This window comes from Leptinotarsa decemlineata, unplaced genomic scaffold (genome assembly GCF_025532065.1).
Source record: "Leptinotarsa decemlineata unplaced genomic scaffold, Ldec_3_MD MMD2_P_RNA_scaffold_5, whole genome shotgun sequence".
Lineage (NCBI taxonomy): Eukaryota > Metazoa > Arthropoda > Insecta > Coleoptera > Chrysomelidae > Leptinotarsa > Leptinotarsa decemlineata.
The window spans coordinates 6,275,932-6,395,793 of NW_027412532.1; the positions used below are offsets into that span (position 1 = coordinate 6,275,932).

The 119,862-nt window shown below is 36.4% G+C and overlaps 3 protein-coding genes across 4 annotated transcripts; 2 read left to right on the forward strand and 1 right to left on the reverse strand.

Moving 5' to 3' along the window:
- Positions 1 to 537: 537 nt before the first annotated feature.
- LOC111508779 (uncharacterized) lies at positions 538 to 73,894 on the forward strand. 2 transcript variants are annotated; one of them, XM_074169365.1, is made up of 7 exons: positions 538 to 1,041; positions 37,836 to 37,984; positions 59,509 to 59,714; positions 61,445 to 61,580; positions 67,396 to 67,529; positions 69,094 to 69,367; positions 73,185 to 73,894. In XM_074169365.1, exons 2-7 carry the CDS (start codon positions 37,924 to 37,926, stop codon positions 73,253 to 73,255), a joined length of 882 nt encoding a protein of 293 aa, XP_074025466.1. In that variant the 5' UTR covers positions 538 to 1,041; positions 37,836 to 37,923; the 3' UTR covers positions 73,256 to 73,894. The 2 variants fall into 2 exon arrangements, with proteins under 2 accessions (XP_074025466.1, XP_074025465.1); XM_074169364.1 differs by lacking the exon at positions 538 to 1,041 and adding an exon at positions 34,237 to 34,429 and having other exon boundaries at positions 37,630 to 37,984.
- Positions 73,895 to 88,064: 14,170 nt separating this feature from the next.
- On the forward strand, positions 88,065 to 105,701 carry LOC111508781 (myrosinase 1). Its single transcript, XM_074169368.1, has 8 exons — positions 88,065 to 88,219; positions 92,838 to 93,098; positions 94,563 to 94,963; positions 97,700 to 97,794; positions 97,893 to 98,183; positions 98,239 to 98,373; positions 98,642 to 98,748; positions 105,192 to 105,701. Exons 1-8 carry the CDS (start codon positions 88,074 to 88,076, stop codon positions 105,499 to 105,501), a joined length of 1,746 nt encoding a protein of 581 aa, XP_074025469.1. The 5' UTR covers positions 88,065 to 88,073; the 3' UTR covers positions 105,502 to 105,701.
- Positions 105,702 to 106,043: 342 nt separating this feature from the next.
- On the reverse strand, positions 106,044 to 115,293 carry LOC111508783 (uncharacterized). The gene is made up of 4 exons (XM_023164397.2): positions 115,099 to 115,293; positions 112,003 to 112,158; positions 108,657 to 108,810; positions 106,044 to 106,274 (listed from the first exon to the last, which is right to left on the reverse strand). The coding sequence occupies exons 1-4, from the start codon at positions 115,201 to 115,203 to the stop codon at positions 106,189 to 106,191; spliced, it is 501 nt and encodes a 166-aa protein (XP_023020165.1). The 5' UTR covers positions 115,204 to 115,293; the 3' UTR covers positions 106,044 to 106,188.
- Positions 115,294 to 119,862: the final 4,569 nt, after the last annotated feature.

Below are 119,862 nucleotides of genomic sequence, written 5' to 3' on the forward strand. Positions count from 1 at the left end.
CAAGCTTGCTTAATCATACATGTTTCCTCCATACTTGTTTGTTTTATACTTATTTGCTTCATACATGTTTACTTCATCATGTTTGCTTCATACAAGCTTGCTTCATCATACATGTTTGCTTTATATTTGTTTGTTTTATACATGTTTGCTTTATACAAGTTTGTTTCATTATACATGTTTGCTTCATACAATTTTGCTTCATCATACATGTTTGCTTCATAATTGTTTGCTTTATACATGTTTGCTTCATCATGTTTGCTTCATCATGTTCGCATTATCATACATGTTTGCTTCATACTTGCTTCATACAATTTTCTTCATTATGTTTGCTTCATTGAGATACAAAGACATAATGCACCGACACGTGGTTCAATCACCAAGTGATCATCTTCACGTGTTTCGATCACCAAGTGATCATCTTCAAGTTGAAGATGATCACTTGGTGATTGAAACAGGTGTCGAGGTGTTGGAAATATTGGTTTGGTGTGCATCACAAGTAGAAAATCGTGACTTTAGATGTTATTATGATATTTTAAACACTCTATATGTAATACGACATGTGAAAAAGATGATCCAGCAATAATAGAGACATGCATGTTTGCTCCAATGAAAAAATACTGAAGAATGTGTGATTATTTAGAGTCTGTGAAAGTACATTATTAATTATTTTCTGAATATTGTTGAAAATAATGGAATGAGTTGAGAAGCCGTATCTAGACATATCAATTTCAAATAAGAATAGCAAACAGTTACACAATTCACGAATGAGTTAAATGAGGATACAACACTTTAATCCGCAATATGCAAAATGTAATCCATACAGTGCCAGTCAAAATGAATTATGGCGTTATATTCGGAGCGCAAACAAGTTGATATTTTGAGGAATTAAGCTAGAACCCAGAGGAAATAATTAATACCCGAGCTGTCATGTGTGCTGAGTGATAACGTTGGGAAGCGATTTTTTCAAACTTGTACGATGAAAGATGAGATAAAGTTATACTTTGAAATAGTACAAGGGTGCATGAATGATTTGAATTTGATGTAAGTATGTTTAAATTCCCATTTTCTTCTTTTCATTGCTTCAAGGAAAGGGCTAACATCCTGGATTTATTTCTGGGACGCTGCCAGATGATTTGAAAATTTCTTACACTGCTAGTTGAATGTAGAGCCCAAAAACAAAACGATCGTGATCTACGAATGCATGGCTAGAATATGCTGTCTTTGAAGGACTAGCATAGTAAATAAAAGCGATAGTATCTGTCTTTGCGAAGACGACATCTATGATGGTCAAAAGAATAAATTAACCAATACCAAAGATAAACAAGACCCTTCAGTAATGCACTTTATAGAAAAATAGCGAACAGTCCCGGCTCCACACGAGTGCAATGCTGACACTAAGTATGCAACAGAATGTCTTCATAAACGACGTTTATAGTTTTTTTTGTCAGTAGACAATACATGAGTGTTTTCTTCAGAGGTCACTTTTGAAAGAGCGACATATAATTGGCCCGGTACCGCCACAACCGCTATGTCCTTTCATTTGAAATCTGTGATATTTTCGAAAATATTAATTCAACTTACATGCTGCAAGAGGCTATATTGATCACTTCATGGACAGATGAGATGAAGAATACATTGAAGATAATTTTATAAACAGTGATGAAATGGTAATTGTCATCTGTAAACGTGCCTCTTTCACCCCCACGGGGGATCCCACTTAGAATCTTTTCGAGTTTTTTCTTCTTGTACATCTACAATATAAAACGGACCTACATACAAAATGTTAGCCTCCAAAAATATAGCAATACAGAGAAACGGTGATGAAAAGGAAATTTTCATCTGTAAACGCGCCCCTTTTACCCCCACGGGGGATCCCCTTTGGAATCTTTGGAACATTTTTCTTATTGTACATCTACAATGAAAAATGAACCTACATACAAAATGTCAGCCTCCGAAAATATAGCCGTATGGCTATATGAAATGGCATTCTGAAAAATAAACGGAACTCAAACAATAATAATCTACTGAAGTTTGATAAAGAGGAAACTGAAAAAATCACTCCGAAATGTTACTGTATAATATAAAGCACTGAAGAGTCCAATTAGTGGATGACTTGATATATTCATAAATTTTGCCTAAATATTGAAAAAATCAATTGAAAAAATTTTAAATGAAAAATATAATTGAAACTCTCTATGTTTTTTCACTTTTATAAAAGTGATGAAAACATAGAAAGTTTCAATTTTCATTTGTCATGATGATTTCCTACCACATAGTGAGGGCTATATCCATCAATTCTTTGAAAAAAATTTCAATATTTATACTTAAGTTTCTTCAGTATTCGGCATTTCTTTTCGTTTTCAAAATCTGAAATTCACTTTTAAACTCCGGTCCCAAATTGTGAATAGCTCTAATTCTTTCGACATACGTCAAAATAATTAAATGTGCAGATGTCCTATGCGATATTCTACATGTCTATATGAATACATATACTGGATGTTTTTTGAGAATTACCATCTGACCTGAAAAACCACTCAGCATACAAACTAAACGGCTTCGTTGGGAAGCTGGGTTTATTTGGTCGTGTGTGAACATTTGTGAGCCACAATAAACCCTTGCGGGTAGCGGTGGAGGGTCGAATAGACCCACTCACTTAGGATCTAACCTAACCTTTACATTCACTATGTTCATTTTTTCTCACATCTAGCGGTCTTGAGGTTTCACCTATATAACTTCTTCCACAGGAACAAGGTATATTGTAAAAACAATCTTTCTTTATTTCAACCGTATATTCGGGTCAAGTTTGTCTTGAAGGGGATCTCAATTTATCAGAAAAACGAGAAACATAAGGTATTATGTTAGTAAGTTGGAAGTTTCAGATTGAGGAAGGTTATATACCCAAAAAAACAGTGGGGAGTTTTGAGTCCCCCTCAAAAAAATGTCTTTCAAATAATATATGGGATCTCATATAACGGCGCCCATGCTTGTTTGTATTTTCAAATCTATGGAAATGAAGATTCCTATTATCATAATTTTATAGAAACCAAATGAAATTTGATTAATCTGGATATAGCATTTGAGCAGGTAACGGATTTTGGCAGATTTTCGATAATTACTCATTGGACACCATATGTTCCAGAACTGAAGTTTGAAAAACTTACAAAACTCAGGTCTACCTATGGGCTCACCATTAAGCCCTATTCTAGCAGTTATTTTCATGCACACACTAAAAATACTCTTATCCTCAATAACCACCTTTTTCAGAAACATATTGTGTGTTTTGGTTCGGATATGTGGATTTTGATGCTTCAAGCAGACAAATCAATCAATTTTCAAACTTCCTCAATAGCCTGCGTAACAAAATTAAATTCACAGTAGAAGTCGAACAGAACAAGGAGCTTAACTTCTAAGATTTGAATATTTCAAGGGTTAATGATAGTTTTCAATTTAATATCTACCAGAAAAACACCTTCACAGACTGTACAATTTCCTTTGACTCTTTCAGTCCACTCTCACATAAGTTATCCGCGTTCAGGTCGATGGTACACAGAGCTTTCGCAATACATTTACCTGAAAAGAACTTTCAGGACGAAATAATTAAACAAATTGCAGTGAAGAAACAGGTACCAGATTCTCTAATAGAAAAGATACTATCAGACGAAACTTATAAAACACTTATAAGACAGTACATGTAGATATAGTAGCATTAATTACCCAGATAAACTTTCAGAAAATATCCAAAATTCCGTTTCTGAATACAAAATAACAACAGCTTTCATAAATAATATAATTCAGGCGGAATATATAGAGTGTGGGAATGCTCTAGAGTATATACAGGCCTAACCGGTAGAAATTTGGACGTAAGCTTCAGTGAACACGTCTGTTTGGACAAAAAATTAGCAATGTATGAACATCTGCAAGAATCAAAACACAAGATTAGTAAAGATAATCTCAAACCCTAAACGAGCAACTTGATTCATGTAGGTTTCCGCTATTGAATTCATAAGTTTGACAACCCCAAGAGTTTGGAGCTTCCGTCATGTTTGAAGATCATCAGTGTTATTATTAGATTGACTGGTGCTTCAAATATATTTATTTTCTTATCACAGCCAGTTAGTTTGGCGCATATTTGGCAACTTAGTCGATCATCACCTGCTGAAAGTTCCATTTTCAGATGATTTAACAACAAGCTTTGCACGGACTGATTTTTAGTCATATTAGGAAACGCTAGTTGAAGTTTCAGAAATTCACATACGTTTTTGCTACCTCTTGAACATTTACGACTCCCAACAAAATACTAACAAACATAAGATGAGATAGACTGTACGGAATCATTCAATCCAGAGTGGTCTGGAGTATTGATTCTGCTATTGTTTTGCTCACGAAGAGTATTCAACAAGAACCCCAAGAATTCGGAACAATCCTCTTGTTGTTCTAACGAATATCTAGTAGACTTTAAAGACTTCAGGAAATCAGTTGTCGAGAAAGATGATATGTTCTTACGAAACTGCAGCTGCATGAACTGGTGTTTGAGATTGGTGAATAAGTAGGAAACATTCTCGTTCTCGTTCATCATTAATACCTCGCTCTTGAAATTCTTCGTCATGAACAACACTTGTCATCGATTACACAAATTTGAAATTACTGTTCTTCTCAAAAGAAAACATTGTTTTTGTACTCCAGTTGTATTGTGAATGATATTTGTAACTATTGTATACGTTTGCTAGCTCCCTACTCATTTCTGGAAACCCTCTTGAAATGTTTGTTGGTTGTCCTCGACTATTTCTCTTTCTGAGCATAGACCCAAATTTTTTTCGAAAGCATCTCCAAGAAAAATGCATTGTTTGCTGTTGGAGTCAAGAATTAATTAGCAATTGCTTGACAACGCCAAATGTTTCTTGCTACGATATGCAGAACAAAGCTTGCCAACATCTGTTTCACCGCCTTCCCCAATAAATGCTCGAATTTGAATTTGTTGTAGCCGTTCGAAAGCTTTGTACGGTAACTTACAGGCACTATATACTGTGAGTGAAAAATCGTGTTACGCCGAAATCAGAGACCCGTCTTAGTCCGGTCAAATTAGATCAAAAAATAAGAGTCAAGCTACCTAAATTCACTCCCACCAAGCTGAAAATCAGTGAGATTGTTTAGAATATGATTTAAAATAAAATTTAGTTTCCCATCTTTCACCTTTATGGAACAAATTTTATTCAAGGTCAAAAAAACGATTTTTTCGCGATTTTCAGCTAAACAGTGAGTTTTATCATATAATTACATCAGACAATTTTGTAGATCATATAATTATCTGCCAAAAATGTACAGATACTTTTTTCTACGAGTCACTGTTTTTGACATATAACAATTCAAAAAGTTGTAAAAGTTGTAATTGTCATAATATGCATGAATACGCCATGTATATACATCTCTGTAGTTGTAATGCACGTTGAAATATTTTTCTATCGGTCATTCGCTTTCTTCTCTATATGTACGGAGCTCCTAAAAAACAACCTGCTTAGATAAGTATAGATATGCATGTTTCGTTAAAAATACCAAAAGTAAAAAACAAGTACAATTACCTTGTCTTTCTCTAACCTCAGTTGCTGCACATCAACAACTTTTTCGAGTATATCACCGAGTTCAAGTGTGACTTGGTTATCAGCTGGACCCTACAGACTGGGTTTGGAAGTTGCTCAACAATTTATTAGAACCAGTCCAAACTGTACTTCCACCTGCGCCGGAAAAACTGCTGAACACACTTTTTCGCAACTGCAAAAAGTGGTGCAGTCCTAAATGTGGTTGCAAAAAACCGGACTGTTTTGTTCTCTGGCATGTACACATTGTCAAGACCGGTCGTGCTCTAATATTGAGTCACCAACAGTGGAGAGTCGGTTTAATTCCAACGAGGCGACATGCGATACATCGCTATTAACGCACTTCACGTATACTCAAGATGAAGATGAAGAACAAGACGAACAAGAACGAAAATATCGAGAAGAAGAACAAGAAGAAGAATTTGAAAGTTACGACTCGGACTATTAAATTTTACAATTTGTTTTAACTAAAATTGCTTTTATCTTCTCAATCTCTGCTAATATACATTATTTTGCAATAGTTTCAAATCAAACAGGATCACAACTGACCCGTGGAATAGGCCAACTGGGGGACCACGTTAAAAAACCCGCTAAGTACACTACCTCATTAGGTGGCGTGGAAACGTGTGCATATTATGACGATTACAACTTTTCAATCCTTATATCTCAAAAACGGTGGCTCTTAGGAAAAAAATATCGATTTATTTTTTGTAGATAATTTTATTGTCTATAATTTTTGTTTGGAGTATTTTTATGATGAAACTTACCATTTTGCTGAAAATCGCGAAAAACTAATTTTTTTGACTTTTGACCTTGAATAAGATTTTTTACATACAGGGGAAAGATGGGGAACTTTAAAATTTTATTTTCAATCATATTTCAAACAATTGTACTGATTTTCAGCTTGATGGGAATTTTGGTAGCTTCGAATGTTTAAATTGACCGGACTATCTCCTAACAGTTCCGGTTTTTATCTCCAATCTGCCCCTTTTGCCCCCATGAAAGAGAAAGCCACAGAAATTATTCAAAATGGATAATCCGTCCCGTGGGATCATTTTTCGAAAGTCTCACAGGAAAACTGCCTACTTTTGATGAATTAATCTCTTTTCTTTTCGAACGGCGATCGTGACACAGGAATATAGAAGTTTTGACGGGGATTTCGATTGATTTTCCGTGTTCCCTTCACATCTTGATGAGAATCACAATAACATAAGGTCTTGGAGAACAACCCTCGGTCTAGAAAATTGGTTTGTAATTCCATTTTCCCTTCGTTAGTTAGATAATGCGTAATCCCCAAGCGATAACCACTCATGCAATTTGCTGGGGTTTCCCCATCTAATTGAGTAGTTTGTCTTCTCTTGGGTGTCGAACTATTGAACGTGGATTAACTTCGGTTGCAACAGAAGCTTAATATTTGCTGAGGACTTGCACACTATTACATGAAATAACATTCGATTGAATTGCAGGTACTAAGGAAGGGAAATGTGTTTTCTCATGCATGATGTACGTTGACGAATGGCAAAATATTTTATATTATTGAAGGTGGTTGACAATGTTTCGTGATGTATTTCATCAGTTCGGACTTCCATTGTCTAATATGATATAAATTGATTTGAAATCCCTGAAAGAATCTGTAAAAATTGAAAAGATTTGCTGAAAAAATAAAAATTTCATTAAGCAAAACACTGAAATTACAAGGAAATAACATGCAAGCAACAACCAAAAAAAAAAAAAAAATTGAAACTATCAACACGAGCTGAAAAAATAAAAAAAATATTAACAAGAAATGAAAATTAAAAAATAATAAACTAAAAGAGTTCGAACCAAGTTCGACGTTTCGATTGTTAGTATCCACAATCGTCTTCGGGTGATAACTGGACTTATTCCTTCGAGATCTGACTATTTATAGGTCGTTCGACTGCTTTCACCTATCCCATCTTCCCTCTCCCCGCTTCATTGGTTTTTAGCGGGAGCTGACCGTTTGGCGGGAGTTGGTCAACATACAGTGTGACCCATTTTTAATGGAAACACCTCCCTAAACTTTGAAGTTGTAAACCGATTTTAATAATTTTTTTTTGAAATGTCAAGTACGAAAAGGTCTACCTTGGGACAAAATTTGAAATGTTTATTGAAGTTTCAGGGCATACTACGATATTTTTTCTCAGTCGAAAATCGGGATTTTTTATTAGCGATTTTTTTATTGAAAAAATCACTACGCCACTGGATTCAGAGTGCCTCTAAACAGGTGTGACCAAAATTTCATGAAAAAATATTCATTATTACCAAAGTTATGACAACTCAAAAATTCGAAAACTCACACAGCTAACAGTCACAAAAAACACCCTATATCAACAGATATAGCCATGAGAATATTTTTTTTTGATTTCCACAATAAAGTGCCGCCAGATGAAAAAAAAAATGCGTAAATATTTTTAATGAAACTAACGGAGTTACATTCAAGTTTTCACGCAAATTAACTAAAACAGACCAAATATTTCAATTTAAATCTTAGTTGCCATGGAAATGATATTACACTTGTGAAAGATTTAAGTGTACTATCGTCAACAATCTTCACCTTACAGTTCTTCGAATCATTTTGGGTCATGACTGCAAGATTGAGCGTAAGAGAGAAAATTGAAATTGTACTTCTTTCGGGAGATGACGTGAGAAGTGCTAGAGAGGTTTGTAGAGTATTTAATGAGAGACATCCAGATCGTCCTCGTATTAGCTGCGGTACGGTAAATAAAATATTCAATGAAACTGGTGCAGTATCAAAAATGATGTTAAAAAGTAATTCTGTACAAAGACGAAACAGGAATGACAGGAATGATCAAATCATTTTAGATTATTTCGGAAATAATCCTAATGCCAGTATAAGAAATGCCACTTTAGATTTGAATATTCCACGAGAAACTATTCGGAGATGCCTCAAGGCGACGAGTATTAAACCTTTCAAGCCAAAATTTTTACACACACTTCAAGAAGGCGACGAAGAAAGACACCTGAAATATTGTTTATGGGCCTAAGGGGAATATTTAAACAATAGAAATTTCCTAAAAAATATTTTATATACCGACGAAGCCACTTTCACTACAAATGGAGTAGTGTTATCACAGAATTGTCGCTATTGGGCAGCGGATAATCCTAACTGGGTAATAAACTGTAAAAGCCAGTATTCCCAAAAAATCAACGTCTGGTGTGGGATATTGAACGAACGAATTATTGATCCTTTCTTTTTTGAGGAAAACATTAATGCGCAGAGGTTTCTAGAATTTTTAAAAACAGAGTTTTGGGATGCTATTCACGAGCTGCCAATTAATGAACGATCAAATTTAATTGTCCAGTTAGATGGGTGTTCAGTTCATTATGCCAGAGGTGTGAGGCAATGGCTTAACGAACATTTTCCAAACCGATGGATAGGCCGTGGTAGTTCATTTATAGAGTGGCCACCCAGATCTCCAGACCTCACAGTTTTGGACTTTTTTCTCTGGGGACTTCTCACACAAAAGGTTCTCAAAAACCGCTCAAGAGATAGAAATGAACTTTGTGCAAGAATTCGACAGGTATGTGCAGATATTAGCCCTCAAGAACTAAGGAACGTAATCAGAAACATTCGTAAGCCTTACGACACATGTATCGAAATACGTGGTGGATAAGTAGAGGCTACTAGAATATGAGTTAGAATTAATTGATGCACTGAATCGAAACATTTCAATAATTAGTTATTAGTTACGTTTATTAAAATTTTTTGCTTCATTGTTAGTTGAATTGTGTGAATGTAATTCCGTTATTTTCATTAAACATATTTACGCTATTTGTTTTTTTTTTCATCTGGCGGCACTTTATTGTTGAAATCATAAAAAAAAATGATATATTGTGACTGTTAGCTGTGTGAGTTTTCGAATTTTTGAGTTGTCATAACTTTGTTAATAATGAATATTTTTTCATGAAATTTTGGTCACACCTGTTTAGAGGCACTCTGAATCCAGTGGCGTAGTGATTTTTTCAATAAAAAAATCGCTAATATAAAAAACCCGATTTTCGACTTAGAGCAGTGTTCCTGCTTGTGGATGATTTCAGCTTGAGCTCACTTGATGTTATGTTGCTGAGTCCAAACATGCTCAGCTATCCCGGATTTGCTGGTTTCTCCTCGCTGTGTGTGTTTCTTGTGCTTGGCAATGCAAACTTTCAATGGCCTCTTAGTTTCACCGATATACGATTTTCCGCACTCACAGGGTATCCGGTAAATGCAATTCTTGGAATCGCAGTCCGCGTTTGGGGGCCTGATTTTCGTGAGGCTGCTACGGATAGTGTTACCGGATCTGAAACAGGTTCTAATGTTGTACTTGGAACCAATTCTTCTTATCCTCTCCGATAATCCTCTGATGTAGGGAAGTACAAGTACTGGTTGTGGCGGCTTCTCTTCCTTGTGGAGCTCTAGCTATCTTTTAGGTAAAGCCTGTTGTGGTTGGATTCCTGGTTCAGATACTGTCCCGTGTGAGTGAGTTTTCGATATCGATTGTATCTGTATTAAATTGTTAACACTATGCCTCGAGGGCGAAAACTTTGTCGTATTCCTCAACTTAGTGATTTTGGAAGAGGACGAATTGTTGGCTTACATGAGGCAGTTAGAGAAATTCCAAGAAGAACCAATCGATCTTTGCGTACTATTCTAAGACGTTATCGGGCATGAACCCAAGAAGGCCAGGAACACAGAGCTAGGGGAACAACAGTGCATGAGGATCGCCGATTAAGACTTTTGTGTCTTAAGGATCGGTTGATTTCTACTGGGGCAATTGCGCATCAGTGATTCGAAGAACACGGAAGGGCTGTTGGAATGCTCACAGTAGATCGGCGAATAAGGAGTTTCGGACTTTTTTTTATTACCCCCATTGGGTGTTACCCCCATTGGGTGTTAGTCTTCAGCGATGAATCTCGCTTTCGTTTGGGTATGCACGATGGATGAGCAAGAGTAAGAAGGCGTCGTGGTGAAAGACGAGATCCCCAGTTTGATGTGAAGAGAAATGTTCACCATACTGTTGGTTTAATGGTATGAGGTGCCATTGCATATGGTAGTAGGACACCTTCAGTCTTCATTAGAGGCAACATGACAGCTCGTTACATTCACGAAGTAGTGGAGCCTCATGTCCTTCCATACCTTTAGACCATCGAGAACCCCATTTTTCTACAAGACAACGCTGGACCGCATGTGGCTAGAGTAACTCTAGACTTCATGGATCAGCATGACATTAGCCACGTACCATAAAACCCAGATCGCCCGATTTTTCACCGATCAAACATGTATGTGTTTCAATTGGATGCAGGCGATAAAGGAATTCAACTATTTCTGAAGTAATTCTTTTGCAGAAAAGTGAAAGAAAAACTATATGGTAATTTCACTTTCAATATACAGTGCATTTCAAGATGGCGACTGGGCGTCCTCTGGGAAAAAAAATTGTATGGAAAGGGGGGGTCTTGTAACACTTCTTTTTGAAGCTCCTGACAAATTCTTCACAACCCTACAATATAATGTTAATATCTTCAACTACTACAAAATGGCGGAACTTTTAATGATTGCCTGAATACATTGACATTTACCTACATAATAAGACGTAATAAGCTTGAGGTCAGTTCAGGAGATACTCAAAATGGTTGCCTTGAATTTCTTGACATATGAACAGCCTATTTGATATTTCACGCCGAACATTTTCGAACACAGTAACGTGAATATATCTACAAATATTTATTATTCTCTGCGGTATATCCAATATTGAAGCAGGTTCAGTTTCGTACACCCTTTCAAATAGCCCCATGAAAAAGTCCAAAGGTGTCAAATCTGGTGTGCGGGCTGGCCATTCTGTAGGGCCTCGATGGCCAATCCAACGACCGGGAAAAGTAGTACCCAAATAGTTTCTTACTTGTCTGGAGTAATGTGGTGGTGTTCCATCTTGTTGGAATACAATATCCATACCAAATTCATTAGGATTCGCTTCGACGATTTCAGTGATGAGAGGATCAACAGTAGTTTTCAGCATATTCAAATACAGTTCCCTGTTAAATTTGGATCGATGAATAGAGGTCCTACAATATGGTTTCCCAATATTCCTGGCCAAAGGTTATTTTTTTCTGGATATTGGGTATGTGTTTCCCGGAAAACGTGAGGGTTGGTGTCGCTTCAATAACGACATTTTTTTGAACATTGCCGTTCAAAAAAATGTACACTAGTGACTGAAACCAATATTGCGGAAATAGGTAAGATGTCTTGCAATGGTTTCCGTCGTGATTTCGCAGAATTCTTTTCTTCGATCAGGGTCATCTTCAGTTAATTGGTGTACCATTTTAATTTTGTATGGATAATATCTATTCCTCTTCAAAAGTCTCCACACAGTAGAAGGAGACACCTCAGAAACATTAGCGACGGAATAAGTAGATTGTTCAAGATTTACTACCACCTCACCAATTATTTGCACTTGCTGTTTTTCCGGAATGGACGGATGACCTGGGGGCTTTTTGTTATGTACACTACCGTTAGTTGTGAATTTGGAAACGAGTTCCCTCAAATATTTTCTACAGATAGGACGATTCGGAAAACGTTCATTATGAATCCTTTCGGTCTCGTGAAAGTTACGCGTCGCACCGTAAATAAAAATCGCTTCAATTTTTTCTTCCAATGGACGAGAATTGACCATTTTAGAGATTGTTGACGTGGTACCTTTCTACTAGTAGAACCGATAACTAAATGAGAATATTCTTGCTGAACAATGTTCCTCGTCGTAATGAAATTTTTTGTCGTTTTTATGAACAAAAAACAACTTAACAAACCTTATCGGGTTGTTGGAATTGCCATATACCAGATAAAAAGAAAATTAATAGAAATATCGATATTAATGTGTTTGTCTTCAGGAAATTATTAAATGTTCCGCCATTTTGTAGTAGGTGAAGATATTGACTTTATATTCCAGGGTTGTGAAGTATTCGTCACGGGCTTCAAAATGATGTGTCACAAGATCCCCCTTTCCATTCAATGTATTTTCCAGATGGCGCCCAATCGCCATCTTGAAAGTTTCATCTGTCAATTTCACTTCAAAATGAAGTATTCATGCAATAGTTTCATTATCCCAAATTTCAATTTTTTGAGTTGACCCGTTCAAAAAACAAAAGGGGGGGCATTAAAGAAATGGAGTGTATGATTTGTATATTATTGAATTATCGTTATGGAATTCATTCAAAGATTATTCCTCCGAAATGTCATTCTTCCACACTCTGAACATTATTATTAGTGAACATGTGAAAAGTAGTTTGTTGGGTACAGAGCAATATGAAGCTTCAACATCTAAAACAGATCCCTTGGTTTTTCGCCACACAACTGTACAATAAAATATCTCGAAATTGATTCCAAACTGTCCCTTCCGTTCCAAAATGATATCAAATTGTTTGTTTGTCCGATAGAGTCTGGCCCAGGAAATTCCTGTTTATTTCCATTCGGAAAAACGAACGGGTCACGTCAAGACAAGCATGTCTGAACGGCCGCTTCGAATATGTTTGGTGAAATACTGAAATCCTTGGAATACGGAAAATGTTTCATATACGCTTTGATTACCAAGTTTTCGCTGTGTATACTGAATTTCGTTCGTACGTTGAGATGCACTGATGCTTGAATTGGAAATGCTTTCAGTAAACAGAGGAAATATTACGATATTTGTCGACAGACGTGTTTTATTTTATCAAGTTATTTCAAATTCACCCTTTTTGTTTACGTTTTCGTAATCATGTTTGAAAGTTTGCAAATTGCCCAGTGAAGCGATGTTCAAAAACACTCCTGGGGAAATAAGAGGCGTTCATCCAACAACCATACTTTGTTGTACCAGGGTGGTTCCAGAGGTACCCGGCTTGATGTAGAAATGGCGGTAGTTGCTTAAAAAATATGACTGTATCAGAAAGTACACATGAATTGGTTGAGGTAGTCTTACTCAAAGTGGGCGATAACGCCCCCTTGTGGGCGTTGGAGGCCTATAGGGGGTAGTAAAGGGCACAGAGAAGATTGGGGGGGCGTTAAAGCGGTTTAGGGGGGCGATGTCTAATTTAAAAATGTTTTTCTGCTTTTAAACAAACTTTACCGCTCCTTTACGCTTAACGCTGGTTTTCTCGTGTAACGCCATCAAGGGGACTGGACAGTAACTATTTCCTGTGCGATAGTTGTCAAACTGTACAATAGATGGCGGTAAGCTTCAATGCGAAGCGAGAAGTTTCTAATCTCCATTCTCGAAAGTACTAGGCCCGCCCGTTACTTCATATAATAGCCAGTCAGTGATGTCATTCGACGATATTACGAAAACAAGTGAATTCAGTTAGCGAATAGCTAGGTAAAGTGCTATACGTGCGGTGGTGAATACTGTGAGTGATGCCATTAGCAAGTTTTTAATAGTCGATTCTTTACTTCGGCATTTTTGATGACAAAATTATGTTCAGAGCAAAAAAGAAGAAACGGCAGCATAGAGCGGAATATATAAAATACGGATTTATTGAAAATTCCACAAATCCATCTTCGCCTATGTGGCTTCTTTGTCAAAAAACATTTTCGAATGAAGCGATGAAACCCTTAAGGCTACAAGATAATTTGAATGAAATGCATTCAGATAAAAAGACAAAAGTGTGACTTATTTTCAAGAACTGGAAAAGAAACACTCAGCTCAGCTAACTGTGTCAAAACTTTTTTCAGCGATTTCTGAGCAAGACGACGACGGACTGCGAGCTTCCTACAGTATATCCTTGCTAACTGCTCAAACAGATAGACCTCACACTATTGGAGAGGATTTAATTTTATCGGCAATAAAAGAAGTAATAACTACTGTGCTACATAAACCAGCGGCAGGTATTATCCGAAAAATTCCTTTGAGCAATAGTTCTGTGCAAAGACGAATTGATGAGATGGCTGAAAACATTGAAGAGTCATTGTGCAATCATCTGAAGACTTCTAAATTCTCTATTCAGTTAGATAAGTCCACTTTACCAACCCATGAAGCATTGTTGTTGTCATACGTGAGGTTTATTAAAAATGAGAAAATATATCAAGAACTACTATTTGCCAGAAATTTGGAGACGGATACAAAAGGAGAAATCATACACTGGAAAAATGTTGTTTTGAGACAGAAATTCCACTGAAGAATATTATAACAGCTGCTACAGATGGCGCTTCGGCTATGGCAGGACGTCACAAAGGCTTCATACCGTTCCTGAAAAATAAAATTCCAGATGTGCTCCCTGTACATTACGTTCATATGGTTGCGAAAAATTTGAGTGAGCGCCTTTCTCAATCACGGCAATATATCATCAAAGCAGTCAATAAAATCCGAAACAGCTCTTCAAATGACAGATTATTTAATCAGCTTTGTGTTGCTAATGATGAAGGTTTCAACCGATTGCTATTTCACACAGAAGTGTGAACTAGTTATCAAGAGGTAACTGTCTGACTCGGTTTTACAATCTATTTTACTCTGTAATAGAAAATGTAATGGAAAACAAAAACAAAGGATGGCACGATAACCTCATCACTTCAAAGAATGATATTGCGTACTCGACAGACCTGTATGAATTATTCAATGATGTCAATCTCCAACTTCAAGGTGACGACTTGAATTTGATTAAAACAAAAAATGTCATTGCTGCTTTTGTAGCCAAATTGCTCTTATATAAGAATAATATCGGCAGACGTGAGTTTCGCAATTTCCCTAATTTGTCAGCAGTATCCTTCAATAACGATGAGTTGCTTGTTTACTGCCAACATTTGGAGAACCTCCACATTGATTTCGCAGAACGATTCCAGGACATTTTCAAATTGGAAATGCCGGACTGGGTGTTGGATCTTTTTTCAAATGTCAACACAGCAAGATCACTCCAGCTAGAAGAAGAACTCATAGAACTGATAACGAACGAGGAAATAAAAATAAAATTAAAAAATGGGTACCAAGAATTTTGGCTACAAAAGTCCAATCCCGAAATTGTACCCTGGATCGTGGTCCATCGTTCAATGATTTTTGATAGCATTCCTATCATCGTATTTGTGTGAACGTGGATTTAGTGCTGTGGCAACGTTGCAGATTACCGAACGCGGTGACTTACGGCTGTTTTTGTGTAAATTCGAGCCTGATATTAACAAACTTGTTGAAAATCATCAAATTCATCATTCACATTAGGTTAGTTCTGAAATTCAAATTGAAATGTTTGTTTTATTAACATGAATAAAAGTTTTCCTAATATTACCTCATCAGAAAGTCTTATTTTCACAGGACACACATAATTTAATTACTAAAATAATGACTGCGATTGTGATTCTTGAGATGTAGTAAAGTAAAAAAAATTGCGGGGCGCTAGAAAATAATTAATTCTCGAAGTGGGCGGTAGACAAAATAAGTTCAAGAACCTCTGTTCTTGAGGAAGATAAACCAAATCCACATACAATTTTGTCCTTATTTATACCATAAATACCTCTGCTAGTTACCCGCGTCTTAATTGTCTTAAAATCAATTCCACAATATTGCCTTACAAAGGCAAAGCCTTACATAGAAGCTATATAGTAAATAAATAGGTATTGGTCTTTCATCGTTACTTATAATATCATCATGTTGACTTATTTCTAATCTCCCACAGCCATATAGATGCCTGTTGTTGTTAACTTGTATAATTAATGTTAATGAACTAGAGTCTATGGAATGGTTTAGTTGCAAAACACGATGGGCAACTGCTGATTTTTCTGGTCTTCCATATTTTAGTTGTACTAAGTGTTCCTTATATCTTATATTGATAGATCTTTCAGTCTGTCCAGAATATTTTGCATCGCAGTCCTTATATTTAATTTCGTAAATTCCAGACTTTTCAAAATTCTCGACTTTGTCCTTTGGATTTCCTAGAAGGCTCTGTAGTGTATGACTTGTTTCAAATACAACCTTCATACCTTGTTTCTTGAAAATATTTTCAAACCTCCGATTGGAATATATTATTGTTTTTTGATGCAGTTTGAAGATTTCTGTATTCAGTTTCACTAAATGTTTTCTTCTCGAACAGGTTACACAGTATTGTTCCGTTTGGAGTTAACCTGGCACCGTTATATTCAGTATTATTCAGAGCCAAACACTTATACTCTAATTGCAATTCAAATCAGACCTCGTTGGTATTTGAAAACCTAACAATGCTAAAAAGTTCTGAATCCAACGAACTTCCTTTCTTAATTGTCACCGATTACGAACACCCGAAAATAATCCCGTTTGTGACATTTTGAAGTTACCTCCAACTCACTAAAGTATTTTACTAAATGAGTTTTTGTAATGACAGTTAATTTGGGGTGAATCGAGAAAGTTTCTTGGAGTTCCCTTAACTTCCTTACATCCATTAAATATTCTCTCATGTGTAACAAAGTGAATAATTCACATTACATGGGAAATATGAGTGCAAAGGCAGAATGAGAGATTCGCCAACTAGTTTGTAGAGATGTAACAAATCCGCCAATTCCAAAATGTATAGTAACCAGTTACTTTCGGAGTGACATATATAATATTGATCTCTGTATCTGTAGAGTAGGGAGTGTAGGCCCACAGCACTTAGGCCACATGTCGTGACCCATTGTACATCCTCCCAAGGAATTGTCCTCCTAGGTCATCGTTCATCCTGTCCTTTCCAAGAAGAAAATTAAATTTCATTGCACAACAAAAATTGTCAGGAATGGAAATGAACATTTCGGAATGAAAACTCGAAACACTAACCTCTCCTAACGTTCATAGACCGTATAATCGGCAAATGCCTATCGGAAAGAAATAACTTTAGCAGATATATTGAAAATATTGAGATTAATTCGAATCGTGAATCAAATACAGGATCAACGTCACCTAACTGAATTTCCACTATACAGAATCCGGCTCGAAGGACCGAAATGTGGCGGTAACATTGAAATTCGATGTGACCGCCATCCAAACATGAGATCAACGTCACCCAGCTGGATTTTCGCGTCTCTTATGCCAGGTTTTCCTTAGGTGTCGATCTTCAAATGGCACGTCTCTTATGGTAGGGTTTCCTTTGGTGGCGTCATGTCACGGCAAATAGACTGTAATTATTGCTGCACAGCGGTGATTTCCCAATGAGCTAGAGAATTTGGTAAAAAAAGCCGTATCAAACAGAGAGAGAGAGAGAGAGAGAAAGAGAGAGAGAGAGTACCGAACACGGTCGAGAGCCAACTATTCTCTCGGTAGAAACGTATACCGTGTGTTTGATTGCTACTGGTTTACGCGTTCGAGATATAAATGATAATATAATCAATTGAGTGTCACTCCCATGAGAAGTATACTTGAATATATGAATATTATTGAAGAAAATTCTAAGATAGATACTTGGCTTCAATAACTACACCCCTGGCTAATACCACAATGGACATTGAATTATATTCGGCAGACACTTTTGCCAAGTCACCAACAACACGTGCAAATAATGGAATGGTTTCATCAAAATGGGTGTTCTGTTTGGGCAATGTACCGCATGCTTTGCCCATTTTACGGTCGCTATAATCGTCCTACCGAAAGGACTATTCGCAATGTGGTGGAGGAATTTGCGTACACTAGTTCAATAAATGATTGACCAATACCCGGACGTTGATGAAACATAGGATTTAACGAAAACATCGCCGCTGTCTGGGAGAGTGTGCAGGAAAATCCGATGAAGTCGATACTGAGTTGCTCACAAGAACTCGGCCTTGCGTCGTGACTTGGGCCTGCACCTGTACATTATTCAACTGAACCAAGAACTGAAGGTTCCTGTTCGCTGAATGGGTTTTAGAGCAACTGGCAACTGACCAAAATTTTCATCGAAAATTCATCTTCAGTGATGAAGAACAAACAAAATTGTCGAATTTGGTACGATACCAATCCATATGAGGTACAAGAGCATCCAATGTATCCCGAAATAGTCACTTTTTGGTGTGGATTTTGCCCTGGCGGCGTCATCAGTTCATATTTCTTTGAGAACGAAGTTGGGCAGGACATCACTGTCAACGGCGATGATTAACAACTTCTTTTGATCTGAATTACATGATCTGCACACCAACGACATGATATTTCAACAGGACGGCGCTACGAGCCACACATATTACATATTCTGCACGAGCGATTTGAGGACAAGGTCATCTCACGCGGAGGTGAGATGTAAACTGGCCACCAAGATCGTGTGATTCGGCCACGTTAGACTTTTTCGTGTGGGATTTTCACAAGTCGCAGGTGTATGTGAATAAGCCACTCAGTGGTCCTCAAAGGCAACATAACCCATACCATCGCTCGAATTCAGCCTGATTCATGCGTTAGAGTTTTGGAAACATGGATATTTCGGATGCGCTTTACCCAAAGAAGCTGTGGCGGACATTAGAAACACAGTAGAATAATACAACCAGTAGACTCTCTTACCACGTGATCCGCCCGAGTTGCCGGGGACCTTCAACTGCTCTTAGGATGATATTCTCATCCAATGCGTTCAGTGCTGTAGTATCGAAGGATTCGACGGTACCAAGTGACCTGTCCACTTTCCTTCCTGGAAAGGACAGGATGGACGATGACCTAGGAGGACAACTCCTTGGGAGGATGTACAATGGGTAACATGTGGCCTAAGTGCTGTGTGTCTACACTTACCCTCCCTACAGATACAGAGAAATACTACTGACTATTCTCTCGATAGAAACGTATAGCGGTACCGGCACCAAGGAGTCAACGGTCGGAAATTAATATTGTGTTTAGTTTATTTGCTGTTGTTTTTATTCGTTTCAGTTTTTGTAGTTGGTTATTGTTGTTTGTTTTATTATTAAGTGATTAGAAAATGGGAGATGTAAAAAAGATATTATTAAATAAGTCAGGAAATGTTTACTGCTTCAGTGTTTGCAAAAATAAGGCCTACTATTGTAGTGAAAAATTTTATAGATTCCCGAAAGATCCCAATTTATTTTACAGTCATTCCGATTATATCATTGGTTTCGGAGATACTGGTAACAAAAAAAGTACCAACCACTTTGATGGTGAGAGCTATATCAAATTGAAAGCAACTATTAGCTTACTATTGTTATAATACTACCAGTCCTGGTAAAAATTTAAAAGAAATAATTATTGAGGCAATTATAAAATTAAAAGAGATTGGTCTCAATGTTATTGTTCTTATCTCAGATATGGGATCTAATAACATCCAATTGAAAAATATCTTAAATGTTTCTTCTGATAATCTATTTTTTTTTATGTAAATGACACAATTTTTTATGTTTGATATACCTCATCTTATTAATGCTTTGAGAAATATGCTAATGAAATATAATTTTATATTATAATTCGGCCAATCTAGACATTGGATGGTACACAAATTTACATCAAGCTGCAAACGCTTGTAATTGTTCAAAATATAGTTAAAAGTAAGATTTTAAAATTCCAAATGATTGCGATGCCTGAAAAAAATTTTATTCGAGGTCAAAGGTCAAAAATCTCGAAAAAAATTGGTTTTTCGCGATTTTCAGGAAAACGGTGAGTTTTATCATAAAATGATTCGAAATAAAAATTGTAGACCATAAAATTTTCTACAAAAAATGAATCAATACTTTTTTTTTAGAGCCACCGTTTCTGAGATACGACGAGTCAAAAAGTTGTAAAAGTTGTCATTGTCAGTATATGCACACGTTTCCACGCCACCTATGAGGTAGTGTACTTAGCGCATTTTTTTCAACGTGGTTTCCCCAGTAGGCCTATTCTATATGTCTGTTGTGATTCTGTCAAATTGAAAAGTTGCATAATAGAATATATTAGGAAGGGTTGAAAATTATAAAAGCGATTGAAATTAAAAAAATGTAAAAATTTATTCATCTGAGTCTTAACCTTCGAATACTTATTCTTGTTGTTCTTCTTCTTGGTCTTCTTCTTCTTGATCTTCTTCTCCTTAATGTTCATCCTGGGTGTAGGTAAACTGCGTCAAGAGTGATGTATCGCATGTTTCCTCGTTGGTATCAAATGAATCATCCACTATTGGTGATTCAGCATTAGTACATGACTGACATTGACAATGTGTACATGCCAGAGAATACAACAGTCCAACTTTTTTACAACCACATCTGGCGCTGCATTCCTTTTTACAGTTGCAAAAAATTGTGTTCAGCAGTTTTTCCGGCGCAGGTGGGAGTAAAGTCTGAATAGGTTCTAATGCATTGTCGACCAACTTCCAACCCCAGTCTTTTGGGTCTGGCTGATAACCAAGCCACACTTTAACTTGGTGATATACCCAGAAAAGATGTTGATGAGCAGCAACTGAGGTTGGAGGAAGACAAGCTAATTGCACCTGTTTCTTATTTTGAGTGTTTTTTACGAAACATGCATATCGATACTTATCTAAGCAGGTGGTTTTTTTCGAAGCTTTGTACATAGAAAAAAGAAACTAAATCCCGTAGGTGATAATTTCTTGTTGAGTCGAATTACTTTTTTTTGTAAACATCAGCATATTGAACTAAATCTTGTTTTCCAAACATTTTAAAAACTGTTGCTTTACCCCTCCTGTAAAATGCAGACGTCGTATCACAGCCAGTTATTGCCAGTTATTACATGATTTTGACTCTTTGCAGAAGTAGATAAACTTTTTGACGAATGTTGAGACAGATGTTGGCTCAAGGTTACACCAGCGTACAAATTAAGGGACTGGATTTCATTCTACCTGATATTATTATATTTATACTTATGTATACTAATAGAAAAATATTTTTACTTGAATTACAACTCTAGGGATGTATATACGTGGCATACTTATGCATATAATGACGATTACAACTTTTACAACTTTTTAACTCGTCGTATTTCAGAAACGGTGGCTATAAGAAAAAAAGTATCGATATATTTTTTGTAGAGGATTTTTTATGATCTATAATTTTTAACTGAGGTGCAAGGCGGTTTCATAAGGTACCCCGCTCTTGAGGAGACGACTCAGTCGTTTTCTGGCTACATCACCAAACTTCTTTTTAGGTTCAGTTATTGGATCAGGAGTTGGAGAATTGAGAAGGTCTCGCTCCTGATCTAAATTTACAGGAAGTTCAGTTGGAGTCGTAAGTTCGACATCCATCTCCTCTGTAGACTCATCAGCGTCAGAATGAACTTTTAAGTTCACTCTGTCCATAAAAGTCCCACGTGTAGCCAGGGAAAGAAGGTCAATCACATCAGAGCCCCGCATTACCGTTACAGGGCGATGCTACGACGAAAAGGCGCCCGGTATCTCGAAGGTTCTGTAGAGACAGCTGATAGGCTCAGTGTCATTCATCCTCTTGGCACGGATATACGCACCTTGGGATTGAGCCATCGTTGGGATGCCATTCAGTCAGGGAATAATGGAACCACAAGTGATTCTGTCATTTCCGTATCCAGCGGGGCTACGTGGAAGCAGGCAACCGATGGCTGATGTGGTCAACCCCCACATCCCAAGCCAATGCACTCGCTAAAAACAACATGCACAATGGTTCAGGCAGTGAAAGATGAATAAGGACAGCCAACTCGCCAAGTGGGAGTGGACTTACTGGTTGATTTTTACTGTGTTAGAACGATGTTATATTCAGTGACGGCTCGTGCATTGGAGAACAGGGGAGGCTAAAGTCATAAAGACTATATACACATAGAAAAGGCCGCCGGAGGCGCGAAAATTTTTTGGGGTACCGCACCTATTTAAGGCAAAATACGTGAAAATACAAACGCATAAATACAAACAAATATTGTGTATTGCTGAAAATTATACGTATAAAACAGACCATTAAAAAAATAAAAACAAGGAAAAAGGGTTGTCTGTGAGTTATTTAATATAAATGAACTCTTCTCAGTCAATAAATAATACTTTTCTCTTCTAATATAACAGTTTTGTTAAAAATTGCTACAAATATTTTATAAGCACAAGTACTTAATTATGCTTATAAAAACAGGTCTAAAAGTAAATTTTATTGTCCCGCAAGAACCAACGGGGAGGTGGGAGTCGTGTCCTGCCAGGAAAGGAAAGAAAGGATGTGGTTGGAAGGAAGGTTAAATCTGGTTTGTTTAAGTGAATTCACAAGGCACCCGCAAACTACTTTTAATCGGCGGTCATTCAAGTTCAAGATAGTCTTCTAGGGGCCCGCATTTTGAAAGGTGAATTGAGAGGTGTATTTTGTAATTTTGGATAGGAGAAAAAGAAATTAAAAGTAAACTTAACATTCGTTATCAACCTAGTCGATATAGCTGTTGTTATATTTTGTTTGCTAAACAATTTTAATTGACAAGATAAAAATATATGCTCCTTAGATTCAAAATGTCTTTCTGTAGAACGAGGTAAATTTTTTAAAACGGAGTATCCTATTTTAGACCACATATGGTATTCGGTTTGTACGGAAAAAGTTTTTCTCGTTTAATGGAGCCGGTTAACCAATCGCATTTATCGTACCAACTGATATTAAATCCTCGATTTTGTTTTAATAATGTAAAATTTATTATCATAAGATAAAGACTTAAAATTATTTGTCAGCAACCAATCGGCTATATCGTCAGATTTTTTAATTTCGTCCAACTTATCCATAATAAATGGAAAAAAAAACTTACCGAAAAGTGAAAACCTGAAAACACCTTGAAATTGAAAGAAAACACATTAAAAATATCACCAAAAAGTACTGCTATAATACAATACTGCCTGTTTCATACATAAATAACAAATATTATCAAGAAACACTTAAACGATTTACCGAAATATTTTTCAGTCCCGGTCCGTCACGGCATCCCGTCCGAATAATTGAATAAGAAACAAACGCAGTCGTACACTAGCCAAGACCAACTGGAGGCTAGCCTCCTCTAACGCTACAATTTCTGCAACAAAAATTACAAATCGGGACGTATGTCGTTGGTTGGTTCGGTCTCGCGGAGCTTGTGTTTTTTAAAACGGTCGAAGGCTTGGCTCCCTTGCAACGTATGGCATTTATTATTTCGGGTTGATGGTTTATTCGTTATTCGTTCATGGGCGGTGCGTTTGAGATATGTTGATGTAGGATACAGTGTGGTACGTACTACGTAGTGAGTAATAGTGTTTTTTCGGGCATATTATGTATTTATATTAAGAATTGATGGTAAAGTAATGATACCCAAGCATTTTCAGAAAAAATATTCAATATCTTTCAATTTATTGTGGTGAATAGCCTCAAAATTTATAGGGAGGCTAAGCCTCTTCTGACGAGCCGCCGCTGGTTATATTCAACACCTAATAGCATCAAATTGGTCTTTCAAACGAATAAAAATTTCCATAATATATCGCACAAACTGTTTCATTTAAATTTGAAAATAAGAATCGCCTAATGGGAGACTCGGGTGGATGTTGTTTATACATGAGAATTTGTGTGTGTACGAGTGTATAGCACACGTCATGACTCACATTTCATATTGTTTCTGCTAATCCTCTTCTACCTATTTACTAATCATACCACAAATTGAACTACATGAAGTAAATACTTCAAACAGAACATTTGTTGGTGACTGAAATATTGATCCATCCCGACCGATTAAAACTGTAATCACTTTCCTCTGGCAGGTGCACAATATTATACGTGGTCGGACTAATTGGATCTGGAATACTTTTTCATTTGATGCATAAATTGAAAAATTCCCCGTCGTGGCTCGACGGGAAATTCTTATTGGAAAATTGGCGCGGTAAGTGATATTAGCTGGGTAAAGTGTGGTCGGTAACTTCGTTCATAAAATGGTTTTTAATTGGAAACGAAGGGCCCGAGATAATCCGTTTTCGTTTTTTTAATCATTTCGAACCCTGATGTATTAAAAATATTGAATATTTGTGTATACAATTCTATCGAGTTCTATTTTCTAATGTTTTTCTCTTATAGGGTTTTAACTTTCTTTTGGAAACTTGTCCTTGTTTTTATTGGAATAATAAATACCCACATTGGTCCATCATGTTCCCTGGAAGCAGTTATGCAAAACATACAGTAATAATAACAGAACATTCATAATAATAATAACATTTATAGCATTATTCACACATACATATATTGAATATTACAATAATTTATAACATTAAGAAATGTAGTACAAACAAAGACAGAGAAACCCACTAAAACCGAAGTTGTACGTGGGACTCCTATTACGAAATGCATAATTAATGAGCTGAATTGAGAACAATACAATTATTTGTAATATAGCATACCTACTGTACATATAAAACAGTTAGAAGTGTATAATAGATAATTATAATATTAAATTAAGGTACTTTGATAGGTATATTTGAGTGAGAAGTGCAAATGTGCAATGGTATACAAGGAAACTATGACATATTTTGAAATTGGGATAACTATTGTCGTCTTTATTTTTTTATAAGAACGTTTTGAACATATCCCTATTAATATTGAAAATGTTTTTGAGTAGGCTAATATTATTAATTGTATAAATATAGGTCTTGTACATGTCTGGTAAGAAATTGAAGATTTTTCCACTGTGGTATTTTATTGAGTGTTGACCAATGGATTTTTTTGTCGCGGTCACTTGTACATTACCCTTTTATTAAATGCGGTTATTATCATCGTGTTTAATTGGTCGAAGTGTCATTTTGTTTTAGTAGATATACAAGATTAAATTGTACATGTATATAAGTCTGATATCTAGTAGCTTCGAGTCAGTGAAGATATGATCAGTAGAAAAGTATTTTTTTTTGTGGTACATGATTTCAAGTATTTAGACGTGGGTGCTGGTTCAATCCCCAGGCAGAACGATCGATTTTCACGTCCAACTCGTGTTAGGAATCACACGTAAAAGGCAAGACCTCGTTAATCCTTAGTTCGCACAAGTTTTGACTTCTTAGGGTTGTCGTTCGTAGGGGTGCGTCAGCTGGTTGACGGAAAAACAGTTTACAAACACATTATTTTCATTAGCTTCTTCAGGAGTGTCTAGACGCCTGAAAGTATCCAATTAACCTATTGTTTGTATATTGAAATAGATATTATACTTTTTAATTCCTACATGGGAAAGTAGTTGAGATGAGGACACGTAACATTGATTCTTTCATTTCACTTCGGTTTAAAAACAAACTATGAATAGGGCGAATAAAGAAAAACCGTTATTATGTCACAAGTGCTTAAACTCGTCACAACTTTATAATTTTCTCTGTTCTGCTTGTCTGCCCTACCTGAAGTGCCATTCAAACCTTCGTGACTGTGCATAAGCAGTGAACTGAGACTTTTGTAAGCGACGCCAAGTGTCTGTACCACTTGAGACTTGTTTCTCGTTAGTTGATACTGTAAACACTCATGCTGATGAATTTCACTAAAAATCAGTATTGTCATAAAAACAAACAAATCTATTCATTGGCTCCCTGAAAGCACAACAAAGTAAGTCGTATTAGATTTCAATTGACACGACATAAAAATGAACATATAGCACGGAACTTGGAATATCAATAAAATCATTGATTTAAATTGAATATTTTCAGGAGATATTTCATATCGTTATAGACATTGGTGCTGGAGAGGCAATAAGACAAGTCTCTTATTTCGAAACATCGGATGTCCGCCATTGAAGATGGCAATGAAATTTTATCTCTTTTAGATACCATATTGTGTAGCAATCCTGTGAATGATATCTAATTCAATTCCATGAAGAATGTTTGGAGTACAAAATGAATATAAAAACCTGTATTTTGTGTAATTCAATGTTTATATGAGAGTAATTTTTTTAAGAGGACGTTTTTCTTCAGTTTCTGTCTGAGAGTTTCATGGCAGTCTACTTCGATATTAACAGAGCTTTCGAGACTGCTTTATTACCACAGTTCAAAATTCAAGAAAATGGAATTCCTCAGGGCTCGATAATAAGCCCCACTCTATTTCTACTAGTACTTAATGACATCTTACACTCCTTTAAAACCTCGATCAGGCAATAATATTTGCAGATGATTTGGTACTATTTGTCAAACGGAAGAATATCCATAACCTAGCTACACTGTTACAAAACCACCAAAAATGCGAAAGCGTACCAACGATCAAAATGAACAACACAAAATTAACATTCGTAACCCATATGAAATTCTTAGGGATGATACTCGACCAACAATTCAATTGGGAGCTACATGTCAGATATCTACATCAGAAAGAAAGAAACTTAGGTACTCAAACACCTAGCTCCTAAACAATGGGATGCAGAAAGTTGAAAACTGCTGCTGCTGTACATATCTTTGATACGCTCTAAATTAGATTATGGTTGTATTGCATGTGCTTCTGCTAAACGAAGAACATTACTTCAATTGGATTCAATACCAACAACATTCTGCTCTGCACATAATCGCAGGAGTTTATAGGACTACGCCAGTGGAAAGGCTCTACTGTTGATTAGGAAAACCATTTCTCAGTTTTCACAGAATTCCTCAGTTTTTGCAGAAAAAATTGGAAAATGTGTGTCATTGCTGATATATGAGAAGGACTCAGATCGCAATGTCAAAAAATGTCACAGTTTTTTTCAAAAATTCGGAATGTCGCGAATTTCTATTCACCCTCCAAGCGGGGTGAATGGAAATATCATTTGTTACAGCACTCAATTTATTAGTAAACCATGTAAAAGTCGAATAGAAACAATAAAATTTAATCTTCAAGTGTGAAGTCATGAGAAAATTCTTGAAAAATAAAGAAAATATTCCACCAAAACGTTTATTACGAAAATAACAATATAAACTTTCATTACAAATATAGCAACATGAGAGAAATAGATGTATCATTCTATAGATCTGGTGCCTTAATTCCCGCAGCAACATCTTTGGCAGGGGATCGGTAGGTAGGTCTAAAGTGAGTGGGTCTATTCGACCCTCCACCGCGACCCATAAGGGTTTATTGTGGCTTACACCTATTCACACTCGGCCAAATAGACCCAGCTTCTTGACGAAGCCGATTAGTTTGTTCAGTGAGTGGTCTTTCAGGTCAGATGGTGAGAGTACGGATCTGCCAAACTCAAAGAACCTAATTCAGTCCCCAGCGGGGTAGGCACAAAGTATATGCTCTGCAGTTTCATCATTTTCCAGACAGAGGCGACACACACTGTCTTCCGACAGTCCAAGTCTCTGCATGTGATTATTCAAATTACAGTGACCTGTAAGAAGGCCTGTTAGACATCGTAGTTCATTCCTACTGTAGTCCAACAACTGTTTGGAATCAAGCTTCGAAGGGTGAATAAACGCCTTGGAGTGAGCCAATCCTGAAAGATTCTGCCAGAAGTCCATAACTCTTCTTGCCATCCAGGTGTTAAGTGTTTGTTTGGCAAAGCCCAAAGCGATGCCAATGACAGGTTCTGGTCCAATGAAGCCGCTTACAGCACCCTCCTTTGCAAGAGAGTCAGCAGCTGCATTGCCTTCCAGGCCAGTATGGCCAGAAATCCAGACCAGAGACAATCTGTTGAGTCTTCCTATTGAGGAGAGTCTTCTTTGGCAGTTTGCTACCAATTTAGACGTTGCTCGATGGGAGCCAAGAGCTTCGTGGGCAGGTAGATAACTCTGTCCTGGGTCTGCGGTTGAAAACACCTGCACCAGAACCGGAAGGTGTTTTCGATCCATCTGTGAACCAACAACTATCTGCTCTTAATATTTCCTTCTCCCGCAGGATCGGTAGGTAACTTTGGTTTTTAGGAATTAATATACTGGTGAAATAGTCAATCGAGATCATTTTCGTTGTTCAATTGTATCAGAATACCTAAATGATTTTTAAAGATTCACAACTACGAGGCGCAGTCATATAAGATGAGTTTGATGGCAGGAATATGAAGGAAATATTGTGTTGTAAGCATTCATCAACAGTCTTTGAAGAAAAATTACTCAAGAGATTGTCATCAATGAGAAATTTTTTCCTGGCAAGTTTCAATGCTGGAATTGCTACTCTGGTAACCCAGTCGTCAAAGCTAATGACGTCAAATCAGCCACTAGAATTTCAGTTGTATCTAGCACATGTTCTGGGCTTTGTAAATGATATGAGAAGGTGAAACTTTGCCATCAGCAGTAGCTGCGAACATAACTGAAGTGCAGCTTTTGGACGAGACGGGATAACAGGATAACGACATCCTCTCTTTGTGATAATTCGTTTCCTCCCAGGATCATATGATAAATTGGTTTCATCGAAATTGACGATATTGGATGGTGGTATATTCTCCAGCTTCTTACCGAGATGGTCAAAGTAGGAATTCGGAGTGTCGGATGGAGCTGCTGCTCTAGACCTCTTGATGTTTTGCAAAGCCGTGTCAGTATTCGTGTCTTATGTCGTTTTAGAAAACAATGTACAACATCTTTTCCTGGCGAATTATTTTTGAATTTAGATGTCTTTTTCCACGACTATCTAGGTATATTTTCACCATTACTCTCAGGTCATATTCATCAGCACAAGTTATCAGCTGTTTGAGTATGACTTTTCCTTTTAGCTCCATCAAAGCAGTTTGTTATTCTGTTTTTTTATGTCAGTCTTTTTGTGGTATCTATAGAGCACCAGATAGTTTATTTCATGTACTGTGCTGGCCTACCTATATGGCATTCCTTGTCTTATGTCATTTAGTACCCGTCCAATTGCCTCCCTGTCTGGTTACTTATGGTTACCTTCCTAGTGCTCTGGCTTTCTTTATTCCTCTTAAATAGTTTCTTCTCCATTCTACAATCTCTGATTTTTCTATTAACATGCTCTTCCTATCTTGCTTTCCGAAAGTGAAATTCAGCTCATGTAATATCTTCCATAATCAAGTTCTTCTTATATCAGGAAAAAAACTGTCTTCACGAATAACTGACAAACTTTATTTAATGTAGGTATTTCGTTTTTTATGTGAAAAGAGTGTACTGTTCTCCTAATAGAATTCTTGACTTCTTCATCGATAACCACTTTCTACCAGTGGATATTTTCGGCTCGTAAAAGTTGTTGTTTTCTTTGAGTTCCTTGAGAATTCTAAAAATTGTCGATCTATTGACACCAGTCATACTCACGCATTTCTGCACTACTTCCTTCTTACATTTTACTTCGGGCGGATATTGCATTTTTGAAGGAATATATACATTCATAACAATTGTTTTTATATTCAATGGTGACAATTTCGGACGCTCCACGATTCCCGAACAACTAGCTTCCATGTTGTATAGCTTTTTATTCAACGCGCTCTCGAAGTAAACTGAAGAATATCACGAATAACCCCGCTAAAAAGCCAAGTCGGTCTTATTGATGGGTGCGATGTGTCTGTTGACAATATAATTCAAAGGAATATCTATTTTTACTGTCCCCTTCCCTTCCCCTTCCCCTAATATTTGTTGGAGAATGTCTTGGTTACTACTGGATATATTTAAACATTTGTCATAGTAGATTTGTTATTTTGTTTGTTATGAATGACATTTATTCAATCGAGGACCGCCTGCCCGGTACTGACGATGCCCAATAGGCTGAAACAGCTGTCTACCGGTGGCTCTTAAATTGAAATCAATATGGGAGTAATCAAATTGTCACCATTGAATATAAATGAAAAAACAATTGTTATGAATGTATATATTTCTTTAAAAATACAATATCTGCCCGAAATAAAAAGGTATATATATATATATATATATATTAATATTAATATTAAATTTCACAAAAAGGATTTGAAGCTTTATATCTTCTATTAATTATCTGTGAGCGCTTTCGACAGCTGGTCGTACTGTCATCTTCTAGGCACATCCTCTCGTCTGCCTCTTTATACGGTCCGAACGTCTCAACTCAGGTATTTCAGGTACTTTAGGTAAATTTGCCTGTATTAGTACTGCATCAGGCACTATTCTTTGTGTTAGATCTTTTCTAGGAATGTGTATGGTTTTGTTTAATATATTGAATGTGAGGTCTTGTTGTCTTTTGATTTGTACTGTTCTGAATGGCTGACTGAATGAGTTCATTATCCAAAGCCATAATCTCAAACAAATATATTGAACCATTCCTTTCTATGGTCAGTCGTAGAAAAAGTATAGTATGCACCTCGGGGATAAGGTCAATTACGTCCACTACTCTTACTTGGTACACTATACACTATTTCGCTGCTAATAACAATAAGATTTATGCGGTTATTTTCAAATAAAAAAAGAAACAATTAATCTTGTTTTCCACCTTCTGTAAACGTTTCAATGAACTTGGAATCCTATTAGCAATACCGCGCCGACATGTGTAATTCATGCTGCTCGTACCGAAAATGGCCTTTTGAGTTTCGTTTCATGAGTTGTTTATGCTTCATCATGCCAAGCGTATAATTTAATTAGCGAAATCACAATGCATGAGCTAACTTTACCTACTGCGTTAATTAAAACTTTATATATTTTATTTTATTCAAGCTCACGCTGAAGCTTTTGATGCTACGGCTTTATTTGAAAGAATGCGATTATACAGGGCGCTTCAACGAAAACTTGAGCTTCTGTAAGTCAGAAACGGACGTGTAATCAAAGAATTCAAGGAACATGTCAATTTTTATTTCTATGGGGACTAATGCTGATATAGAAATCATATCCGAAGCTTCACCCCCCTTCGGCATGGGGGGTCGGGTGATACACCGTTTGAAAGGTATTTTATCCCTCTATTACCTCTGTAACTTTTTTAGAAATTGGTTCACTCGTTATTGAGAAATTAAATGTTGAACGTTGAACAGAGAATTCGCTATCGTTCATTTTAATGAAGACATCAACAAAAAATGAAATTAGTGGAAACAAAATCAACGGATATATTGTTCAAAATGACCTCCACCTAGATCCATACAATGATACAGTCTACTCTCGAAAACGTTTCGTACATTATTCTAGATGTCCGGAGTCAGCAATCGGCATTCCCGAACAATTCTTTGACGCAGATGTTCTAGATTTGTAGGCTCAGTAGAGAACACTTTCGATTTCAGGTGTCCAACAGAAAGAAGTCCATCGGTGTGAGATCAGGTGATCCAGCTGGCCACTCCACTGGACTCATTTTGCCGACGTTCGGTAACTATTTATTTTTTATGCCATTCGACTTGACAAAAAATATTTATTCATTCCTCAATTTCTATGTTTCCCCTTCAAAGTAGTCCCTCTCAAATAGTATGCACTTGTGCCAGCATTATTTCCGATCCTCGAAACAATTCTGACATACCTACACTTTTTGGTATATCCTTATCTCCTCAATTGTCGCAAAACGCTATTTTTTCATGAGTCGCCTCAATTTTGGGAACAGAAAAAAGGCGCAGGGGGCTGAATCTGGTAAATACGGTGGCTGAGACCTTGATTACGGTGTATTTTGGCCAAAAAATTACGAACAAGCAATGAATAGTGGGGCATGTTTCAAAATGAACTGATGATCAGATGTGGTTAAACAAAAATTGACGTCAAAGAACCTCACGAAGAAATGGGGGAACACAAAGGATCCGCATGCGTTCTTTTAGCAGTTAACAAGTGCATTTTGAATAGATCTGTGAGAATGGATCCTACCTAGTTGTCATTGCTGAGGCGAGAGCAATTTTTTATACGAATGCTTCGAAAAGAAAGAAATATACTTTAAATTGAATGAAACCCATCAGTGTATCATATTTTGCCTTAGACTGCCTTAGGGCTTCAGGCCCTGCATCTGTTATCAGAAACCTCCATACCCATCCAACACGATTGCGGTAGACTGGGGTGTTGAAAACACCATAATGGCAGGCCATTATGTACTCCTCAGTTCCCGACTCCAGCCCACCCGGCCTGAAAAATGAGAAGTCGGGTGTTTTGATAGGCTGTTGTCTTCGATGTTATTGAAGAGGATTCAATGCATTGGATTATTCTCATGTTGGCAAAAAAGTGAATTGGTATCTGCGACTTCTATATGGACATTTTGCTAATTGGGTTCCAACTTGGTGACAGAGCTGTGATTACCTCATTCCTTGTCAAAAAACTGAACCGCTCAGCCAGCTCAGGCAGCTTGTCTTGAAGAGGAGAGCTTCAATTCATGCTTTCTCATGGTCGCAGAACATACAGAGAAAGGGTTCCGAACTCCTCATGAATTTACAGGCTCCATCCAGTACCATTCTGTCATGTAGATACTCCAAACACTTAGGTCAACGGCCCTCCTGTTGTTGGGGAAAGTACATCCATGGAACGGACGATTTGGGATGCAAACTTGGTTCTTCACGTCTAGTTGATGCAACTCCTCCCGATTCCACTTCACTAGAACTAATTAATATAGCTCATTGTATCATTTTCACTATGGAGGGTTTTACAAAAACCGCGACCGGTGTTTCGCTATTCAATAGCTTCCTTAAGCGTAAACTGAAAGTTACTTCTGAATTACAACCATTTTATACTCTAACAAATTATCTACTCGTATGCCTACTTTCTAATGAATTATTCTACCTGAAAAGGTCAGATATGAATTCATCAATTATATGAATGAATTTTTTGAAAGTACCGTAAATAAACTTAACTATTTTCACCTGGAAATGAACAGATTCAATAACGGCGAATTATTCAATTCAGTTTGATCGTTTATATGATATTGAGAGTTTTTGAATTCGTTTATTTCAATTCTCTCCAACAGGGTAACCTTTCTTCTGGAAATGGAGGGGCTTGTATTCATGGTTGAACTCAAATACCTCAATAAATAAATGAGTGACATATGTGGAACTAATTTTTCCATTCTGGAAACTATTTTTGTGTTCCTTTACGCGAATTTTGAACATTCTTTCAGTTTGACCTATATAAAACATTGGACATGACCCACATGATAATTTATACACTTCCGATTTTTCTGAAACTGAACTTTTATCTTTGTTATTTTTACTGTGCATGCCAGAGTTGTTGTTGGTTTTGAAAGCAATAATTGCACCTTTGTTGTGCAGAAAATCTGAAATATCTGTAGTGCGTTGGCCTGAGTACGGTTAAAGTTCTATAACTTTCATCCTCATTTCTTAAAATTGGATAAACTTCCTTCAGAGCTTGGATGTATAACTTTTTTGATAATAAAGAAAGTATTAGACTGCTATCGTGATCATAGTTGACGGCTATTTGTTTTATTATGTTCAGTTGTTTATTAAAATTCGCCTCTGACAAGGACACATTTATCAGTCTGTGGATCATACAGTTGAAAGCTGCTACTTTGTGCTGATACGGGTGGGTGGACGAATTATGGATGATAATATCTGTATGTGACGGTTTACAATGAATGCCCCAAAGGAGTAGAGTAACATCAAAGCGGCAAGCATATCTATAGCAGCAACTTTGTTTTTCCCCGACAGTTCCGACTACCAGATCTTTTGGAGTTCGTGGTGATACTTACCGCGGCAAGAGTTCTTCGTTACTGTTACCTCTTGCGAGTAACGTTATTCCACCCGTAAGTAAGTGTAGGTCTCTCTGGTATCATTTTCATTACTACCATCCATTATTATTATCATTATCATTATGTCCGTCATCATTCTTAAGACACAGGTAGTTCTCGTTTTTCTCTATTTGCCGATAACTTCTGTCACACTAGTTTTTCATTCGTATCCAATTCACCCCCAACTTTCAATCAGTCTGTGGAATTTAGTCACTTCGAGGTGGGCGTGGCATTCATTACAAGGCGTCGCGACGCACCCTCATGTGATCATGGTCCTGCTTTAACAGTTTCCGCGCGGCATCCTTGAAAACAGGACGTGTTGATTTACCGGGGAGTCCCACGTGAAATTCTTGAAAGGATAAATTGGAAATTGTTCGAGTTCAATCTGAAAATTGTGAATGATGTGAATAAGTTGTCTTTTACAGAATTACACGTGAAGCATTTCGAATGTATGACATGCAGAAATATTTAAAATAGTTGATTTTTAAGACTCAAAGTTTTGGTAAGCTTTTATAATGTGCTGAAAAAGCTGACATACATTGACTTCAATGTCAAATTGTTAAATAAGACTCAAAACTCATGGGATCTTCTCCATTTTTTCTTTTTTCAGATGAAGAAGTCTGAAGGCATGAATATTTTGAAATTTGTTGTCATACATTTCTTCTTATTTTTCACGAAGTGGTTTTCATCAAAATTGAATTCTTGTTTCTACTCTACTGAAAGCTTCACCATATATGATGGAATTGATCAATACTTGATGAAAATCCATAACTAACGTATTCAAAAACACTTTATTGTGACATTTTCACTTCGGGCATGTCTCCATCAACTATATTATGCGAATTCAATGCTCAATATACCTAATTTTACAATTTGAAGTACCTAAATTTCAAGTACCTGAGTTTTACTTGAGTTTGTCTACGTTTCCACATTTGAAAAATATTCTAGAAGATTGAGTTTCAAACTTCTATTGTCTTTAATTCTTTAGGAAATTGTTCTCCCTGTTTGGCCAATATACAGTTTTGGGCAGTAGCCACAAGTCAGCTTATATACTCCTGATCTATCCAATACCGAACTTCTGTCTTTATTGTTTTTAATAAATTTGCTTACTTACTATTCGTTCTGTAAGCTCCGTTTACGCATCATTTCTTAAGAAAACGGGTAATATTATTGGTTGCTTCACCCAAATATGACAATGTCCTATAACTGACGTTATCGCAACTTGACTTTGGGTAGATCCGATCCATGGCTTGCTTTTGTAGTTTTTTGAAAATAATGGATTCTATAATATTCACCTTATAACCGCTGTTAACCGCGATTTGATTGATTATCATTCACTCTCTCTGGAAATTGATCTCAGACAGAGGAATATTCAATAGTATGTGAAACATACTAATGAATGCAGCAACTTCATGCCGGTAAGGGTGTGTGGAGGGATTATGTATGATAATGTCCGGGTAAGACGGTTTGTGGAAAATTGCAAATTCTTGTTTATTGTTATTTTTCGTAATGGTTGAGTCGAAGTGATTCATTGATTCATTCACCTCTCTCTCAGTGGTGATTTTTATTGACGAGTGGATGAAATTGACATATTCAACGAACGTGCCTACTTGCCTATCTGTACCATTAAAACAGACTACGTATCTGTACCAGTACAAGAAATGGTTAGTTAACTTATTATTATGGATTTCATACATGTTATTCATGAAAATTTCAGCCAGTAAGGGACTCAAAAGGTTCCCCATTATTAGTCCTTATTCGCTGCATGAATACAATTTTTTGTCAAACTGAGAATCACTTTGAGACAGACAAATAGCGAGTGAATCTAAAATTTTTTGTTTTATCAGTGGATTCACGTGGTATTTGTCTAAGAGACGCTCAACCAGTCCAATTGTTTCAATTGGCGGAATACTGGGAAATTACCCTGGCAGCTGATTTTTGCCAGAAGGACAAATGGGTTCATGACTAAGGGGTGGTGGTGGTATGAAAATCCTCAGAAATCAGTACCTTCCTTCACGGTGTACCCCTACCTGGCTGGGGTGGTATGAATAAGGAAATTGTCCGTTAACGGTGGGACATGAGGGCCTCATTCGACAGAGTGTCGGGACCTTCTATATCGAGAGGGGTCGTCTACAGCATAGTCTATAGCTTCCTCAACTAACGGATTATCGTGAGTTTCCGCACAGTCAAAGACTCGCCGATTCCTCGACTGAATGGACTGATTGATGGAAAGCAGCTGTAAATCTTTGTACTCTCTCCAGAATGGAGATGTTAGACGGAGCCGTTTCTCCCCAGACGCCTGAAGCATACACGATGACGGGCTTGAACATCGTGTTGTAGATCGTAAGTTTGTTTTTGAGGCTCAGTTTAGATCGTCTGTTGATCACAGGGTACAGACCCTCGATCTTTGCCTTCACGGTTGTGATGTGCAGGTTCCAGGTAAGCCTACGGTCTATCAGAAGACCGAGGTACTTTACCTGCGCTTGCCAGTCGATCTCCCTTCCAGATATTCTTACTTTTCTGGCCATGGTTATCGAGGTACCAGCGTTCGAAGTCATCCAATGCACGTTGCATGTAGACGATCCCGAGCTCCCAACCCATGGAAAATGAGAGGAGAGCCGTGTCATTGGCGTAGAGAAATATCTTCACACGGTCGGACCTCGAGAGGACTTTTTCTTTATAAAATTGCCTTGGAGATAGAGCAACTATCGCTGTGTAGATTATATCCCCACTTGATCTTGATTTTATATCTACTAAAAACCACAATATACAAAGATATTGGTAGATAGTGTAGTTAAAATTAACCCTTACTCTTTCTTTTGATTTACCTTAGGAATACGATTATATGAGGATGAGGTCAAATGGATTCCTCAAGAATGTGACGATTATACCCAATTATACGACTGAAAGTTTCAGAAATTGGTCTGTTCAAACAAAACATAAACAGCTCCAGCTTTGTTATATGAGTACAGATTTCAGAATAACTGAATAGCAATGATTGAATGTGAATTGTATACGTTTATATCTATAATAGGCCAGTCAAAATCGACACACAAAATCGCTGAATTGAAAAAACATGATGTATATTTTCGCCACAACAAGTAAACAGCATGTCGATATAAGACCTACAAAAATTGCACGAGATATCTCTGACGTGAAAAAACTGAAAGCCTGGTAAAATAACCAGCCACCGTTCGTGTAGTACTATACCAAAAATGTTTATCATCAGAAGAATCATGGAATACAAATCAATCAACAGTAAAACTACATTTTTTAATTTTTGGAACAAGTGACTTATTTTCAAAGTGCCGTAATTCGGCAATCAATTGACCTACGGAGCTCCGGTTGGGCTCAGTCTGGCACAAATGTAATGCTTTTAAAAACCGTTTATAATAGTTTTTGTCGAAAAATGGATCGATTATAAGATACAGAGCAGAATACGAAACAAATTAAAACAATTTTTCACAACTTTTTGAGAGTTGCAAACTTGCGTATACATTGCCCTAATGTGTCCTAACAACATACTGAAAAAATCAGAGATACATCATGTTTTTCCAATTTATTGTCGATTTTGACTGGCCTATAATTTTGACGATGAGTTGGGGCTCATTTCACTTCGAAATATAAGGGTGTTTCAAAAGTTTTATATGTTTTCATGAGTCTACTTTCCATAATAACCATCATATTTACTGCCAATTTCAGCTACTCAGTTGCTTCAGGACTGATTTTTCGAAAATATTTTCATCAACTGACTTCAAGCTCCACTATCCTCATAAACAATCTATCATTCAAGAGAATTATAAAGTTAAAATCAAAATATATCGCAGATCAAATTCCCCTGTGGAAATAAACACTTGTTAACTGTAATATATATGTGGGTGTTACTCATGTTTTGATGAAATCAACAGACAATGTCTTCGTAAACCCTCCATTCTGTCAAACTACAAAACGGTGTGCAAATCTGGATAAGCTACGTGATCTGCAGTCGTGTTGAAAATGGAAGAATTGGTTCTGGCTAGACATATTTTCACGTTCATCCTGCTCGGGATTCTCAGTGGTGAGTATTCTCAATGACACTGTACATTCAACTTAGTTGAGATTGATTATTACATTGTAGAAGTATAGCTGGAAAACATTTTTCGCATGAACGATGATTCATATTAATCATTTCCGGTAGACATTGGTATACTTATAGATAACAAATATGTATAAATTAATTAAAAAAAGTATGTTGAACGGTTTTATTGAAAAAGCAAATAATAACGATATAGATAATGTTTTGAAAGCTAAGAAATTATTCGGAAGGTCTTGGTAGGAGTCATCACACCAATCTTCTTAGCAATCTACGGTATTGATCAGATGAAAAAATAATAAAATTGTTGGACGTAGCGTAACCTGAGTAAATATGTGAATACTACGCCCAACGATTTTATTATCTTTATATCTGATAAATATCTTAGATCACTGAGGAGAGTGATGTAATGATATCTCCCTAGGACCTTTCAAATTATTCAATAATTATTGATAATATTTTTTCAATAGAAACGTTTAACGTAAACACATTTTTCACTACTTTTAGTTTCAAGTTCTCTGTTTCTGATTTTGTTACTCAATTCTTTTCATTTTGTCTAGTTCATTTAGTGCCTTAGTCTTACAAAGTGTATTTAACGACAATGTGTTGCAATCTAACTCCTCAATAAATTTTGTAGCTGCGGCCATCTTGAATTTGCATCTTTTTCGAAGTATACTACTAATTCTATTAGTCAAACCCTGTCATTTGATACATGTAAGGAGAAATTGTTTTTATGCGCGGTTTAATGTTATTCAAGTTTGACCTATGTGAATCATCAAATATGTTACACATGACATCAAACTCTTTCTTTGATTTTTCAAACCATTCTTCGAAAATGTATAGTCGACATTGCAGGCCTCAAGTTTTTTCCACATAATTTCAAAGAATTCGGAACCCATTTTTTACTTCCTCCGCAATGCACAATGATTAGTCACAATCCTTTGTTTGCAGGCATGTTAGGCGTATATATTCTCGAACCATCAGTCCATCCTTTGTTCTTGTCTACATTTAGTTATTTGTTCTGAGTCTTTGTTACGCAATTCCACTATTCCTCTGCTTTCCATAACTGCTTGTCGTTTATTATTTTAAATCGATTTCCTAGTTTCTTTATCCAATTCTGAAGAGTTTTGTCACAGCCGCTCACGTTATGGCCGAAAGTATTCAATTTCTTCCTTATGATTTCAGTTGTAGGAATCTCATTGCTTTTATAACGGTCGTATATTGTTTTTTCAATGATTTTGTAGATGAACATATTGGTAATCCAGTATCACATAAAATATCACATAAAATAGTCAAAAAGAAACCATAAGGTTTTTTTTTGACTATTTTACGTACAGTTGAGAAAGAAATTCCGGTCAAATCTGATGTTGCTTGTAATAATTTGTTTCCCTCAAAACCATACCTGAGATGTGGATTCTTATATACATTGAAACATACACTCTGTGTTTCAATATTCAAATGCATCCAAAAGTCTACAGTCCATGTGGACTAGTTTTCTGCCGGTTCATTTCTATGTATTGGTTTTTTTGGTCTTTAAGAGTGCCGCCAACTCTAAATGTACACAATATCGTCCACTTCGACTATGAATGTTGATGCAGGACATATGTTTAATTTGCGTAGGCGTATGACAGCTCGATACTCGATTTTGTCCATTTTCATAAAAAACACTCACACTGAGTCACTCAAATGACTGTTACAAAACAACTGCGCATCCAAACTGGCTGAAACTGTAGTGAGTAACTATCAACAGATGAACGACTAAATTCAGTAGCTTTCATTCAAGAGTGCTGCCATCTTCATGTTGAGGTCGGAAACTTTTCAGACCCACTTCGTCATTATTATTATTCGAGTGGAATACACTACATAAGCGCTAAGGATACGACATAATCCAGAAGCAGAATAAGAGTCATCATGTCCGGATAATTGAGATCAAGTGGTCCATAAAAGTTAATGGGTCCAAATGAAATGAAAGGAACATTTTCATAATGAAGCCGTAACTAAGCACCATATCACACCCCGCGGCGATTCATCATAAACTGCACGGCAGATAACAGCCGGAAGGCTCCATTTTTTCACGCTGACGTGGATCAACAATTTTTATTGTTTCCCACTGCTCGTCAATCTCCGTTAAAAGGAAAATTTATTGTGCGGAAAATCCCTGCTCGCTCATGAAATTCTATATTGAATATTTCATATAAAGCACTCGCCTGACAGGCTTTCTGCAAGGTCGTTTGTTAGGGAAACTTTGGAAAAATTTGACTGATTGTAGATGTGTTGAATTTGTAACAAATTTGTTTCAGAGTTTGTTTCTGCCCTGCTAGGAAACATCTTCAAGTGGGTGCTGGCACGAATGAAAGGAGCGAAAATAGCATTTCCAAATGAACTCATATGTTATTCTTTTCAAATATTGTCTTGCTACTTCACAGCTGAATTTCTTTTCAATTTTTTTATGTTCATCTGAAAATACAAGCAGCCCCACAGGCTCATTTTGTTTTTCATGACGCTTATTCCAACATTTCTTTCTATGTACTAATTTATACAGGTCCTTTGTCTTTGTATATCTCATCTTCTGGATATAATTTGGGATGTCCAAATAGTGGTTACCTTCTTTGATCCAATGTGTCACATTCCTATAAAACATAACGAACTGCCTTTGTCCCTTTGTTGCATCTTTCGCAGCATGACAGATAGTAAACTGGACATATAAAGGTAATTAACAATTTTTTAATCGAGAGTGACTATTAAAACTCGTCAAAAGTTTCTTTCAATGAGATATTTTTTCAATTGTCTTTTGAATACGCAAATATTCATTGAGTCCTTAATAGAAATATCTAGCTTGTTATATAGTTTGGGTCCAAGGTGAGGATTCGCTATCAGCAACCATCTAGCTCAAGTTGCGTATGGGTGGTCTTGCTGGTTTGCAAGTGAGTCTGTGATATCTGTATCTGTAGAGTAGGGAGTGTGAGCACACAGCACTTAGGCCACATGTGACCCATTGTACATCCTCCCGAGGAGTTGTCCTCATAGGTCATCGTCCATTCTGTCCTTTCCAGGAAGATGGACAGGTCACTAGGAGACATCTCATTTATATCGGCAGGTGTTGGTCAAGACTCGCCGAACACACACTCTCTTATTAACGATAACTCCGGGCACTCGCATAAGTCTCGCAACAGTCTCATCTTCCTGTTCACACATCCTGCATAGGGGTGTGTCCACTAGCCTCATATTATGAAGGTGTTTTCTTAGTTGACAGTGGCTAGTCAGAAATCCTACTGTTAAGAGAAGACTTGTCCTGGTCATCGCCAGATATTTCTTCGGCGTCAGCTTCTCAGGGTCGCCGAGGGTTATCCTAGCAAGATTGCATCCTTTAATTCCATCCCAACTGTCAACAGTCCAGCCGATTCTTTGGCAGCAATGCGTGAGTCTGTGATAAAAAATCATATGAGTCTCTGAATCTAATAGTGTCACTATATATTACTCGCAAGCAGTAAAATTCGATGAATATGCAGATGTTGAAAAATGAGCTTACTCAGAGTACTTTGAGCTATACTTCCGGATCCCCTAGAGCTTGTACACAGGAATGCTATACTTTTCGCATTCCTTTCGAAATCAGAACCATGAATAAGACATCGCGACCAAATATAAACTTTTCGCAAATCAACATTCAGAATATTTCCAACTCAGATACTTTTAAACTCAGATATTTCCCAGGCCCCCAAGAATATTTCTCTCGAGATATTTGCCATTCAAGTCCCCATCTATCAAACGACCGAGCAGAATAAATTATTCAAGATGAAAGAAAGAAGTAGCAACGTTTATCCTTCGAAAAGTTATTGGGCAGCGAAGTATGATAAAAGGTGACGCTCCGAGCATTTTTAGAATATCTGGAAGACGTTCGGCACCGTGAAAGGCGCGTCAAATTGAGCTAAAAACTGAAAAATTCATTAAAGCATGACGAGATGATGCGAAAGTTGGCTGTGAACGAGCTTCAGATGAATGCATCTTCAATACATTTTTCCTAGGAATTTATACAGGATGGCCAAACGAAACAGAGAATTCATCAGGGATTTTGTCTCATTGGTCAGGGCAGGACTGGAATGTTGGAGAAATAGATTTAAGAGCACTTGATATAGAAGAGAAAGGGTGATGATCAGTCATCCCAAGAACGTGCTTGACAGCAACACCTGGCATACAGACGGGTTAAGAACAGAACATGGGAAGGGAGCTAGAATTGACTACTACTAGGGAAAGGATGATGAACAGTAATCCCAACAACATGCTCGACGGCAACATCTGGCATACAGAGGAGTTGAGAATCAAACATGAGAAGGAAGCTAGAATTTACTACTACTACTATAGGAAGGATGATGAACATCATCCCAAGAACATGCTTGACTGTTACACTTGGCATACAGACGGGTTGAGAACTGAACATGGGAAGGGAGCTAGAATTGACTACTAGTAGGAAAAGGATGATGAACAGTAATCCCAACAACATGCTCGACGGCAACACCTGGCATACAGACGGGTTGAGAATTAAACATGGGAATTTACTACTACTAGAGGAAGGATGATAAACAGTCATCCCAAGAACGTACTTGACAGCAACACCTGGCATACAGACAGGTTGAGAACAGAACATAGGAAGGGAGCTAGAATTTACTACTACTACAGAAAGGATGATGAACAGTCATCCCAAGAACATGCTTGACAGCAACACCTGTCATACAGATAGGTTTTTAACTGAACATGGAAAGGGAGCTAGAACTGACTACTACTAGGGAAAGAATGATGAACAGTAATCCCAACAACATGTTCGACAGCAACACCTGGCATACAGAGGAGTTGAGAATTAAACATGAGAAGGGAGCTAGAATTCACTACTACTACTATAGGAAGGATGATGAACAGTCATCCCAAGAACGTGCTTGACAGAAACACCTAGCATACAGACGGGTTGAGAACTGAACATGGGAAGGGAGCTAGAATTGACTACTACTGGGGAAAGGATGATGAACAGTAATCCCAACAACATGCTCCACGGCAACATCTGGCATATAGACGGGTTGAGAATTGAACATGGGAATTTACTACTACTAGAGGAAGGATGATAAACAGTCATCCCAAGAACATGCTTGACAGGAACACTTAGTATACAGACAGACCGGTTGAGAACGGAACATGAGAAGGAAGCTAGAATTTACTACTACTACTATAGGAAGGATGATGAACAGTCATCCCAAGAATATGCTTGACTGTAACACCTGATATACAGACGGGTTGAGAACGGAACATGGGAAGGGAGCTGGAATTTACTACTACTATAGAAAGAATGATGAACAGTTATTCCAAGAACATGCTTGACGGGAACACCTGGCATACAGATGGGTTGAGAACGAAACATGGAAATGAAGCTAGAATTTACTACGTGAGCAGAAATTACCCTCGATGTCAGCTATGGACAACTCATACGTAGTTTGGTATTGAACTACATTTGGAAATAGGCCGTAGGAATAATAGTTCAAGTAAATTTATTGAGAACATTATAAACAAACCTTCAGTATCGTTTCAAGAGTACCTATACGAGTTGATTTGTGGCTCTTGTGGGGCAACTTTTTTATATTGGCCAAACAAGGAGAACTTTTAACCAAAGAATTGAGGAGAATAAAAGCAGTTTGCTTGAATGGAAATACCAGTAACACATTTGCGAACCACCTTTAAGCAGAAGGCCTTGAGTTCAATCATGAATAAGACGTGTTACAATCAGAAGAGGAAAGTTTGAAAATCAATCATTTAGAATATTCATAAGTAAATAGGTTTGAGAATTCCGGTAATTTACTGAATGACCCAAAAGAATTATACAACTACCCGTTACCTATTATTGTTCCAAATGTGGAAACTAGTACATAAGCTTAAGTCATTTTATTTATTACAAACTCAGGTACACAGTTAACATTTATTGGCGAGGTCGAACCCAGGTAATTGAAACTTAGCTATTTCAAATTTTGAAAATATATATAAAGTCTTGGATATGTAGATTCAGTTAGTGAAAACAGGCTTGAAGAAGCCATTGTGTGGCGAAACACGTGTTGTGTTTTTGTTAAACTTTTTAGTGAAAATCTCACAATAAAAGTTTTTCTGAAAGAGCTCTTTTCGCAAAAGTAATTTGAACATTAACTATTCCATGAAAATTGTAATTATGTATGTAGGGTTTTCAACAAGATTTCAATATTCCTAAGAATATTCGTAACTGAGTTTTATGTCAATATGTTTGTAGAAGATATAAACCATTGTTCCATCCAACTGGGTGGAGATTATTTTTTCTTATTCCCAGATTTAACTTAATTTTCTGCGGATCCAGTGTTATCTTTCCGGATTAATCGTTATTTAAACTGCGACAAAACAGGCGAATTCGAAGAAAATTCATTAATTATCTTCAATTATTATTTCGCAGGAACCGAGCTGAGATTTATACGCGGGTTTGGATAGCGCGATGAGCTGAAATGAAATCTTGATTGAAAGTATGCTAAATTTAGATTATGTAATTTGAGAATACGGATTGTAGCGAGTTATTGGTAAACAATACCAGAAAACAGATCAATGATTGGAATGATTTCCGTTACAAATATGAACGACTTTTCTTTGAGGATCTCGGGGAACAAATAAGGTTCTTCAGTTCTTCCCATGCTGAAAATTTGAAAATGAATACACTTGGGACGATGAAAAATTGCACATACGGTATCAAGATAATATGGGACGATGTATTCATTTGTTTTTTAGATAGAACATAAATACAAAATATGATAGGATTGACCCATACTTGATGAAAATCCATTATAGCATATTCAACAGGGAACTTATGAGATTGATTTTTGATTTTGATACAATACAAACAAATGTAAATACTCAAAATACACCCTTGAACATAATGTTATTTCTCATGATTATTGGATAATTCTCTTCAAATGAGCACTCATCAAAGGGATCTTGGTGTCACATTTGACCCTAAACTGAGTTTCTCCATTCACTGACACAATAACATGCTCAGCCAAACGGATGCTAGCGCTCATCTATCGTAACTGTAAGAACTTTCGTAGCAGAGACAGTTTTTTAACTCTTTTCAATGCATACGTCAAATCTAGGCTGGAATATGCCTCCCTTATATGGTCACCCATATACAATGTCTACATAAACAAAATCGAATCTATACAAAGGAGCTTCATGAAATATATTACTTACAAGCTAGGAGCTTACCCTGAACAAGGCATCGACAACAGAATACTACTGAATACATTTAATCTATCATCCCTTCAAAACCGAAGAACCTACCACTCTATAATTTTCATTTATAAACTAGTGAATAATCTGATTGACTGTCCCGAACTACTCTCCCACTTCAACTTTCATGTTCCACGAATCAATTCTAGAAATGAACTGACTTTTTATTTACCAAATTTTAGAACAAACATATTACTCAAGTCACCAGTTGTTGCAACGAGCAAACTTTACAATCAACTCTGTGAGAATTTCGATATTTATTATGAACCTATTGGTCAAGTTAAGAACCATGTTCTGTACTACTACTACATACTACTGTATTACTGCTGAATTACGTTTTTTTTTGTAATACACCTGAACTATGTTTTTACTTGTTAGCTCTACATCTGACTTAAGGTTTTTTTAAATTACTCTCCTAGCTTGCTGCACACAAGTTTTTCACCTGATTTTTTGCTTAACTTCCCTAAACGTTTCCTTTATTTTGTTTTTTGTTTACTCACTCCAGGTGTTTCTAGTTGATAAATTAGTATTGTATTCATGTATATGTGTATGTATGTATGTATGTATATATGTATGTGTATATGTATATGTGTGTATATACAGGCAGATATAAAACTGTAACATGCTTGATGATATCAATATGTCTTATTATTGGGATTTATTCCTGTTTAGACTTTGAACAATTTTTTTTAAAGCATCAAAAGTTGCGGAGGTGTATATAGTTTTCTGATTCATAACAGTGTTCCAAGCTTTCGAGAAGCAGCCTTCGCAATTCCAGCGACATGATTGTGCCAAGACATATTGGTGTCCATTTTATCCCCCAACAAACTTATCGAAGCAGAAAGCGGAATTATCTAACCTGACTTTATTATATCCGGTTCGGAGAAATTTATCTTCTTGGAGAAAACCGATGCCTGGTTTTTTGTGGGATTGAATTGAACCTGGTTACTTTCACCCCATTTCGAAATCATTTCTAGATCCTCATTAAGATATGCAACCTCCTGCTGCCGGTGAAGATGTGCCTCCGTAGTCGATGTCCTGGAATCCAAATGTAATGACGAGACAAGTGTGCTGTCGTCAGCAAAGCAATATATTGGATTTTTGTTTTTTTCCAATGAATGGTTGATATACAATAAAAAAAGGGTTGGAGACAATATGGATCTCTGGGAAACACCAGCGTTGATGTTGAAAGTATCCAAGAGATATCTCCAGCTTCAGGAAGCTGGAGAGCCATACACCAAAATCATTCGACAAGCCATAACATCAAAGTTTGGCCAGCAAACCCTCATGCCACACACGGTCAAAGGCCTTAGAAATATCAAGCGTGACAGCTTTTGATTATCCATGTTTCTCGATTGCGTTATTTCAAATATGGGTAAGATACGTTAGAAGGTCGCCTGTTGATCTTTGTTTCCGAAATCCACATTGATGATCGCTCAAGATGTTGAAGCCTTCCAAATATTTGAGGATATGGTGGTTCAGGACTTTCTCCATGATTTCTGGTTTATAGTTATTTGGAAAATGTGTCTTGCCCTTCTTAGGAATAGGCTGAACGCGAGCAATCTTCCAACAATCTTCATCAGGGACAGACGCCTTGTTGATATTGAACTGTTTCAAAATTAGCCTGACTAGACGCCGTCGAAAAGTAATTTCCGGCATTTTTCAATTCATACCACATTGAAGTCGCTTTCTGTCTCATTGTTTTTCACTCTAATAGTCATTAGTACCAGTTGAGACGTTTCGAGCAAAGAGCCACAACTCGATTTTGCGTCGGGAACGTGTCGTAAACTACATTCGAATAACCGAACAGAGAACTACAAATACAAACCAACTTTCTTTGGAACAACATTCAAGTCGGGATAAAGATTTATAACTTACAAAGTACATTATCCAGATGGCCTTTATTACATGACCCGCATAGTACTGTGGCAAAAGTTAGTCGTCAAAATTACGTGAGTTTCGAACAATAAATCTGCCGGATCTACTTCACAACTTCTGCAACTTCCTTCCCTTCTCGTACAGCGAAATAAATTGAAAATTATGGTGTATCCTCGGAGTTACTTTGTCTTGCTTCTCTAGTATGATAGATAGGAAGTCGCTTCATTGATGTACGCTCTCAAATAGAATGTTAATAGTATTTATCCCTCACTTTACACTCGAATTGGTATGCACAAAAGAACATCCGGTGCAAGAAGGGGATCAGGTTTAAAATTGGGATTGTTCCTTCACTGTTCGTTAGCAAACTTTGAACAAATAGTGGTAAATCAGGAAACTAGTTTATAATGAGAGGATCACTGAAAATGTTTCAATTTTGATATACAATGGCTACTTCGGGAATGTCTTTACTAAATAATTCTACATATTCAATGCTAAATATACCTTATTCTACAATTTGAAGTACCTACATTTCAAGTACCTGATTTTTACCTAAGTTTGTAATGGAATGGAATACTTTTTAATGCGTGTATCGAAAAAATAATATTTCCAAGTGAATTCAAGGTGACCCGAGTTGTCCCAATCTTTAAGGAAGGCAGTGAGGATACAACTGAAAATTACCGGCCAATATTGATCGTCCCAATTTTTGGCAAATTATTTGAAATCATCCTAAAAAATAGGCTTCACGAGTATTTTCATAAGTACAAGCTATTCAATTCGAATTTAGGAAATCATCCTCCACAATAAGTGCGGCAAAGAAAGTAATAGAAAACTTCCTTGAAAAAGGAGAACACACTATTGCTGCTTTATGTGATGTAACAAAAGCATTCGATTGCGTCTTAGATTGATTGAACCCCCCTGTCTCTTTTTTCTTCATATCTGACAAACAGATACCAATATGTATCAATTGACTCGAACAATGTACCTATCCGACTTACAACCAATTTCACTAGTTCGGACTTTCATTGTCTACTATATAAAATGATTTGAAATCCCTGAAACAACTGAAAAAGATGAATTAAAAATGAATAGCTGAAAATAACAATTATATCAAGCAAAATAAACCTGAAATGAAATAATTGTGAAATAAAATGCAAGTAAAAATAGAACAATTGAATAAATAAAAAAAAGAAAATAAAAATGAAAAAAATAAAAACTGGAGAGATTCCAAGTCACGTTAGCTCACGACGTTTCGATTGTTAGTATCTACAATGGTCTTCGGGTGATGACTGATTCCTCCGAGAGATGACTATTTATAGGTCGTTCGAGTACTTTCACTTATCCCCGCTTTCCATTTTCCGCTCCACTGGTTCCGTGGGAGATGACCGTTTGGCGGGAGTTGGCCATTTTTCGCTTGATGATGGGTTTCCATATGTTGCGTATTTCTACACTGGCTTGGCTGAATACGTTGTTGGACAACATGTATGCGGCTTCCTTGAATTTTCTCCTAAACCAATGTTCCTCTTTGTGCAAGATCTCAGCTTGGGACCACTCGATGTTGTGTTGATGGGTCCAAACATGGTCTGCTATTCCTGATTTGCTGGTTTCCCCTCGCTGTGTGTGTTTCTTGTGCTCGGCAATGCGAACATTCAATGGCCTCTTAGTTTCACCAATATAGGATTTTCTGCATTCTCAGGGTATTTGGTAAATACAATTCTTGGAATCGCAGTCCGCGTTTGGTGGCCTGGTTTTCGTGAGGCTGCTACGGATAATGTTATCGGATCTGAAGCAGGTTCTGATGTTGTACTTGGAACCAATTCTTCTTATCCTCTCCGATAATCCTCCGATGTAGGGAAGTGCAAGCACTGTTTGTGACGGCTTCTCTTCCTTGCGAGGCTCCTGCTTTCTTTCAGCCAAAGTATTTTCTACCATCGCTTTGAAGGAGACATTCCGTTGAAGATCATTTTTGATGATGTCTAGTTCCTTCTCGAGACTTTCCTTCGTATAACAGAGCCCAAAAGCACGGTCTAATAGAGTCTTGATGATTCCTCTTCTAGTCTATTGATGGTGGTTGGATTCGTGGTTCAGATACTGTCCCGTATGAGTGGGTTTTCGATATACAGATGTTTCCCACCTAGTGTCGATCTTCTTCACCAAAACGTCTAAGAATGGCAATTCGTTGTGGATTTTCTTCTCCATTGTGAAAGTGATGGAAGGTCTCACGCTGTTGATGTGTTTCAGGAAGGCGTCTAGTTCAGTATTCCCATGGTTCCATATCATGAAGGTGTCATAAACATGTCTCAATCAGACTCGAGGTTTCTTGTGGGCTTCTTCAATGGCCAGAGTTTCAAAACACACCATATATATGTTGGCAATGACTTAAAATCAGTTACATGTGGAGTTCCTTAAGGCTCGGTTCTGGGGCCTCTTTTATTCATAATCTATATAAATGATCTCTATTTCTTCATGCCACCCCATAATTGTTTTGCTTTCGCCGATGATACTACTCTTACGACATCCGGAAAAATTAAGGGTAATTTGGTGCGCGATATAAATCAAATTCAAAAGAATGCTGACATATGGTTCAAAAGAAACAATCTAATGTTAAACGAAAATGAAACTCAACACATCCTTTTTACATCATTCACTTCTTGGGTTGAAGGACACAGTGTTAAAGTCTTAGGCATATATCTAGATGATAATTTGAACCGGTTAGAGCACATTGAACAACTCATCATTAAACTGTCGAAATACATATTTCTTCTTCGGAAATTGAAATATATAATCTCTCAACAGGCGCTATTATCAGCTTACCACGCCTTTTTCCAATCTCACATCTCATATGGAACAATTATGTGGGGCAATAGTACTAAAGCAAATAGAATATTTATGTTACAAAAAAAGACCGAGAGGATTTTATCTGGGTCTGGTTTCTTATACTCCTGTAGACCTCATTTCCTTTCAATGAAAATAATGACAGTACCTTCTATTTATCTATATCAACTTTTGATAGATATTCATAACAATCAATCAACATTAAACAGAATTTGTGATTTCCACGATTAGAGACTAGACAATGTGATTTGTTGGGGACCAGTAGATTCAGACTGAAAAAGTCCAGTAGAAACTCTATCGATGTCAACTTATACAATATTCTACCTCCCCATGTCAAAAAGTTGAATCAATACTTGTTATCAGATTTCACATCTCATTTTTTGTCCCTTTGAATGTCATGTGTTTTGTGTAGTCCCATATCTCAATAAATAATAATCTATTGGTGTCTGGATATATGCTAATCCGTAGACAATTTTACACTCTATATATTGATGCTGTTTTTTCGGAATATTCATTTTATGCCTTTTTTCAGCTTATTACTTATGCTGTCGTAATTTTCGGTCAATTTTTCCCTACGAACCATGGTTACTGCATGGTAGTCAGCTGCTGGTTGATTCACTATAACTATTTGCAACCGTTCGGAACTCAAACGAATTGAGCGTCGGAGTTTTGCCTCATCCACTACACTCTCCAGACCTCTAACCAATCGACTACCATCTTTTCAATCACTTCTTTAACTTTTCTACCGGTAGAACCTCGCCAATCAGGCCCAGGCAAAAATGGTCTTAGCCTACTTCATCGAATCGCGAGCCTCCACTTGAATACGTATTTACTGGAATATTACTGTTGAAATTGACTCATGCAGAACTATTGAAACATCCTGATTTTTCATTCATTTGAATATCAATTTGTTTTTATCATGTGTAACTTTTCATTTACTTTCAATAAGTTACTGCAGTGACTGACTTTCTATAATTATACCAATGCAAGTATATAAAATAGACAAAAACATTATTCTAGTCTATTTTTTGGAAATGTTTCTCTAGGATCTTCCATTCCTTTTGAAAAATTGTTCAATTTGTGGAAAATTAATCTTTCCGATCGTTCTGAACATTATCGAAATAATTATTACATGACTCTTGAGGTTGTTTCCCCAAATATCTTCTACGTTTGTAGCAAAAAACAAAATAAGTTCGAGTCGTTCGTTTCGCAAGTCTGTCCAACCGAGATAATGAAATCCAGGAACAAGAAAATGAACACGAAGTATACTAAGTACACTTGGGAAATAAAAAAAGCGGTTGTGCTCGGCGAAAAGCGAAGTCGATGGAATAGATTATGCATTTAGAGTTCTTATGTAAATGAAGCGGGGTTTTGGTGCTATTATTGTACCACCGCACCATAGGCGTGCCATTGTCTTTTTCATAGAGTCGCTGTAATTGTTGTCGTCCTTTCAATGAAAAAAAAATCTTATTTGTAAGTGAGATATAGAAGACGATATGTGTGATGAACAACAAAACATCCAATCATAACCTGGTTTTTTAATTCTATATCTTCATACAGAAGGATGTGGAAACTACAGAAGAAAGAAAAAGAAGAAGCTAGGTTCAATTGATGTTTCATATTACCCTGTTTTTAAGTCATTTTTTCTGGTTATTTGTCAATTTTTACAGTTCTTCGCCTTTTTTATAACAGTTCTCAGTTTCCCAAAAACTAGGTCATTGTTAATATGAGGAACTACAGATTCTGTCATGGAATACTTTGATGAAAATACTTGTCTCAAAGACCAGTGGAATATTTTCCTTGTTTCACTTTTCACAAACTATACTTGTTCCTGAAACTAACCTCAGTGTATTTATTTTCGATAAAGCAATGAAATAATCTCGCACACATCAACAAGAACTTTGTATTGTTGGTAGTATTTGTGATTTCACATAGCAGGATGAAAGAACTCATAACAGAGCGGAATTTTCCTTTTTTCATAGCAAGATAATTTAAAAAGCGTATCTGCCTGAAATCAGACCAATAGACAGATACAGATTAACACTCGACTCACATTTATTGAGAATGTATTTGGAAGCTTCTAATCCAAATGAAACCATTGATCAACTTTCAAAAGTAGCTCGAATTCCGGTAACAACTTAGTTACTACAGGAAAAACTTACAGATGACAGATGTAACATTTGTAACATTCTGGGAAAGGCACCATCCACTATTCCAACACTAGAATCCACAATGTCGGAGATAACTTTTCGACAGTCTGGTCAGGCGAATTTTGAAACAGCTCAATATCAACAAGGCGTCTGGCCCTGATGAAGTGCCCGTCATCGTACTTAAAAAGTGCGCAAATGAACTCGAGCCAGTATTTTGCAGACTTTTCAACCTGTCTTACAAGAAATTATTTTTTCCTCCTTGTTGGAAGATTGCTCGCGTTCAGCCTATTCCTAAGAAGGCCAAGACACATTTTCAAAATAACTATAGACTAGAAATCATGGATAAAGTCCGAAACCACCATATCCTCAAATATTTGGAAGGCTTCATCATCTTGAGCGATCATCAATATGGTTTTCGGAAACAAAGATCAACAGGCAACCTCCTATCGTATGTCATCCATATTTGGAATAACGCATTCGAGAAACATGGACAATCTAGAGCTGTTGAGCTCGATATTTTTAAGGCCTTTGACCATGTGTGTCATGAGGATGGTTTGCTGGACAAACTTTGGTGCTATGGCTTGTTGGATTATTTTTGTGTATGGCTCTCCAGCTTCCTGAAAGATGGTTCCCCGCAACTGGCCGTCGATGGATATCTCTCACCATCAACGCAGGTGTTCCTAAGGGATCCATATTACAAGATTACAATATATTGCTTTACTGACTCACCATTCCATTTGGATTCCAGGACATCGGCTACGGAGGCACATCTTCCCCAGCAGCAGAAGGTTGCATACCTTAATGAGGATCTAGAAGTGATTTCGAATTGGGAAGAAAGTAACCAGGTTCAATTTAATGTCACAAAAACTTGTCCAAGAAGATGAATGTCTCCAAACCGGATATAAAAGTGTCAGGTTAGACAATTCTGCTTTCTGCTTCGGTGAGTTTTTTGGGGGTTAAAATGGACACCAATATGTCTTGGCACAATCATGTTGCTGGAATTGCAAAGGTTGCTTCTCAAAAGCTTGGAACACTGTTCCGAACCAGAAAACTGTACACAACTCAGCAACTTTTGATGCTTTATAAAGCTCAGATTATACCTTTTTTGGAGTATTGTTGTCATGTATGGTGCTCCACTCCTAAGCATTCTCTGAAGCTGCTGAATTCCATCCAGAGAAGAGCGATCCGCCTGATTGGAGACGCGAACATCAGTTGCAACCTTGATAGTCTGGAACATCGAAGAATGGTTGGAGATTTGTCCCTCTTCTATAAATACTTTCACGGGAAGTGTTCAAGTGATACATTTGATTTTTTTCATTTCAAGCTTGCAAAATTCAAGCGAATATTGCTTTGAACTGTTGAATCTTCAGTTTTTGATCAATTTGTAGACTTCATTGAATCAATCATTTCAGAACTGAGAATTCATGAAAGATGAATGAATAATATTCATTATAAAATTGGTATCAGTTATTTTGAATCTCATCCAGCGCCTGATGTATTTATTTGTTAAGAATCAACTTTGTATTATATCCGTAGAAGCCGAAACTGTGAAACAATATCCTAACCGACTGAATATCTTTCCAATTACCACATTATATTTGACCATTGTTTCAAACATTGGAATGGATAGGATCAGTTGCCCTTGGAAGAAAAATATATGATATCATGGACTTTTTAGTGGATCTATAAAAGAAGAATAATATGTAGTGAAATACTTCATTATATGTACTAGAAAATGAATATTTCCAGATAAAATCTTGAATTATTCATCTCTCCTAACTACCTACATCATAGGTTCTGGTAAACACCTGCCGGAAAACAACTACTTTTCCGGAAAATCGCTGGATATTGTATTATATCAGACAGATGTTGAATGGAGAACATATGTCATTGTAGACTTTTTTGTAGACCTATGAAAGAAAGAAAATATGTCATGAAATGCTCAATTATATTTCGAAGAGATTGGGCAGAGTTTTCGATCAAAATTCGCACGTAGTAACACCACTTGGACTTCTCACAGACAACATCGTAATATTTCAACTATTGACGAATTATACATACAATTATCTGGTATCTGTAGAGTAGAGAGGGTGAGTGTAGACTCACAGCACTTAGGCCACATGTGACCAATTGTCCTCCTAGGTTGTCCTCCTAGGTCATCGTCCATACTATCTTTTCCAGGAAGGTGAACGGATCATTAGGTGCAGGCCAAGATTCGCCGAACACACAGTCTCTTTGCCAACCTTGAAGTGTCTCACGGTGGCCTCCGCGAAGTTTTTGGAAGGTGCAGCGATATTACTGTCGTTGCGTGGCTTCTTCAACCTTCTTGGGGTTTCCTCCGTGGAGGTGCACAAGTGAGGAAGCTTTCCTGCAGGGGCAGCCGGTTCCTTGCCTTTTTTCAAGGCGGAGCTCTTGGCCTTTGCCGCAGGAAGTGCCCTTGCTGTTGAAGGTGATCTGCTATGTCCAGCCTCATTCCAAGCAGTAGATTGGGGTGAACGTTTCTGTTCATCCCCAGCCACCGCCTTAGATTGAGGTGAGCACTTCTGTCCAGCCTCGGGATTGGTTTTTGTTTTTTCTGTATCTGTTTTTTGTTGTTTCTGTTGTTTCATTCATGTGTGTTCCCACGAGTAGCACGGGAAGAGTTGGTCACCTCTGGCAGAGCCCCGCATTACCAGAGGTAGGCTGATTACAATGAGGTTTCGCCCAGTTTCTCAAAGGGATCATTCGTGACCGCATATCACCCTGCGGCCATTCATCTATCGGCACAATTCCTTACACCTTAGCTTGGGTAGGCTGGTCCACGGTGGCATGTTTTGCAAAGACTTTTGGGGAGTTTTAGTTTCCCTCACCCTACTAATTTCTGCCACTGACCAGGAGTCCGGTGACCCCGTCCGTAAGGCCACATTGTCTTTCCGGACAGGGCCTCCAGTCCCCTGGCCGTTTCAGTATCCTCCACCTGGGGACGCACCCGATAGGTAGCCCAACCCACGGGTACATACAATTATACCTTTCTTCAAATCCATCCGCCCATGAAAATCCGTTCGGTAGTTTTTTGAATTTATCTTGTCCTGACAGACAGAAACGGCAGAAGACACTCATTTATGATATGCAGCGTTTATAGGATTTCCATCGCAGTTCGAACAAATCTATTTCAAACATTTTATTCACTTCAAACATTCACATAAGTATTCATCAGTTCGAATTGATTCCCTCTCCGGCTATGCATTTCAATTCAATGCTTTTCAAGGATTCATTCTTCTGAAAACAAGCAATAGAATTCTTATATCCTAATGGTGCATTTCAACACAGTAATAGGTATAATGAATCCTGAATACACTGGGAAGCGATGGGGATGTTAATAATATGGTTTTCTGTGAATGAACATATAAATGTATATCTCTGCTTGTTACTTCAATACAGCTTGAAGATACAGTGAATCCCGAAACGAGGTTGATTAGTTGTATGTTGTCTCTAGAAACAAACATACTCCAATATATCAATTCTGATTGGAAAGAGGTGTAATTGTTGATGAAAGGGTGGTGCAATGAGGAAGAACCATACATTCCTGTTTACCACACATCTTCCCTTTGATATCCCAATTTAATTATCTATTTGTTCCTAAGGAATTATCGAATGGAATTCCATAAATGTCGACAGGAAAGCCTATGTCGCTCTGTAGAACATCCTGGATTGTATTTTACTAGTTCGGACTTCCATTGTCTACTATATAAAATGATTTGAAATCCCTGAAACAAGGAAAAAAAAAAATTGAAAATGAATAGCTGAAAATAATAATTATATTAACCAAAATAAACCTGAAATGAAATAATAGTGAAATAAAATACAAGTAAAAATAAAACAATTGAATAAATAAAAATAAAGAAATGAAAAAAAAAAAAAATAAATAGTGGAGCGATTCCAAGTCACGTTAATTCACGAAGTTTCGATTGTTAGTATCTGCAATCGTCTTCGGGTGATACTGGACTGATTCCTCCGAGAGATGACTATTTATAGGTCGTTCGAGTACTTTCCGCTTCACTGGTTCCGTGGGAGATGACGTAGAGCTCTGAACGGCCTACGTAGAGACAATACCATCAAGATCCTACCTGCAGATGAAGGAAACGCTACTGTGGTAATGGATACCGTTCTCTACGAACAGAAGATCGCGGACTGCGATTCCAAGAATTGCTTTTATCGGATACCCTGTGAGTGCGGAAAATCCTTTATTGGTGAAACTAAGAGGCCATTGAATGTTCGTATCGCCGAGCACAAGAAACACACACAGCGAGGGGAAACCAGCAAATCAGGAATAGCAGACCATATTTGGAGCCATCAACACAACATCGAGTGGTCCCAAGCTGAGATCTTGCATAGAGAGGAACATTGGTTAAGGAGAAAATTCAAGGAAGCCGCATACATGTTGTCCAACAACGTATTCAGCCAAGCCAGCGTAGAAATACACAACATATGGAAACCCATCATCAAGCGAAAAATGGCCAACTCCCGCCAAAACGGTCATCTCCCACGGAACCAGTGAAGCGGAAAATGGAAAGCGGGGATAAGTGAAAGTACTCGAACGACCTATAAATAGTCATCTCTCGGAGGAATCAGTCCAGTCATCACCCGAAGACGATTGTAGATACTAACAATCGAAGCGTCGTGAACTAACGTGACTTGGAATCTCTCCACTTTTTATTTTCATTTTCTTCATTCATTTCTTTATTTTTATTTATTCAATTGTTCTATTTTTACTTGTATTTCATTTCACTATTATTTCATTTCAGGTTTATTTTGGTTAATATAATTGTTATTTTCAGCTATTCATTTTCAATTCTTCTTTTTTAGTTGTTTCAGGGATTTCAAATCATTTTATATAGTGAACAATGGATTCAAACATCCTGGATTGGTTTATATGCTATTTAAATTTGTATAATAGTTACACTCAACCTAACGCGAAAAGTAAAATTACACACACTTACACGAATGATTCATGAAATTGGGACAGCTTACATACTATTCTCTAATGAAAAAATTTGGAGATTTCTTTTGCTTTTTTATAGTTTCTCGGCTGTGCTTCATGTAGCCTGGTGATGTATTTATTCGAAATATATTCTTGCCTGAGTATGAAATAACACGTAGTAACCTAGCTTTTTGGAATTATCCTACACCCATATACCATATCTGAGATCAGAATTCACTGAGTTATGATTGGGAATGCAATCCCACAGTTCATCCAATCCTGTACGGGATCCCACATCTTTATAATTATGTTATAAAACGCAACTGAACTGAGACTATAGGTTTTTATCTAGAAAATGAGCTATTATCCAACATTTCCCACATAATGCAACTAAAATTGATAATCTAACGAAATAACAATCGAATCATAATTGATTACAAATGATTACTTTGACCAACCTATGGTGGCGTCCGCTTAGAGGACACCTGAATACTATGGGGCTGTACAACGAAGACCTCAGCTGAAGGGATAGAAACATCTCTACACATTTTATACGAATGTGAGGCACTGAATCACAGGAGGCAGGCAATATATGGACGTACAAAATTACGCCCAGAAGAATCCGACGAACATCCAACACGGAACCTGTACAAACTAGTACAGGGAACGAGACTGATGGACTGTGTCATGAGAAGATGGGAGAATAAACGCAATAAGCCCAAGAGGCTGCAGTGTTTTCTGGAGACTTGGACTAAATGTCAGAGTCAGACAGCTCCCAAGGGACCAAAAAAAAACCTATGGTGGTAACTTTTAAAAATACACTCTCAAGAAGCAAATGTCATTTATAGTTTCATCTTCTAGCCTACTACTTAGTGTACTGCAAAAATATTTTGATGCCAAAAACGTACTCTCTGCTTCAATGCTAGTAGGCCGACCCGTCAGGATATAACCATCAAGGTCATTTCTTTCTCAATATCTTTTTGCCTGTTATCTGGCTTCTTGTTGATAATTATTCATGTTGAAACGGTTTTTCTGAATCTTATTTCAGCGTTAGAGTAAGACCTGTATCAGTTGCAGATGTTCCAGCTGTAGGTGTATATATTTCCTCGTCTTGAACTATAATTACTGTCTTCATTATTATCTTCATTCTTTGGTGTACTGAAGCTTTTTTGGTATGAAGAATGTATGAATTTAATCTGTATTCTTGGCTTCTTGGTCAGATCATCATCATCGTTGTCATTTTCATCAAATTCCGTCGTTATTGCTGCAGCTGAGTATTCTGATACTGATGAATTGTTTCTCTTGTACAGTGTATCAACCATCTAGCTTCTAGCTGTTGGGTGGAATCCAAAAGCCATGATCTTTTTTGGTGAGTTTTTGCCATTTTGACTTTGGGAGATGCCTGGATGGCTCATCCACTGGATGTCCAACCACTGTCATGTTGTCGTAGAGTATCCACTTTATATCACACGTGACGATACGATCCAAAGCTCATTGACCTTTCTAATACGTTTTGAACCTTATAAAACAGCATGGGAGTTGACGCCCAGTTCTTCCGCCACCCCACGCAACAAAGTATCAGGATCTTTATTACGCCAAAGTACCGTGGTGTCAATCGCAAACAAGGTAAATGCTCCAGATGTATCAGGTTTGGCCATATCGTTAATATATAGCAAGAATGAAATTGGGCCTAGGACTGACCCCTGAGGAGCTCCGCGTATAATTTTTCCACTATTCAAAATTGTTTTTTTCACTTTACGATTGTTCTGTCTCACTATTGAGAGAAATATTTCAGTTATGCATAAATTATGTTCGAATATAATAAGGTGCATATATATTGTTCTTTGGCACAGTGAAAAGTCTCTTCTTTGTATTGTGTTCAGCGATCAATGGCAGCTAGACGTTTAATAGTCCAGTCGAATTGAATTGAAATCATGTATTTCCTTAAAATGACTGTCGATCCAAAATACTTTAGTTTTTCATAATTTTGTTACTGGAGATAAAAGTAAACTCGCTTCCTGAAATAATTATTTGAAAGAAAGACTTATAACATTGATAACCAAGAAAATCAAATGACCCCAAGACTCTGTGTAGGAGTTTCCACCGTGATTTCAGGAAAATAAACTGATTTGACTTGAATCGAATATTGAAGGTCTACATGGCATTGAATAGGTACTGGACACAGCATGGACGAAACATATTGTTCTGTAGTGGTCTGTTGACCACAGCACACTGAGATGAAAGAGATGCAAAAGTAGTACATTTCTTCAACATTGAAGATAGTTACGGAATATCTATCTTTCTATATCTGGTTCTAAAAATGGTCTGAAATATATTTTTCGCTCATCTGTGTGATAGTTGGATTATATATTTTCTTTACACTCACCCATGAAGAGTTTTTTCTTTTTCAGAAACAATTGCCCTCAAGAATGTCCGGGTTACGGTCCCAACGGCAGTAAGAACCCTAGAAACGGTTTCTTTGGAATGCGAATATGATTTGGAGGGAGAGCCCCTGTATACAGTGAAGTGGTACAAGAGCAACAAGGAATTCTACAGATATATACCGAAGGAATTGCCTAACACACAAGTATTTCCTTTTTCCGGGATAGACGTTGACGTAAGTACATATACCTGTATTTCGTGGTTTAAAAAGTCTCCGACTTAACCACATAGTTTCCTTTCAACTCTACACACTTCTTCCAGAAATGCTCCCATCTCTGAAATCCATCCAAATAGTACTTTTCAAATATTTTTTCTCAGCGATATAATTGTTCATGAAGGCGATAGCCTCTTCATTTGACGAAACTCTCTGTCCTTCGAGCGCAATATTCGGATGAGGGAATGGAAAGGGATCGCTTGGGGCTAGATCTGGTAAGTAAGGTGGATGGTCAAACAGTTCAAACCGTGATTCGTGTATTTTCGCCATGGCAACCGCTGAGGTGTGAGACGGTGTGAAGATAATAGATTGAAATAACTAGATGATAATCCCAAAAAACTGTGGCATTCACTTTCTCAGCTGAAAAAACAGTTTTGCATTTTTGGAGCCGGTTCTCCCTCTGTAGCCCACTGTTTGGACTGTATTTTTGTTTCGGGCGTATAATGGTGTATTATCTAAAGTGATTATTCGGCACCGGAACACGTTTTTGATCTAACATGAGCAAACGCGGCACCCAACGCGAGGACAATTTACTCATGTTTACATGTTGATTCAATATGTGGCAAACACGTGTTTTAGACATGTGCATAACCTCTGCTATCTCTCTCACTTTAATTTGGCGGTCGTTTAGCACCATTTGGTGAACTTTGGCGATGTTCCCGACGGTAGTTGCAGTTTTTGGACGTCCCGAACCCAAACTCTTCCAGCCACGTTTAAATTCAGCTGACCAAAATGTCACTGCGATAAATGATGGTGTAGAGCCCCATATACAGAATCCAACTCATTTTCTATTTGCGTAGGAGTATTGTCCTTCAAAAACAAATATTCAACAGCTCGTTACTCGATTTGGTCCATTTTCATTAAAATACTCACATGAACTTACTCAAACGACTGTTTCATAACAACTGCGCGTCCAAAATGGCTTAAATTTTGGTGAGTAACTGTCAACAGATGAACAACGAAATTCACTAGCTTTCATTTACGAGTGCTCCTATCTTCTTGTTGAGATTGGCAACTTTTTAGACCACTGTCTTACGAGTAGTTTTCTTCTGATCTTAGGAATATTTTGTTCAATTCTATAGAGATTTTTCGTAATTATAAAGAAGGGTGAGTAAAAAATGCACCCTTAAAAATAATGTCTCATACGAACTCTTCAGAAAAAGCCAACTCGATCAATAGTAATCTGTATTCAAAAATATCAAACGAGAAATGAATCAAAAAAACTTTTTCATTTCAGCTATATTTCGTTCAAATTGCCACTTGAAGATTTTTCTTTTGAATTGTCACAATCAACAATGTTTGTCCCGTGTTAGGAAACACACGTTAAAAGGTAAGACCTCGTTAATTCTTAGCTCGCACAAGTTTCGAAATCAGAAGGTTGTCGTTCGTAGGGGTGTGACACCTAGTTAACGGAAAAACAGATTTTAAACAAATTTTGAACAGACAGACTGATTGTCTACTGTAAAAAAGGCCTATAATACTAATTTGACATGTTCGATAGTCTAACATACAGTAGTATTCACTTTATGTCTATATTGTTTTTTTGGCTTCGTGGTTTCATCAATAACATACAGGTATTATGCATATATATTGATACTTGAGGAGAATAAACTGTATTATCATTATTATTATTTACAGTCGTTAGGTGACAATTTGTTCATCCACGAAATTTCATGTCTTTTTTTTTACAGCTCGCCAGAAGTAACAGCAACAAATTGGTTTTGAGAAAAGTTCAGCCAGAAGTTACGGGTCGATATAAATGTGAAGTTTCATCGGATGCTCCAAATTTCTATACTGTTATTGACTCTGGATATATGTATGTCGTAGGTAAGTTTCTGTGAACATATGATAAATATAATGAATTTTTCGAAAACAATAATGATACTTATATTTACCTCGTTTATACCAGTATTTATTGCGTAAAATAGTTAGTAATATACTGTTTTGTATTGGCACTTTCGCCGGTAAAGATTCCATTTCACATTTGTCGATTTCAATACTTTCGAAAATATCTATATATTGCTTGTCATGTACCGGTATCGAAAAATTTCAAGCACTCTTCACTTAGTATGTGGCCGTTTTCGAAGTCATGGTAAAAAACACTAGCTTCTGTGGTCTACGAGAATGAATATGTGAAATATGATCCTTGTAGCGAGCTACTTTATTCCGCTCAGTTTGACCAACATACTTTCTATCGCAATTCCCATAGCTTATTTGGCGATTCCCAGACATTTTTATCGTCTTATCTCTTTCGTTGTCTAACACTCGTCGAAATTGTCGGGCAGTTTCGGAAACCACTTTCAGGATGATTTTTTCGAAAATTTGGACTGATCCGTTGGTGCATGGAGGACCTATAGATTTTGAGTCCTCGTCGTTACTTTCAGCTATTTCCATGATGATTTTTTCCATGATATTCTATATATCTTTGCTCAACGAATGTGACCAACTTGTGGAGACGACAGTGGAGTTCCACACAAGTTCGCCATACGATGGCGAAAGTCGTCAAGGATTCATCTGAAAGTGCCAGCATTTCCAAAATTCTTATATTAGAATCAATGAAATGAAGGACACAAAAGAATCTGTTGTTCTGTATCTGTAGAGTAGGGAGGGTGTCCAAGGTGAATAGGCCTCTGGAAGACATCTCTTTTATATCGTAGGCGTAGGTGTAGGCCAAGACTCGGCGAACACACACTCTCTTATTGATGATAACTCCGGACATTCCCATAGGACATGCCGGACAGTTTTCTCTTCCTATTCACACATCCTGCATAGAGGTGTGTCCACTAGCCCCATATCGTTTTCAGGGTGACCCAGGTTGATCCAGCCAAGATTGCAACCTTTGATTTCATCCCATCTCTTCAGGGATTGAGCATGGGTGTGACGTTTGGCTAGTTCCGTAATTGTCGAAGTCATCAGGCCGTAGGTGCCACTGGGTCCTAAAATTCTCAGTCCAGCCGCTTCCTTGGTTGAAGAGTCGGCAATACGATTACATTTATGCTGTCACCCACCGAGGCTTTGGCTAAATCTTGGTGGCACTCTAGTACTAGCCTTGAGATAACACGTTGTCTGTTCAAGGCTAATAAGGATTGTCTGCTATCAGTGCAGATTGTTATGTTTTTGCCAGAAACTCCTTTCCTGGCCAGGCCAGGCCAGCCAGTCCTCTTTGGACCACGCTGGTATTTTTTCCCATTCTCCACTTAATCCTTAGGCATAGTGATCTGGAGTACACTCCAAATCCTGCGCCTTCTTTGGTTTTTGAGCCGTCTGTATATATACGTATTGCATTTGTAGCATCTGACTCAGTGTTCTGTTTTATTTGTATTTTGTAGGGTTTATTGAACACAAACCAGGGTTCTGTTGTTCTTGAGCTTCCGAAATATACTATTTGCATTAATTCATTCTACGCTTTATACTTCTACTCTCTCTTAATAACTATAGCCTAACGATGAATTGAAGCATTTTATTTCGAATGAAAGTTGTCTGACTGAGTTTCTTTGAAACTTTTTCTGCACTTTGCTGAGTCTGAACTGAAATGAAATATTTGATTTATTTCATAATTTGACGGGAACGTTCATAATTAGGAAAACGAGAAAGTGTTTATGATTGCAAAAGAAGTTCGCCTTCCAGAAATGTTCATTAGGCAGTGAAAATTATCCATGCTTAATTATGTTTCCTTTGAGTTCTTTCTTACACCATCAGCGATATTATTTTGAACTGACATAAAATCTCTGGAAGAGGCAACCGTTAACAATGGTAACCCTAGTACAGGTTTCATTAGCTGTTTGTTGAAATGGACATGACATATTGAATTCACTGCGAATTCTATGAAAATCATGGTTGTGTGAAGCCAGGAATGGCAGGAAAGGATGCAACTTAGTGTTGTAATTTTTTCGTGAGATGAAAAATGTCTTATCTAAATAATCTAAAAAGAATTTCACCTGTCCAGCTTGTAGAATGTAGGAAGAGCTTTCTGAATTTCGATATGGTGCTGCCCACTAAATGCGCGTTAGAAGACGCTCAGTTGCAATGAAAATATTGTAGTACATCGGCCAGTTTCCATGTTCTTTCATCCTTTTGCGTACTAACACAGAAAACGCAGAATTCTTGAGTTTTTCTCAGATTTGGCAAGCTGTATATTATCAACATTGGTTATGAAACTATTCAGTTGAATACGAATTGACAGCATGACTTCTAGCTGATAACAGAAAACTACGTTTATCTTATAAATTCGTAACGAAACAGATACTTTGATTGGATTCTCATTCATTATAGAAACGGTTGAGTAAACTAGCCTTTTGTTGCTATTTTTGACATAACTGAAAGTACCCTCTGAAAGAAATCCAAATATGAAAAACAATATTTGCCATTTCATTGAAGAAACTAACTTTGATATGCCAGGCTTTCACTCGTTATCCTGATATTGGTGATTGATTCATAAAACCCCAGTGCATTATTCTTCAAAACTGTCATGGAAAAAATATTGCTTGATGATTGGTATCATTGCTGAGATGCAATAATATCAAAAACCTAGGGGTAATATTTGACTAAAATTTTTCATTTGCAAGATATATTTCACGAAAAGTTCCTGAATCCTTGAGGGGTTATGGTTTTATTGTTAGAAATTGCAGAAAATTTCATAGTATTGAATCTATGGAGCTGTTGTATCACACCTACGTACGTTCGAATATTCAATATGCAAGTATCGTCTGGATCCATTCTATGAGATTTATAATCTATGCATTGAAAGGGTCCAAAGAAAGTTTTCTTCATTTTCCAGAATACATGGTTCTTACCTTGAGATAGATATTAGTAATGATGAAATATACAAACGTTTGGAACTTTTCAGTTTTGAACATCGCAGAAATTGTGCATCGCCATTCCGTTCAGCCTATTCCCAAAAAAGGGCAAGAAAAATCTTTCAAATAACTATATACTAGTCGTTTTGCTATCAATGATATCCAAAATCATGAAGAAAGCCGTAAACCATACTCAACTGGCGACCTTCTATCGTATGAGGAAATGTTGGAATTCCAACATTTTGAGGTCATGTGTTTTAAAATTATATTACAGAAGATCACTGAATTCATATACTGTGTTTATCGACCACCTAGCGATACACTATTCTCTTTACTTGAAAACACCATTGACTTTCTGCAAATCAATCATCCTAGTACCAAAATTTCCATATTCGGTGACTTTATTCTCCACAATATCGAATTACCTATCAGTGATTAAAAAATCATGTGGAAAACTGTATACCACCTTACCCTCGAATATATGGAAGGTTTTACATCTTGAGCGATCTTCAATATGGATGTCGGTATCAAAGATCAACAGACGACCTTCTGTAGTATGTCATCCATATTTGGGTAAACTTCGATGCTATGGCTTGTCAGACAATTTTTCTTTATGGCTCTTCAGCTTCCTAAAAGGACGTTTCTTGCAAGATTATTATTATTTTCATCAGTGAATTTAGTGGAGCCTCTGGAGACACCGTACATTTTGTTTTATGAGAAAGAGGATATTGGCAGATCAAGATCTTTAGATGATGTGGTGCTGCAAAGTCACTCCGGAGCGCCAATTGATTTTTGTTGTTGTTTTATAATTTCATGATTTGTATTTAAGAATTTAAAAATTGATGACACTTATTTATCATTACCTCAAAACTCCAAAACAATATAAACCAAATGTTATAAACTAGACACTGAAATTGAAGATAATGAAATTGATGCATGAATAATTTATTTTGAAGTGAAATTGACAGATGAAACTTTCAAGATGGCGACTGGGCGCCATCTGGGAGAAAAATTAAAAAGGGAGGTCTTGTGACACATCATTTTGGAGCTCCTGACAAATGCTTCACATCCCTAGAATATATTGTCAATATCTTCAACTACTAAAAAATTGCGGAACATTTAATACTTGCCTGCATACTCTGACATTTAACTACATAATATGAGGTACTAAGCTTGAGGTCACTTCAGAAGATGCTCGAAATGGTTGCCTTGAACTTCCTGACACATGAACAGCCTCCGATATTTCACGCTAAACATTTTCGAACACAGTAACGTCAATACCTCTACAAATATTTATTATTCTCTGCCGTATATCCAATATTGGAACAGGGTCAGTTTCATACACCTTTTGCTCCAAATAGCCCTATAAAAAAGTCCAAAGGTGTTAAATCTAGCGAGCGGGCTGGCCATTCTGTACAACCTCGACGGCCAATCCAACGACCGGGAAAACTAGTATCAAAATAGTTTCTTACTTGTCTGGAGTAATGTGGTGGTGCTCCATCTTGTTGGAATACAATATCCATATCGAATTCATTAGGATTCGCTTCGACGATTTCAGAGATGAGATAGTCAAGAGTAGTTTCCAGCATATTCAAATACAGTTCCCCTGTTGAATTTTGATCAGTAAATAGAGGTCCTACAATATAGTTTCCCAATATTTCTTCCCAAACGTTAATTTTTTCTGGATATTGGGTATGTGTTTCCCGGAAAACGTGAGGGTTGGTGACACTTCAATAACCGCAATTTTGCCTGGGCACATTGCCGTTTAAAAAAATGTGCATTCTTTACTGAAAGAAATATAGTGGAGATAGGTAGGATGCTCTGCAATGGTTTCCGCCATGATTCCGCAGAATTCTGTTTTTCGATCAGGCTCATCTTCAGTTAATTGGTGTACGATTTTAATTTTGTATAGATCATAGATATTCCTCTTCAAAAGCCTCCACACAGTAGAAGGAGACACCCCACAAACATTTGCGACGAAATAAGTAGAATGTTCAGGATTCACTACCATCTCATCAATTATTATTTGTTCTTCCGGATTGGACGGATGACCTGGTGGCTTTTTGTTATGTACACTATCGGTAGTTGTGAATTTGTATGTTTCCTCAAATATTTTCTACAGGTAGGACGATTCAGAAAACGTTCAATGAAAATCCTTTCGGTCTCGTAAAAGTTACACGTCGCACCGTAAATGAAAATTGCTTCAATTTTTTCTTCCAATAGACGAGAATTGGCCATTTTTGAGATTGTTGACATGGTACCTTCCTACTAGTAAAACCGAAAACTAAATGAGAATATTCTAACTGAACAATGATGTTCATTGTCGTACTGATATTTTTTTTCGATTTTATAAACAAAAAATAACTCAAGAAAACGTATCGGGTTGTTGGAATTGCCATATGGCAGATAAAAAGGAATATTTCTAGAAATATCGATATGAATGTGTTTGTATTCAAGAAATTACATGTACCGCCATTTTGTAGTAGGTGAAGATATTGACTTCATGTTGTAGGGTTGTGAAGTATTCGTCAGGAGCTTCAAAATGATGTGTCAGAAGACCCCCCTTTCCATTCAATTTTTTTCCTAGATCACGCCCAGTCGGCATCTTGAAAGTTTTATCTATCATTTTTACTTCAAAATAAAGTAGTCATGCATTAATTTCATTATGTCAAGTTTCAATTCCTTGGGTTGACCCGTTCAAAAAATAAAAGGAGTGGGACATTAAATATACTGTATATTGAATTGATCGTTGAAAAACTCAATAATCATCATGATGGTGTCTTGAATAGTAGAAAATTCTGTATATTACTGAGTGTGACTGAATTTTTGAATTTCGTTTCTTTCAGACATCCCTCTTGGAGATCCAGTTCTTGATACTGAGAAAGAATTATTGGAAGTAGGAGCAACACTGAAGGGAAACTGTTCCTCACCCCCCTCCTATCCAGCTGCCAACATCACGTGGTTTCTCAATGGAAAACAGGTGGGAGAGCAAGAATTCAAAATATCGAATACCAATGATTGATTATTCATAAAACCAGATTTTCATATTTTGCTTCGAGGGAAATGATCGTTTGTATTTGTGATTTTTTTATCGAGGGTAGAATCATCTGTGCCTAATCTCAACTATATCACTTTTTCTTCTCCAGAAGAATGAGATCCAACCCTTGGAATTGAAATAGGATTAGAGGGTTACACTCGCTTTGAAACTAATCCTAATCTGAGCTATTTGGAAGTTCGAAAACTACTGAAATTCGTTATCAATATTATGTGGGGATTATTGAAAAAGTCATTTCTTCCTGGATATAGCTTTCATTTCTTGATCTTACAGAAAGGGGTGAGAAGTTGGATTTCGTGGGTCCTGCGGACCATTCTACTGATCCTCTTTGATTGATCCATCTACTTGGAAAGGTTTCAAACAAATTTTAACTATCAGTGAAGCTATAGTGCAGTGGTGCTTCGTCTTGGTGAAATGTCAACCCATTCAGTACTCTTGTGGGATTTTCTGATAGATAGAAGGAACAACAATATAGTCGTCTTGAATTCCATACCACACGTTTAGCTACTCGGAAAATTCTGTGTGAAGTTCTTGAACTGAGTGTGTGTTCTCTTGAGATCAATTCAAATCCCACTGAATAATTCCATGGGTCAACTGCATTCAATTTGTACACAAGATGAAATACGAGTTTACTTTTTCTTTGCTTACCCATGAACCCTTTGTCCCTTTCCTACCTGTAGATATGGTCATCATCCTGAAGCTATATGTGCTTTCAAGCAGCTCGTCATTTCTTTTCTCAGACTGCCTTTCTGAAAAGGGAAATCTCAAAATGAAGCGCTACTAGAATACGTCATGTACGAAGTATCGACCAACTCAAAGTTTCTGAACTTATTTTGAAAGTGTATTTCGATGTTACGTGAACCGTGAACAATTTTGATGTTCGTTTCTGCACATATTCCGCAATTTTCCCCGATCTTATGTACCTACCACGGTGAGTTTTTTTTACTGAACTGGCTATTTCTTGCATACCTTGTTATTACAAGATTCAGAGTGTCTTCACACTGTTCTTGGTGTGGTTATCATAGTTTGCATTATTACTAAACGGGCAGGTTGTTGCACCCTATCATAATTGTTAATAGCAGACGTTCACTTAATTTTGGCACCAAAGCAGCATATGATGTGATGGTTTGAACCCCTGATATGTATTGGCGATTCATCATGACTGATTTTGGCACCCATGTCTTCTCATATGTGCGACTGATCCTCAATCCAGCATAAGTGTTTCCACCACTATTTTTTCTCTCTGTTTCAATGTTGGTTCTAGGTCAGTATCGGAACTAGTATCATTCCCAGACATTCAACCCTTCCCGTAACACCGTAACACCGAACTAGTGGGATGAGAAATCGGTTTTATGTTCGCCTGTAGATGTTCCACATCAAAAACCTGTTTGAAATATATTTTTTCCTGTCCTGGACTAATGCCTAATTTCTACCTTTATGACACAATAACTCTATGTAACGTTCAATCCACAAAAATATCATTTTTCAGGTTAATGATTCGTTCGTCAAAAGATCACAGCGACAGCATCCCTTCGAAAGTCGAAGAGCAATCCCGGGCACCAACAATCGTCGAGTTCCGCTAATAACCGATTCAGCCCTGGAGCTGGAGATGGATGGAAATACATTTCATGCAGGGAAAGCGAAATTAGTATGCAAGGCCAGTATATTCAATTTATACCAGAAGGAAAAAGGAATTATCCTGGAGGAGGAGAGGCCGAAACCTAGACCGTCATCGGTGTTGAGCAACCGTGAAGACAAGTCAGGTGAGAGATGATGTACGGGGAAAATGCATGGGTGAGATATCAGGCAAGGCCAATTTCGAGATAAGTTACATTCTTTATTTTAGAGTCATTTCTTCAGCAAGTTTTCAATATTTGGATATATGGTGCAGATTCAGTTTGGCTACCGAACAGAAAAACTGATTGAAGTCAATATTTTAATATTTATAAAATAGGTATCCAGCTTATGAGTTTCAAAATATTTTCAATAAAAGAGACTATTGATTGTGACTATTATTATTTGCAATCTCCTTCGATTATTTCCTACTTGAAACAGGTTCCCTGATTTATCATGAATCATATGACAGCTTTTTTATTGACACAAGCACTACAGGAAAATCTTTAAGGCGCTCTCAGAGCGGTGCCTGTGCAAAAGTAGTGATTAATGTTGGATTTAAATCGCTGATGGTTAAATTCACTGAGTTGAACCTCAGAACGCTGAGCAGCCACAATCTTTCGAGTAATTCTGATATGTACTACTCTTAGTGAAATAAAATTGGCCAAGTTACTTGAACACCTATGAAAGAGAGACAATTCTCCCACCTTTCTTCGATGTTTCAGATTATCAAGATTGCAAGTGATATTCGTGTGTCAAATTAGGCGGATGGCTATTTTCTGAAAGGAATTCGGCAGCTTCAGGGTATGCTTAAGGGCGTAGCTCAATACATGAGAACAATACTCCAGTAAAGATCTGATCTGAGCTTCATAAAGCATCAAAAGTTGCTGGAGTTTGTACAGTTTTCTAGTTCGGAATAGTATTCCAAGCTTTTGAGAAGCAGCTTTTGCAATTACAGCAACATGATTGTGCCAAGACATATTGGTGTCCATTTTGACCACCATCTGTATCTGTAGAATAGGGAAGAGATTGTAGGCCCACAACACTTAGGCATATGTGACCCATTGTACAACCTCCCGAGGAGTTGTCCTCCTAGGTCATCGTCTATCCTGTCTTTTCCAGGAAGGTGGATAGGTCACTAGTAGGCATCTCCTTTATATTAGCAGGTGTAGGCCAAGACTCGCCAAACACACTGTCTTATTGACGATACCTCCGGAGGTATTTCCTGGACAGTCAGAAATCCTACTATTAATTGTAGATTTTTCCTGGTCATCGCCAGATATTTCTTCGGCGCCAGCTTCCCTGGGTCGCCCAGGGTGATTCTGGCAAGATTGCATTCTTTGATTTCATCCAATCTCTTCAGGGATTGAGTATGGGTTTAACGTGGCCTTGCGTGGCCGCGTCCTTACGGAGGCAAGGGCGCGGATCTTTAGGACAAAAACTATTTGGCCTTTTGGAAGTTCTAATGGGTGGTATCATCGGAAAGAATAAGATATAGAGATCTTACTAGGGCGCCATCTACATCAAATAACAGTTACTAATAATTCTTTTCAATACCAGTCTCTGTAGATGAACTCTATCTACAAATAATAAATAACAGCAATAAATATTTTCAAAAATTTAATGAACAGAATTAGCAACGTTGTGCAATAATATAAACGCTGGTTCCTTGGTCAAAAGAATAACTAGTTACAGTTAAATGCATTTAAGCTTACAGTAATCTCGTTAATAAAGTTGTTATAGATTCCACAATGACCCAAGTTCGACTCAGCTACGGTAGAATAGAATGTGTTATGCCTCAGGCGATCTTCAAACAAATATAAATTTATTCAGAAGATAAATTTATCTCTTCAATAATTCTACTTGTGCAGCAAGTTGAGTTGTCTCCTTAATAATTATCTGATTCGCAAATTCCTACCCAAGGGATTTTCAGCCTCAATTACTTTTACTATCTCCAGTAAATGTATTTACTTCTGTAAATTTTCTTCAATAAATTTATTTATGTAAATTTATTTATCTAAATTACTCCATCTGAATTTACTTATTCGTCAATGAATCTATTTATCTGAATTTATTTATTCTCCAATAAACCTATTTATCTGGCAAAACTTAAACGTTGGTCGAAACTATGAAGATGTGATTATTTGCAGGAATTTTTTTTATAAATAATCAATACGTCGTTCTCTGAACATTTAATTATTGGTTATTTGACATTACTTCAGATTTCGTTCAAGGTTCAACAGGTGTTGCCACCCATTTCATTCCAGTCACGAATGTCAACAGCAAGCTGATCAGTGATCAAGCGCAAGACTATGTTTTCTGGTTTACTGGGTTCATCTCTGAGTGATTATGTCATCTGCCTTGAAATATGAGAAGAAAAATTTGACATTTTTTATTATGACTTTTTAACCCTGAAACTTATAAATGAAAACACATATTGAATCGGTCTTAAACACTTGTAAAATTACATTAATCCTAGGACATATCCAATGGACTGCTGCAAACTGTGTAGAGGTATATCTGTGAAAATAATTTATTAAATAAAAGGCAATTAAGTGAAAAATGAAACGTTACATCAGGATAATGTTATTATCTACCGATGCTTTGGCTAAATCTTGGTGGCACTCTAGTACTAGCCCTATTAGCCCTGAACAGACGTTGTCTGTTCAAGGCTAATAGGGCTTGTCTGTTATGAGTGCAGATTGTTATGTTTTTGCCAGAAATTCTTTTTCTGGTTATTTCGTGTGTGGCGATTGAGATACCAGTTCTGTTTGAATCACGTTGTTATTGTATTGTATTATTTTTACCAATTGAGGTTGCTTTTAGAGGTCCATCTGCTCCCCCGCTAGAGGAGAGGCGGCCTTGCTCTATTTAGGTGCCTTCTCCGTCAGGTCATCGACTGTCATATGTTCAGATGCTTCGACTTCCTTTTTGCGACCCATGGTGACTTTGGGATCAATATCCACTTTAGGTGGCTTGACTTCCAAAGACCTAGGATCTCCAGAGGTACCCTCTATCTATCTATGTTGCCCTTATAGTTATAGTCTTTTTCTTGAAGGCAGCCATATCATCGTCTCCGATCCCGAAGACGAAAAGGTGCCCTTTTGGGTTCACCTTCACCTCATGGTGGAAAGTCAGGCCAGGGTTCTGCGCCTTTAGCCGACCCAGAACCCTCTCTTTTTCACTGGAGGTCGTCTTATGGACGTCCACCGGGATCCAGAGGGAGGCTTTGGTAAGTTTTGGGAGCTTATCCACACTGACGGCCACAAGTGATGCCTTCTCTCACGGCTTAGTGTTCATTGTGGCTTTCTTTAGCCATTCTAGCGCCACGTCGTCATCGCAGACCATTCTGATGATTTCACCGGAGTATGTCCACGACTTGAACGTTTGCGGTTTGCTGTTGCTGCGGAGAAGATGATCTTGTCTAGCTCCTCCAGCAGTTAATTTTTGGTGAGACTCTTCAGTTCTGCGGTAACCTTACCGTACGGTTTAGTCTCATCTATGATGGCAACCTTGGGGTGTCTCACGGCGGCCTCCGCGAAGGTTTTGGAAGGTGCAGCGTCATTACTGACATTGCAACTTCAATTCGGTCACTGTACGGTAAAATGCTCAGTATGCAAAGTTTTGGAGATTGTTTTATATTTTTATATTCTGTGATCATATCAGTTTTGATGTCTATGAACTTGGAATATTAAAAGATGGAATTCTGAATACTGAGTGTTTTTGTTTTAGAATATTGAAACTGAGGTTGAAACATTTTTCAATTCATGTATTCGCTTTAATGAATTTGAATTATTTCATGATTATTTTCCATATTTGACAGAAGATCGCCTGTTGATCTTTGTTTGCGAAGCCATATCGGGTTCTCTTGAATTTTTTTGAATAAAAATCCACCTAAAGAAATATATGTGATTTGTTTTCCATTTCGAAGAGAAATGTGTATCATATATCCTTTATTTGTTACAGGGGCATCAAAACTAACCATCTATAATATTCTTCTGGAGTTGCTAGTGATCACCTGCATTTTGAAGCGGTAACAATAGAAATCAGACTTCGACTACTTTTCTTGTATATGAATGGAAGATTGTAACAAGTAGTGCTGTGATTGACTGATATGGAATTGATGAGGGGAATATTGAGACACTTGTGTGAATTATGTCGTCATTAGTGAAATTATTTTGATAGAGGGTATTGAACGGGTGATGAAACGAAATCATTAAAAGATATGTTTGTGGTTTAAAGACGAAAAATTATCGCTTAATTGAGTATGTTCAAAATTGTGACAACATTGAGTTTTCAGTTGAACTTGATTTTTTATAAACGTACTCAGAGATTATTCGTTCATCAAGATCTTGACACTTACTAAAATTACTACATTTCCATTTTTTATCTACACTCGCAACAGTTATAAAAACCTCAATTTTAACATTTGGAATATGATTTTATTCACAAAATCGTAGATTTACATTTGAGATTTGATAGTCCTGTGAAAATTCAAAATAAAAGCTGGAGGGTATAGGTTTCCTGTAAATATTTGAAATTTAATCATAGTTAATTGTAACTGGTATTCGTAATGTACCCATCTACACCGAATTCCTTCCATTGCAAACCTTTAAAACAACTTATTTTATAAGGTTTATGTTAATTGTATAATAATAATAAAGATGTATTTCCTGTTCGTGCATTTTTGTTAAATATGTTCCTTTCATTCCGTGGGAATAGGGGTGAATCCTTTAACGAATAGAAGTCGAGAAAACCCAGTGGCGTACTTAATTCATGAATCATAAGTCGCAAGTCGGAAGTCTCCTAAAACAGCTCTAATTTTGAGAAAGTGTTTATATTGTTTGAAATCAGAAACATGATTATTTATATTGTTCGAATAATATGTATAATATTTATTTTCGCATGGATTTCTTTCAAAAATATTTTCATGTATTAGATAGATAGATCTTTATTGTTTAAAACGTAATACATTTTGTCGACAAAGGGTGTCCTGTTTATAAATACATGAAATGTTAAAAATATATAAAATGTTTTTTAAATACTATATATTATTCACAAAAATACAGTGAAGACTGAAAATTGTGGACCAAAAAAATATCAAAAAATATGAGAGAAAAAATTAACAGATATGTTATCGCTAAAACAACACACTTTTGAAAAATTACTTGACATGAATCGTAATACACATCGTGATATACCAAATGACTAGAATTTGTATGCAAAATACTCTCCCAAACTGTAGAAGCACTTTCCCAAAACAAAGTTCTGTACTGATTTTCTAAATTTTTCAAGTTCATTAATTGATGTAATATGTTTTGGTAGTTATATATTTGTCTACTTCTATAGATTTGAGACAGCCTGGTCAAAGATGATGTGGGCAGTGGAAGGGTAAGTTTTTATCGTTATGCGTAGACCTTTCTGTATGGCTTTCAAACTTTCCTTTTTGTTTGTGAAGTGAGCAAACATTCTCTAAAGTGAAACAGACTCGCATTTTCAATTTGAATATTATTCCTGCCTGAGTCCCAAAAAGGAATTCCATACCGTAGATCTCCATTTATTGCTGCTGCAAATCCGAATTCACTAGATATGACATTTAAAGCAATCAGAAGACAATTTCTTTTTTAAAGCAGTAATTTGCGTATCAAATTTTAAATTACTGTCAATGAATATACCAAGAAAGTTACAGGCTTACTTTCAATCATGTGTTCACCTAATATTACTTTTTCTAAGTCCTATTTGAATATTATCAGATTTGTTTTAGAAACATTTCTGAATCTGAGTGGATAGACCTAGTTAAAATACCCATCTTTATTACGCCAAAGTACCGTAGTGTCATCCGCAAACAAGATAAATGCTCCAGATATATCAAGTTTTGCCATATCGTTAATATAAAGTAAAAATAACATTGGACCTAGGACTGACCCCTGAGGAACTCCGCGTACAAATTTTCCACTATCAGAAGTGTTGTTGCTCAATGTTATTTTTCACTTCTACCAGTAATATAAGATCTGAACCATTCTAAGACTATTCCCCGGATTCAATAATGGAAGAGTTTTTCAGCAGGATTTTATGTTCCAAGCAATCAAATGCCTTAGAAAGGTCCCAAAATACTGCCGCCGCCACTTCTTTATCATTTAGGGTCGTGTAGACGTTTTTGAGGAAATGAAAGATGGCGTTATTCGTGTTTTTTGTGTCAGAAGGCTAATTTTATGTTTTTCCAAGAAACCCCATTTTCCTACTCTTGACTAGTTTTTCAATGATTTTTGATAATGTTGATAAAATTGATATCGGTCTGAAATTGCTGGGCTTATCAATGGCACCTCCTTTGTAAAGCGGTATCATTTTTGCTGATTTCAAACTAGACACCAGTAGTAATCGACGAGTTTATAGCTATTACTAAAGCTTGAAGAACTTCATCAGGCAATTGTAGAAACATTTTTACTGATAAGTTGTCTTCACCAGCAGAATTTTTGTTTTTTATTATATAAATACAAGAAATTCATCTTACCCAAATTTTGAAGTGTCAACTGTTGGAATGATATCGTTGGTTAATTTTGAGGCTATTGAACAATAATAATCATTTAACTGATATAGGTTTATCTTTATTTTCGGACGGTTCTGCTTCATATTCCTTATGTTCAATAGTACACTCGATATGTACAGCTTGACAAATTTAGCTGGTAACAGTCCATTACCTACTTGAATAAATTCGGCAAGTATTGACAACAACACATACATGAGTAGGGAACAGGCAATCCAACTTTTTCTTTCGGATATGATGAAATATAATAACTGATATTGTAAAATTTCTTGTTTCTATGAAAATATTTCCGAAGCACTTTTTCACCGCTACAACCGCTACGATTCTTATAATACTTGGGCATAACAAATCCTCATACTCTTGTGGAGCAAAGAAGTCAAAAAAGATTTGGATATAATTGTTATTTTCAGCTACTCATAACATTTTTCAATATTATTTGTTCTTTCAGAGATTTCAAATCAAATTATATCATATCAGACAATGGCAATCCAAACCAGTAAAATTCTCCTTGTAACATTGTCAACCACTTTCAAATAAATCGTTTCTCTCTGATATGAAAATGAATACATGCATCTACGTAAAATTGCCAATGGGGAATGTTCGTCTTGACGAAAATCAAGTAGTTTTCATAAAAGAGCTCTAAAACAACGCATTCTAAACTTATCATTTCAACCTTTTTCTTTAAAAAAATGTTTAAATACTTAAAAAAGAGGAATGAAATGATGCATTCAACATTTAAAGGGGTTCGTTTCTATTTCACCATTTGGCAACATCGGTTATAGCTAATAAAGGACAATGAATCTGTTACCTGTATGAGAGAAATAAAGATGACATATTTCATAGGCGTGCTGTTCTGTTTACTCATGTTCCGAGTTCCGAGACATTCTGTGACATATGACATTTTTGTGTGAAGGTGATATTGAATTATAATTTATATTTTGCCTTAATTGTTGATTTATAAAGATAATTTTCCTTTTTTAAAGTAGAATAAATACGTATAAATTATTTCAACTTGATATAGACGCTGTTGCCAATATGTGAATTAGAAACAAATCCCTTTGAAAATTAAAACCCAACATTTGAAACATCAATTTGAATACTTTTCGAAGTGAATTTGAAAAACTCATGAATTAAACTCAACTTTATTTTGTTCAAACTTGCATTTGCTGTAATAACCCAAATTGAGGAACATTTCCCATTCTATCGACATGAGTAGCGAAATAATGGAAACTCACTTAACATGAACAACAGTTCCAAAAATGACAGCGAATATAGCTCACCCACTCTTCAACTGAGGAACGTAATTTTGTTGTTGTTGTTGTGTTTGTTGTTGTGCTTCCGGTTCGATTTTTCCGAAATAAACATTCTCGTGGTCTACTAGAATTCCAAACTGCATTAAATTACTCCTGTTTCGGATATCCGCTCGCCGATGTACCGGCGTATTTATGGGTCACCAGAAAGGTTATCTGCTCTAGGTAGCACAGTTGCTAATGATGCAGCGAGTTTCCCGCTAATCCGGAATATATTTCGAATGGTCCTTATGATAAAATCGTTGGATAAGATACGACGGTATCCAGAAATGCACTGTCAGATTTTGGTGGTCGATTACCACAAATCGTTAACAAGAGAATAGGGTTGAATAATCTAGAACGTTTATTCAAGGTTTTACCGACGTTTTTACGTTTTCCCAATCCTTAACTGACAACAATTGAACACAAATAAACATACAGAATGATGAATGTTGAGTAAAAAATTCTCGACACTTCTACCCGTTAGAGTATTCAGTTGTTTTCTAGCTCCAATTCACATATCTTCATTACAGATCGCTTGAATTCCAAAGTTGGCGTCTTAACATCCACTACTCGGATTCTTTTGTCAGGTCCAGGTTATATGCCGGTTATTCTGCCCAACTTCCAATTATGTCTAGGCGCTTGATCATCAACCCATATGACGATATCATTTGATGATATTGGTTTATAATCATTTGTCCATTTACTTCGCCTTGATAGGTAGGTAGATACTCTTTGGTCCAGCGATTCCAGAAAGAATCTGATGACATGCGATGACATCGCGTCGAAAGTTTACTTCAAATTATAAATAGCTTGTTGGCCCTCAGATACTTCCGCAGAAGGTGAAAGTATGGGATCTCTATGATGATCCCAAAACAGGGTCAGAACCTGTTGTTCCCACAGAACTATCTGCTCTCGTCGGCGGCTAAGCTGGCTGAAAGAGTCGTTCTGCAAAGACTCAACGAAGAAGTCGAGGACCGAAATGTTCTGCCTGACGAACATTACGGCTTCAGAAGGGACACTCCACTGAGTCTGAGACTGATCGAAAATACCATCGCGGAACTGAATCAAAATTTAAAAGTCCATGTCGTCTTATTAGACATCTCGAAGACGTTTGACGGTGTATGGCACGAAGGCCTTCTGCAAAAACTAATCGCGTTCTACCTGCTTCGGGACCTGATCCGGTCTTTCCTGAAAGACAGAACATTTCAGGTTGGAGTAGAGGGTTCTCTGTCAGTCAACAGAGATATCCTCGCTGGGGTGCCACAGGGGGCCGTGCTCTCTCCCACGCTGTACTCCCTTTACACCAGCGACCTTCCGAGGTCAGAGAATGTAAAGATGTCTCTATACGCCGATGACATGGCTCTCATCTTCCATGGGTCGGAAACTCGACTTCGTCTACATGCAACGTGCATTGGACGACCTCGAGCGCTGACTGGTACCTCGTATGGAAGATCCGAGTGAACCCGAAAAAAACTCAGGCAATAACCATGGAAAGAATGTTATCTTCTCCGGCCAGAAAAATGAGGATCTCTGTAGGGAAATCGACTGGCAAGCACCATACCATGATCAGTTACGACACGTTTGTCCTTCTAACAAACACCAGTAGAAAGAGTAAGGGGGCAGGCTCCAACTTGATTGAACCAAGATGGCTGTCGGAAAATATGCGAGATATTTTCAATTCTCACCTCAGATTGTCTTCACTTGGATTCAATGGTACTAAGTCGCCATCACCACTGGAAGAACCAATCAAGAAGTAGTTCGAAGTAAGTGACCCTGCATCGGTAGGGTTAGTCGATACTCTTATGAAGGTCGTGAGTTCAAGATCTATTCCGTTTTGGCAGAAAAATTTGGAATGTTTCTTTTCGAAGAATCTGATGATGGAAAACTTCGCCAATAGTTCTTTTCCAGTTGCTATTAAAATCTTTGAAGTTTTTAGGATATTTGAGTTCTTTATAGAGTTAGGTGGAAGGATAACAGGGATTCCACGTATACTAGAGTGATATCCTTTCCATTTTAATCGATTAGTCTCGCGATTCAACGGGAAAATGCAGCTTGTGTTTTAGGAACCATTTTTGTTTTGTGTCAGCTAGACGAACGTTTTTAAGTCTCCAAACTCAGCGTGGGAGACGAGGAAAGAGCGATTCTTGAAGTTTTCTGAAGAACAATTCTCCATAATCCATTTTCTATACAAATGAAGAAACGAGTCATCAACAGAAAAAAGTGACTACTGATGAAATCTTAATTCGCCCCAAAAATCTGTATATTGTATCTATATATTACCTTCTCGAATACCCTACCAGCTTTTAAATAGGGCAGACAGGAGTGGGTATTGAGAAAGAAGACAGTATTATAATGATTTGCGAATCCTTTATTGATGAAAGTTATGGGAAACAAAGCATCGGTAAAATATACCGTTGGACAATTACAATTTTAACAAATAAAGAAGGTAACAAAAAACCGCAAATTTTACTCGTTGATGAATAAAGCAAATTTTGAACAAGGAAATACGCGTTTTATTGTATAGGCCCGGTGTAGCTGAGGAAAGGCTTTACAACTCCAGTACAATACACTGAATGAATATAATTGAAACTTAGTAAAATTACTTTGTAGCTAGGTGGTGGGGTAACGCGGAAGGACCTTTTTGAACTCTGACTCCTATGGTGCCAATTTCGAAAAATTTATTTTGTTCTGTATCTTCGAAAAAAAAGTTTCTCAGAAAACCGTAAGGTGATTTCTGAAGTTTAATATGTATCCGAAACAGTTATCGGCTCTTTTGTTAACTGATTCATTTGTTGCTGTTGGATTAAATTTTTCCATTGCTGTCTTGAAAAGTCTTAATATTGCCATACAAGATATGAAAGTGTTCGGATTCGCAAAATATTTATAGGATGAAAATGAAAGACTAAAATAACAACCCTACATTTCAACCAGCCTGACAAATTCGCAGAAAAAGCGGTCATCCAATTTATTATTGAAGTTTCCGGTCAGCATAAACTGTAAAGATTCACGCCAAACTTGTTTTCGAACAACTTCTTTGCGATTAGATACTTCTTTAACTGCTCAACTTTCCACCTAGCGGTATATAAGAAATCCATGGAGCATAAATTCGAGGAGAAGTTTTTCTGGATAGAGCGAAATCTTTATTTTCGAAGTTTTCCAATGAGAAATAAAATATTGGTTGTTCCATGTTTCAGATTGTCTTCGGATTCGCACTTCTCGGTTATTTTTATGTAATGTGCGGCCGATGAAATAGATATTTATTTCCATATCACAATGCGAATTATTTGGAAAAAACAACAATGCGAGGAAGGTCGGTCTGTAAAAGGATATCATACACGACATCATACTTGATTTGCACTGACTTAGACATGATTTCATGGACGTTCTTTTCAAAAAAGCAGATGTCGGAAGTTGTTAAAATGGCGAATGCCATCGGTGAATTCTGTTCTATCTAATATATAAAATTCTCGTGTCACAGTTCAACCGATTTCCATGGAATTTTATATGTATGTGTGGTAGGTCTGAGAATAGGTTCATACCTTTGAGTGATAAGGGTGTTGCACTCCAAACTCAGAACAGAGAAAGGATGAGAACGAAGCCGGTCTCCTCTTTCTCTCACACACACAATTAACCTTTTATCATTCCCTACAGAGTTTATGGCCACTGTATTGCTCATCCATTGAGCGTAGATACAGTTTGCGATACCACCGAAGCTGTGGATTATGCCACAGAAGTTTTGAACTCATTGGATTTGCCAGGTATGCCACAGCATAATTAACAGCTGAAGATTGGATCGCTCCATAATCTGAATCCACCACGGCTGTGCAACAGCACCCGATTAGTAATCAAAAAATTAATAAAAAACTTTGTCGAAGCCAGCATTTCAAATGACAAATGCTTAGATGAAAATATATTGATACCACGAATCTCTATTATACCTACAGATGTGCTAATTTATTTCAAACTTGTGCCATTCCCAATTGAATTGACATATATATATATATATATATATATATATATATATATATATATATATATATATATATATATATATGATGTGTTGTTTTTCCGGGTGTTCATCCGTTGTGTACTATTCGATAGTCGACGTTTCGCCATCATCTCAGATGGCATTATCAAGACGAGTTACTGCTTCGCTTCGAGAGGTGTAACGAGAAGCGAAGCAGTAACTCGTCTTGATAATGCCATCTGAGATGATGGCGAAACGTCGACTATCGAATAGTACACAACGGATGAACACCCGAAAAAACAATACATCATATTCTACCATCCGTGAAAACCTACATTGTAATATATATGTATATATATATATATATATATATATATATATATATATATATATATATATATATAAATCAAAAGGAGGAAATTCGTGGACATGACACTCAAGAAATATGGAGGCAAACCGCGGACACGTGTTTCTGGCTATTGGCCTCATCAGCGCGGTGCAGCCAATTGCAAAGGTAGACAACAACTGATTACCAAAAATGAAAAAAAAAACATCACATATGCACGGTGTCACCAACAGGAGCCAACCGCACATTTGTGGTTTCAATTAGAAGACCCAGCATTCCCAGGCATCATCTAACATCACCACGTAGGCAGCTATAGCTACCTGCGTGACTTCCGGGTCCAGGATATAGATACAGAGATATTATTGAGTGTGTATGATATAAATCAAAAGGAGGAAATTCGTGGACATGACACTCAAGAAATATGGAGGCAAACCGCGGACACGTGTTTCTGGCTATTGGCCTCATCATCGCGGTGCAGCCAATTGCAAAGGTGGACAACAACTGGTTACCAAAAATGAAAAAAAAGAAAACATCACATATGCACGGTGTCCACTTCTGCAATTGGCTGCACCGCGCTGATGAGGCCAATCGCCAGAAACACGTGTCCGCGGTTTGCCTCCATATTTCTTGAGTGTCATGTCCACGAATTTCCTCCTTTTGATTTATATCATACACACTCAATAATATCTATATCTCTGTATATATATATATATATATATATATATATATATATATATATATATATATATTTCAATATTATTTTTTTTTACAAAAAGGATTTGAAGCTTTATATCTTCTATTAATTATTTGCGAGCGCTTTCGATAGCTGGTCATACTGTCATCTTCTAGGCACTCCTCAAACTGAACTTGTCGTCCTGTCGTCTGCCTCTTTATACGGTCAGAGCGTCTCAACTCAAGTATTTCAGGTACTTTAGGTAAATTAGCCTGTATTTGTACTGCTGGTCATGGTTTTGATGGATGCAGTTGATCATTACCATAGTAACGAAATTTGGACTAACATCGATTTGAAGAAATGCTAAACTATCACAGAGGATTTGATTTTGGCTTATTGGCGCGAAAATCTGAAGCATATCTGGAGCATATGTTGAAAAGTACCATTTTAGTGAAGAAAAATGTAAATACAGCCACTTTTTCCAAGGTCAACCATCGCATTTCATGAAATGAATGATGTTGGTTTTATAGTAAAGAAACAGATCAACAAATTCATTAGGGAAGCAAATAATGAAACATATCTGAAATATGTTTTCTGTTTTTCCGTTAACCAGCTACCGCCCCCTTGCGACAGCTCGGACAAGTCAAAATTTGAGGTTCAACTCAGTACACCTCGACCTCCACTGTTAAAGAATTCTTTCATTCGGAGACAGGCGTTCATGCGGAATAAACTTCCTGAGAATGTTTTTCCAAATTAATTCAATCTTCAGCGATTCAAATCCAATGTGAATTGCTGTATTTTCCTGTATTCAGTGTAGTGCTCCAATTGTGGATTACTTTGTGTGGGATTTCGAATCAAATGACACCTCAATGACACTCGTGGAGTAAACTGTCATGAGAGCATTTCACACCGATATCGGTTGAAAGCTAGCCATTCATTGAACCTGTCGAACAGCCCTACTCGGGAGAGATCAGCTACCGCCCCGCGGAAGAAAAGAATCCATTATCGCACCCATAATAGGGTGCTCCCGGGAGGCGTCAAAGGCATTCGAGTACGACGATAATACGAGGAACGAGTGTTATATGACCACTGTGAAGTAAATTGAATTTTGCGCACGCGTGCACTTGCAACTGAACCTAATTGCTTCTCGAGTATCTTGGAAAATATAAATTCCCGACCGAGGAAATCTATTATGGACGGGGACAAGTGATTTAGTATGTGTGTAGTCACCCCTCGGTTGATCGATACTACGTTTCGTTTTTCTCGGGGGATTGGAAAGAATCTCTCTTGAAATTTATCAGTATAACTACGAGAGTGGTATGAGAAGTTTCCGACTTAACAAAGACACAAGACATGTTTTCAGATTTTTGAAGTGATAACTTCTTATGAGAGGGTAAATCGCTTCGTAGCGCAAGTATGTCTGCCTCCTCTTTCTCCTCAGTCAAAATACAGAGCTAGCCGTATCTCGGACATGAATGTGCGGTATATTGTTGACTATGAGCAGTAACACTATTACCGCTTTAAAAGATAATCATGTATGCCTGCACTGCCTGGGGCCAGTGCGCAGCGACATACAGAAGACAGATCCAAACGTTTATGAACGCGTGCGTAAGGGCCGTCCTTAACGTACCTTAATGTACCGAATAGGTACATATATTAGCAATAGAATAATATCTTGAATGACTTGAATGAGCTTTTGGACCTGATCATTTCCAAAAAGAAACGTGAGGTGACACTAGACGGAGCTCCAATGGTTCCTGAAGATATGCCTCATCATCCAGCTTTAATTATTGATTTTAATAATTTTTTGATAAGCGAAACTAGTTTCGACTCAAATGATAACCAAAACCAAAAAAATTATAATTTCAAACGAGCCAATCACCCTGGATTATATAATGCGATACTTTCCACGAACTGGTCTTTCCTTCGGAATTGTGGTGATGTGAATTTAGCTGTTATTATTTCTATGATGTCTTATATAATATTATTGATTCACATGTTCCTATTTTCAAAGTGTTCAAACATAAATATCCCAAATGGTATACATCCGAGATTATTTGCAATTTCAAAAAGAACCTACAAACGGACTTACAATGGTAGAACAGGACTCAGCTAGAAGACAGCAAGAACTCCACAAGGAAGAGAAGCCGCCACAACCAGTACTTGCACTTCCCTACATCAGAGGATTATCGGAAAGGATAAGAAGGATTGAGTCCAAGTACAACATCAGGACCTGCTTCAGATCTGGGAACACTATCCGTAGCAGCCTTACAAAAACCAGGTCACCAAACGCGGACTGCGATTCCAAGAATTGCATTTACCGGCTACCCTGCGAGTGCGGAGAATCATTTCAAGGGCCTAAGAGGCCATTGAAAGTTCGCATTGCTGAGCACAAGAAACACACTCAGCGAGGAGAAACCAGCAAATCCGGAATAGCAGAGCTTGTTTGGACTCATCAACATAACATCAAGTGGGCTCAAGCTGAAATCATCCACAAGGATGAACACTGGTTTAGCAGAAAATTCAAAGAAGCCGCGTATATTTTGTCCAACAACGCATTTAGTCAAGCTAGCGCAGAAATACGTAACATATGGACACCTCTTATCAAGGGAAAAACGACCAATTCCCGCCAAACGGCCATCTCTCCCTAAAAACCATTGAAGGGGAAAAAGTGAAGAGGGGATAGGTGAAAGCACCCGAGTGACCTATAAATAGTCAGATCTCGGAGAAATAAGTCCAGTTATCACCCGAAGACAATTGTGGATACTAACAATCGAAACTTCGTGACATAACTTGGGTTGAAATCTTTTATTATTTATTTTTAATTTTTTGCTGATAATAATTTTTGATTTTCAGCCTTCATTAATATTTAAATTTTTATTTGTTTGGTTGTTGCTTGTATGTTATTTCTTTGTAATTTCAGGTTTTTGTTCAATGAAATTGTTATTTTCGGTTAATCTTATTAATTGTTTTATTGTTTTTTTCAGGGTTTTCAAATCAATTTATATTATATTAGACAATGAAACTCGGAACTGATGAAATACATCAAAAAGAAAGCTAAACTACGCGAGAAGTTCAAGAACACTGGGAATATGCAGTACAATTACGAATTCAAGAGCCTTAGACCTGCCATCAAAAACTAAATCAAAGCTGCATATGATATTTATTTAAATTCTATACAAGAATCTGTAGTATTTAATCCTGAATCATTGTGGTCATACGTACATTCCAAGAATACAACCTCCCGTATTCCAGGTAGGATGAAATATGATGGCTTCAATATTGATTCTCCAGATGAAATTGTAAATAGTTTTGCAAATTTTTTTCACAGTATATATTCATGCCCCGCAGTTGATGAAAATACTTTGCATCTATGCTTATCAAATTGTTTTATAACACATCTGGTCCTGATAAGATACCGTCCTTTTTTGTAAAAGATTGCATCGGTGTATTGGTCTATCCCTTACTGACACTTTTCAATCTTGCAGTTAAAAATAATAATTTTCCTGTATTAAAGAAGGTATCACGAGTTTGTCCCATTTTCAAGTCTGGAGATCCACCTTATATTCGGAATTATCGTCCTATCTCAATCCTATCGAACTTTGCAGAACTTCTCGAAATTGTCATCTAGTATCGCGTACATTCCTCAGTTCGTAATATCATATCTCCGCAACAACATGGATTTATGTCAAACAGATCCTCCATAACAAATTCAATTGTATTGACCCAAAATGTTAGTGATGTCTTAGATAATCGGGGTTAAGTTGATTTCCATAATTCAGCAGTACTTTTCATTAAATCCTACTTACTTCAATGCGAACAGTTCGTATATTATAACGGCTATGACACTTTTTATTACAATCCTTCATCTGGAGTACCTCAGGGGTCGAATCTCGGACCACTTCTGTTCTTATTATTTATTAATGACCTCAGTAATTATTTCGATTGGAATAAATTATTTTTTGCAGATGATTTGAAAATATATTCACCTGTCGAAACTATCGAAGACTGTAATACATCGAGTACAATTATCGAGTAGTCACCTATCTTTAGCATTTGCAATAATTCCATTTTAATTTCAAATTTGTGTGATATCAATTTTGATTTCCTAGAATATATTGTTGACACTGCATCTCAGTATTGCATGGAGAATATTTAATTTTCTGGTATAGTTATTTTTTATTTTATCCTATTATTTTATGATTTCTCAAATTGTAACTTTGTAATTATTAGGATCGATATTACTTTTTTTAACATACTTAGTTCACCTTGTAAATGATTTTCAACTGTTGGGTAATAAAGGCTATTATTATTATTATTATATTCCAGGATCTAGACCTGATAATATACTGAGTAGATGCATATATGAGACAACACACAGAAGACGCGTTTGACAAAATTCGAGCGCACGACAATTCAGCGCTACGCGATCTACACAATGCACTAAACAGGGATGACCCCAGATTCCGAGAGAGAGATGAACATAGAAGACCAACCAAGCAGAACCAACGTCCACCTCCAAGAGTCGCTGTCAGGCGGCTCCGGTAAGTATAAATTTTTTTAACAGATAACAAACACTTCCTTTTCAGGTTCAACGAGAAACACTCTGCCTCGATTTCTTTTCAAACCATAGTCTCGGGTTAGTTTTTGGGGACCCCATGCAAAAATTCAGTTAGGAAAGCCAAAATAAAATAAAACATTAGGTTAGAAAGTAAAAGCACCTAAAGGCTTGCTTGCTTGCCTATCAGCAAGGATTGAGGACCGCTCACGTAAGAGCGGGGGTGAAAGGAATGGGATATCAAGTTTTACTCAAAAAATCTATTTCGTGGGGAGAATTTTTCATGCCAAGACACTCATCCCGGGAGAGGCATGGGGTGTTTTGAAGCATTCAACAAATCTATTTCTATCTTTAGCGCTACTCCAAAAAAAGGGCAAACTGCGGACACGTGTTTCTGGCTATTGGCCTCATCAGCGCGGTGCAGCCAAGTGCAAAGATGGGTAACACTTGTTCGCCGAGAAAAGAGAACAACATATACCAACGGAGTCAACAACAGGAACCGACCATACATTTGTGGTTCCAGCTAGAAGACTTAGAATGCCCAGGCTACATCTAACATGACTATGTAGACGACTATAGCTACCTGCGTGACATCCGGGTCCAGGATATAAAGAAAGATATAGATGCTATCGAGTATGTATGGTATAAATCAAAAATGAAACAATTAGTCGACACAAAACTCCAACTGGTCTAGGTGTTACTTTTAATTCATCCCTCTCTTTCAATAAATAAACATATTGACACTACTCTAACAGCAGCTTATCGCATGTATGGATTCTTAGTTAGAAATACAAAAGACTTCGAAAAAGCTTCAACATTGAAATTACTTTATTTCACTTTTGTTCGATCTAGGCTGGAATATGCATCTGTCGTATGGAGTCCTCATTATCAAGTTAATATAAATCAACTAGAAGCCCTACAGAGACGATTCCTAAAATATATGTCTTTTAAACTTGAAGGCACGTATCCTACTGTAGGAATTCCCTATTATGAATTGTTTGTAACTCACAATTTTTGCAGTCTCGTGGTTAGGTGTAAATATTATTCATTTTTTTTTTATTCAAGGTCATAAACAATATCATCACCTGCTCTTAACCGTTACAAATCAAAATACATTTCTTAGCTAACTGACAGTTCTGTTTTTAAATTTTTTTTATTTAGATTCACAAATTATATTATGTAAGTACATATTTGTAAAAGCCACTATTACTCCCTATTCTGTAATTGGGTTCATGGTGTAGAGTAGTGTATGAAATAAATAAAGGGGCAAACCACAGACACGTGGTTACGAGGTATGTAGTCACAGATGAACGTATTGTGAGAACATCATTATGATGCTGTCCAATAATTTGTGAAAGTAAAACACACTTTTACATATGCAAATAAAAATATTTGACGTATCGATTCACAGAATATTCTCTGGGTTTCACCCAAGGCTAGATATGAATAGATTGTCTGTTATCTTTTCGAGGGGTATGCTAACACTGAGAAATCATACGACAATTGGTAAACAATTTGATACCATATACCATTTGTATCACAGTTCAGTTGTATTATCGAAAATAATGAATTCAGAAATGGATGGTGTCATGGCGATAGGTATAATTTTAGTCATCAACAGGTGAGGCAGTTATTATTTATGTCAAATATAAGTATATTTTATGAATCCGCAAAATATTTTTTGAAAATATTTTGCGGATTCATTTTATTCCATTGAAACTGTTCATTATTGAATTTCATGTGTGTGTAATATAATTTATTCTTGAAGTGGTGTGACAAATCACACGAATATGGCAATTATTCACTATGAATTCATGATTTTTGGGCGAATTTCATGAATTAACAGAATAAAACTCGACAAATTCATTCAATTCGATAGAATTTTGGAAGTGATTGAAATGAATTGATTTTAACTGCGAATTATCTTAGGTCTTTTTCACCTTGAAATTCATCGTGAATGTTGTGTTTTCTAGATATTGAGATGAAAAACGATGGTAAAGTTTTGTTGAGAGTTGTTTTCACTACTCCAATGGATATTTTGAATAGACTTACAATTCACTGTAGATATAGCTAATCTATAACAAATCTTTGTCTGCCAATCCTCATTTCAAATTGTATTTATATCTCAATCTGTTCATCACATATAATCATTTTTCAACTGGGAGTATTTTCAGTACGTTGTCAATTAACCACTTCATATCTCTTGTATGAGTTTCACATTAACAAATCTATGAATGTTTCAGATATACAAGATCAGTTAATCAATTTACTACCTTTATTTGTTTCCAAAGCATTCCTATTGTATTGAATGATGAACAGAAAATTTCATCCAATACCTTGATGCCGATGAAATCAGTCGTGCTGTAAATAACGATTTGATGAAGAAAGTTAACAAATGTCTGGAAGTTAACGAAAATGTCTTCAAAAATATTTTGAGATAATTTTTATATTCTCAGTGAAAAGAAAATTCAATATTTCTCATTGTTTGCTTTTTTTTAAAACATTCACAACAAATATTTTTCAATTCATTATTGATTCATCTAAAATCCTGTTTTCAATAAAAACCAATACGGCAGATCAGTAGTTCTAATAAACTTTTTCTGATGAGGGACTGCCAATGGGATCGCCAATTTCACCGGTTATAGCCAACATATATATGAAGTAGTTTAAAGCTCTGGCCATTGAAGAAGCCCGCAAGAAGCCCCGAGTTTGGTTGAGATACAGAGCTGACACCGTCATAATATGGAATCATGGGAATGCAGAACTAGACACCTTCACGAAGCATATCAACAACGTAAGTCTTTCCATCACTTTCACAATGGAGAAGGAAGCCCACGACGAATTGCTATTCTCAGACGTATTGATCAAGAGGACCGACACTAAATGGGAAACATCTGTATACCGAAAACTCACTCACACGGGACAGTATCTGAACCAGAAATCCAACCACCATCAATCGACTGAGAGAGGAATCATCAAGACTCTACTAGTCCGTGCTTTCGGGCTCTGTAATACAAAGGAAGGTCTCGAAAAGGAACTGAGCATCATCAAAATGACCTTCAATGGAATGGTTACCCCAAAATGATGGTGCAACAGACTTTGGCTGGAGGACAGCAAGAGCCTCACAAGGAAGAGAAGCCGCCACAACCAGTACTTGTATTTCCTAACATCAGAAGATTATAGGAAAGGATAAGACGAATTGGGTCCAAGTATAACATCAGAACCTGCTTCAGATCTGGAAACACTATCCGTAGCAGCCTCACAAAAACCAAGCCACCAAAAACGGACTGCAATTCCAAGAATTGCATGTACAGGATACCCTGCGAGTGCAGACAATCATACATGGGTGAAACTAAGAAGTATTGAAAGTAGGCATTGCCGAGCACAAGAAACAAACACAGCGAGGAGAAACCAGCAAATCAGGAATAGCAAAGCATGTTTGGATTCATCAACCTAACATCAAGTGGTCTCAAGCTGAAACCATCCACAAGGAAGAACACTGGTTCAGGAGAAACTTCATATATGTTGTACAATAACGCATTCAGCCATCTGGCGCAGAAATACGCAACATATGGAAACCTATAATCAACATGACCAACTCTCGCCAAACGGTCAGCTCCCACTAAAACCGATGAAGCTGGGGGAGGGTAGAGGGGATAGGTGAAAGAACACGAATGACCTATAAATAGTCAGATCTCGTAGGAATAAGTCCAGTTATCACCCGAAGACGTTTGTGGATACTAACAATCGAAACATTTTGAAGTAACTTGACTAGAAATCTTCAATTTTTTAATTTTCATTTCTTGTTATTCATTTTTGAATGTCATCTCGTGTTGTATTTTATTTAATTGGAATTTCAGTTTTTTTGCATGATATAATTTTTTTTTCAGCTAATCTTTTTAATTTTGTATGAATTGTTTCAGAGATTTCAAATCAATTTATATCATATCAGACAATGGAAGTCCAAAACTGAAATATATCTTGAATGGTTGATTTTTTATGAAATGAATTTGTCATGAAAATCAGTCAAAATCATCAAAACTATTCTGAAATACTGGGTGATCCGTTAGAAAAAACTGAGTTTTGGATAACTTCTCATCTTCAGATTCACTTATCGATTCCGAGCAAATTGTACAACATTTTGGAAATGTTAGTCCTACAAGATGATGGATCAATGATAGCTTATTCATTTATGTACCCCACAGAACTTCAGTTCTGTGATAGGTGTATTTTGCATCGCCAACTATTAATACAGCTTCTACTTCCTTGGTGGATTTGGGGGCATCGGTATATACGAGATCTGTTCAAAAAGTAAGGTGAATGTTTAAATTTCGCGGGCTACGTACCGTCGATTAGCGATTTTTTCATTCGATAATGTTTTTGACACATGGTCGTACGGTCAATAAGGGGTATTATCCTGAAGTTATGAGCCGCTTGCGATAGGTACTCGTCATTGGTTGTTCGGAATTTTTTGGCCAAAAACAACACCATAATCATGCCTCAGCCATTGTATTCTCCAGATTTGCCCCCCTGCGACTTTTTGTGTTTCTTAGATTGAAAAAGCCCACGAAAGGACGGAGTTTTGCGACAGTTGAGGGGATAGAAACTGAATCGACGAGAGAGCTCAAGGATATACCAAAAAATGCATAGCAGAACTTCTTCGAGGATTACAAAAATCCCTGGAATAAATGTATTATATCTGTGGATGACTGCTTCGAAGGAAACAAAATAGAAATTGTAGGAGTGTCATTTTTGTGATATTTGAAACTACAGATATTACATAGTGGTGGTCTATTGTCCACAGTGGAGGGATTTCAATTTTTCTTTTAGATTTCTAATTCTATTTGGGACTTCATAATGGCATTCTGAATTCGTAACATTCACCAGTAAATATTGTTAACCACATACAGTATCATCCTCAAAATATGCACCATGTGGGAAACTTATCCATTAAGGGTTTTTAGACAAAAACTTATTCTTGATAAAAGTTTGTGCATCCCTCAAAACTGAACATGCACCAACAAAATACAATAAATTACACGTAATATACGAGGAGCCTTCAAATATTTGATTTTGAGACAGGAGTAAAGAACTCTTATTTTGAAAAATTTCGAAAAACGTTATTCAGAAAAGTTATTCAGCATTGAAAAATACATTTAGATTTGAAGTCATGGTCATCCAAGCTGAGTTTTATTTTTTTAACAATTTTTTCAAATGTGGACTACGGAAAACAAATTGCTAAGACGATAAATAGACAACATCTTGTATACGACGGTTTATTTTAAAAGCCTACAATATTACAAATCACACAACTATGGTGTTAACTAGGGTCAATTTCTTTGATGAATAAAATAATTTTCAAAGTTTTTGGTGCAAAATTATTTTTATTTTTATTACTCAAAAATCATACAGTATTGTAACAAGAACTTGATATTCAATAATATCAAATCACGAAACATCGAAATGAAATGAGTATTTTGAAACAAACTGGAAATTATTTTGGAGAATTATTTTGGACATGAAAATCTCCAGAAAATCAATGAGTTTGTTGCGAAACACCTATTTTATTTTGATGTTTTGTGATTTGATATTATTGAATATCAAGTTATTGTTACAATATAATATAATTTTGAGTAGTTTTTGGCGTTAACGAAAAATTTAAATTACTTTGCACCAAAAACTTTGAAAATTATTTTACTATTCAAAAAAATTGACCGTGGTTAGCAACATAGTTTTGTAATTTGTAATATTAGAAGCTTTCAAAATGAAACGTCTTATAGAGGATGCTGTGTATTTATCGTTTTAGTAAATTTTTCTTTTCGTAGTCCTCATTCAAGAAAATGGGTAAAAAAAATAAAACTTCACTTAGCTGGCCATGACTTCAAATCTATATGTATTTTTTGATGCTGAACAACTTTATTGAACAACATTTTCCGAGATTTCCAAAATAAGAGTAGTTTACTCCTGTCTCAAAATCAAATATTTGAAGGCTCCTCGTATATTACATGTGTTTAACTGTATTTTGTTGATGCATCTTCAGTTTTAGAAGATGCACAAACTTTTATCAAGAATAACATTTTGTCGAGAAACCCTTAATAAATATGTTTCGCATATGGTGCATACTTTGGGGATGACGCTGTAGAAACAAATATCAAATCTCAGTTTCCATTTTCTAATGAAGTTTCCTCATACTTATCAACAATATATTTTCCACAATAAACAAAGTTCCATGTTTCCAGTTGCGTATACTCCTTGGATCAGTACTCGTTTCCAGATAATTTCATGTTTGGAGTAGCTTCTTCCGCGTACCAAATTGAAGGAGCCTGGAATGAAGAAGGCAAAGGAGAAAATATCTGGGACCACTCTGTTCACGATCCTGAATTATGGAATGGTCCCAATGCTGACACTGCTGCCAATTCGTACCACAAATACAAAGAAGATGTGGCCCTGATTAAAAAAATGAACTTGGGCCATTACAAGTTTTCACTATCCTGGACGAGGTAATTATCAAGAAACTATTTTATCTCCGTGTGAAAGATATGCCTGACGTTTCGTCTACTACTGCGGTAGACGCTATCAAAGGCGATATAGTAACTGTCGCAGTGCCCGAGTCGGTGCTCCAGTCGTTGTCCCCGTTATTCCAAACGCATTAACGCTGATGCTAGTATTTGACTCCGCAGGGGTGCCATGCTGATACTAAGTATACATATAAACGCTTGGGACGCGCTATTTTTAGGCACGTGCCGATGGCCCCCCAGCCGGTACCACCGCAACCGCTGTCTCTGCATTTTAAATCTATAATATCTTCGAATCGAAGCTGTGAATCATGAATTCTCACAGATCAGCAGAAGAGTAGAATCCAAGCTATTGAAATGAAATACCTTAGACGAGTGGAAGGAATTACGAACATCGATAGAATAAGAAATGTGGACATGAGAAAAGAACTCGAAGCTACAGCCAATACTAGAATTTGTAGAAGAAAGACAACTCAACTGATGGGGACACTTGTATCGAATGAAAAAGACAAGAGTAACTTGAGAAGTTTGGGAAGCGAGCATCCAGAAGAATAACGAAGGAAATCATGGGATAATACAATATTATGACACATACTGGAAAAAAAAGTAATATTGGCAGAAGCGAAGCATTTGAGTAGTGATAGCTTCATAAATGAGCCATCATTTCTCGAAGGAGAAAATGGTTATTGTGGGTTATCCCTAATAGATAGACATATACCGTCGCGGACTTCCATCCTCCGTGCTTCTTAATATCCGTTATATTTGCTCCTGATTCTGTGGAAGATTCCCACATTTCTTTTTGTATCAAGATGGAGTAGTAGAAAGCCAATAAATTTCTTTCCCAAAAATTAATCACTCATAAAAATATAACCCCTTCAATTGAAAGCAGAAGACCTTCTGAAACAGTGACCTGTATATTCCTTTTGTTCCCGGAGGTTTAGAAACTCAATAGAGATTCGAAAACACAAGGATAATTTCAATAGAAAAGAATATGCAATGAACATAAACCGTTACCACATCGCTGTTGATAATGTATATCGCACTAGTAGACGAAACGTTAGGCATAAAAATATACTTTGAAGTTTGAACCTATGACTGGGATTGAATCAAGTAAGCGTATGAATGATTTCATGTCCTGTCATCGTGACATGAGTAGATTTTTTTCTCATCTGTGACAGAAAGTTTTAATGTTCTGAATGAAATGAGTGCTTCATATCTGATGGAATTGACCAATAATCATAAAAAAGCATTATGCATTTGAGTGACATGTTATTTTGGAATTTTTACTGACCTTTCACAGGCCTTTGGGCTTGGGTAACGAAGGTAAAGGCATTATTCATTCGTTCATTCATTAAAAGTTCCATGAAAGTACGCACCGAATCGCATATTTTAGTCAATGAATATTTGTACAATAAATACGTGTATATTTCAAACTAGTTTGATTTTCAGGATACTTCCAAGTGGATTCAATGATTCTGTGAACCAAGCTGGAATTAATTACTACCGAAACTTGCTCAGTGAATTGCGGAATAAAAATATAATCCCAATGGTTACTTTGTACCATTGGGACCTACCCCAGTCAATTCAGGATAAAGGAGGCTGGACAAATGAGGAAACAATCCAGTATTTCGTAGATTATGCGAGGATCGTGTTCCAGAATTTTCCAGACGTGGATTACTGGATAACGATTCACGAACCAAAACAGGTTTGTAGAGGAGGATATGGCAATGGGTGTTTGGCCCCCTTCATTTTCGACAGTGGAAGAGCTGATTATAAGTGTGCTTATGTAATACTGAAGGCACATGCTGCTGTTTATCATATGTACAAGAATGAGTTTCCAGATTCGAAAGGTGAGTTTTGTTGAGAAAAATTGTAACTAATTGCAATTAGGAGTTAGATAAGTTAGATACATTTTCGTGTTTCTGGCTTGAACCGGTTTTCTTGAGATTTTCAGTTAATGGTACTCACGAATTTCGATAAGTAGGATTGGTACCTTTTATTTAATATGATCTTAGTTCTACTAGAGAAAACACTTCTTCCACACCAGAACAAAAACGTCATCGGAAGATGATAAAAACTGAATTTTTCATCTCAGTAACTGGTATTTACCAGAGCATTACCCCAAGTAATGATATTCATCAAAATGAGATTCATTGAAAGAATTCTCAGTTCAATTTTTTTTGAGGATCAAACACAAAAACTACAGGAATATACTTGAGTCGCTCTAAATAGCCTGTAGTTTTGAATTCGAATCGCTGAAGATTATGCGGTTTGGAAACATTTATCTTTTTGGAGAAAACTGATGCCTGGGTTTTCGTAGGTTTTAATCGAACCTGGTTACTTTCACCTCAGATCGAAATCACCTCTAGATCCTCGTTAAGATATTCAACTTCCTGCTGTCGGTGAAGATGTGTATCCGCCAAGGCCGTAGCCAGGGGGGAGATCAAGGGGGATTGATCCCCCCCAAAAGTTCTACAAGCAACGGCCATCCAAAAATTATATCAAATACAATGATTGCCTTGTTTAAACATCACAGGAGACATGAGAATAACACCAACTGCGGCAATGGAATTAATTAGTGGTCTGTCCCCTCTGGACCTGTACGTTAGAAGGTTGTGTTAATGACCGTGTTACGATTGCACACGGCTGGTGTAAACCTCGAAGTAGGAATGGGTCAATTGAGGCTGAGCCCATGGCGGAAGCGCACACTGCGCAAACTCTGCTGCAGGCAACCAGTGATGCAATTGTACCCATGTTTGTGTTTAGTGAACCCTACAAAATACAAATAAAACAGAACACAAAGTCAGATGCTACAAATGCAATACGCATATATACATACGGCTCAAAAACCAAAGGAGGCTCAGGATTGGGAGTGTACTCCAGATCTAGCGATGACCAGGAAAAATCTACTCTTACTTCCTACTGGTCACTGTCAACTAAGAAAACACCTCCATAATATGGGGTTAGTGGATACACCTCTTGCAGGATGTGTGAACAGGAAGATGAAACTGTCAGGCATGTCCTATGCGAGTGTACGGAGTTATCATCAATAAGAGAGTGTGGTTGGCGAGTCTTGGCCTACATCTGCCGATATAAAGGAGATATCTACTAGTGACCTGTTCACCTTCCTGTAAAGGACAGGATCGACGATGACTTAGAAGGACAACCAAGTGTTCGAAAGAGAATATTCAAAAAAAACTTCCCCGAAATACAATGGAAAAACCTTACGTCAATGTGCGTACAAACTTTCAAAGATCTTGACGACACTACCTGTTTCCACATGTACCCCTGAAAGGACATTCTCTTCTCTGAAACGCCTCAAAACTTATTTAAGGAACTCCACAAGCCAGGAACGGCTATACGGTTTGACGTTGATGTCAATCCACCGCAAAATTGACATCGACACCGAGGAGGTAATTGATTTCTTTGCTGCAAACAAAGCTAAAAACTAAATTTGATTTAGTGAAATGATGTTAATATTTCTATGGTTTTCTAATAAATATAAATGATCATGTAACACCATTTTTCTACTGTTCCACCAAACCAAAGCCCCCCTGAAATGTTTTTTGGCTACGGCCGTGGTATCCGCAGCTGAAGTCCTGGAAATGTGTTGAAATGTGATAATATCTAACGGACTTTCTATTGTTTACCTGATATCCACCTGGTTTATATTCCTAAGAGAGTGAAAAACTTGCTGAATTTTATTAATTCGGACTTCCATTGTCTAATATGATTCTACTATGACTGAAAATCTATGAAAGAACGAATAAAATTACAAGGAATAGCTTAACTATCGATTATATCAAACAATAAAACATGAGATGAAAAATTAACAAAAAATTGAAAGATAAATAATGAGTGAATTCATATACCAAGTTACTTCACGACGTTTCGATTGTTGGTTATTCTTCACAATCGTCTTCACTCGAAGACGAATGTGGAGAATTATATTAGACCAATAAAATTCACATTATCAACCACTTTCAAAGAAATAACGTGCTGTTTGGGATGCTACTTTAATTGATCCTATTCCATATTTTTCAATTTCTGAACGTGGGAAGGCATCTAAAACCCTGTTTTCATACTGATCTCTAGAATTTTGAAGATTTTTTACTTATTGTTCGGCTGTTTTCTAAGATGTGTAGAGCTATATTGAACTTCTCTGGTATACAAAACTGAACACGAGATACATGTTCTTTGAACTGCGTTATTATCGTTCGCTTAGTTAGACCAACATACTTTCAGTCGTAATCCTCACAGCTTATCTCGTGAATCCCAAACTTTTCTTTTTTCGACACTATGTTTTTCGGGTTGCCCAATACCTGCTGGATTATATTATTAGTTTTGAGAACTTCCTTTATGTTTTATTTTTCGAACATTGGTGTATTTTGGTTCATATGTAAGTTGAAAGTTATTACTTTTCTCATATGAACTGAAATGCACTAATAGAGCTACAACAGAGCTACTATGTTGGTCATTGTCTGTACAATTGATAATGAAATTTTTCATAGGTCCGGCTCATAAAATAATAAAAAAACAATTTTGATACGAGATGTTTTCACTATATTACTTATTGATCTCTTCAGGAAAAGTATCAATAGCCCTTGATGGATCTTGGTCTCAACCACGTGTTAATACTAAAAATGAAATTAAAGCAGCTAAAAGAAGACACGATTTTGAGGTAAATATTAGGTAAAATTGAAGGAAAAATTGACATATTGAAAGTGTTTGACCAATTTGATGTCAAATCTATTGTTCATGATTAATAATAATTTTCAGTTTGGATTATACGCAAATCCAATTTTCGTCAACGATTGGCCACAAACGGTAAAGCAAATAGTTTACGCTAGAAGTGAAAAAAAACATTTCAATGGTTCACGGCTACCCTATTTTTCGCCAGAGGAAATTTCAGAAATACGTGGTACCGCAGATTTTATGGCTCTAAATTACTATGGAGCTCGTGGTGTAGAAGATGCTAAAGTGGATCATGACACTTATGGGTATGATAACGACTTGGCTGTCAAGTATTGGCAAAATGACTCTTGGGTTGAAATGTCCAGTGGACTTTCCGTAAGCACATGACTTATCAGGTAAGAGAAAGGAGTTCATCACTTTACTTTTGAAGGTCGTCCCGTGGAGCATTCAAAGCTTTTTGTCATATGTGAGAGATGATTTTCATGTAACAGAAATAATAATAACAGGAAATGGTGTGGAAGACGAACATCCCACTCAGGATAATTTCAGGATAAATTATATTGCTGTAAGTATTCGAATAATTGTAATTTTTCCAACAGAATTAATTCTGATGACTAATACTAATAGTATTATACTAATAGGTTTTTCAAAACCATACCTACCAAGATTATTTCATAATTCATAATGTCCACAACAATGTGATTCTTCAACGGCCTAGTGCGAGAAATACGTTCTTCCTAGGCTAGGACGGTTGGCAAAAAAATATTTTGTGATATAAAAAATTGTCATGAATTTGATGAAGGATAGATCTATGCATATTATTATTTTTTCAGGATCATCTTCAATATATTTTGAAAGCCATTTACAAAAATGGAATTAATGTTACTGGCTACACCTACTGCAATCTTTTGGATAGCTTTGAATGGAACGAAGCGTATAGGTGAGGTTATACATAGTATCTACTACCCAAAAGTAATATCTCAGTAGAAAGAAAGACTCTCAATAAAGCCTTGAAAATCAGTCCAGTTTGCTTAAGGCCAATGCATGATTTTTTAAAATATTCAATTATCCAAACACCTGATCCTCAGGTCATTTCGTAAACTATCAATAGTTTCTAAAAACCAGGTGATAAGTGGCACAGAGATATGCATCAATATACAATGTGTTTCAGTATGTTGGAACCACTTGCAAAACATTAACGTCATGCAAGTACTGCAAGTACAGGTGTTGCAGACCCAGGATAGGGATATGAACCTGCCTAGGAACCTATGCGACTGTATTTCAAGGGGGAATTTACGCTATTGAATTTTATGCGGAGAGATTGGAAGAATCCAACCTCATACACAAGTCAGTAAAAATATTCTCGGACAGTCAAGTGGCGTTGGAAGCTCTTGGCTCCTATCGAGCAACGTCTAAATTGATAGCAAATTACCAAAAACGACTCTCCTCGAAAGAACACTCAACAGATTGTCTCTGGTCTGGATTCTTGGCCATACTGGCCTGGTAGGCAATGAGGCTGCCGATTCCCTTCCAAATGGAAGCTGCAAGCAGCTTCATCGGACCAGAACCTGTCATTGGCATCGCTTTAGGCTTTGCCAAACAAAGATTGAACACCTGGATGACAAGAAGATTTATGGACTTCTGGCAGAATCTTTCAGGATTGGCTCACTCCAAGGCGTTTATTTACCATTAGAATCTTGATACCAAACAGTTGTTGGACTACAGTAGGGATGAACTACGATGTCTAACAGGCCTTCTTACAGGTAGGCAGAGTTGTACTCTTATCATCTGTACTGACCTGGTGAGAGGTCTCACCATACAAACTAATCGGCTTCGTCAAGCTAGGTGTATTTGGTCGAGTGTGAATAAGTGTGAGCCACAATAAACCTTTGCGTGTTGCGGTGGAGGGTCGAATAGACCCAGTCACTATGGACCTAACCTAACCCAACATAACAGAGATTTTCTTCCCCATCTCATAGGATTATGAACTGTAATTGAAAATTTTAAAATTCATTATTGAAAAAATATATATAATTTTATATTGGCTTCCCCACAAAAAAAAATAAAATCCATAGTGGATCACTCTCAAGTTGGTACCATTTATTTCAACATGACACTTGACACATTCTGTTGGAATTTGTCCTTCATTGACCGGAGCAATACATGACCTCAATATCTATTCTACGAATGGAAACCCTCAGAAGTCGAAACTTGTGCGAGCTAAGGATTAATGAGGTCTTACCTTTTAACGTGTTTTTCCTAACGTGTGATTCTTAATATCTAACATGTATTTCGTTGGTTATTATGCTAATTAGTTTAATATAAATTGAATCTCACATATATACTAAGTCCTCGTTTTTCAATACTTCCTGTTGCCTGACGAGTAAGTAATCATCAACAACTTTCTAAATTCATAACTTCAAAGTAAAAAAAAAATATTTTTTAATCAGGTTACTTACTTCCATGTGAGCACTGATGATGACGAAAGTCGAAAGTGCTTTGTTATAAGAATTTGTAACTATTCACTTTAATGCAAAAGTGTTCGATTCATTATTGATAATAATTCAATAATAATGTTTATTCATAAATAGCGAAAGAATACAGACCTATTGTCACGAAATCAAAATCCACCGAAGCTGATATTATCAGCTTGTGTGTGGTGACTAATTATTATGGGGTGATGTTGACGAATCGAATGTAATACAGTCAAATTAATGGAAAAGGAAACAAGGGTAAAAATGAGATTCTAGGTTAACCAGAAGAATGTGTTTTCAACTAGCTTGAGAGTTTCAGATATAGCTTAATTATAAAAAGAGCAGTGAAATAAATTTGGAACAAAAATGGCTTAAAAAAAGTGTAAACACTATAATTTTTTCCAAGGAAATAATACTGAATAATAACACCAAAAATGCCATTGAAATAAAATTACTATTCAGGTCATCATAACGATAATATTGAGAGTATTCCGCAGAATATACGAATTGTAACTATAATTTGTTGTGAAGTAAGGATAATTAGTACAAAAGAATGGTTTCAAACGTTATATTTACGTCATAAATTAATCATGAAATATGGGGCAAGCGCGATCATCAAAATCAGGAAAGTATTATTTGTGTTGATATGATAATGGCATGCTTCAGATTTCCACAGAAAAATCTGACAGAACGAGTGTGTCAAAGAAATTATTTTAAATAGCCTTAACTCAATATCAATTATAGTATGTATTCTTTATATCGACTGATCGATGTGTTGAAATTCTTGATCTTGAAGTCAGCCATAATTTCAGTTTCTTCTTGAACAGAGATAATGAGTTTAGTTGTTTCAATTTATTTGGTAGATCGTTGTATATCTTTGGCCCAAGAAACATGCTAGATCTCTGGGCTATAGTTTTAGTCAAATGTGGAACTAAAATGGTGATTTTTTTTGACCTTGTGGAGTAGGAATAATCTAGAAATATTTTGATCTGATTTTTTTTCTGACCAACAGCAAGTGTCAAATGAAATATTTGTTTTACATCTAATATATTTTTTTCATTGATTCGGCCGTTACTCGATGATTAGTCACTTGAAAAAGCTAATGTTCAGCCACATATGTTGTGATATATTTTTTCAATAAAGTTTGTGGAGATCAAATCGTTTAGGTGCAGTTTGTGAAAAAATCTAATATATTGCCAAGCTTGAAAAGGTCATCTGATGGGTAGGTAATTGGTTTTCTGAATATTATTTTCAAAATCCATTTTGGAATTATTTCAACATTCTTTATGATGTCATTATATGCCCCTCCCTAAGCTATTATGCCATATCTCAGTTGGGATTCCACTATTGCGCAATACAGCATTAAGAGATGTTTTTCTTCAAGAATGTTTCTTAAATAATTGAATTTAGACAATATGCTTCCAATTTTTTGCATTAACTTCCTAATGTGTAAGTTCCATTTTGAATGATTGTCTATAATTACACCGAGATACTCTATTTCTGTAGCTTGTGTGATTTTCATGATGCTGTTTTCACCTCTGATTTCAAGGCGTTGAAGAATGGGTAAGTTTTTGTTTTTCACTGAAAAGGCTAAATATTTTGTTTTAGAAAAATTTATAATCAATAGTTTGAAATTGAGCCAATCAATGATTGTTTTAAAGTCATTTTGTGCTTTAGTGTAGAACGAGTTTCAGTTATCGGCTTCATAAAAAATTGCTGTGTGGCCTGCATAGCTTATAATTGTCCCATCAGTGTGGACATTAAACAGGTCATCAAGATATACTGTGAAGAGAATTGGACCAAGTATGGTGCCTTGAGGTACCCCAAACTTCATCACTTCATATTCACCTAAAGTATTACCTACTTTGACACACTGCTTTCTCTCACTCTCAAGGTACTTTTTATGAGAGTTGAACACGTTCCACGAATACCTAAATCTTCTAGAGCGTTCAGGAGTTTATTATGACTGACAGTATCGAACGCTTCGGCCAGATCAACGAATATGCAGAGGCATGGTTTCCTACTATCAAAGGATTTATAAACTTGTGTAGTTATTCCTTTATCGCATCTTGTGTTGACCTGGCCTCTACATCCAAACTGACTAGATGAAAGGAGATTCTATTCCTCAAAAAAAACTGTTAACCTTCTCTTCGAAATATATTCTAGATTTCTAGTTATATCAGTGATTAGAGAAATCGGTTTATAATTTATGCATTTCAATTTTTCTCCTTTTTTAAAAATGGGTTCAATAACTGTCGTCTTTAAAGATTTAGGCCCATATCCTGTCGATAGTATTTTATTGATGAGCAGTGTTAGTGGCTCTTTAATATATTATTCAATATGCTGCAGAACTTCTACAGATATTTCATCTTTCAGCTTTGGTTAACAGTTCTAAACTCTTTATAATTCCGAGGAGTTTCTATTTTGAGCACTAGGTCCTCAGCAATTTCAGTATCTCTAAAAAATTTTCCTATAGGGTCAGTTGTGGTTTTGTTATCCCCAGTTTCAATTTCTGTTACTTCCGTGCTTTTAGATGGTTTAGAGCAAGCAGCATTTACTGTTTTCCAGTATAAAATACAATAATATAATAATTGTGCACTTTCATTCAGAGATATTTCGAATAAACAAGTATCCACTAAGGCAGTGCCTGTGCGTGGGTGATTTACTTATTCCAAATATTGACAATAATTAGTACACTTCAAAATCGGGTTCAGTTGCATTTCTATATAAGGATTATATGTATAAAATTATGTATAATTCACTAAAATGTTGTAACATAATAAAATTATAGTGGATGTAATAAAATTAAGCTAATGAGCCTTACATACAATTATTGAAACATAAATATCATAACATAGGTAACGAATATAAATAATCAACAAGAATAAAATATATTGAATATTCCAATATTCAAACAATGAATGGACAGCCTTACGTTCTAAAGAAAGAATAAAATGTTCAGTTTTTTTTTGAAGGAATATATGTTTGAGACTTCTTTGTTTTCCGTCGGCAAAAAGTTATAAAATTTACTAGATAAAGTATGATTTCTCTGTCCTTTTCTCTTTCTGGAGAAAGACTAGAACTGACTAGATGAAAGGAGATTCTATTCCTCAAAAAAAACTGTTAACCTTCTCTTCGAAATATATTCTAGATTTCTAGTTATATCAGTGATTAGAGAAATCGGTTTATAATTTATGCATTTCAATTTTTCTCCTTTTTTAAAAATGGGTTCAATAACTGTCGTCTTTAAAGATTTAGGCCCATATCCTGTCGATAGTATTTTATTGATGAGCAGTGTTAGTGGCTCTTTAATATATTATTCAATATGCTGCAGAACTTCTACAGATATTTCATCTTTCAGCTTTGGTTAACAGTTCTAAACTCTTTATAATTCCGAGGAGTTTCTATTTTGAGCACTAGGTCCTCAGCAATTTCAGTATCTCTAAAAAATTTTCCTATAGGGTCAGTTGTGGTTTTGTTATCCCCAGTTTCAATTTCTGTTACTTCCGTGCTTTTAGATGGTTTAGAGCAAGCAGCATTTACTGTTTTCCATAGCAGTTTTGCACTGTTTTTATTTTTATCGACCTCTTTCTTATAATAATCAGCCTTAGATTTCTTCAACAATGTATTCAATTCATTTCTATACGTTTTGAATTGTCTTAATAGAGAATGATTTCCTTCAACAAGTTTCCATTTATTGAATAACATATTCCTTCTGGGGACAGAGTTTACTAGAGCTAATGTTATCCAAGGTTTTCTTTTTTTTGTATTTTATTTGTCACCTCTTTTGTACTAGCATTCAAAATGTCTTCAATTTTTTTTATGAATAGATCAGTTGCTGATTCATAAATGTAACTATCAATTATTGAATAATTATTTCAATCGTATACGAGGTTTGACAAAAAATATGATTCTGTTCAAGAGTGAAGTATCTTCATTTTTAATTAGGAATATGCTGACCTGTTACTTTATAAAAATTGAAAATATAATTCATGATTATACAATTTCTGCAATGAATTTTACTTGAAACGCGTCGTTATTGAATGAACATTTTTCTGGAAATTGCGTAGTTGTGATCATGTTTTGACACTATCGAGACTTGTTACTGAAAAAAGTTGATTAGAATTATAAATCACGTTCAAATATTTATTTGCATCAATTAACGATATTTCCTAGTTTCTCCAAACTTATCTCTGAAACGACAAAATTTATTGTAGATGTAATATAGTTGGGAAACTTCAAACAATACACGCAAAAGTTATGTGTCTATGAATCGCAGGAGATAATTGTTTATTGTTGAACATCACTTGAATGGACATTAATTTTGTTCAATAATGATTTTCAACATGGTCGAAAATGAAAATACTTCACTCCTGAGCCAAAGTCATATTTTTCAATGAGCCTCGTATACAACTGAAGGAATTCTATAACCATGATTGCATTTTATGTTTTGGTCTTCGCAGAACCTTTTTTCTGTAACTTAAATCAATAATAAAAGATTTTCCATATGGTTCAAACGTATTGAGAAATGTGTGAAAGCAATTCTCAAGGTTTTTCGGTCGTGGTCTACAGGTTTTTATGCCTGACGTTTTGTCTACTAGTGCGGTATACATTATCAAATGTATATATTTGACTCTGGTTCTGTATTCTTGTTGGTAGGCTTGGCTTGGTTCCTCTTTATTGAATTACCTGACCTCGTGTACCTTTCAGTACACATTTATTGATGTTCATTGCCTCTTGTTTCCTATTTAAATGAGAACCAATTCGAGTACTGCGATGCAGATGAAACCTCAGGCATAAAACCCTGCAGACCATGGCCAAAACACCCGGGAAATATCTTTGACTCAGTCATCTCCGACAGTCTATTGTGTATCTCGTTGGCTTATGCAAATTTTTTGAAATATTTCAGCCCACATTACGGCCTTTACAGCGTTGACGACGATAAATCTAGAAGCGCCAAAGATTCAGTTGACTTTTATCGACGAGTTGCCACGGAACATAAAATCCCTGTAGACATTCCTCCTACTGGCTATCCAACGACTGCAAAGTCTGAAAGTACAATTTCTTCTAGAACAACTACAACCACAATGAAAACAACTATTACTACTAGTACAGGTACTACAGATGGGCGAAAATATTCTGGATCGAGTTCTTCTGGAGTCTCTGGACTTCTTTTGACACTCTCTATGTCAGTTTCAATATATTTGAAACTCTTTTGATAGTATTCAAACATGAGAAGATAACTTTGAATTCCTTCTCAGTAGCGTCGAATTCAAACGAAATATATGTCACATTGGGCAAAACTGAGTATTGATGTTACTAATTAAGTTGTGATGTTATTAATATATTGTAAAAGTTTGTTGATTATTGAATTGTCAAAAATGTGCTAAGATTATTTCAATATACTTTTTTATCTACATTATTGGATGACGATTATATAACGATTACATAATTTTTTCTATGGGTCATGTCGGGTCATCTCGCTGGCCATTTGGTTGTTACTACAGACTAATTGGTCTTCAACCACTTCAGTACTTTTATCAATTGAACTCCATTTATTCTCAACCCAGTAGCTCCTACAGGACCTCAGTGAAAATCAATGTTGAACAATAGTACCATGAGAATGAAAATTCGTTCACGAGGGAACCTGGTTTCGTTGATATTGAATGGATATATTGCCTTACTCTGAGTTACTTCAAATATCTAGTCGTATCCCATCTCACAAACTCAAAATACTCAAAACGAAAACAACACAAAAAAATATTCAGTATAATGTTTAATTGCCAATATAAATTGTAGGTTGAGTTCTTCGGATAAGCAATAGTACCTCTCCCTGGATGCTACTCTATCAGAATGAACAATATCAAATTATTGATTTTCGTTTGTAGACACAGTTCCATGGAAAGTCACACGGTAGTAATTTTTGTATTTATTTTATCGTGCATTTCCCTGAAGAGCCAAATCGAGCAGATGAATGATCCCACAACGTAAACTAAAATGAACGAGAGTAAAATTACATATACAACGATAATGCCAATGAAATCATATCATATGATAATGAAAATTAATAATAATTATAATAAGTTCATTCTCAAAATAAAATACAATAATATAATAATTGTGCACTTTCATTCAGAGATATTTCGAATAAACAAGTATCCACTAAGGCAGTGCCTGTGCGTGGGTGATTTACTTATTCCAAATATTGACAATAATTAGTACACTTCAAAATCGGGTTCAGTTGCATTTCTATATAAGGATTATATGTATAAAATTATGTATAATTCACTAAAATGTTGTAACATAATAAAATTATAGTGGATGTAATAAAATTAAGCTAATGAGCCTTACATACAATTATTGAAACATAAATATCATAACATAGGTAACGAATATAAATAATCAACAAGAATAAAATATATTGAATATTCCAATATTCAAACAATGAATGGACAGCCTTACGTTCTAAAGAAAGAATAAAATGTTCAGTTTTTTTTTGAAGGAATATATGTTTGAGACTTCTTTGTTTTCCGTCGGCAAAAAGTTATAAAATTTACTAGATAAAGTATGATTTCTCTGTCCTTTTCTCTTTCTGGAGAATTATTCTCTTTCAGACGAGTTTGGTAGTTATGGCTGATGAGTGGGAGATTAAATCTGTTTTTGAATTTTCTTATCACAATTTTAGAGTAATAGTGCAGACGCAAATCAAAGACTTCAGTTTCTGCAAATAGTAGGTCGGAGGAATACCTAATTGGTTTGGAAGATATAATTTTCAAAAATATTTTTATATTACTTCAAGATTCTGCAAGTGAGCATTTGTTGCTGCCCCCCAAGCTAGAATACCGTAAGTAAGTCGTGTTTCCACTAATGATTGATAAAGAATTTCAGATACTTGGAATCCAGTATATGCTGAAAGTATATGAACCTATATAGCAGAGAACGTAGAGTTTTACAGACTTGCACCAGGTGTTTATCCCACCTAAGATGACAATCCACTATTATGCCCAGATATTTCGCATTATTGGCTCTTTTAATCGTAATAGTTTGATCCGAGCTTATATTAATTTGTAACTTGTAGTCCGGGAGACCACTGACGTAACAAGAAAATGGAACGAAACAGGTTTTTTCATAGTTTATTGAAAGTATTTTTTGTCCAAAACATTTAATTGAATTTGCCATATCTTTTTCTGCTTTTTCTTTCAACCCGTCCCAAGTATCATCCTCATACATAACGACAGTGTCGTCTGCGAAATTATTACAGTACAATTCCTGTTTTTTTTGTGATAGACCTCTGTTGTGAGCTTTAATATACAGTTTTTTTGACTACTGAAAAAACATCATTTATTTAACATTTCTTCTTGGGTGAGAAGCCAAAATAATTCATAACTCACACCTGTCAACCGATCATAAATGACCAGATTCATAACTCACTACCTCTAGGTCAATCACAGATGAGCAAATTCATAACTTCACATTTGTCTTTTAACTTTTTTCAATCGTAAATAAGCCTCGAGTATTTTCTAATTATAAACTGACAGTTGGTTTTAACAATGAACAAGAATGAAAACATGGATTTGAACAATATTTTTCAGGGAAAGTTTTCGACAGTTTGAAAAGCCGAAGTACTTTATTATTGAAAATGCTAGTGAACTCTGCTAGAAATTTGTATTCTGACATTTTCGACACTTAATAACAAAATCACAGTGGCTAGAAATCCAATTAACGGTACCACACTAGAATGTTACCAGATTCTCGGAGTAGTGGGTTCTATGTCAAACGACCTTTATTGAATTTTTCATCACTTATTTTTCATACTTTTCAAAGTTGTACATATTTTTTTTGAAAATTCCTGTCATGATCTGAATTACCTGTAATGAAGTCAAGAACCCCTCTCGATGCTTGTAAAAATTCTACTTCGTTTAGTGTACAGCCTCATGCACCCAAATACATAATGAAACTATAAAATCAATTCCGCAATGCATTTGAGATTTCCGTCAAAGACATGGGATTATGTGAAGTGCAAAAAGTATATGCGAAGAGTCAAAAATCAAATGTCGAGGGAAAAATGTCAAATGTCGAGTGTCAAATGTCATATGTTGAATGACAAGAGTCAAATGTCAAGAGTCAAGAGCCAAATGTCAAGAGTGGAATGTCAAGTATCAAATGTATCCACATTCTTTTATTTGTAGATTATAATATGCTACTGACAGTAACATAATGATAGTGGAACAAGTAAAAAACTATTTGCATAGTCATTTGTCATAGTGGCCAGGTGGTAAAATACAAATTTTTTGAAGAACGTTCATCACTCTTATCAGTATGATTAAGAATAGTCATGGCTTGAATAGATTTCATAACCAGATTGACTACCTACCTAGAAATGATATGTATAACGGGACATATTTCCAGAAATCGTATCCATAATTCAGATCATCCATCAAGGAAGATCCTCCGAGATAATATAGTAAAATAAGTATAATTTCTAACCCTTCAATACATGTGTGTGGGAGGAGAAACATAGGCTTTTCCTGAAACAAATGAATGTGTGTATTGCAAACTGTTGAACATATAGTTGAAAATAAATTATTTACAGGTTAATTTTTGTAAATATAATAGATCAAGTATCAGTACATAACCTTTTATACAAAAAAAAATTGGAATTCGAATACGTTCCCGAATACGTTTACGTCAATCGTATAAGTGCCAGGCGAATATAGAAATGGAAGTTTCCCCGTATAAGATGCCGGTAGATGTAAGAATAAACTGTCCATATAGCAAACGACTATTAGGAATGTACGTATTGGGTCCATTTTAGAACTTTACATCCATGGACCAATCAGATACGTTCTAAGTACGTATTTCTGGACTTACTAAGTACGTATATCGTTCATTCAGTACGTATATTGCAGTACAAACTTGGTTCATCCAGGAATATATGTTCAGTATGACAGTCCGCTATGTTCAGATATGAAAGGCCTTAGTATCAGTTAATTCGAAAATGTTTTTTACTGAAACGTAATTTTTGACAGGCTTTATGCAGTCGTATTCCTGCAGAATTTTTTATGACTTCCATCACATAATTTTTCAACTTCGTGTTTCCACTCAGCAAATCATGAAAAATAAAGTGGTGAGACCTAATTATATATTCATTGTTTTCCAGAATAAAGTCCAGTTTCACCATATCAGTGCTAACTGTTAGTTAACGGAACAGACAGTTAAGCCACGTGAAATGGGGTGTGAATCAAGGTTGTTTATAAGTCAAACTCAAAACACTACTGCAAAATCATCTTGTCTCCATCGAATAACGTAGTTCAAGGACATTCAAGGTCATTCAAGGTCGAACACTTTCTCAAAGTCTCCTCGAATACGTTGTGTCAAAACTGGCTTGAGTTCATTCGAGGTTGAAGTTACGTTATCGGATATATGGGAAGTGAATTGAACCCGAAAAACTACTTCAAAGTAATCTTGTCTGTATCGTGTGACGTGGATAAAGGACGTTCGAAGTCAAACACGAAACACTTCCTCAAAGTCACCTTGGCTATGTTGTGCGACGTATATAGAGGTCATTTCAAGGTGAAAAGTGATGTGGGAGGTTCTCAAATCGGCTTGAACCAACTACTATACATCAAATACAAATGATAGTTAGGGAAAGGCAGATGACTTACTGCGCAGAGTTGCCAACTAACACAAAATTTATCGTTTCATTAATGAATCGAAGAGGTTTTGTATTAAAGTGTATAATATTTTAAAATTCTTGCAAAGCGCTTTCGACTTTCGTCATCATCAGTGCTCACCTGAAAGTAAGTGATCTAGTTGAAAAGGGAATTTAGTGAAATTGAAGTTGTAACATTTTTTTTAAGGTTAAGAAATTTGGAAAAATTGTTTGAGATTACTTACTTGTCAGGCAACAGGAAGTATCAAGATAAGTGAATTGTACATTGTAATATTTAAATTATATAAAACAAAATAGGCTTATAGCCAAGAAAATACATTTTGGATTCAGGCCATGTATTTTCTTGGCTATAAGCCTATTTTGTTTTATATAATTTAGATATTACAATGTACAATTCACTTATCTTGATACTTCCTGTTGCCTGACAAGTAAGTAATCTCAAACAATTTTTCCAAATTTCTTAAGTTAAAAAAAAATTTTACAACTTCAATTTCACTAAATTCCCTTTTCAACTAGATCACTTACTTTCAAGTGAGCACTGATGATGACGCAAGTCGAAAGCGCTTTGCAAGAATTTTAAAATATTATACACTTTAATACAAAACCTCTTCGATTCATTAATTCAAATAAGTGTATTCATCTTTTCCAAATCCTTTTATCGTTTCATGACCAGTAGTTGTATTACAAAATTTGAAATTTGTTGTGCGACGTACATAGAGGTCATTTCAAGGTGAAAAGTGATGTGGGAGGTTCTCAAATCGGCTTGAACCAACTACAATACATTAAATACAAATGATAGTTAGGGGAAAAACAGATGACTAACTGCGCAGAGTTGTTAACTAACACAAAATTTATCGTTTCATGACCAGTAGTTGTACTACAAAATTCAAAATTTGTTGTGCGACGTACATAGAGGTCATTTCAAGGTGAAAAGGGATGTGGAAGGTTCTCAAATCGGCTTGAACCAACTACTATACATCAAATACAAATGATAGTTAGGGGAAAACAGATGACTAACTGCGCAGAGTTGCCAACTAACACAAAATTTATCATTTCATGATCAGTAGTTGTACTACAGAATTAAAAATTTTAAAACTCACATCAAAATTGCAAAACTCTCATGGGAGGATTCATGGCTTTAAAATGTACTTCACAAGTTTGAATTAGTGAGAACTAAGGTTTTTGTGCGTTAATGAAAATGAAGTGTGACTCTTCACATGACTCACTGTAGGATCGAGAAATTGAATCTATGTCCTGAAGTTAGTGTTCGAAAATATACGACAATGATTATTGTACAGAGATTGGCGGACAACATTTTCAATATTCACTTGATTGAAACGATCAATTTTTTGGTGAAATTCGTTTTATTATGGTGAATGGGCGGTTTATCGAACTGAGCTACTACACAGGAGGACATGAAATTGAGAATTTGTGGGACATTTTGACGAATTATGCATTTTCATCTGAGCCGCGTTAGAACGATATTCAAAGAGACCTAGAAAATGTACAGAACAAGACGAAATACAGTATCAGTGCGACTTCTGTCATTCCTTTCGTTTCCAATTCGAAATATGGTTATTGCATTTTTTGTTTTTTTTTTAAACTCAAATAATCCGATGATCCTGATCTGAGATCATTTTGGAAGCAAATGGATTGCTACAAATGGTCCTGTTGAGTGGCCTCTTCGTTCACCAGACGTGACACCTCCAGATTTTTATTTTTGGGGATTTCTGAAAAATGAGGTGTACAAACAAAGAAATTTTTGGTACTAGTGAAAGAAATGAATATTTCCACATATATCGCTCATTTTCAACTTCAGGTAGAAAGGTGATGGAAGATCTGTTGTTGAGAATGTTATAACGATTCGAAATACATGATGGAATATAGGGTGTTTCATTGAAAAAATATAATTTTATGAAATATTTTGAAAACGCGACGGTATTGGTGTCGACTTAATTTGGAACACCCTGTATAGATACTTTAAGGATTCCAAAAATGAATCTGGAAAGACAGAACACACATTGAATTTGAAAATTCATATATTTACCTTGATAATTCCAAAAATGAAAGCTAAATTTGTTATTAGGGTGAAGGCAACGTAAAAAAATGCTGCTAAAACAGCTATTGTACCAATTCCTTTGGGATCATCTTCAATTCCAGCCATTTCAATTATTATTATCACCATCAGAATTGACCTGAGCATCTGAAAACAGTAATGATTACATTAGTTCCAGATGCACGTTACAGAGCAATTAAATAATTTTCAGTTCGTAGGTTTTCATTAGGAGATGGAACCGTTTCTATTTCATCGTGGAAAAGACTTCTGTGTCAGATGAAAGTTTCATATATACGGTAGAGCTTCGAATAAATTAGTCGATTATCAGACAGCACTGATTTGAATATTTTGAATTTCAGTCCCAAATAGTAATTTCATTGAAATCACGATCAACAAGAAACGTATATCATTTTATCATATCTTCCATAGTTTTGGAGATATTTAAATTGCTATATTCACTTGTCCGATTGACGAACTGCTTATTTTGTAGAAATTCATATTGAATATAGGATGGAGAAAATAATTTCTGTCTAATTTCTACCTAGATATTTATTTGTTATGACCAATTTCGGTTTATCAAATCATTCCTAAGTAAACTAACGCAGTTTGACAGACAAATCCACCCATATAGTCAATGTTATTCAGGTAGGTTAATGACATTGACTATATACAGATGTTGACTATATTTACAGATATGTTTGTCAAACTGCGCCAGTTTACTTGAGAATGGTTTAATGAACCGAAAACGGTCACTACAAATTAAAATCTCAATTAGTTGATGATGATAAATAGTAATTTCCTAAACTACACCTGACGATTAGATCCCCACAAACTTTATTTGAGAAATATATCACAACCTGTTCCGCTAACACAGTAGCTTCTTCAACATTCACTACAACGCAGTGTATTAGAGAACAACGATTTTAGAGCAGATTTCGGTTTTGGAGGTATTTTTTTATATATCTGAAACAATTTCATCCCTATTTTTGTAATCCATGCTTCAATTTTATTAAAAAAATGTATGTTTCTTACAGTATAATGGACGAAGAAGAAGTTGAAAGATTGACTCGGTTGTTCGAAGAAGTTTCATCTGATCTGTTTGGTTTGTTTACCATTGTCAAAATCTAGGAGAAATGTTACAATGGATAATTGGTTCTGTTCTACTGAAGTGACCAATAATCCACTAAAAAATCATCAGCTGACAATTGTGGGAACACTTGGAACAAATAAGAGGCAAATCCCCAATTATTTCTTTACTAAACGACCAGAAGAGTCGAGGATGTTTGGTTTCAAAGAAGATATGACTATGGTTTCATATATACCGAAAAAAAAGCAGGTTATATAATGTTTCGAGAAATACACTTAGGTGGCCCATGGTAGTTATATATGGGCTCCTCAATGTTGCTGGTATAAACACCATGGTTTTATACAGAAGTGATTCAAATGGACACAATTCAAATATCTGCCCAGAGAAATTCGACAGCTTGCAGCTAGAATTAGTGCTACTGTGTTGGTTGAGCAAATCGAAATTGAACAAAATAAACGTGGAAGATGTGCCCTCTGTAAATATCGGAAAACAAGATATACATGCCGGTTTTGTAAAAAATATATATGCCTAGAACATTCTGTATCTGTTTGTCAAGCATGTACGGCAAATTTTTCGGAATAATTGATATACATGATGTTTCGTGCAACGATACCAAAAATGCATACCGTTTATTTTTGTTTTAAAAATAGGACATTGTTTCCCGTTTTTTTCATAACTATTCGTCCATATAAATGATTTATGTAACACCTTATCAGAAATAAAAATTCATATAAAAAATTTGATTTCTCTCATTTTGGGTATATCAGACCCAACGCGTTCTTTGATATAAAAATTAATGACGCGTCTCTTGCAGGGTTAAGAAAACAAGTTCAATAATGGTGATCTATTAAAATCCAGTTCATTAATTAGAATATTTGAATTTTTAACTTTATTAATTTCCATTGCCTTCAAATGATTCAGTTTCAAACCTTTATTTTCTATGTGTGAAATTTCGAACTCTTCATTAAAGATATGATTTTCTTTTAAAAGATGATTTGAATATGTTGAACTTGTTTTCTTATTTACGTAGCTCATTGAATAACTTTTTTCGAGATCAATTGCCCTAACACCAAACTGATATTTTTGCACTCGACGCGCGTTTCGCCAACAAAGTTAGCATCCTCAGGAGAAGAAAATTGATACCTAGTCTAGTATGGTTAGTCCTTATATACTAAAATTTGTTACCTGAGGTTCTATACCTGAAGTCCAATATGGAATTTCTCGGTAATTAACTACCTGCAAGTTCTTAGTAATTATTCTCTTCCTAACAGAAGATTAAAAAGCGAGCTAAACGGGATGGGTCCCTTATCGCCATTCATGCTGTTTTTATATGAATGAATGGCGCATGAATGTATGAATGGCGATAAGGGACCCATCCCGTTTAGCCCGCTTTTTAATCTTCTGTTAGACAGACTATCTTACGCTATGTACTGTATTTGTTTTTATTCTGAACTGAACAGCTTGATTTTCATTAATTTATAGCAAAAAATTCATCTCAAGTGCGGCCTCTCAGAAAATTCCTAGATCCGCTCCTGTGTTCACCATATTTGAAAGACCTTTCAAATATGGTGTTACTCAACTATTATATCGTTATGAAGTATATCCTCCTGAAAACTGAAATTGACGTTTTTCATGAGTTTTCAACGTTTTGGATATCAAATGAGCTAATCAAGATACCTTATAGACCTATCTATTATTTTAAGAACAGTTGCTATGAAAACAGGTAGAGTGAAAAATTCAGCCGGCTTTGATTTTGAAATTTTCTGAGATTGCTGAACGATTTTCAGGTAATGAGTCTTGTTCTGATGAAAACATCACAGATAACCCAAAAGAGGGCCAATACCAACAAATTGATTACAACCAGCCTTATATTTATGATTCACAGATCTGGAAAAAATGCAAGTTGTTTCCATTACTACTCAAGAAAGCATTTTTATAAACCTACTATGAAAAAACCTGCTGCTATTTTATTTGAAAACAATGCCACAAAATCCTCTCACCAATCCTATTGTTCCGCATATTTGTCCTATTGTTCCAAGGGAGCAACACCAACAGGAAACACCAAAAGGACAGCTTCTCCTCAGGATTGTTCGACATTTATCCATGTTGAATGAATCTATGTAAATTGCTTCGATGAACTACAAACATCGAAAATCAATGGATGGCTCATGACAAAACATGAGAGTTTCAGCAATATCGGTCGCTGATAAATTTAATCAGCGATAAAGTTATCATCAGCTAGCTGAGATAGCAATCGTCATAAAAGGAAATAGGCGTATCTCCAAATGTGCGTGAGTAATCAAGTGTAATTTTCTTTCTCCACAGTTTTTAGAACCCTCCAAAAACCTCAGTGAGTGGGTGAAAATCTCAGCTATTTTGCCAAAAAGGATGTGATTATCAAATAGGTGTTGCAACCTAATCACTAGGTACTAGTATTGAGTTTCACTTCTGAAAGAAGGATAATTGACAATGAAAGTTATCAAAAGTGAACAGTGCAGCGAAAACCATCAGCGAGATTGAATAACTAGTAATTAGGTACGTAGATCCAAAGTGATCGTGTTCATTTTATTTTCACTACGACTCGCAAGGCTTTATTGTGGCTCACAAATATTCAGTCTAATCCAGGTAAGTTTAGTTCGAAGAAGTCAGCTAGCTTTTACATATGGTGATTTATATTTCGGGTCAGATAGCGAGAGCGAAACTTTGAGAATCTGATTTGGTATTCAGCTAGGAAGGCACAGAGAGTGTACTAGCTATTCCATCATCTACCAAACTTCAACAGCATTCACTTCCTCCAGTACAAGTTTCTGCATATGAACATTCACACGACAGTATCCTGTAAGTAGGCCTGTTTGACAGCTTTATTTTGATACTTTGAAGTATAGCTGCCTTGAAATGAGCAAGTCTTTGCAGATTCTGCCAGAAGTCTCAAAAACATTCCAGGTGTTCAGCTCCAGGCAGAGTCAAGAGCGATACAGAAGACTTATTTTGCTCTGGTGAAACCGCTTCCTTCTTTGCTAGGTAGTCACCAGATTCATCACTTTCTAGGCTAGTGTGACCAGCAATCTAGACCACAAAAAATTTTCATTCCTATTCAGGAACGGCCTTTCAGGCAGTTGCTACCAATCTCTTCACACAAAAACCAATGATATCTATTCTGTTCTTCAATTCCAATATTATACAAATTGAAAACAGTATCCCTTGGCAGGTTGATATCCCTCTTCTTAAAATACCTGAAGGTGTTTTTGATCCATCTGCTCTTGGTCTCCTTAGGAATATAAAGTTAGTACTGTATGACGATGGATTACGATGGATTCACAACACAACAAAAAAATATTTTTTGAATGTTTCCTACACTAAATTAGTCAATTTCTACTAATTTTGGGGTGATAAAAACGAAAATAACAATGAAAAATTTTCATTAGCTCTGGTTTTTGAGATACACAGTACTTAATCTTAAAGAGTAGTTATACTATACGTGAAAAGTGAAAGTACATAAAACAATATTGTTATGTTTCTTTTAGAATATTTTAAGTACAAAATTAATAAAAAAAAACCATTATTCTTAGTGTTTTGACAAATAAAAGAAGTTTGTACCACCAAATTTCAATTAAGTCCATCCGATTCATTGTAAGATCGCTGTCGTTTAGCTTGTCTTTTATAAAACACTTCTGGAGCATCCCTACACACAGACCAGCAGTAGTCTGCAAGCATTGCTTCATTCCAACGGCCCTGATATCTCTGTTCCATTAAGGCAATGTCTTGATGGAATCTTTCTCCATGTTCGTCACTCACTGCTCCACAGTTTTGTGGGAAGAAATTAAGATGAGAGTGAAGAAAATGAATTTTTAAGGACATGTTGCATCCAAGTTGGTGGTAAGCTTGAAGAAGCTCTTTAACCAATGCTGTGAAGTTATCATCTCTTTTGTTACCTAAAAACCCATGTACAACCCCCTTAAAGGCTTCCCAGGCTCTTTTTTCATTTCCTGTTAAAATCATATCAAAAGCAGGATCATTTACGATTTCACGGATTTGAGGCCCAATAAAGATGCCTTCCTTGACTTTAGCATCACTCAACCTGGGAAACTTTGCTTTCAAGTACTTAAAAGCTTGTCCTTCCTGGTCCATGGCCTTCACAAAGTTTTTCATTAGTCCCAACTTAATATGTAATGGGGGAAGGAGAACATCCTTAGGATCTACAAGAGGCTCGTAAACTACATTTTTCTCATTAGGGTTTAGGTCTCGTGTAGGCCAGTTCATTTTTTTATAGTGAGATTTTCTATCTCGACTGTCCCACAGACACAAAAAACAACAGTACTTGGTAAACCCTAATTGCATTCCTAGGAGTATAGCAATGACTTTCAGATCACCACAGATGTGCCACTTGTGTTGTTCATATTTGATTGATTGGAGAAGTGTTTTCATATTTATATACGTTTCCTTCATGTGAACTGCATGACCTATAGGAATAGAGGGTAGCTGATTTCCATTATGCAGAAGTACAGCTTTTAAGCTTAGTTTTGAAGAGTCTATAAACAGTCTCCATTCAGATGGAGTGTGATCCAAATTCAAGCAGTTCATCAAACCATCAACATCAGAACAAACTACGAGGTTTTCTTTTTTCTTAAAAAAAGGAAGCAAATCTTTTTGACGCTGTCTGTACTGAGATATTTTCACATCATGTTTTAGAAGATTCCACTGTTGTAGTCTTGACCCTAACAGCTCAGCCTTTTCCTTAGACAAGCGAAGATCTCTTATAAGGTCACTCAACTCTGCTTGACTAATTCTGTGCGGATCACTAGACCTATCGCTTACCTCAAAATCAGGGTCATAGGATGTAGAAGGATGGGTTGCTCCTTCTAAACAGTCTTCATCACCTTCCTCTAAAATTTCATAGTTTTGGGGTGGAGAAGGGACTGGCAAATTGTCTGAGTGTGGTACAGGCCGAAGAGCAGATGGGAGATTAGGGTATTTAACCGTTCCTCTTTTCTTCATAGATAAACCTTGCTTAATGGGAGGAGTTAAGCAGAAATAACAGTCGTCTGTATGATTGGTAGGCTCACGCCAAACCATAGGTACTGCAAAAGCCATTGCCCGGTTTTCATTTTTCAGCCACTCTCGCAATATGACGGAACAAGAATTACAACATATATGAGGAGCCCATGATTTATCTTGGTCCCCAACTTTCACACCAAAATAATGTTCATGGGCTGTCTTAACGATAGGTGTCATTTTACGTTTCTGAGCCTTAAATGTTATTTCACCACATATATAGCAAAAGCTATCGACACAATTCACACACTTTCGAGGCATTTCAGATCAGCACTTAAATTAATTTAAAAATCAACTTCACACGATAATTTCAATAGCAACCGCGTGCGTACAATTGACAAACTCACATAGGTTATGTTTACTACTTAAGAACAGCTGATGAGAGGGGTGTTATGTAAACAAACATGTGTACCAACTGATGGTGATGAAATATTTCATTTGTTGAAAATTCAATATACACATATATAATATAATGATACTATATCTTGAAAACAAGAGCTAATATATGATTTTTATGGTCACTTTCGGTTTTAACACGTGGAAATACATTAAAATCATCTAATTTCAACCCCGAAACAAAAACTTTGTTGTGTTGTACAAACAACTGTACAGTTGTTTGTATAGAGTGGGAGGTCATGATGTGGCTTTCAGTGTTCCTTTGGTCTGCTATGCCCTGCTTAAGCTTGCTTTGGTGATATGTACAATTTTGCTTGTTCCCTATCTAGTTCATCTTTCCATAAATATGTGGAGATGAGTTCAATCTTTAAGGATCACCATGTCCATTGTATGATGTGACGAATTGGGATGAAAGTAACCAGGTTCAATTCAATGCCACGAAAACCCAGGCATCGGTTTTTTCCATGAAGATACATGTCCCCGAATCGGATATAATAATGCCAGGTTAGACAATTCTGCTTTGTGCTTCGATAAGTTTGTTGGCAGTTAAAATGGACTCCAATATGTCTTGGCACAATCATGTCTGCTGGAACTGCAAAAACTGCTTCTCGAAAGCATGGAACACTGTTCTGAACCAGAAAACTGTACACACTTTAGCAGCTTCTGATGCTTTATAAAGCTAAGATCAGACCTTCTTTGAAGTAATGTTCTCATGTATGGAGCTCCGCCCCCAAACATACCCTAAAGCTGCTGGATTCTATCCAGAAAAGAGCCATCCGCCTGATTGGAGACGCGAACATCACTTGTAACCTTGATAATATAGAACATCGAAGAAAGGTTGGAGATTTAGCTTTCTTCTTTGGATATTTTCACGGGAAGTGTTCAAGTGAGTTGACATATTTGATTCCACTAAGAGCGATACATATCTGAAATAAGCGACTGACTGTGGCTGCTCATCGTTATGAGGCTCAAACTCAGTACACCTCAAACTTCACTGTTCAAGAACTCTTCCATTTGGAGAACGGCGTTTATGTGGAAAAAACCTCCTGAGAACGTTTTTCCAAATAGATTTAATCTCCAGCGATTCAAATCCAATATGAATCACTACTTTCGCATAGGCACCGCTCTAAGAGCGCTTTAAGGCTTTTCCTGTAGTGCTTGTGTTTCGTCCTTGAAAAAAAAACATTATGACCTCAACAAGTATTTATTCATTTATAATTCTTGTATAATATACACTAAAATGAAATATTTTGATATACACGAATATGGAATAAGAAATGAACATTGTTTTTGTATACTAAATTATAGTCATATGT

Excerpts from the sequence above, each read along its gene's own strand:
- LOC111508783 (XM_023164397.2), bottom strand. The coding sequence starts at position 115,203 with ATGGATAAATGTCGAACAATCCTGAGGAGAAGCTGTCCTTTTGGTGTT. Across the intron at positions 108,811-112,002 it reads TCATTTTTGGAATTATCAAG|GAAAAGCCTATGTTTCTCCT; the intron begins GTAAATATATGA and ends CATTTGTTTCAG. Across the intron at positions 106,275-108,656 it reads GTTATACATATCATTTCTAG|TTTACGTTGTGGGATCATTC; the intron begins GTAGGTAGTCAA and ends CGTTCATTTTAG.
- LOC111508781 (XM_074169368.1), top strand. The coding sequence starts at position 88,074 with ATGCTAACACTGAGAAATCATACGACAATTGGTAAACAATTTGATACC. Across the intron at positions 94,964-97,699 it reads TGAGTTTCCAGATTCGAAAG|GAAAAGTATCAATAGCCCTT; the intron begins GTGAGTTTTGTT and ends TGATCTCTTCAG. Across the intron at positions 98,184-98,238 it reads AAATGTCCAGTGGACTTTCC|GTCGTCCCGTGGAGCATTCA; the intron begins GTAAGCACATGA and ends TTACTTTTGAAG.
- LOC111508779 (XM_074169365.1), top strand. The coding sequence starts at position 37,924 with ATGGAAGAATTGGTTCTGGCTAGACATATTTTCACGTTCATCCTGCTC. Across the intron at positions 59,715-61,444 it reads TTTCCGGGATAGACGTTGAC|CTCGCCAGAAGTAACAGCAA; the intron begins GTAAGTACATAT and ends TTTTTTTTACAG. Across the intron at positions 69,368-73,184 it reads CAACCGTGAAGACAAGTCAG|GGGCATCAAAACTAACCATC; the intron begins GTGAGAGATGAT and ends TATTTGTTACAG.